Here is a 110,000-nt window from a genome sequence, read left to right as displayed (position 1 = left end):
ACTCTCCATCTCCGACAGGATGGAGGACAAAACAGAGAGGGCACTGAAAAAGGAACAGAGGGAGACAGGGAGAGAGAGAGAGAGAGAGGGAGGGAGAGAGGATTTAAAAACTAATTTTGTTAGACCACTATCTAACCTTCTTACGTGATCATACTGATAAACCACATACATGGATCTAGAGCCATCCCCCAAGATTGTGTTCTTCTGAGTCCTCCACATAGCCGACATAGCTAAAGGAAAGAGAAAGAGAGAGAAAAGGAGGGAGAGAGAAAGATAGAAGTAGAATGAAATGAATGAAAGAGGGTGAATACATAATAGAGAGGTCCTAAAAGAAGGAGAGAGAGATAGAGAGAAAGAGAGAGAGTGGGAGAGAGAGAGAGAGATGTAGAATGAAGTGAATGAAAGAGGGTGAATAATAGGTCCTAAAAGAAGGAGAGAGAGGAGAGTGAGAGAGAGAGAAAGAAAGAGAGGCAGTGAGAGGAAAGAGAAGGGAACAGGCGTGCTTTGTTCCCCAATCCCAGGCAGCTGCTAGTAAAGTCGGTCGTGGCTGGAGGGCAGGGGACCGCTGGCCCCGCCACCCGTCTCTGGAGCCTCCGCAGTGGAGACCTGGGGACGGCGAGACACGCACCGCAGCCGTGTCCACCGCAGGCGATGACCAGCAAGGCCACCCCTCGCTTTTTCTCTCTCTGCTCTCTCTTTCTCTCTCTCACTCATTCGCTCTCACTCTGTCCCCATAGAGAGTGCAAAACCACCTCTGTGTCACCCCTCAACAACCACCTTCCTTTCTCTTTTTTCCTCTCCTCTTCCCCGCACACACACACAAATATCCACACACACCGTTTTTTTATATGTCTTGTCATCCTTGTCCATCACAGCCTCTCTGTTTTTGATGTTATTTTTCTTCTTCAAATGTGTCAGTTTAGTTCACATCTGTGCACTGCCTCTTATCTATGACTCACATGCTCTCTCTCTCTCTCTCTGTCATATTTCTCTTTCCCCCTCTACTCATTCACATAAATAAGTTGAACCTAAATCATCCCATTCAGGCACACACATGCTCTTGTTCACACACAAGGGCACACACACACACACACAAGCATCTAAGCGTTGCTATGGTCATAACTGCAGTTATTATGTCCACTTCTCGATTTTTTAGCACTTTCAAGTGACTTCCCTCAAACGGTTTATTGCCGCTAATGGTCTGTTGGAAGCACTTAAGAGCCTGCCTCAGAAGACATTGTGACATTCAGAAAAATAGCTCTGACCACCACAGAGAAAGCTTCAGAATTTCCAATGTGCTGAAGTATGTGTATGTATTTCTAAGGTTTAATAAAACTGAATGAAAGTGACAGTGAGAGAGATGCTTGTGACTGTGTTAATGATTAGTTGTGGTTCACAGAATATAAAGATACTTGACATTAGAAGTGTGAAGATATTTGACATTAAAATGTGATGCATTTTAACTCATCACAACAACCATGCATCTATTCTCTGCATCTAAACACACTCCCATAAGCAGAGCTATTACAGATTATCAGGGCTCGAATTACGTGGGAGCCAGAGGGAGCCGAGCACCCATAGAGTGAGGACTGGCTCCCATAAAGCAACAAAGTCAAAAACCTGAGGGGGGTCTCTCATATCTGAAGGTGTCTGGCATTGTAATTTAATCTTAAACAACAGCTCATTATCCATCCCTGTGCGATCTCTTACCATTAAATACGTTAAATTAAAATACACTACACTACGCTCTTGAACGCAGCATGACACTTCACCACTACACCACTAGACTATATGAGCAAACCGTATCGATTTGACAGCACTCGCAAATCTGAAGAAGTCACCCTGCTTTGATGTGAGTGTTTTGTCTATTTGCATAGGCGTTCATTGGGCTAGCCTACGTGGTTTGATACGTGCTGAAAAGTCCTGTTTGCTTTTGAACTTGCACTTCACCTATTCTATGTTGACTGACAAAGCCATAAATTATGGTCCATAATGCAGCCTACAATGATTGTGTTGTCTGATGATCTAGCTATCCTCTGCCATTCAGAGCTCCGGAAAGTTCCCAGCTATTTTGAAACACCTGTTAGCAATCTCTGATGTCAGAATATTCAATGGCTACCCGACAATATCTCAGTGCAAACTCCAAAATTGTTAGTCTATTAATTTTCCACGGTTCAACACATAAGCCTACTAGATTAGTTTGGCTGGCTTTATTCATTTGTGCCAGTTAGTGCTTTTTCCCCTGTGTATAAGTTACACTACATGCATTATTGTGTTTGACACTGAGGATAGCCTATCTGAGACGGTGGTCTGGTTTAAATGAGATACGTTGTGAAATTGAGAATGGCACAGACTAAATCGCTTAGTCTATTTCTTTGTATTGTGAAATTTGAAGGGGGTCTCAAAGCAGTAGAATTCTTTTTAAATCAGCGCTCTAGCTGCACCCCAAGCACTTCCTGCATTGTGGACCTCATTGAAATTGTTCTCACTTCTAACTTTTTCCTCTCTGGCTCTGATTTTTACCTCCAGGTGTCAGGAACGAGCATGGGAGCCAAAATGGCCCCAAGTTTTGCATCCCTTTATTGTGGACTCCTTGAAAAGGAAATCATCCTGAACCAACTATGCAACCCACATCTACCCTCAATTTCCAACTGGAGGTACATAGATGATATTTTTTTCATTTGGACAGGTTCTGAGGCACAATTGAAACAATTTCATGATTTTAACAACACCAACAGCTGGCATTTGAAATTCACAATGGAATATGACAAGCACAGGATGAACTTTCTAGACATCATTGTGTACAGAGACTCTTACAGACTGGGTTCTAACTTGTACCGCAAAAGCACTGACAGGAATTCTATTCTTCATGGACAATCGTTTCACCCTATTCCACTCAAGAGGAGTCTACCCTTATCTCAGTTTAGTCACGTTCGCCGGATCTGTAGTTCAGACAGTGATTTCCAAGCCCAGGCAGCGGATCTAGAAAAACGTTTTCAACAGAGACAATACAAACATGAATGGATTACACAAGCACGTAGTCGCTTTGAAAATGTGTCGCAAACTGATTGTCTCAGTCACACCAGATCCAGAACATCTGAGTCCAGAGTTAACTGCATTGTCCAATACTCACCTCTTGGTAGAGATTTCGAATCCATCATTAAGAAACATTGGCATATTATTGACTCTGATCCAGCACTTACATTTTTCACCACACCTCCTTGCATTGTGTATAGAGAACACCCAATCTCAAAAACATGTTGGTAAGAGCTCATCTTCCACCATTGACTCCACCACATTTTTTACAGACTATTCCATTTGGAAATTACAGATGTGGTAACTGCCCCCAATGCAACTTCACATATAAAACCAGCACTTTTAATCACCCACGCACAGGAAAACCTCATGACATCAAAGGTGTGATCACCTGCAACACCAAGAATGTCATTTATTTGCTCAAGTGCCCGTGCGGCTTGGCCTATGTTGGTAAAACAACTAGACCACTAAAAACAAGAATCTCAGAACACCGTTCAAATATTCATAACCATGACACCAAAAGCACAGTAGCGGTGCACTTCACACAAACCTCTCACAATGTATCCACTCTCAGATATTGCGGCATTGAACTGGTTAAACAGCCCGTCCGTGCAGGAAATGTTAATTGTCTGTTACTTAAGAGAGAAACATACTGGATTTACACACTGGACACTTTAGCCCCAAAAGGGTTGAATGAAGACTTTGATCTGAGGCCATTCTTGTAAACTTTTGCAAATAATTGTTGTAAATAATTGTGTAAATAATGGATAAATATTGTAGATACTGTGGTAAAGATTTGCTGACTTCATATGATGTGTTATGTCATGTTCCCAGTGTACCTGTCCACTGCTGTGGGATTGATTCACACATAATTGTCCTGAACTGTTGTAACACACCCTAGTGGTATCCTTTACTATCTATCTATCCATTTCTTTATTTTTTTCATCTATTATCACTACATTCTACAGTGGTTGAGGCGCCTTTTTACATTTACATTGATATTTACATTTATATCTGTATTTATATCTGTTCATGATGGAATTGCACTTTAACGTGATTGATCACATGACCTATCATGTGTATATGGAGGTGTGTCTCCCAACTTGTTTCATGTCTGATGAAGGGCTGGGGCCTGAAACGTCACATGTGGTGATATAGCCTAAAAATAAAAAAAACGGCAAGGAGCAGCTTCTGGTGTGCGGACTCAACGTTCTTCTACTTGCTTGTGCCTTCCTGTCCAGCACCCAGTACTCAACTACTTGGATGTGCGTGCTGCACTCTTGAACTCTCATTTCTATTGTGAAATTGAAATGAGATATGGACTATTATGATCAATAATATGTTGAAAATTAATTACAAATTAATCAATTTCTATGAAAAATCTATGTCTGTTGTGTGCGTGTAATGTAAAGCCAAGGCCTACGGTGCGCATATACTGTACTGCGCAAAAGCGCCACTTGCGACCAGGCTATTTCATTGTATCGCCTTGTTAGGCTATGCGCGGGGTGTGCCAACTTTCTATGAGATAGAGAGACCCCCTTAAAGAAAAAAAGATAATTCGAGCCCTGCAGATTATGCCATAATACATACCCAGCATGCAAAAGCTGATGAAATATGTGCAGTATGCTGTACTGAAATATGTGCAGTATGTGATTTGCCTGATCAAAGATTACATAACTTCATTTCAAATGAATGGCCAAAACCAACAGCCTCAGCTGATGGTAGAGAAAAAGAAAAACTGTCAACATACACAATTTTCAAACTTGACATGAATGCAAAATGACTCAGTACATATGGTCCATGTCTTCAGAGTGGCTCCTTGCGTCTCAGACATCCTTGTTGTTGTATTCTTAAATCAAATGGAGACGTATATTTCTTTAGGGAATTTACTTAAACTTCAGCATCACTTACACTGGTAACAGTTCTTTTACTCACGTTCTACACACTCCTTCTCCTATTCCAGATACGCACATTCGTCGATAACACCACTAACAGTGCCACCTACTGGTGGTGGAGCATATGCACAAATGTCATTGTATGCAAACACAACATCTCCCCCGTTACTCATAGAAATGCTACTACCTCATCATGAACCGAACTCATTAGACATTCAACATTTCACTGTTCTTCTATAATCAAACCTTTCCAGGTGCATTAATTACATACAGCTAAACAGTCTAACTCGTAAATAAAATATCAACCAACAGCCTTTAGTGTCTGTGTAAGCTATAACAGCCAGTGATAATTGCATGAAATATAAGGCTTCTGTAATAACTCAAATTCAACATGGTATTAAGGTAAGCGTTGTCAGGTACTGTAAGTGCAACTGGAAAAACATTCAACTAAAAACATTCCAGAATATCATAACTGAAAATTCACATTGTCACTTGGACTCAAATTCACATTATATAATTTGTCACATTTCAGTTTTTCTTTTTTTTTTTTTTTCTTTTTTTTAATAGGGCAGCGATCCGCCTAAACCCTTTACATGTCTTCTTGTCTCAGACTTAAGTCATCACAAAATCCTTTGTCCAGGCTGGTGGTTGACTCTCTCTATGGTGTGCAGGTTTTGATGGAGTCTCTGCTGGACTGGTGTTTTCTGCTGTCTCATGTTGTGGTGGTTCCATTGGATTGTCCTTGCAACGAGAAAGGCGTGCTGCGTGCCACCTTTTCCCATCGCTTAGGATGAAGGTGTTCAGCCCAGTCTGTTTCTTTACAGTCACGGGGTCAGTGTACTGTCTCCCTTTCCCACATGAAAAGGCTTGCGTATGCGGACTTTATCACCAATGGTGATTTTGGAAGACTTTGCACCTCTCTTGGAATCTGTGTATCTTTTGCTTTTGGCTTGCTGTTGAACGACTCTGGACCGGATGTGCTCATATTTCTCCCTGTCTTTTGGAGGTAGGACATTGAGCTTTGTCCGCATTGGTCTCCCTCTCAGGAGCTGGAATGGGGTTGCATGAGCTGTGGCACGGTAGCTCTGGAGCATTTCAGTTACTGCCGTCTTCCATGGACGATGAGCTACCTCTGCAGCTTGAACACAGTCTTTCAACACCCTATTAAAGCGTTCAACACACCCATTCGCTTGCGGGTGGTAGACACTCGTCCTGATATGTTTAATTCCCCTTTCTTTCAGGAAATCAGCAAAGGCAGAAGAAGTGAATTGCGGACCATTATCTGTTGTAATGGCACAGGGGTTTCCTTCGCGTGCAAAGACAGTGGCCAGGAATGTCACAACTGTGGCAGTAGTTGCTGTTGAAGTGAAGGCTACTTCAGGCCATTTACTAAAGTAGTCCACGAGTGTGATGGCGAATCTGCAGTCATAGGTCCCACGTTCAAATGGACCCACAATGTCCATAGCCAAATGCTGAAAAGGGCCCTCTGGAAGCTCCACAGGCTGTAAAGGGGCCGAAGAGGCTTTGGCTGTTTTGTCACACGACTGACAGGTTGAGCATGATGCCAGCACACTGTGGACCAGGCCATCCATGTGTGGCCACCAGTATAGTTCTCTCAAGCGTTGCTTTGTGCGAACTACACCCTGATGACCTTCGTGCGCCAGATGTACTACTCTCTCCTGAAGAGACTTGGGAACCAGCAGGCGTGTTCCACGGAAAACAAGCGGCGACTGAACAGCGAGTTCATGTCGCACCAGAAAGTATGGCTGAATGTCCTTTGGGAGAGCTTTCTTCACCTTAGGCCACCCGGAACGGATCACCTGTTGCAGCTGTGTAAGTTCAGGACAGTCCTCACATTGAGCTTTGAAATCTGAAAGTGGCAGTGCAATAAGAAGAGGAGAAATCTCAGCTATCTCTGTGTATAGGTCTTCCTCAGACTCCACTTCAGTGTTGGAGTCGGTAAGGGGAACATGTGAGAGGCCGTCAGCCAACACATTCTGACTACCAGGCCGGTGCCGCATGTCATACTGGAAACACATGAGTCTAGCTGACCATCTTGCAATCTTCATGCCAGCTCTGTTCATACCTTTAGTGTTGAGGAGAGTCGTGAGTGCTTGGTGGTCGGTTCGGAGTGTGAATCTGCGTCCCCACAGGTAGGTACGCCATCTTTCCACTGCCCATACACAGGCTAAGGCCTCTTTTTCTGTAGTCGAGTACTTCCTCTCGGCAGCTGACAGCGTGCGAGAAGCGAAGGCCACAATGCGTTCATGTTTATCTGAGTGTAACTGAGTCAGTACAGCCCCTAACCCATAATCTGAAGCATCTGTCGTAACATAGCTAGGTAGCTTGGAGTCATAGACAGCCAGAGCAGGGCTTTTCAGAAGCAGCGTTTTTAATTTCATGAAGCTCTGGTCTGCTGCGTCATTCCACTGTAGCTCGGCCTGTGTGTTAGTTCTGAGCAGCTGTCGCAGTGGCTCCACTAGTGTAGCATAGTTTGGCAAGAATTTACTGAACCAGGAAGTTAGTCCTAGGAAGGAGCGTAGTGCTGCCATGTCTTTCGGTGCTGGAGCTTCAGCGATGGCAGTCAGATGATCTGGGCTTGGGCGTATCCCTTCTTTGGAGATTGCATGCCCCAGAAAGCGAATGCTGGTTTGACCAAAAGAACTTTTGTCAAAGTTGATCTGAAGGTTCGCATCTGTAAGACGCTGAAGGACTGCTCGCAGGTTAACGTCGTGTTTCTCTTTTGAATCTCCGTATACAATTATGTCATCCAAGTAGTTCTGCACTCCTGGCAGGTCTTTCAGGACTGTTTGCATCATTTTCTGGAAAGCAGAAGGAGCGGAGGCAAGTCCAAATGGGACTCGTGTGAACCTGAAGACGCCATCATGTGTTATGAAAGCGGTTAAGTTGCGGCTCTCAACGTGCAGCGGTAGTTGATGGTAAGCGGAACTCAAGTAAATCTGGCTGTAGTGTGTGGCGCCTGCTAATGCTGAGAACAAGTCCTCCATATGAGGAAGAGGGTAGCAGTCCATGATCACACTCTTATTTGGTTCACGGAGGTCAACACACAACCGCAGCCCTCCTGAACGTTTCCGTGCTACTACTAGGGGACTCACCCATTCAGATGCATCCACATGTTCTATAATGCCTGCTTGGAGTAAGCGGTTGAGCTCCACTGACACCTCCTCACGGATGCTCAGTGGTAGTCGTCTCAACTTTTGACCTACTGGCTGCACAGCACTGTTTGTCTGAACTTTGTGAATGAAACCTTTCACACATCCAAGCTGATGGGGTGAGGCAGAATCAACATTGCACACTGTGGAGTTTCGTTTGGCGTTTTCATTTTCATCAACTACTTTGCCTCCAATAATGTTGACATTGAGTGCATTAATCAAGTCCAGGCCCATCAAAGGCGATCCAGCTTTAACAATGTAAAAGTCTGTACAAACTTTGTTGCATGTATCTGCTATTACAGCAGTTGCTGGCAGACATCCAATTACAGGCAACTCCCCTTTAGCATAAGTGACTAGTCTGACTCTAGGTTCATGGAGTGGGCAATTTGCAAAATATTGTTTGTACATTGACTCTGGCAAAATAGATACAGCAGCTCCAGTATCTACAATGAGCTCCACAGCGTGAGAATTTCCCTCTGGTGCTTCAATGTTCGCTGTACATGTAATTTTCTTGTAAGCTGCTGCCACACGTTTAGCATCATCTACACAGAGCACAGCTAGTTCTGGAACAACAACTTCACGCACTTCACTAACAGTTGATTTGCATACCTTGGCAAAGTGTCCCTTTTTCCCACAATTATTGCATGTAACTGAAACAGCTGGACAGCTTTTCTCATTAGCCAAGTGCTTATTGGATCCGCATCTGAAGCATTGGCGTTGATGCTGGTTAGAATTTGTATATGCACGACGGTCTGGTGTACCTGTAGGCTTAGCTGAGCGCGCTCCTCTTTTCCCTCGAAAACGAGCGTTTGTGGCTCTGACCGCTTGCACTGACGCAGTTGGAACGGTTTTGGCTGAAGACAGCAGTGTAGCGTTTTTAACTGCCTCCTCTACCTGGCATGCAATTGTTTGAGCCCTCTCCAGTGTGATATTATCCTCCAATAGTAATTTGTCTTTTACAGCACTGAGATACGCATTCGAAACTAGTTGATCTCGTATCATTTCATCTCTCCATTTGTCCAAAATCACAATGCGTGGCTAAAGCTCTCAAAGCCGCTACATACTGAGAAGCTGCTTCATCAGCTCGTTGAACACGTTGTCTGAATGTGTGTCTACAGGCAACTACGTTAACTTTCGGTACAAAGTGCTTTTCGAGAGCGGCCATAGCCTCATCAAATGTCGTACCTTGCTCCGGCAGACTGTAGAAAATACGTTGTCCCTCTGGACCCAGGCAATGAAGTAAAACTGCACGTTTCCTAGCATCTGGCCACATATTTCCAGTAGCATGTATGGCTAACATGTAGTTGTCGAAAATCTTCCTCCATGTAATAAACGGTATTGGTGGCTCACCCACTTGAGGAAGGAACTGTGGTGGACTCAGCATTGAAATACTCATCCTCGTCGCCAATTTGTCGTTCTTAAATCAAATGGAGACGTATATTTCTTTAGAGAATTTACTTAAACTTCAGCATCACTTACACTGGTAACAGTTCTTTTACTCACGTTCTACACACTCCTTCTCTTATTCCAGATACGCACATTCCTCGATAACACCACTAACAGTGCCACCTACTGGTGGTGGAGCATATGCACAAATGTCATTGTATGCAAACACAACACTTGTGTCTCTAAAATCACAGAAAGGCACAAGTGAGTGGGAGAAGCAGTGAGGGGCAGACTACAGTATATAATTAAAACAGCCTCAAGTGCCATATTTTGACACCTTGCCTAATCACTTTCTGCCATGATGAAAAAACTGCATGTACAGTCTTTCTGCAAGTTAGTGGCAGATAGGGGACAGAAAAAAAATGAACTTAGATGCACAGAATAGATTATGTTGTGAAAGTTGTTTAAATCACACTTCTCATGTAGAGATTTATGCCAATGAGTGCTCAACTTCTTATACTGTAATTACAGAAACAATATAGGGCACCAATTTCAATATTAATTTCAATATTAGCAATATTTGCTAGTTTTACTGATATGTCGCACAGGGTAATGAAGCAGAAATCAGTTGTGTAATTTGTAGCCTATGTTTTAGTTAACATCTAGAGAAACATGACCGAGGCTGCATTAACAGGAACCAGGTTGAATGCTACTAACCTTAATCAAGTCCTCATATAAAGGTTTTGCTTGTTGACAACTGACACTGTAATACAAGACTGAATTGTACTTTCTTATTGTTAGCCAATAAAACCATGTGACCAAACAGCAGGCAGCGACAACAAATAATAAAGATTAGCATCCACAAAAAAGTCCAGACAGGCCCTGTTGGGATGCGATGAATGTGAGTAGCAAATAAAAAGGCAGACGGGTTCATCTGTTCCTGCTTTCGTTTACAGGGAGAATTACCCTGGAAATTAATTTTCTCTGTCTGACACTCACTATCTCACCTTTGACGTCTCACTGGCTGTCTGGAATATGATAAAATGACAAATAATTAAATAGATTGGAATATATATTTTAATAACTCTGAGGGCTTTTAATTGACTTTTTCATTATTTGTATAAATAGCCTTCGGCCTGAGGCTGGCAAATTACAACAACTATTGTTCTTTGTTATCTTGTTTACATGTATTCGTTGTGTTCCCATCTCTAGGTAGCTTCCAGTTGAAGCCCCGTTGTGCCATCTCCTCTCCTCCCGACCCCTCCAGACTCCTGCCCTCTACCCCCCTCATGAAGCCACTCTTAATTAAACCCTCACACCCATTACCCTGATTAATTGTGTGTAACTGCGGACGAGGGCTGTAGGGGGGTCCAGCGTGGACTCCCTTATCTCTACCCCGCCACTGAGGGCTCTTATCAGAGGCTGGGTAGGAGGGTCTCTTGGGAGAAGGCTTTGGTAACGACGACGATGATGAGGGAAAAGAAGAAGATGATGATGATGATGACCATGAGGATGGTGGTACTGATGGTGACGAGCTTGGTGTATCTGGGCTTGGAGGAATCCAGCATATAGGCAACCTGGATGCATTTCTAAAGATGTCTGTAGGAATGTTCCTCAGTAGGAAACATACAGTATCTGTTTGTATGTATGTATGTACGCTAGACACATGGTAAACAGTGTGCTAAGGGTTCTTCTGAACCCAGACAGCCACACTGGGGAGGGTAAGGCAGAGATTGAGTGCTAGATGTGATCTAATGAGGCGCTGTAGAAGGTGAAACTTTAATGAGAGCAGCACTCAGCCCGGCGCAACCTGGTAATAACCGCATATTAACCAGTCAGTCGTTGAGAGCGGACGGGAACACCCCTTGCACATTCACCGGATAAAAAGCTCCCTTTATCTCTCTCTTTTACATCTCTCTCTTCTCCATTTCTCTCTCTTCTCCTGCTTGTTGCCAAGTGATAAACATACCAATTAGATAAGACCATTTCAAATATTCCTGTGTAAACTGTTTTTTATGCTATTGTGTTTTACAGCGCAGAGAAACATTTACATTCAGTTTTTCGCCAAATGATTTTATTCACACAGTTCTGTGCATACATACATGTATTTGCCCATGTTTACTCCCTAAGGGGGTCAAAGCCATTGCGTACTACCAAGCTGTCATCAGGCTGGTGAACCAGTGGAGCTGAAGCAGTATAGCCTATTATCTCTTTTCATAGGCTATACAGTAATCTGCAATGTCTATATGAATATTTCATTATTTGTGGAGAAGTGGTGAGCACATCCAAAATATGTTTTTAGAGGTGCCAGATAAAATGTGTCAGAGATCCAAAAATATACTTTATTTAAGTCTAAAAAGGCAACGTTTCAATCTCTCAGGATCTCATGATGGAGATGACAATTTTATTGTTTTCTTTGACGTGTGTGTGTGTGTGTGTGTGTGTGTGTGTGTGTGTGTGTATATGTGTGTGTGTGTGTCCTATCAATACTAAGTCTGACACATTCAGTGCATCACCATAGATACATACCACAACATCCAGAGATTTGCTTTAGGCTAGACTATTACAGAGACAAAGAGTTGGAATGTAACAGATTAAAAAGAAAAGACAATCATTTGGGCTTGAAGAGACAGAAAAAATAAATCACACCTTTCATGCTGTCATGTTTTCCATTTATCTGTCAGGTTGAGAGACATTAAGTTCTCTGCAAACTGGTGGTTAAACTGAACACGCACTCAGGCAGTGGCATAGCCATAGGCTTAGAGTTCAGAACTCGACAGAAGCACACTGCACGTCTCCTAAACAAATGCAACTTCACTGCCCCCTGTGGTAATGATGAGTAACTGCACTACACCTGAGAGTCCGGCCAAGGCCTAGCAAAAGGCTCCTACCTAAAACTCCCCTCACCAACCCCCAATACTCCAACACCCAACCCCTGCTAAATTCATCTCCCTGTTACAACCAACCCTAAACCCCCGCACCACAACCCCACCCAACGCAACCCCCACACCACAACCTCCACCCAACGCAACCCCCACCCCATGTCTCTACTCCTCTCCTCCCTCCATCTCTTTCCTTCAGCTCGGAGCAGCACCTCGCCCCCCACCGAGCGCAGCTTAGGTCATTACTGTCTGCTGTCAAAACCTGTGACCGCTCCGCCTCGGAGCCGCACGGATTAAGGGCTGAGAAAACACAGCGGTCCGGGGGAGAGGAAAGGGGGGAAAGAGTGGAAGAGGGGGGAGCGGCGGGAAAAAAAGAAAAGAAAAATGTGAGCGCTGACGAGAGGAGCGAGGCCTTAAATACGTTCTTTTTCTTCCTTTCGTTTTTTTTTTTGCAACCAACCCCCGAACCTCATCACACACACATGCAGTCATGCACACACACACACACACACGCACACACACATACACACACACATGCCCCCTTTCCCCTTTCTGCCAAGTTGACCGCTTGCTAAGTCTCACTCCATGCTAGTTTTTGAGGCAGGCTTTCACTCACACTGGAGAAGAGAAGGGGAGAGCTGGGAGAGGAAGACTGAAAACACGGATCATGGCCTCAGGCCTGGGATCCGGATCCTGTCCTCTCAGCCACAGAGACTAAGGCCTAGTCCACCGTATCGTACCAAACCGATCTTTTTTTCCTCCGTCTTCCCTGGAACCGTATCAAGAATATTTGCGTCCAAACGGATCCATCTCAACACGACTCAACACGTTACTTCATATCCCAGGCCTATAGGTGGCACTGTTTCTTTACAGAAATTGACCAAATCTTGCGCTGTAGGCTATACAAACAGACAGAATAGGCTACGACGAAATGGCTAGTGCAAGGAAACCAGAATTGTTTGTGTGGACTTATAGTGAACTGTCAACTGTAGTCAACTGTAAAACTAATAAACTTATTTTTTACGGTTTGTGAAGGGTGCAGTCCCGTCCTTTATTTGGCTAACGCAGGTAAAAATAATCTCCTTTACTTTCTTTGGTTGTAGGATAGTCCGTGATTCACATTAGTTTTGGTTATCACCGCAAGTGCAAAGGCTAGGCGTACCCAAGTTCTAGGTCATTCCGTCGCCACATTTATAATATTGCTATAATACTTTTGTTAGTAACAGTCGATACTTTTGCTTGCATCAAATCGCGCATTCGCATTTAGTGCGCATCTATAGGCTTACCATGAGTTCTAAGCGTCTTTGTATACTCATATCTGACTTCACTATGAATGCATTTATTTATGTTGTAAGACATGTAAAATAAATTAATGACACCGGCACTACGCACAAATTAATGCAAACTTACACCGCACTTCCCTAATAACTTAAGTTCTCTCGCGTCACTGACAGTAGCTAGAATGCATAAAAAAACACCGGGAAAAACAGTGTTCAGTCCACCAAGTCATAAGCTATCGCCGCTGCGCAGCATCAGTTGTGATATTTATCCTACGGAGTGTAATCGTAGGTAATGTCATGTATGAAAACTAGTATTGTTAGGCAATACTATAAGTGTCAAGTCCAGGGCAGCTGAGGTGTGGCGATGACATCATCGATACGCAAGTAGGGTGTGCGGTTTCGCTGTCCAAACGAATTGAAAAGGGTTACGGTTTCAGATTTTTCCACTCTGGGACCAGGTTTCAAAAAAGTGCAGTTTCGGGCAGTGCGTTTACAGGATTCGTTTGGACGCTCGGCCAAGACGAAGCAAAACCTCTGCGTTTAACCCAAAAAGCGTCTCCGTGTGGATGGGGCCTAACTACGGTGGCCACCAGGGCTCAAATCAGGGGCATGACTAAACCTAAGACACTAATTGTTTGCAGTCTATGCATCTCAATATGATTACCATCCCTCCCTCAGATGCGTTTCTATAATAAGATGCCTCGGCATGACACTTGTGGCACTTTGCTCACAAGCTGTGGCTCCATGCAGACTTTCAGTTCTAACTCTGATGAAGAGCATTCTTCAGTGTGTGGACTTCCGTCTCCGGATGCATGCGCGCTATTGTAAAGTCAGCCAAGCTCAGGAGAGTCCGTGTAAAAAACGAAACGTGTGGGCAGGACAAGAGAGCTCACTGGCAGATGGATGGGCCACAGAGAGGCCGAGCGTTGGAAACAACGAGGACACGAAGGAAACGAGGGAAGGAGGTAGCGTGGGTGTGGAAGTGAAGTAAACCGGTTAGAGGGAAAGGTTTGAGAGTTTATCATTTCAGAAAACCTGCCCTCCATCTTGTGCGAGGCTGCACGGCGCCTGCATGCTCTGAGTGGGAAGAATAGAGAGGGGTAAACAAGGCGAAGAGAAAGTCATGAAGGACAGGGGCGTGTTTTCTAAGGGGACTAATGAGGATTTCAATTGGACTGGTCTGAGGCACCAAACACTGTGCTACTGCAAAGCTTCTACTGCCAGTGAGAATTGTAAAAGAAAAAAGACAGAGAGAAAGAAAGATAAGGAATAAGGAAGGAGAGAGAGAGAGAGAGAAGAGAGAGAGAGAGAGAGAAGAGAGAGAGAAGAGAGAGAGAGAGAAGAGAGAGAAGAGAGAGAGAGAGAAGAGAGAGAGCATCAGAGATGTCAGTGGTTTGATGGGAATGACTTCTTTATCTCCGTGCTTTCTTGCCCTCTCTGCCTCTCTCTTTCTCTCGCCATATGACTTAAGGAGGAATTTTATTTCTATACCAAAAGATCATCCCTTGCATGTTTTTTCTCTCTCTCTCTCTCTCTCTTTCTCCACTTGCTCACTTCTTTTTTATTCAGCCAGCTGAAAAAAAGAGTAGTTCCCTCCAAAAAGTACAAAAAATACAAAACCCAGCATAAACGGATAATATTTCAGGACTTAATTCCTGCTCTCTGTATTAAGTGAGGCTCTGCACATCCGAAAGCAATAAGCTCAACCAGGACTCCATTACCGGCAGCAGTTAATTCAAAATTAGTGTGAAACTGTTCAGAACAACCACTCAGACTGCCAGGTCTTTGCTTCATGCTCCCCCCTGCACACACACACAAACACACACACACACACACGCACAGGCACAGACACACACACACAGACACACACAGACACACACACACACACACACACACACACACACACACACACACAGGGAGAGCTTATGCTTACAGAAACTTCTATTCATCTCACCTCCAGCTGTGAAAGGCACCCGTTTCTTCTTCTGCCTCCTCGTCTTCCTCAACTACTATTTCTTTTTACTCTCCAGTTTCTGTTCAAATAAGATAAGTGCATCTGTTGCCTCTACATCCCAACTTTCAGTAGGGCAAAATATTAAATGCCTGAGGGTAGATGTGCTTGTCTAATCAATCAATCAAAATGTATTTGTATAGCACTTTACAACAACGAGTAGGCGTCCAAAGTGCTTCACATCAGAGACTAAGAATAAAAACAGCATATCAAGCAGTAAAAAGATTGACATGTAGACTTACATAAATAGAATTGTCACACCACTACTGTGTATTAAAAGCCATTCTAAACAAATGAGTCTTTAGTTTAGACTTGAAAAGGCCAACGTCTGTAATTGTCCGAATATCAGGGGGTAGCTTGTTCCAGAGTTTCGGGGCAGCAACCGCAAAAGCCTGCTCACCCCACCATTTATAACTGGACCTTGGGACCTCTAACACCAATTGGTTAGAAGACCGCAAAGACCGGTTGTGCTCACGCAGGGTTAACATCTCGGATATTCCGGGGCCAGGCCATTAAGGGACTTAAAAACAAACAATAAAATCTTAAAATCTATTCTAAAACGCACAGGGAGCCAATGTAGTGTGTAAAGAACAGGAGTGACATGTTCGCGTCTAGGTGTGTTTGTTAAAAAGCGGGCAGCAGCATTTTGCACAAGTTGCAGACGTGAGATGGAAGCCAACATACAGGGCATTACAGTAATCCAATCTTGAACTAATAAAAGCATGAATCGCCTTTTCTAAATCATGCCTGTTAAGAAAGTGTTTAACTTTAGCCAAAAACTCGTTTTTACCACATTACTGATTTGCTTGTCAAATTTCATGTTACAATCAAAAGTAACCCCCAAATTTCTAACAGCTGGCTTAAGATATGTAGCCAGAGCTCCCAAACTCAGAGCTGGACCGTTTGGTGTCCCAGCAGTACTAAATTTGATGCACTCAGTTTTGGCTTCGTTCAAGTTAAGGAAGTTTTGTGATAGCCACAACTTAATATATTATTATATTATTAATATAATAAGTAGGAAGTCTAATGCACTGTCTAGCGCTGTCATTCAGTTTCATAGGCAAATACATTTGCTCATCGTCTGCATAACAGTGAAAAGACAGGTTGTGCTTTCTTATAATAGCCCCTACTGGCAGCATGTATAGGGAAAACAGGGTTGGGCCAAGAATCGAGCCTTGGGGTACCCCACAAGAGAGAGGAGCAGTTGACGAGGAGAAATCACCGATCATGACAGAGAAGCTCCTGTTTGTCAGATAGGAGCTAAACCATTTAAGTGCCGAGCCTTGGTTGCCTACACAGTGCTCAAGGCAGGACTGCATGGTCCACTGTATCAAAGGCCGCTGTGAGGTCCAAAAGCACTAAAATGGCAGGGTTCCCGGCATCTACAAACAAGGTAATATCATTGTGTACTCTCAACAGTGCAGACTCTGTACTGTGACGCGATCTAAAACCAGATTGCATTTTTTTTTTCTGTTATAAAAAGTCTAAGAGGGGCCAACAAGCACACTTTCTGTGTTTTTATTAATTTCCCACACACTTTTCAACCTGTTTTTCAACCTACTCAGGTTAGATGCAGTGCAATGCTGTTATTCAGTCTGTACCCTCCTAGTGAGGGAAAGGAGTTTTACTTTGAGGTTGTTAGCATATCCCTAACAGCTTAGCTATAGGAACAGTTTGTACTCTTTACTGTGTTTCAATGGATTAAAATCAAACATATTTTGGTGCTATGTATACTTTCCACAAGCTATCAAAAAAAAAAAAAAGCGCTCAGTCAATACAACTCCGTTTCTCCTCAGTTGGCTTGAAGCGGCTGGCATCAATCTACTCTTTGAAGTAGCAGCTTTGTTGACATGCTGCCCCCTGCAGGTTAGGACGTGGCACTCTCGCCCTCCAATCACAGCCCACCAGTCAGTCTGAAAGGCTCAACACCCCACACACCCCTCCATCACCCCCCACCCCACCACCAGCTTCCTTTATTATCTCATGGTATTCCTGTATTTTCCCTCCTCTCTTTAAAAGGGCTGCATTACTTCCACCTCCCCAGACTTGTCAAAACCAATTTGCTCTCCTATTATCCACCAAACTGTTTTCACAGTGACCTCCTCCCTGCCAGCGCCCCCTCCTCCTGCCCCGAGTCCTCCAGCCTCCACGTCTCTCAATCGAAACCCCCAACATGACCTGTTCCCCCCTCAATCCCTCGCCCCCTACTCCCCCTCCACACACCTCCCATACCACCCCTACCCTCTTCTCATCAGAACATACTCGCTTTCATTCTCTCTGTTCCCCTTCATTGCTGCCTTTCTGCAAGACTCTTTCTTTAACCTTGGGGATAGTTTGAGAAAGAACTGTGTAAGAAAAAAGTACTCACACACACATACTTTAGCACACTCAAACTCACAAAGGCATGTCAAAAACAACGATCACTGAACTTTCACTGGACTATCACTGGCCCCTCCCCCTCCTCATCTCTCGCTCTCTCCACAATTAGCGCCTTGCCAGTGACAACATTGAGCATCTTCATTAGGCCAGAATGCTCAATTATATCAGTTGATATTCCTTTCCAAAACTAATTATCCTAGTTACTGTGCACGGCTGACTGCTCCTACCCCTCACCCCAGGCCACACTGGTTACTGATGTGATTTGGTTTTGGCTCGGAACAGCTTTCCACTCACACTCACACACACACACACACACACACACACACACACACACACACACACACACACACACAATGAGAGTGGTCTCTGCAGCCTGTTTCATCTAGTTGTCTGTCGCTGACTTGAACAGCTCATCTTGCCTTTATTGTGCCAAGTCCAGATTTGGCAGGCAAGGGAAAGCAACATTTGCTGTAAGCTGTTGATTGCAAGCGAAGCACATTGCAACTCAAAGAAAAGGTTCTTTATTTACAGTAGAAGTGTCCATCTTTGAGGGGGAAAAAATCTAATTTGAGGGAAGAAAATCATGTCAGCATTGCTTGTTGCGTAGGGTGAGTTACTCTTTGAGCACCACTGTCATGTCACTCAGCTAAACTAGAGATGTAAATACTGACATGTTGACATGAACCAGATCTTTATGAACACATAAAGAAGTATTCTTGTTATGAGTCCTTCAAAAAAGAAGAGTGAGAACTATGCAGCTCCATGTCCCTGCTGTTTAAATCTAGTGAAAAACAAAGCACAGTAATGTAGGTGTTATTACAAAATAATGACATGTCATTAAATGGTGATTAAGCACTGATGAGAAAAGGAAGATCAGGTACAATATCAGGCAAACAACTGTTGCCTTTTGCAGTACCTTCGGGTGAGTTGTTGTATAACATGGAGAAGTTTGAATTCTTTACTTGAGCTGTTAACTACTTCTGACATGTGCTTCATGGGCTGTCCCCGAAAGGATCACAGTCAGTCTCATCTCATAACTCAGGAGAAACCGGCAGAGTCAAAGCGAGAAACGTTGCCAATAGAAACAAAAACATATCTCTGAAGCTGGGGACCCTGTTTCAAAGACAACACAGCAGATTGCAGGATGGCTGTTGTTCTCCTAACTCAGAGATGAAGTAGAGATTAATCACAGCATGTGTCAAAGGAAATTTGCACAACCGCTTGCAGGACTTCTACTTGCGCTCACAGCAGACCAGACATAAACAGAGAGGGAACAACAGCGAAATTTGAACCAAAAAACAGAAAAATCCAAAAAAGAAAAAAGCAATTCTTGTATCTTGTATCTTAGCAGTCTAAGTGCAGAGGCATTTAGAGTCTGTTGTTAATGCCTGTGTGTGTGTGTCTCATTGACTGTGTTCTGTTGAGAAGTCAGACCAAAGAGGCCTCCCCAAACGAGGCCATTTAGGCCTATTTCAAAGTGGCTGAGGCCAGAAGCATGCCTATTGTACACTGTTTTCCCCCCTCCCTCCCTGCAGCTTTACCCCAGTAATCCCCCCGCCTCCCCACTTTGTCTCACCTAGCCTTGCCTCGCACTGCCTGCCTACCCAGACCCCCCCCCCAACCAACACCCCTACCCCCACCACCAGTAGCACCACCCTCTCAAGTGCGGCATGGTTCCCCTGCCCACAATCCTCGGCCCGGACTCCGGAGGTAGATCACTTTAATTCTGCTTCAGGGATCTTTTTCAAAAAGACTCCGAGACCCGGAGACCCTGGGACTGCTGACCGCGGGCTGAACCCGGACCGGCCAGCCTGGCCTTCGCCTCGCTGGTAAACACAGCCGTAGTCTCACACGCTCCGCGGTTCCCTCTGGCCCTTTTGTTCCTGGCCTCTTTGGTCAGACAGAGAATTACTTGTGTGTTCTGTTCTGTGCCACTGGGTAAGGTTCTATAAATCACTCCAATGAGAAAAGAGGACGAGTATGGTGATATGTTAAAGTTGCGTGCAGTGATGGAGACATGATGGAGGCATGTTGTGAGAGAACGTGTCCCTGACTTTTCTGCTACAATTGCTGCAATTTGGCTCATCTACAGTACTTATCCCATCTTAATCACGCAACAGGTCTGCCATGTTTTAGAGTTTTTTCTTTTAAAATGAGTCTTACATCCTGAGATATAAACAAGTTACATGTAGGTGGATTTACCAGCATCTGGACAGCTACCAGTCAAGACAAGAGACGTATTGTAGGCCTACATATCAGTGGTAACCGGCAAATATTATAAAGGATTTTGTGTCAAACTCATCTCGGAATGATCTGCTCTGCAGATCCTTTATTCAGGCCTGAAATGAGTCTTGAATTAATTCTCAGATTTTAACTCAGCCATACATATGGAACATTATGGATCCTTTCAAGAGAGTTCCATTATCAGCATCATAGTTGGCCCCACAAGACTTCCTTTTTAACATTCCATATGTTATCTTAATGTAGAGGAAGTAGATTGGGGCCCAAATAGAACGTTCAAGCATTGTTTTTGTTTTTATTGATGAAAGGGTCTATTTCTTATGAGCACCCTCATTTTACATTCATACTCTTCACATTTTGGAGCAGACTTGTACGGACATCAACTCGTCTAATACCAGCCGTTTCTGTAGTGCCAATATATTGTGTGTGACAGTGAGCAAACAGGTGGACTCTACCAAGAAGGACTTTGTGATGTGGTCTATGAGCTACCTTTTCTGTGTCATACTTAATTAAATTATGTGGTGAAGAATTAAATGCCATGACTCTTCTTTGATTGTCAGCGGAAAAGCCTTTCCAAAGCCTCAGCGCAGTCGATGATATACATGGCCAGGCACCGGGAACCTCTCATGCGTGCTGGGAATGGATTCTTGTCAGGATGAAATGCCACATGTACTGTCTACCAGCAACATTAATGATGACAGCACACTGGTAGACCTGTGACACCTCAGCCTGTGGTCTGCAGGCTCCCCTGCCCATCCCAACCGCCACCCTGGTAAGGGCCCTGTCGCTCTCACACAATCACTGATAAAGGGCATGTGGCTCAAGGCTCCCCTTTGTGAGGATGGCGCAGGCTGTAATAACGCCCTCAGGTACCAGAAGATTAGGCTTAAGCAGATACCAAAGGCGCCATCAAATGAGATTTTTCTTATATACTTTTCTCCTAGGATGGTAACCATGGCAATAACCTTTAAACATAAACTCAGACAAAAAAAATCCAATAGCACCTAATATGGGCGCTCTTGTTGGTAGTGGTGAACACAATAAAAGCGAGGTGTTCTCAAGCGGGCTTATACGATACAATGGCTAAATGTCAGTTTGCACGCACAACAAACTCATCATCACCTCAATATCAAACCAATGACAGGAGCTTGTGAAAAGTATCAACTACTACCTCCGATTGCACTTTGAGGATAGTTTATGATAGTTACCTCAGTGAACACCCCTTAATGAGACAGACGGTGTGCAACTTCTCTCTTTGAAGTTAAAAGACCAGGACCCACCACTCGATGTGACCATGTGCACACTTACAGTACACACATACTTGCACACACAAACCCTTGCACACACTCACATACAGACGTACAACATGTACAACACAACAGCCACTTGCCCGTCAGCTTCCCCCTGCTCTTTAGATCTTAAGGAAGGTGAGAGGGAGAGGCTTAAACAAAGCTGATGAAGGTTGACACGCGGGCCGAGTGGACGGGCCAGGGCCGGGGAGCGGAACGGAGTGGAGCGCCCAGTGGAACGGCTCTGGTGCCTCACAGTTTGGGGTCAGTCTGCGGCTCAACCCGGGGCAGCATGTTCACACTATAACACCTGTCTGTCAAAGGAGAGCGAGCCACGCCATGAGGCCTCACCAGGGAGGCCTGGGAGAAAGAGAAAGGGAGGAAGGGAGAGAGAGAAGGAGAGAGAGAGAGAGAGAGAGAGCGAGAGCAGGCAAATGAGAGGTATTACTGTGATGGAAGCCAAATGAAAATGGAATAATAAATGACTTGGTTGGACGTGTTTCCAGCACCCAAAGAGCAAGGTCACAGTTTGTTCTCAAGCAGATAAAGCAGATATTCCCCTTTATGTGTGGCTTGCTGTGGTGGTGTGTCAACAGGTTATCACAGCATATCGAAGCAATCATATTTCCACAGCCTAGACAGTTGTGCTATGAACTATGGCTTCACTGAAATCATAAATTATTTGAACAATACGTTTTAAATCACAAATCATAATGACAGAAAAACTGAACACAATAATGGAAAAAATATCATAAAATAATATAATAATAATAGGCCTACATATAACTAATTCATAAATCAAATGTTCAACTGAATCTAGGGCACAATTAATTTCCAGTAGACTTACATTTGGATGACAATACCTCAGCAATGGAAAAAAAGAACACAGGAACAGGAACAAATCAGCCAGCTCAAGAGAGGGTAGATGAAGTATTTGCCAAGATAAGCTCTAGAGCCACAGACCTCGACAATGAGACAACCAGACATGTGTTGTGTACCAATCGACATTCTCATATTAGCCTATGACTGAGTGGTGCCTTACTGTAAGTGTCATGTGTTCATATGTTGCTAAGATACAACGTGGGTGTAAGGCAGTGTTTCTCAAACTTTTTTCCTGGGGACCCACTTTTTTAAAATGACAGACTATCGTGACCCAACTCGTGACTGTGGTAGTTCAGTGAAACAAGATCAAACTTTTTCTTTCATTCCCCACTTTGATCAAGGGGGCATTCTCGAGCCCCACCTGTCCCTCATCGCTCTAAGAAAGTGGTAGGTCAAGCTTAAAATTGTCAAATTTATTGAAATAATGAGAAGTTCTAAATATATCCTCTTCAACAGAGTTAAAAATAGCTGGTGCTGCAGATATAATAATAAATAAATACATAACACACATATTTCTGTTTTCCAGAAACATATTAGGAAGCATAGCCCATTTTACAGCATTGTAAAATATATTCAATGAAATACCAACATGCTGCATTAAATGGATCCATAATCCAGTCATACTGAGCACTGCTGGTTGGGAAATATTTTTGAAATAAACTTTGCAGGGATGTGATATAGGCCTACTGTTTAATACATGGGATCACAAGAGTGCCTTCCAATCAGACGTTTCAGCGATTTCGCTCAGAAATCTCAAAGGCATAATACTGTCGCGATCGAGGCGCCTGTCCCATACTCAAGTTTTTTTGGTGAATGCAGTAATCTTATTTGCTAGGTAAGGTAGGTGCTTGTCTTTGCCTTGTAACTGGACATTTAACTCAAATGTATCGCTAAGATATATCAAATATATCGCTAAGATAGGCCAGATTCGTCAAGAAATGTTCATTAGTGAACGTGCTTGCAGATTCAAACATGCGCTCTTCCTCCAAGAAGAGGCGACTCGGAGCTCAAACACGCGCGACAGCACTTTACCTCGGGAAAGCCACCTTGACTCGCTGTGAAACAGTACAGCCTTTTGGTCAGCTACCATCTCTTCGCAAAGTGCGGAGAATAGACGCGCTTTTAAGGGCCGAGTTTTGATGAAATTCACTACTCTCACAACAACGTTCAAAATCTCATGTAGTTCGGGACTAACTAAACTGCCTTGACACGAGCGCTTACCTGTGAATAACACAGTGCGTCCATTACGCATCGGGTGCTACCTAATATAATTTAAAAAAACCTCCTGTTTTTCACGTCAGTTCGCGCCCCACCTGGCATGTCTCTCACCCACAGTTTGAGAAACGCTGGTGTAAGGGCTTCGATCACTACGACTAATTAACAGCTTGTATTGATGTCGGTTCCATGCGTTGTTTTCAACACAACCACATGGACTTGTTTTAGAGGTGGCTAAAGGCTGTTTTGTAGAACGTCGTCTCAGTCTTCAGGGCCTGGTCGTGGTCGCTGAAGGGGTAGCCTAGGCTAGATTGGGCTACGAGTAGGCTTAGAAGGGCCAAACATAATTCGATGCTTTCTTACCTACCGTAACACTGGAATGGCCTCTGAGGGGTAAAAGTCAACGTGGAAGAGCAGAATGGAAGGCCCGCCGTGTCAAAACATAACCTTACTTTTCAGGTAGACCTATAAGTAGGCTACAGTATCACTAGGCCTACTTTTTTCACGTTGTTTAATCTAAAGAGGTGGACGAAGATTTTCCAATTTTGCTCGTGTCTCCTGAACGCAAATGGACATATCAGTGTAGTGAAGTCAGAGAAAAGTAGCTGAAAACATTTTTAAACAGTAGGCCTACTGTTTAAAAAGGCTTTAGCACAGTTAAACCTAAACTTGAATAGAACAGTACTGCCCCCAAGTGGCTGTGGCGAGAACTGAGACATTGAACTTAACTAATTGTCACACCACACACAATTTCATGAGTTTATTCTTTTTTCTCCTCAAGACAATGTGTCTTCACCAAGATATTTCCATATCTGATCATGAGATATCAAGCAATAGAGCTAAAAGGGGGGATATCCCTTTTAAAAGCATTGTCTGTTTAGATGTCATCTTCTACACACTCAGAAAATCATTAACTTTGTCACTCCACACACCACTTCTAGAAATGAGTCATGACCAGTCAATGGATGTAACAAAAGTAATTTATTGTTTTGTATTTACAGTGGATCACAACAGAGAGGCAATGACTAGAGAGCAGGTTTGTTATCGTGGGAGTCCGGTAAGTCTATCAGTATTCACATGTGTGGGCAGTTGGTAGAGTCCAGGGAGGTTTGAGCAGCATGTGTCGCTAATGTTTTCGCAAATGGAGTCTGTTTTGTAATATATGTGAGTATACTTGAATATCCATCCATATGTATAATACAATTGTAAGCCCCAGCTCATCACTGCAGAATCACTAGCACTTTCTCCCTGTTTGTCACTTATCTCCCTATACTTTTCCCTCTTCCTATCTTCCTTCCACTTTTGCCACTTGTTTTGCTTTCTTTCTTCCCTGTCGGGGTGCTCAGGTAGATTCCCATGTTCTTAGTTTCCCAAAGTTATGTGGATTAACTGGGCTTCCAACACCTGACCATGGCCTCTAAAAGGCTTTAGGCTTAGCACAAAATGAGTTCCTTTTCAAAGTTCTACCAAGAACAAGTACATCATGAACTTATACTATAAAGACATCATGAATAAATAAAATACAAAAAGCTACTTTACATTTAGTATTTAAAAATGTCAACCTTAAACATATTTCATTACTGAGCAGTATTGCATTGGGGGTAAGTATTTGATTTGCATATTAATTATTGTGAACATAGTTAAGGTTATGGTCTGGCAGAGAGGTCTCCACCACTCAGTGGTGTAATTAGAGTTCCTTAGGAGTATCTGATGCTGGTGTCATTATGGGCTTGGGCAGAGACTGGGGCTGGTTCTGAGGGACGTGGTGGGTTTAGTTCCAGAGAAGACGCAACAGCACTGGCAGAGCGACTAACAGATAGCTAGCACCTCCGTTCAGTCGGGTGGCATGGCCTGACAGGTTACAGTCATTGGCGTAGCAGCAGTGAACTTTGACCCCTGGAGCCCGGTAACCCTGGCTGTTTGCCTGACTACAGAAGGACTTGTAGGAACATGACTTCATTACCCCACCTGTAAAGGACAAAAAGAAAAAAGAAGCAGACAGAGAAAGAGAGATACAGTAAGAGACAGATACAGTGAGCTATATAGATAGGAAACCCTTGATTAACATGTGAATATCTTAATTAGGGTATTAGAGTGCTTAGACCCCCCAGGCCAGCAGCAGCAGACCCCCTACCAGAGGCCTGATCTGGGACCAGACAGGGCAGTCTGTCAGCCCCTTATCTTCCACCCCACTCCCTCCCCAATCTCCTCTGTCTGCCCAATGTGTACTTATGCACAAGCACACACACGTCAATTCACATGTACTCTCACGTTCTGCTCATACTGTGCACACAAGCATGCTTGAATGCAAACAAATGCACACGCACATACACACACACGCGCGCACATACACACACACACACAAACACGCGTCTGTAGTAAAACTGGAGCTCACTGCCATGACCGCGGACCACGGCGCAGGCGTCTGAGTAGTCTGGGCATGTTTTGGAGCCCTGTCGGTTGCAGTCATCATCCGTGGAGCCCATGCAGGTGTAGCACTGAAGAGCCTCACCTGCAAGAACACAGGCGAATGGAGATCAGAGTCAACCACAATGCAAAGAACAGACAGAACAATGTATAGCTCTTGGGCGTTGTCACTACTGAGTTTACATCTCAATCTAAACACATGGCTGCGTTCCCCTGTCTTACATAAGGACACAACAATCAGACAGACTGCCTGGTGACTAGAGGAAACTCCCAAGAATGGATATCCATCAACAAAAGAGGGAGGATCACACTCAAGACAACTCATGTAGGACTCAGGTCTACATAGGGTCCTTTCTGGACCAAGGTGTAGTTAATGTAACATCGTTTGCAAGTATATTTAAATATATTTCCAGATATTGCTCATGTTATTAGATATTGTATCATGATGTTTAATTGTAGAGCAATGATGGAGCGTTAGTAATGATAATTTGCTATTTTTTCACAAGAACTACAGAACTGTGGAGTGATTTTTTTATGTATTCTTTGAGACATGTATGAGCATGTGCAATTATTTTGGAAAAGTTAAGTCACAACATAAGGCCACAGTGCATCAACACATTATCTCATCAGCCTCCTTCCTATCAGATCAGTGTCCACTCTCCCAGGTGTCCAAGGTCAGTGACCTCCTAAAACCTGTCACATGCTTCAAATACGACTCAGAGGTGTGTGTATGACTGCCAGAAGTATAGCAACTGTTGACAAAATCAGACACAACCCTTTCTGACTGGAAGTTACTCAGTCCAGAAATAGTGTCTCTCTGCAATGCCAGTGAAGTGCTGTCACATTCACAGATGTCAATAGATATCACCAAACAAACAAACAAATAGTGTGCTTGACTTTCTGTAACAGCAGTGGAGGCTTTGGACTGAGTGGGTTATGAAAGTGATGTCGGAAAAGTTCCTGAGCTCATGATCAAAGAAGACGCACGATGACAGCAGATGAGAAGAAGCAAATATAACCCTGGAGCAGATACAAACAACATCCTGTGCTACTCACTCTGGAGCATCGTACAATTGAAAAGCGTGAGATGGAAATTGGACTGTCATGACTGCTGTGCCTCTCAATCATGAGCTCTGAATACCTTTCCTTTTCCACATTTCAAAATCAGCTCAACCCGAACGCAGACACACAAATGGGCCGTGCAACCATGTCAACCACTGGTAAAACTAAAAAGAAAAATGTCAACAAGAGGTTTTCAGGAGCCACGAAATCTATTTATTGGGGCAGCTTAATTGACACTGACAGCATCAACAAGAAACAATGACTATACTGTACCTTTGCAACTTCAGAAGTAATCTGAGAATCTGCTCCTATGTGCTAGTTCCAAATGACACACTTCATGCAAAGCTGAACCCAATCCCTCTGACTACACCCAGGCCATGTACTATTATCATTAGCTTAAAGACTTACTGGAACAGATTAACAGCTAAGATCACCTGCCAGTAAATGATGACTTCAGACTTCAAGCAATAATATTACATAAAGACAAGCAAAGAAAAATAAGAAATTATGATACTAGTATAAAACAACATGAAATCTACTTTCAGAAAATAGTCATTATAATGGTACATAGATATAACGCCAGCAAGCACTCAAGATTGCTTGAGTGACATCCCATAATCTGTTCCCTGTGTAGGCCATATGGTGTTTCTCCTGAGTACCCAAATACAGTAGACAACAGATACAGAATTAAATACCCCTATCAGACAAATGCATATATATTCACTATGTTCACCAGCAAGCTGTTGAGTCTAAGTACCATTCCACTCAGTACATACATATCAATCTATTGAATATGAACACTTAAATCCCAAACTAACTTAATTGTCATTCAGCTTGTTTCAAACTGAGCAACTATAGTGTCACTTTTGTCCAACCAAACTGTCAGCTACTTCTGAACAGATAAGGCCCAGAGTTAAAAAGATCTTAGGGCACAGACACTGAAACATGATGACACATCACACTATTGTGACAGAGAGGGTCCCTAAAGCCCTGCAACATACCATTGCGAAGACTACACCAAGAATAACTCAAGACAGGACTTACAGTAGGGTCAAAATTGGAAAGTAGGTCTATTGTCAACTCTTGGAGGTAGATGTAGACAACTTAGATGCAGGGAGGAGAGATCAATGTACAATACACAAACTTCAACAACAAAGCAGGTGGGGTCAGAAAAGAAGATTGAAAAGTTTGCTTATGTATAAAAAAGAGAGCATCATTCTTACTGTGATGAGCCAGAAGGGCAAGGAGAGTCCCGAGCAGAACGCAGAAGTGGACAGCTCTCATGGCGCTGGTGGTCTTTGGCTGTGGCGATCGCACAATGAAAAGAAGGTTGTTTGCTCCTTAACCCCCCCCCCCGATCTTAATCCACGCTATCACAGCGCTAATGCCACCGGCTAGCATGGACAGGCAGATTAGCAGGCAGCCTCCTTCACCCCTGGGGCCTATGGCTTGTTCGTTAAGACGTGAGCGTGAGCTCGTCCGATCGACTAATCAGAGGACGGTGGCGGTGACGGTGTCAGGCTCCACCCTTGACAATCCTATCCCATCATGCTTTGCACTTGAACTACACACGTTTTTGGTACCTGACCAGGTTATTTCATGTTGCCCGGCTGGTATGATATATTGGTTTGATTAGCACATTTTAGCCCATTAGCTAATTAGCCCATTTAAGACCAGCTTGTTGAGATTACATAATTCACATTTGGAATCAGAACAAGAAGCTTTAAAAAGTTGTGGTAGAGATTTATATGCAGTTTGTCCCAGTCAGTCAGTGAGGCAGTCTTCCCCAGAAATTCTTCTGCTCTGCTCCAACAGACATTCACATGGAAACGGAACCACAGCAAAGTTCTTCACACTCCGGGCTCTGTAAAGTCTGACTATTCCAGTTGTTTTGGTGCAATACAAAAAAAAATTGATTTGGTTTTTAATTAAGACCCTGGGCCAAGTCAAAGCAGGGAGACAGATGATATGGAAATGTTTGATATTAATTAACAACAGACCCCTGTGCTTGTCAATATGCTTCACTCCCTGCTGTGAAATTATATGGATATGAAAATGATTATCAAGAGTCAGATTAATGAGTGAATTATAGCGTGTAATCTGCCAGAGCCTTGGGACATGCATGTACAAGCCATTGGCATTATTTTGTTTTTGTTAATACTATTGGGCCATCTCATCTTCTGGTCCAAAGAAGAGGCAGACTCACTTGGAGCTGTAGTCTGCTCTCAACTTAATCACCCCCTGCTGTTCCGACAGAACAGACTAAACGATGCCAAATCAGACAGCCTGACACCAATATCCTGTCAGGACACACAATTATACAATGTACTACTAACCAATAAATACTGGACTTATAGAGAGATCTTGGTCTGTTTTAGGAAGTTATGTTTACAACATCCAGAATGCCTTGTCAGGGTGCCAGGAATCCTCTAGTTGAACATGAAGCCTGCCTTAAAGCCCAGAACCTTCTGAGATGATCGACAGAACAACCCAAACCTTGACACACATAGGCTATTGTAAAGGCTGCATGACACCGATTCTTTCTATAATATATTATGTAGTAGCAATAACATTATGTGACAGCCTGTTTCTTTTTGTAATACATAATAGCCACACTCTTTTCCCTTTAAATTAAATATTTAGTCCCTTCAGTATTTTGTGTGGATTGTTTGAGATTGTTACGACCTAAAATGCCTGATTTCATGACAACTTTTCTAAAAAAAACAAAAACACGTAGGCTTTTCATAGCCTAGGTAGGTTAGCAACACCAGTGGGGTATACTACGAAGCACGTTAGACATATCTAGGCTATGTAGACATATCGAGTATTGACAAAGCCTTGACTCAGGGGTATACGTTAAGTGATACTACGATAGCAGTTATGTGATATATTTGTCAAACTAGGCTTTCAGCTCAGATCTGTGCGCGTTCTCAGTGTTGGGATGACGTTGGCCAATCGTGAAACATGGAGACGCACAAGACCGCCTATATTAAAAAACAGTGATAGTGTAATCTACACTGCGGTCATTTTTTGTGTCTAACCTATAACATCAAATAAATCAATTGTCATCAGTTGTTGTATGGTATGCACGTCCATGGTGGGGTATTTGCATGTACAGCACTATTAAAGCGCATTCGAGATCCAAAATGTTAGTAGAGGCGGAGCTCCACCTGTAAGATATATGACAGAATCCTACATGTGAGAGAACTTCATTTTTAAGACAATTAATTAGTCAGTGGGCGGTAGATTACACGATTTGAGCTATAACTTAGCACATAACCTCCTCCCGACCAGGTTTGGTTGACAGCATGGTGATATAGCGACACTAAAACAGATCCACTTTCGTGTCACAGCATACCCTGGCTTTGAGCGCAACATACCTCGCTAACCCACTAATCGAGATTCGTGGTATACCCCAGAGGTTGAGAGATGCAAGTAAGCAGATCATTAACGTTAGCCTTCTATTTATTGTCATCAAAACTGAAGAGGAATGAAAATTATAGGGCAGTCTGGTGTCTGCAGAAGTGAGTGTGGCATCTGGTTCAATATTCTGCGCGAGGGACTGATGTGTTAGGTGAAATTTCACAGGGAAACTTGGAATTTGCAGAAAAATTGCGGTGTTTGGGCAGAATTGCAAGGTTGCCCAGAATTCTCTGGGATTTGCTGAATTTGCGTTAATTGTTTCTATCGCAACATCGTGAATTCCTGGAGGGAATGGATATTTGACTGGCCGTTTCAGCAGGTAGCCTACCCTTCATCAAGACTAAAGATATTGTACCTTTAAAGGGATATTCCACTATTTGGGGAAATACCACCTCCCCTTGAGTTAAACAATTGAGTTTTACCTTTCCCCAGTTCATCCAGCCGTTCTTCGAGTCTGACAGTAACACTTTTAGCTCCAGCTCATTGAATCAGATTACACCGTTATCTTATAGCAGAAGTAACGGTCTAATCTGATTCAATGAGCTGGAGCTTACTGTCAGACTCAGAGAACAACTGGATGAACTGGGGAAAGGTAAAACTCAATTGTTTAACTCAAGGGGAGGTGGAAAACGAGTGTATTTCCCCAAATGGTGGAATATCCCTTTAAGACCAATGAACCCCCAATGAGTGTAAGGGAGATGTCTAATAGATGGGGCCTCTGAAAGGTGTTACAGCTTTTAAAGATTACATTGGTCATTTCTATGTCAAATGATTATTTTGGATTTCATATATACAGTAATACTGTGCAAAAGTTTTAGGCACCCATTAGATTTGATGTTTTAGCAATGTTATGATGACTATAGGCCTATATTATGTTTATTTCTCATTGTCTTTATTAGAATTTAACCAGAAGATAGAGGGAATATAAAAAACAAAAACAAATGTATATTTTTGGTTCAGGTTCTAGTCTTTTGCATCCATTCGATTGGTCATTATACCACTGCAAAAACAACCAATCTCGCAAGGGGGAAACCGAAGCCGGTTGGTACTGATATTTGATCTGACACATTGGTATCAGAAGTGGGAAGATGACGACACTTTGACAGATTGAAGATCTCATTACAAAGTTACAGCTGGAAGAGTTCATTGCCCACCTAAAGTGGAAAATGTGTGGCCAAAGGTTTCTATCCAAAGCACCTTGATGAGGCAAGCTGACACTATATTACCACCTGGAAATACAATGAAGAGGGTCACTGGAGGTGTACAGTACTTTTCAGGTGTCTCCTCCACTTTGTGCCCTGCCAAAATGCTCTTGACATCGCAGCGTCAGCTTTAGGGTGAGCCACGGTCAAGGCAGCAGCTGATCTCTAGACCCCCATCGTAGCTGTATGTACCAGCAGCTTCTGGCAGGCCAGGCATGCACATCAGTGGCCTGGGTGGGGAGCGACAGCTCCATCAAGAGCTTCCCCCTTGGGTGATTGGTCATTATAACACTGCTAAAACAACCAATCTATTGGTAGCTTGAGACTGAAATTGGACTGGTATCAGAACAAAAACTACATTTTATGTGTATTTTTAAATGGCATACTGTGTACATATTTCCTGTGTTCTCTTGTCATATTCTAATTAAGAAAGTGAGAAATAAACAATATGGTCCCTATAGCATAACAAAACATGTAAGGTGTCTGAGACTTTTGCACAGTACAGTATGTTTTAAAACTTCATATTGCCCAGTTGATTAGGCCCAGCGCAAGTAGGATCCCTTGGTTCTTGGAATCCTTCTCTTCTTGGTTAATCTGGAAATGAATGTAGAATTTGCACCTGCTGTTCTGATGACTCCCAGAGGCACACTCTACTGTAGGATGCACCTGTATGGGCATGAAAGAAACTCCAGCTGTGACGCACGTCTTTTATTGCCATCCTTTATTGCACATTTTTTTTTTGTAAGCAGGTGCCATAGTAGCTGATGAGGGCTGTTCCCCAGCCCCAGGTGACACATCAACCGTAGCAGGATTAAGACAAGTCGATCCAAATTAAATTACACTTCTTAAAATCAGTACCATTGACAATAACCATAATAAGGTTAATTAATATCAAAATAAAATCCCCTGGAAAAAATAAAATCACATCGGTATCTGCTAAGAAGCCAGGAAGTATGTAAATGCACAGTATCTACAAAGGTACACACAGGAGGCGGTTTAAAACTTACAGAGTGTATCAAAACCAGCAGGTGGGTTTCATAATGTCTCTACTCAATGGGAGGCCTAATACAATATGTACAAAGAGGGACGTGGGTATTGTGTGGATACTCGTTCTATCACATGCAAGTAATGATCTCTCTTATGGTGGCAAGTGGCTCTTTTCATGATCACTGAATGAAGCGCTGATTAGCAGTCTACATGGGTGTCGTCGTGTTTCCTCGACATCTACTACTGTATGTTTCTCGGCGTTTCAGGCAGCCTCCTCAACAGGGAGGGAATGCAGGAGTTAGAGGGGTTAACAGTCGGCTCCATCAGTGGTCGTCATGGCGACACGGTTGGCGAGCAACCTCATCACTACATCATTCTCTCAGGCTCGTTCGCACACACTCTCTCTCTATCATGCCTTCTCTCTTGTCCACCACTCACTCACACACAGACGGGCAAACTCTCATTCAACATTTCTACTGATGGGGAGTACATTTCTAAAAGCTTTCACAAGACCCCTGATACAGCACAAGCCCCCCCCCCCCGACGCACCAAGTCACCCCTTGGTACACATGGAAACATCAAAATGTACAGATTAATTACAGTAGGATATACTGGACTCCCACTCTCAGAGAAGTCCTCCCATTCCAAGTGGGTGCGCTGTTGCCAGGCTACATGAGCAAAGTCAGTAGTGTAAAATCAGAAATCAAAAGGACTCGAGTCTGTTTGCCAACAGTGTGAAGGAAACATGGGACGTGGGGCTCTTCTGCCTCTGTGGTTTCTGAGATGGTCCTGGACGGTGTGTGGCAGGAGGAGGCAGAGGCATTAGCTCCCATCACCCTGGCTAGCTCTTCCCCATCTTGGCGATCAGCTCATCACAGATCTTTGTGAGCTCCTCGATTTCTTTGTTCTGTGTAGAGAAAGGTTTAAAAAGTTCAAAAACTGGAATATGGGTGTGTGTATGCAGTTTCTGCAGGAATATGAGTGTACAATGCAGTATTTCAAAAGAATACAGTCATTCATTAATTAGGTGTTCGCATTCCTCATACTGCATCTTATCTCTTATCTCATCGCAGTTGAAGCGTCAACAGACCTACTGTTGTAAATAAAACAAACAAGAGCACATCAATAATGATCTACTTATGAATGGATTAGGGTTCAAAATGATTGTTTTGATCGAGACAATCAGCTAGACCAGTGGTTCTCAAACTTTTCACAATGAGTACCACCCAATGAAAACAACGATCAGCATTAAAATACAGGTGCGTAGGCCAATTCAACTACATATTTTACATTGTTTTGTGTTGTCAAATCTTGAAAATGACACCTATGAAAAGACACCTTGGAGACTCCCTGAGTACCACTAGCGAGAGTTCACGTACCACCAGTGGTACCCGTACCACAGTTTGAGAACCACTGAGCTAGACAGCCAGTCAGAGAATAAGCCATTCAGACAGACAGGTGACCAGTACAGTATTTGCTAGCACCACTGAGCAAGCGCCACTGACCTTCTGTTCCAGTGTGCGCTCCAGTGAGTCCACCTTCATCTGCTCCTTTCTGAGACTGGCCTGGTAGGCCGCCTGCTCCTGTTTGGCCTTCGACCGCACCTGGGCGATGTCCGTATTGGCCCTGTACAGGAAAAAAGTGAGGGGTGTAGTGGTTATATATTTTGATCAAAATCTGTGTTTTTCATGGCATGATTCTGGCAAAGACTATCAATTAAGTTCAAGACTACTGTACAGTAAAAGCCCATTTACAGTATGCCTTTTTAATGGTTAGTTAGAATAGTAGCATGTGGCATACATCTGGAACAGGTTTGTTCTCCTGGAGGTGATTGTAACTGCAGTAAAGTCATTCCTGGATTTCTCAGCAACTCACTTGTCAAGCTTTTCCTCTGCGTGGATTTTCAGGGCCTGGTATCTTTGCTCCTCTTTCCTGACTCGTGACAAATATTCCTGAGCACACTTCTTCAAAACGTCCTCATTCTAGGAAAACAAGTCAACATTTTTTTTGGGTTAGACAAAATGGCTGCACTTTCCAACACAGTGGCTTGGATGTGATACTGTTTTGTCTTGTTTCTCTAAAATGTTTTACAAACGTTGTCAAACCTTCCGGAAGCCTTCCAGCACGTCCTTCATCTTCTCGTAGCGCCGGAAGAGGTCGGCTAGTGACTTCTCCACAGAGTTGAGGTCAGCCAGAGCCTGGTCTTTCTCCACGATCAGCTGCTGGATGGTGTGATGTGACAGCGACTTGTCCCTCTGATCATCCTCTGAGACACACAGACGCACACACAAAGACACACAGACACACACACACACACACAGAGTAATTAGAGAGAGTGCCACATCCATTAAAACATGCATTGGGCACATGCTTTCACTCATTGTCACGAGTGAACTCTTTTTGACGTGTCTCTCAGAACTTTGTCTGGACACACTGCTCCAACAATCAGCAGTCAATGCCACCAAACTGAAACATCCACCAGTCGTTAGGTGTTGTGGTATCGCTGTGCTGAGCTCTCTGATTTGTTGTAGCTTGTTGGCCAAATGTGGAGAAACCTTAAGACTTCTTGGATGAGGATACAAATTGGAAAAAAGAAACACAAACCCACATCACCCAGGGTCCTGATGACCAAATATGGATATGAATCTGGCCCTTAGTTTAATTCTGGGTCCCCGGATGAAGCATGCACACAAAACATAGATTCAACAATGAGGGGAAGAGGTGTGCTGCTGGGATGTAGCTGTATTACTGTATGAGTTCCTGACAAATCCTTGTGTGCGTTGTATAGTGTCATTGAGTTAAGAGCTGTTATCTAACCCCCTCTATACTTTTTTTTTAAAGTATATTGTTTTGGGCTTTAATGCGACAGAATAGTGGAAAATGACAGGAAGTGAGTGGGAGAGAGAGTCGGGGTGGGATCCGGAAAGGACCACAGGGCGGGAATTGAACCCGGGTCGTCGACATACGGTGCAGGTGCCCCAGCCAGTTGCGTCACGGCTGGGGCCAACCCAATTGACTTATAACCTTTCCCTCTCCTATGCAGCTCTTTAGCCATTCATGTAACAAGCTTTCTATGCAAAGTGTGAGAGGATAAGCAAACTGTAAGACATTGGGTGAGTCAAGTAGAACTGGAGCTGTGGTGTAAATACTGTGTTAAAAATGTTAAAAGTGTAATCTCTGTAATGTCAATGTGATGAACGATCTTAAACATACGAGGACAAACAAACATGGAATTATGGAATTACGCGGGGAATGACAAATGGAAGACGTGTTATTTAGGGCGTCCACAGTGCCCTGCATTCCTAGTCAACACGCAGACTGGACACAGAGAACACAGAAAGAGGGAAAGTTCTTCTTTACTTACCAGGCATGCCTGACTCATTGGTATATGAAATATATACAGGCAAAGAGGGGAGCAAAACAGAAAGAAGGGAGTGCGTTAAGACAAGCAAGGAGCGTGTGTACGGTGAAGGAGGAGTGTGTTGTCAAATGAAAAACAACCAAACAACTCTTCTGACAAAAGTAAGTCAAAAAGATGAAGAGTCTATGAGAGGCAACTTAAAAAGATAAATAGTAAAAAAAATAATAGATAAAAGTAAAAATATATATTGAAATGAAAATATATCATTTGTATATAAAAAGCATAAAGAAAAGGAAAGAATGGAGTGAGCATAGTAACAAAAATGACGTTTTGCAAAAATTTTTCAAAATCAGCATTCCTCAGGTTGAACAAAAAGGTCTCTTCAAATAGCAGGTTCTTAACAGGGACATCACAGGCCCTGACAAAGATCATCCACCAACGTGTGTTCCATTGAAAGGGGCACATAAGTCAATGCAGCCAATTAGAGCTGAAAGATTTTAAGACAGGCATGTCAAAGAATTGGACACAAGCAACTGAAATCAACAAGGTGTGTTGTGTTGTCACGTTGGTGCCAGGAAAGAAATGGTGGAAGACGTCGGAGCAAATCTCAGTTTGGACAGAGTGTGGGATGTGCGAACATCTCAGGGTGCAATGTGTTTGGACCACTGGCACAAGATTACGTCAGCAAAGACAGCCACAAGGGGCACAGTAATTGGTGTGTGCTAAAGGACTCAGACCATTTCGATTCCCAGCCCTTGTTTGCAAACTGTGTTTCGCACTCACCGATCATCTGTGCAATGGTCTTCTCATACTCGGCCACAATCCGCCTACGAGAAAGAAAAGAACAGTGGAGCAAATCAAGTGAGCCCACAGAGGAACCATCTCTAATTAAGCATTTAAACAACTCTCTCTGCACCATAGCTTACAGTGCTAAATTGCTAGGAGTGGAAAACTTAAACGGTGAACTTGAGAGGGCTGGGTTAATGGGCTGATGGCGGGACCACTAAATAAAATGGGCATCTGAGGGCAAAGTGTATTAAGCTTCCCCAGAGCGGCGGCTAAATCCCATTTCTCTGTGTGCCGAATAGCCAAAGGGACCGGTTTGCTGGGGATCCCATGGAACTGGCAGCCTATTGTGCACATCAGGAGAGAGCCAAAGGCAGGGCTTGTTTTGGGAAAAGCAGGTTGCCGGGGCAAGGTAAGCGGATGGATTAACAATGCTTCCTCTTAGCCCCTTAGTCCTTTCTTATCCTGATCCCAATCAGACTAATGAAGTAAGCCCTCATCTTATCCACACTAACAAGGCACAGTCCAGCTGGCCCACTCCAACCACCCCCTACCATCCCCCCAGCATCCCCACCCCACTACCTCAACCTCTTCCTCTCTGCTTCCATTGTCCAAGAGGAGAGGGTGGGGGGAACACCATGCGGCTTGACCCTCAAGACTATGACTTCTGCTAGCATCTCTTCTTGCTCATTTTTGCACCGTTGGTGTAAAGATGTAAAGAAGTGTATCGATGTAATACAAAGTGAATACAGCAGCCACTACATTTTCTAAGGAGAGAATGTGAAAGAACTGTGACTAATAGAAATTCAAATAAATGTCCTAAATAGTTTCTTTTCAACAAAATTCCACTAGCCCTGTCCTCCCTCTAACAATATTACAGGCAAGAATCCAAGCTTCTCATGTCTGTTCCTCCTCCCCGTCTCTCTAGTAGAGCTACCTTCACTGAGCCCACTACTAAACTGCTGCATGCTGGGTGCACACGCCAGCCCTCATCATCTTCCAGGTGGGCTAAAAACATACCATAATCCTCCTCTTCACACATCATCCTTCATACTCTCCAAGATGTCAATTCCTCCCATTACCTGCAAAAGCATCACACCTTAATGCCCCTTTTAATTGGCTTACTACTCTCGGCCCGGCTTTAGAGGAGAGCGAAGGGCGATATGTGTGCGGAGGAGAAAGGGCCTGGTGAGTGGGTGCTAAATATAGCCTGCTGGGGAGTGCACTATCATTACATACAGTAGTGGCACACACACGCCATCTCACCTCATTTCCACCACTTCCTGTCGACTCTCCTCGTATTTCCTCTTCCACTCCTGCACCTCCTTCTCTTTGCCCACGATCTGATTACAGAGGGAGGGGGGAAAAAACACAAACATAGGAAAACATGTCAGGCATTGTGGAGCAACACACTTCAACACCTATTCTCCTCGGTTGAGGGGCCTGATTGCGGCTCTGCGTAGTTGACATGTCTGAGGAAAAGAGGCATTCCGCCCCTGATGGCACCACACAAACACAGAGGATGTGTCCACCCTTAAGAGTGCCAGATGCATGAACACTACAGCTATGTGTACTCTAATGGGTCAGTACGTATAACAAAATGGGTTTATGTACATAAAGCTTGTTTTGTGTTCCGCAAGTTGCTGTTGGTGAATTGTCTTGATTAGAAGATTTGGAGGTGGTGTAGACCACCACCTGGCGATCTGGCAACTCGGGTTCTAGTCCCGGTCAACATGTATATGTATGTTGCTATGGATAAAAGTGTCTGCTAAGCCTTATCTTTACCTTTAAGATAAAATACTAATATGGATGAACATATGAGATGTATCCTTAAATTGTGGCACTATATAAATAAAGCTGAATATTGCAGACAGACCTCCTCTCGGGCGATGCCCAGGGAGTGATCCAGTTCCCGGGGTAGATAGGGGCTCTCTCCCTCGCTGTATCCAGGCCGCGAGTACAGGGAGGTCTTGGAGACCACGTTCTCCGCAGGCGACGACACCTCCCTCTATGGATGGGTTTGGGGAGTGGAGGGTGGGGTGAAGGTGACAAAATACAGTGGAACACTTCGTTAGAGGGTGGTCTATGGTGGTAATGACGAGGATCACTTTTTAAGGAATGCAACCACATACAGTACACACACGCAAACACACACATACACTTCAGGAGTGTAAAGCAACCCAAGGCGCTGGATTCTCTACAAGGTCTATGAAGCAAAGCATTTAATGCATAAAGCCGATGGGAGCAGGGGTTACAGCTATGGTTCCCACAGTTGCAAGTAGCTGGAGTGAGGTTCCTTGGCTATGATGGGTCAGTCCTTCATTGTCGTTGCCATTCTGCGATTGGCTGACAATGACCGAAGCAAAAATGATCAGATGCTCAGCTGCGATTGGCTGGGGGGAAAGAGGAAGGGGTTGCTAATTGCTCCCCTCAGTTGGATTGTTCCCTTTATTGCTGCCAATGGGTCACTAGCATATATAGCTTCCTTAGATAGAAACAGTGATACAGCATCTACTTCCCAGTATTCAGAAAAGCCATATTCATGATGTCCATGTCAACACTCAAGTCAATTAGACCACAAACCGCCAATAACTATACTAAAGGGTAACCCCTAAACACCTTCAGAAATTAAAATCAGAGTAGGAATTAATAAATTGCATTAAAATCTAGATAAACACTAACAGTCAGACAAAACTCGACAATCATGCCCACTTTACTGTACTTATTACTAAAATACTTAGGAGAACAAAAGAGTATGTTCCTTTGTCACAATAATTCCACATGCTCGTAAAATTCCTAAAATGTCCCTGAAGTCACCTGCTGAGATGAGCTGATTAAGCCATTCCCAAACAATTAGATGATCTGATTAAATATTTTCCTTATGGATTATAGAGAGGGGGTGGGAGCGGGGAGTTGGCCTGTTCTGGAGGGCCCAAACTGCCTTTATCTTCACACCTCTTGAATTTCTCTACATACTGTACGTACAGCTCATAGTCATTATGGGGATGGGGAAGCCTTAGGCCTTCATGTGGACCTCCAGAACAACAGCCATACTATCCAGTTCTACAGCAAAGAGTTCTGCTTCAATCCCTCAACCCAAACCCCACTCCACCTTCAGTCTGCGTGGTCCTTGGGGGGAGCTCGTGCTCGTCTGGCCATGCAGAGGGTATGAACCAAAACACACACATCGTTAATCGGTGGAGCAGGCTCACCATAGGAAGAGGTTCTGAGTTAGTGCTCTGTGAGTGAAAGTGAGTGCTTGGTGTGTGTATATGCAATGACCTGTTCATGTGGTGTTATCCTTAATATTTTTTTCTGCATGACATTGCAGATAAGAAAATAGATTTGTATTATAAATCACTCCTTTATTTTCCATACATAGAAAAGTATGACCATACAGAAAAAAAAGTTTATTAGTACGCAGTTACTGTTAAAGTGACTGTGACTTGTGGTATTAAGGCATACTGCCAACTACAGCTACTCTACTGTAAGTAATGTAGAGGTGGACTAGGGCGAATCACGCACGCACTTGGTCATCACGTACCAGCCATGGGTATTTGTGTACATGTGCATACATGTGAGTAATCTGAAAGCTGGACAAAGATATCATGAGTCCCAACATTGGGAAGAAGAGGTCTAGGTCTGTGTGTTTTGTAGGTTTGTTACTGTTAATGTTAAAATGATTGTGAAAGTGTAAACACGGTGAGATTTGTTAAAAACATAAACAAGGAAAGTTAATAACATTAGTGTCACGTGAACATATCTGTGCAGTGCGAGAAGATCAGGGTCTTAGTTAGTTAATAAGTTAGTTATTCAATTAGAGTGGCAATGTGAAGCCGTAAACCTATGGACATGTGGGTTATCTGACCAATGTACAGTTCAATGGCAACATGCAACATGACCTCAGTTTATGTGGAGCAAGTTAGTTGTTATGGTGGAGATATTGTGCCGACAGTCTCAAGCAAACAGTTCCAGCATCAAACACAGTACTGTATCACAACTATTTAAAAGACTCTGCATTACTACTAGAAACGTAAATACTAAAATGAAGATGCATGCAATTCCCAGTTTCACAGCCTGCGCAAACAGCTATGTTCATCTCTACAGATACCATACCAGACTTATACTTGATCCTGAGATCCAACCATGATGACTAACAGAACAAAATGACCATAATAATTTTGACCATGTAACACAGCCACATATATCCATAATCACCAGGATATGCATTTGAGGCAGGGTCATGGTTAGAAATGTTCCTGACTGGCTTTAAACTTTATATACATTCTAAATAAACACAATCTCAAAGTTGGTGGATGTATAAGGTGGGGTCAATATATAATTAGATATTCCATGAACGTTTAGAAAAGGTCAGTGAGAACCTTGACCATGGCTATCATAAGGTCCTTGGGGGGAACAGACATGAGTATTTTCAGGGGAGGGTGAGGTTGGAGGTTGACTGGGTTAACATTAGGGGACTGGCAGTTTTCCTGGATAGGAGGGGAGGTGGGCATTATTAGTGGGGAAAGGGGCATGTGTTTGTGTGTGTGTGAGTGGGGTGGTGGGGGGCGGGGTGGGGAGTCTGTCCTCTTACTTTTGCCGCGGGTGAACCGTTGCGATTCCACCTCCGAGTGCTGGGCTTCTTGAGACGAGACTGTGGAGCGTGCGAGACACAAGTGTGAGACTGACAGGGGTGTGCAGGAGTGTTGGGGAACACACAACGTTGGGGTGCGGACCAGGACCACTGACAAGTCACAACTCTCAGCACCCCCGCCCCCCCCCCCACCTCCCCTCCTTCAACCCCCCATCCTCCAAACCTACACAGACTCCATTACCTACACTCTTTTGGATGCCTGGCAGCACCCTACGACAAGCAGCATTCCTCCAAAGTGTCACCATCTCATCCAAAGCACATCATCATACCTCAAGGATGACCTGATGTTACTGACCACAGATCAGCTATAGAGCACCACAGGGCCACCAGAGTGGTGCTGCTCCACGGTTAGCTCAATGTTAGTTCACAATCCATTCAGAAAGCAAGAAAGTGACATGGGACATAACAGACAGAGCACTCAGCAGAAGAACTTGCCACCAGCAGGGGGTGGTATTTTACTACCAAATCCATATGATGCACAGCTTAGGGTTGGTAGTTTCTAATGGGGGAGGGGGTGCATCCCAAGTCACTTTGATGTTTCTTTCAGCTTCTACAAGCAGCATGCATGTTTAATAACTGGAGGTTCCAGGGAAGAGACACACCTCTACTAAGGAGGGTGTCTATTTTGGGGAGGAGACGAGAGCCAGTCCAGGGTTCGGGTTGGGAGGGTGGGGTGGACAGCCAAGTTAGAGATGTCACATGGGGGAACCAGAAAGTCATTGTGATTGGTTGGAGGATTGATATCCACTGGGTTGAGGTATTGTTGGTTATGGGGACACACGCCCACACACACACGCACACACACACACACACACACACACATTAACCTGGTGTGGTGGATTCAAGGAAGAGGTAGAGAGGATGAAGCACACCCATGCTCAAATACACACACACACACGCAAATAAACACTCAATCGCACATGCACTTGCATGTGCAGGAGAACACACACAGGCGCACACACACACACACGCGCACGTCAGCAGGTTCAGGCTGATTCAGCGCAGTACCTGTTTGGGGGATACATTGGCTAGGGAGGGGCTCTGAGAGATGCTCTTGGCTACCTGCAGAGCCTCCATCCTCAAGGCAGCAAGAACCAGCTCCTCCTGGGACACGGTTGGAGGGTGGAGGAGAGTGGAGGGGGGAGGGGGGAGGAGGGAAGGGCCCAGGAAGAGGGGTGGGGGTGGGGGGCGGAGGTGGAAGGGTGACGGGAGAGAGGGGTTAGAGCACACACGTCACACAGACAGGGACACCTCGCAGAAAAACTAGACCGGTACAAACAAGGACACTCACACACACTCTCTCTCGCTTTCTTACACATGAACATTCACCCCCACAGTGACAGTGAATTTGCAAAAGAAAGAAAGACATTACTGCTCTATTTCCATTGTCCATGGACACAGTCATCATTTACAGCCACTGATGCAACGGTAATGTCCAAAGCCTGCACATGGTGGCTGCTAGCTATGGATGATATTACTGGGCAAAGCTGTATGACAGCACCTCAAACAGCTGACAGGGAGGTTAAATAATCTGGAAATGGATTGCAGTCTAAATAAAAAACTTGGCAGACTCATGGACCATGGAAACACAGCTGTCAATGGCTTCACACATCAGCAACAAAAATGTGATTTTTTTAAAAGTAAGAAGGTAAAAGGAGAGAAAGAGAGAGAGATAGATAAGAGATGGGCATAAGAAAAGAAGACACAGAAGAGCACAACACCTCCACACAGTGCACACCAGGAACCATCTCCACCACAAACACTGGCTGAGAAGACAGGGCAACTGGGGGGCAGTTGGGAGAAGAGGGGGTAATAGGAGTGAGCGCAGGGGGGTCATTCTTTTAGGCAGGCCGCTCTCTACACACCTGGAGTTTTTGGGCGAAGGCGGTGGGGTTGGTCTCAGCCAGGTCAGGCTCCATATAGCTGAGCTGCTCGCCTGAATCAGCCAGCCTGTCTAAGAGGGGGAGGGTGGAGGGGTCGGCAGCGACCTGCGTGGGGGGCTGCTGCCGCCGGACCCAGAGGACAAGGAGGAGCAGCAGGACGAGGAGGAGAGTGGAGGAGTGGGGATCAGCAAAGCAAAGCAAAGCAGCTGGTCAGAGTTTTGCATGGAGATCGTTCAGTAGCCTAATGGTTGTTCCACAGGCAGTTCTACTGTGGTTTCTCTCAGTTAGGCTTTGTAGGTAGGGTACAAGGCGCTAAGGTTAAAGTGGGGAAGGTAAGCTAAAGCTAATGCTATTTATTCTACTAGGGCTCTCTCTCGCCCTCTAATGGTCACAATTAAATTGGCATGTTTTTAAGGGGACAATGCAAGCAAGCACTGGAGTGATCTGAGGTCTAGTAATTAAAATGAGAGAAATACTGTTTGCTGCTTATTACATAGAATTTAGTCGCTCCATTAAATCTCCATGTCTGTGATTTACTTGTCTGTGTGGTTTGCAAAGTATGTTCTTATTCAAAGCAGGACTCTCATGAAGAGAGTGGATGGGAAGAGGGCACTGGTTGGGTCCAGTGGGTCAGATACTCACCGCTCCGTCGCGCTCTGTGGCGTGTGTGTGGGACTCGCTCTCTCTCTTCCTGCTCTTCTCTGAGGCAGAGCCTTCAGGGGCCGTGCGGGACGTAGACAGCACCGGCGACTTGGAGCTGGCCGTGATCTGGGCCTCCATCTCCTCAAAGCTCCTGTGTGTGTGTGTGTGTGTGTGTGTGTGTGTAGAGGTGTTTGAGAGAGAGAGAGAGAAAGACATAGTGAAAGAGGAGAGAGACAGATAGAGAAGGGGAAGGAAAGAAAAATGGAGTGCACAATGATCAATTCACAATCCTGAATTCACTATGATTTTATGAGCATGTCCTAAATAAGTATGCGTATAACATATGTAAGTGTATGAATGTGTGTACCCTGTGCAGGGGGAGCTTGGTTCTGACCCTTGCATGTCAGAACTCTTGCTTGCGCTGTCAGTCACAGAGTCCAGCTTTAGGTACAGAGACGGCTTCTTTGAGGACGGAGGCTAGAAGAAAGGCAGTGGATCCGGAGTATGAAAGTATTCTATGTCACAAACTGCACCAGTCATCGATATGTGAACCTTCTGTACATATGCCATTTGTCAGCATTATATACATATAGAGGTAAGACACACCCACATGCAAACACAACTAATAGCCAAACAGATGACTCCATATCTGTACGCTTTGTATGCATGTACCTAGATATTCTTTATACTGGTGCAAAGCAGATGACCACAGGCTGTACTTACAGGCGTGCCAGTGCCAATCTTCTCCATGTATTCAATCTCATAGTCTGTCGCTGTAAAGAAAAGAAAGGACACATGGAATGAGACATGAGAAAGAGAGACAGAGCGACAGAGCTCTCTTTTTCATCAGCCTTCATGCTCTAGTGGGACACAGACATGACAGGACCCCGGCCCTCTCTCTGCATGCAGCCGCAGCGGATCTATCACAACCCACCAGAGGGGCATAGATATAATGACCTGACTGAGCCACACTGCCCACACTGCATCTGCATTGGCCAGACAGACAGACCCTGGGCAGTGAGGTCTGCAGTGGGGCTGTTAACTCTGACCCAGTTTGCCCAGATTACCCAGCAGCCAGAGCCAATCGCTTGGGCCAGTGGCACAGTGGGGCTTCGATAAGGCATTTGTCAATTATACGGTAGTATTGGACAGTTTGGTCAGTTGACCTCATACAGTGTGTGGTTATGTATCCATTGAGGAATACTGAGTAAGTGTAAAAAATAGCCCACTTCCCTGTGTTTAGAGATGTTTCTTTAAAAACCTGAGGGTCAGACAGAAAATGACTTTGCAAATCAGCTGGACTGAAAGCCTCACTATCCCCAGTAGGGACTTGCAGAAGGATGCATCTACGCCAATAGCAATGAGGCTAGACTTGGATCATTCAGACTTAATTCCACATAAACTTTAATACCTCATAAAAAGGGTAATCTGAAGTACTTTAAAGTAATACCTTAAATATGCACATTAATGACCTTCTGTCAGTGCACTAGTTTAAATTAATGCATTTTATTCCTGTACTCAACCTTCAATTTGTACACCCTCGAGCAAATTAATTAAAATAAAACATGAAATAAAGGAGGAATGGTCCATTTATTCAACACGAGAAACAAATTGTGGTTATAAGTGGAAAATAATGGCCAGATACAATATGTTTTTAGTCTGGGAAAGTAAAAAAGATCCTTGTGAGCTTCCTCTATTCTCAGATGGCTGCAAACTTGTTTCAATTCATTTGCACAAGGGTACAATTCATCCTAAAATACAGCGTACACACACACACACACACCATTGTTCTCGTTGACGAACGCCGTCAGGTCGGAGGGCTGCGGATAGTCCTGGACGTCGGAGGTAAGCTCTGCCTCCACGTCGTGGCGAGCGGTCCACTTCTGGTTGGTGGAGGCCAGCTTCTCCTCGTCAGTGGCATGGTCCTGTGTGGGGGCAGGAGGGGGGTCAGGCGAGTCCAGATCCAGAGGATCCTGCTCGGGATGATGCGAGTGGGGGAGGGGGGAGGCATGCGACGAACACACAGGACAACACTGTTATGATAGGATGGTGACCGTGAAGAGAAAACACAAATTCACCCTAAGTAGAGCCCCACGGTTTTCTGTTCTCATGTAAGAGTGTGTGTGTGTGTGTGTGTGTGTGTGTGTGTGTTTGTACTGTCTACATCTACATTTGTGAAGGCTACTCATGCATTTGTGCACTGTACAAACATGCTTTTCAGTGGCCAGAGGCGAGCTCTTCGAGACAGCTCTTACCTGGGTGGCTGGGTCAGTAATTGGGGACCTCTTTGGTGACCTCTTCACCCTGAAAGTGTTGCTGAAAGACAGGAAAGAGACGGAATAAAGGAACGAGTCAGATGTGACCATGGCTTCAACATCCTCTCATGGTAACATTTTGCATCTCATCTTGCAACTTTTGCAAACTGTATGTAGGCAGGAGAAGGAGACGGTGGTGAAAAGGAGACTATATTTGATCATGGCTTCATCCCTTTGTTGCTATTTTGAGATCAGTCATTGAGCATCATTAAAGCTCACAATCTCAGCAACTTCAAATCCCAAGACATACTGTACTATACATACCTGATTACTGGTAAAGAAGCCTGGTAAAGGTGGATGCATTCAGAAAAAAATGGTTCAATATTGAGTTTCTTTGGAGTTAAAATAGTGTTAAAAGTCACACAAGTCTCGTAAGTGAATAGGGCTGTCTGTGAAGTGATGGGTGAAGTTGTCATTCCTGTGACAATAAATCAATTTATATTTATTAATGGAATACATTATCTGTAGTGCATAACTCAACTGAATATGTCATGGATTAGTTTTATGTGATTATAATACCCCTCAAGTTGCCTCAACATGACTCAACAAAATGTAAAATATAAAAATAATGAGCAGCATGTTTGTGTCATCTATGGTAGCCTAGCCTACTAATAATTCCTGAGAAACACAATAGATGTATGAATGAAAATAGTTTTTGTCTATTTCTCAACACAGTAACTCCATAACTGTAAATTAGAGGTAGTGAGGAAGATTTGTCCTCATTTGTCCTCCAACATGTTGTTTACATTACTTATATAGATCACCACCTAATCAGGATTTTCACCAAAGAAAAAAACTACTACTATACTAATATAATTGAATCAAGCGGCACCGCAACAGGTTAGAAGAGCTAGCAGTTGATAAAGTATACATTAAAGATATTTCTGAAAAACGACATTAAGATGATGTGCTTTAGTTAGGCAGTTTGTGATGATGTTGAATGTTTTGCTAGTGAAAATGTTTTAGTAAATGGTGTAAATTTCTGAATGAATCAGTTGTCTTCTACTTACAACAGACAACACAGAGAGGACAAACTGTTGTTCTTTCTGTGACCCAGAAGCAGAGACAGACAGACAGACAGGTGACAGGGGGACTGACAGAGAACAGCAGTATGCAAGAGAAGACAAAATGTACATACAACACAACACACATAAACACAGAGAGAGAGAGAAACATACCGGTACACACAGATACACAAACACAAAGAAACACACACACTCTCTCTCAGCTGAATGCTAAACATAGCTGGGGTTCCATCCAAAGGAATCATCTTATGGCAGCTAAAGTAAATGTGAGTCTGTGTACATTTCCATACACAATTTATTCTCATTAGAAATAGACATTCTCGTAATCAAGGGAGGAGTTGGAAACACCTGGCAGCGTTACAAACATACGGTTGTCAGGGCAACTGACAATGGAGACACCTAATAAAATTGTACGCATTGTTAGTTGCATTTTTTATTACCTGACTCTGGAGTTAACTCACCCCCCTTAATTTTTTTTTTTTCAATTATAAACTTTTATGCACATTATTGGGCAAAACGCACATCAAAAAGTTGGATGGAAACCCAGCTACTGTCACAATTAGAACTAAATGTGTACAGGTGGTGTAAATGTAAACACACACAGTTCTGAAACTAAGACAAGACAGAACTACAGGAAACTCAGATCAGGCAAAATCGTTGTGTATGGACACAGCACGTGTGTGTGTGTGTGTGTGTGTATTTGTGATAGCGCTGTGTTGGGTTATGTTTAAACAGCAAACTTACGACTTGATTGGTTTCTTCTTCTTTGCTAGTTTGTTCTGGTTTTGATCCTCCAGCTCCCCGACATTGTCATTGTCATTTTCATTGTCATTAGCTGACACGTCAAACGTAGAGGGCTTGGGTGGCGAGCTGGTCATCTTGTTGGAGGACTTGAAGGGGTCGATGGAGTCAATGGCGTCCTGATCGAAACTGTAGCCGCCCTGGGAAAGGCGTGGGGAGTTGGGGATAACGCTTTGCGTCGACGAGAATGGGTTGAAGTTGGGGTCGTCCCACTTGTTGGGGTCGAAGTTGTAGCTCCCCTTGGGGATGGGAATGTCATCCTCGTTGTTGGCTGTAGGCGCGGCAGGTGCGTTGTCCAGCGGTTCCAGCCGTGGCGGCGGGGCGGCCTTCTTCAGGCCGAATTTGGGCTTGCGGAGGGGCATCTTGGCGCCGGGCTTCTTCCCCAGCTTCTTGGGCGGCGGCGCAGCACTAGGAGGAGTCTCTCCGCTCTCCTCCGAGTAGTCGAACTCCAGCCTGACGGGCTGGCGCTTGTTCAGCGGCTGCTCCTCCGCGCTCACAGCACTGACCGCTGGGACGGAGATCGGGGTCTCCTCGTCTGGGACAGCCGGAGCTGCAGTGGCCGCAGTGGCAGCGGGTACGGGCTTCTCAGCCGGGTCGACTCCCGAGCTGAAGGTCTTCCTGGCGAGCTCAGGCGAGTTGGCGATCTTGCTGCCGCCGGTACTGAATGGGTCGATGTCCTCAAAGTTGTCCGGGTCCCATCTGTAGGATGCCGGGGGTGGGATGGGGGAATCTTCGTCCGGGACGGGAGTGGACTTTGGGGTGGGCAGAGGGGTCTCCTCTGGGCAGAGGGTGGCTGTGGGGGCAGCAGCAGCAGGGACAGGGACAGGAGCAGGGCTGGGAGGGGTGGTCTCCTCTACCAGAGGCGGAGGACTGTCCACTCGTGGTTTCACCCGGTTCCTCCGGAGAGTTCCCCCGGGGCTCGGGGTGGCCGAGGAGCCGCACTGCTCCTCAGCAGCCTGCAGGGGGCTCTCCGCTCTGGGCTTGGCCTTCTTCTTCCCCTCCGGGGTGCTGCTGGAGGAAACGGACTTCGGCGAGGTGCTCTCCGGGTTGGAGTTCTGCCTGGACAGGGGCTTCTTCTTCAGGGAGCCCGGTCGGGTTTTCTTGGCCCGGCGGAGAGTCCCAGGAGCACTCTCTGTGCCCACACTGAAGGCCTCGGCCTGCTGGTTCAGAAGCTTATCCGACCCGAACTTGGACTTATCCTCGGGGCCTGGGCTCTGGTCAAGCTCTCCCGCCTGGAGACTGAGCGAGCGGGCCAGGGGGGTCCGGCTGGATGGCGCTGCCTGGAAAGCGGACTCGGGGAACTCGTTGGCTAGGAGGCGGTCGAGGTCGTAGGCTCCGCTGGCGGCGATGGGCTTGTTCTCGTCGAAGCCGATGGAGTCGGAGCGGCTGAGTTGCCCTGGGTGGGTGGTGTCTTCAGCAGCGGCCTCAGTGAGAGTGACGTCCGCTACTGACGCAGAGGCTGAGCCAGAAAACACACCTGGGGGAATAAAATGGAAAAGCCTTAATATACAACTAGCACATGATTCGTTATCTAAATCTCATTATAATATAATATCAATACCGGTACTAAAATTCTCATTCTACCTTTTAACTACCGTTTCATCTTTAATCTCTCTTTATCTAGTAATTAATTATCTACCCTTGTAAAGTGGTAAACTGGTTGTGTGACCATCAGGATGTGGATATTCTGGTTCCAATGTGTGTGTGAGAGAGAGGGAGTATATGAGTGCATTCAGCCAGCCTTTGAGTGAAAGAGTAATATCTAGCTAAGATAAAGGCATCACAGCTGGCTCTGACGCTACTAATTATAATGATTAATGGGGCTGCATTATTTAAGAGCTAACCCCTAGCCAGAAATATACGTTATGAGAATTATTAGCATGGAGAAAGCTTTGGGATGAAGATTCACATCTCTTTAATTCCAAGTTTTAACCATAAGAGAAGACACTTTAGGAAGTAGGAAGAATGTCAGTCGTACTGTCTGTACAAAAGACTCCGTTCTTTCCGGTAAGTGTAATACCAACGCCTCCCTGCAGAGGTCCTCAGTGGACAAAGAGGACTTTCTATGAGCCTGTCAACACAGCTACATATATATTGTGGAAGGTAAAGGCCAACAACGATGGAGTTTATTGTTTTATTACTGACAGATTTATAGAATGACTTGCTATCAGACTATCTTCAGCTAATAATTTAACATGTCTAAAACATTGTATTTGTGTCTGTAGAGGTTCAACCTGAGCAGTCTGCTTTCCTCTGATAAGACCTGCTTACAGGGACTCCTGCAGTTACTGCACCCCTTACACAAAGACCCCCTAAATGACAACAAATAATTCACCCATGGACTTAGCTCCCTCACCGATAACATTCAGGAACCATCCTGTGTGTGTGTTCCTGTGTTTGTTAGCACACAGGCCTTGAGCTAGACAGAGGGTATGTGGATGAACATGCTTACTAGCCTGCTACTACTGGCCATTAATATTTCACCTTAGAAAACCTCATTGTGATAAATCTGCATGCTAGTCCTTAGACCTCTGTGGAAAGTGAACTGTGTAGTGTGTTTAGGTAGGGGCTTTCTGATAGACCAAATGTTTGTGTAATGTGGATGCCAGCTTTCTCACCGGTGTCTTCAGACAGCAGAGACTGCGAGAAGGACTCTGCTTCAGGAGGAGGCAGCACGGGGGACGCAACCTTCACTGGGGTGGTGGACTCAGGGGTTTCAAAGGCTCCGTCAGAGTCAGAGCTCCTACAGGAGAGAGAGAGAGAGAGAGAGAGAGAGAGAGAGAGAGAAGAGAGAAGAGGGGAAGGGGAGGGAGTTAATATCTCTGGATCTATGATGCTGCCAGACAAATTGCATCTAAACATTTGTGAGAACACACAAGATCCTTCATCTACGCCCACAACAAATGGTCATCATAGGTGTAAAAAAGGCCCCCTAGAGACCCTCCAGCAATAAAACCAGCCTACATCTTCTGAGACACACAGATATCTCAGAGTACATGTCATGCAGCCTTAATCTCAGTATATGAGGTCATACATCAGCGATGACCGGTGCTGGTGGGAATGTTTATGGTATTATTTCCTCATGGTGGTCTCAGGGCCGTGTAAACAAAAGCCCTGGTGTGCCAGCGTTGCTGTTTGAGCATCCCCAGTGGATTATCAGGGCTGGGAATGAAAGCGCTGAATCTGCAGCCGAGAGACAGAGCTTCAGCCCGCTGCAGCAAAGACATCTTTGCTCCAACCTCTCCCCTCTCCAGCCCTCTCTCTCATACACACACACACACACACACACACACACACACAAACACACACACAACCTGCAGGTCCATTTCCAACGCTGACAATTGAGTCAAACACAACAGACAGATGCACATGCAGACACAGATGGAGTGACACACAGTAATCAGAGACATTTATCAAAAAAGTGGTAATTTATCAAAAAGTGGTAATTTATCAAAACTGCTTGATGTGGGTAGTATGCTAATCTATCCTGGGACAGAATTGATCAGAGACAAACACACAACACACACACACACATTAAACAAACACAAACACACACACACACAGTCTCCATAGAAGCCTCCATTTACATCTCATTACACAGTAGAATTCTGAAACCTCTCCAGCCCTAGCAACAGCATTAGCTGTAGCATCAGCACCTCCCTAATACCAGACCTCCGTCCTCCCTCTCACTATCCACCCATCCAGTCAATCACCCCCAGCCAGGCAGCCTAGCCTGCACCCAGCCCCCCTCCAGCGCCTCTTCCCCAGCTCACCTCTGCCTGGTTGGACCCCGCTCCGCCTGGATCATGTAGTCGTAGCGGGAGCCCCAGGACAGGCGGTGGAGGAGCCCCATGGCGGGGTCGTCTCCATCCCCTCCTGCCCCTCCGGGTCCGGCGGCTCCCCCCAGCAGCGTATCCCATCCCCAGCGTGCCCACTGCAGAGGCGACAGAGCCTGCCACGCGCTCACCGCCATCTCTCTCTACCTAGCCTTCCAGCGTCACCACCAGACACGCACGCAGGCTCACACACACACGCGTGCGCCTTCCGGTTTCTGTGCTTCCGTCTGTCCGTGGTTCCCCACCTCCCTCTCCCTTTCTCTCTCCCTCTCTCTCTCCCTCTGTCTCTCTCTCCCCCTCTCCCTTTCCCTCTCCGCCCCTCTCTCTCCCTCTCCCTTTCTCTCTCTCCCTCTGTCTCTCTCTCCCTCCCTCTCCCTTTCTCTCTCCCTCTGCCTCTCTCTCCCTTTCCTTTTTCTCTCCCTCTCTCCCTCTCTCTCTCCTCTCCTCTACCCCTCCCAGGCTGCTGCCTCCGACTCTCCCCGATAATTTCCTTCGTTTATCGGCTTGTCCACCTCCTGTCTTCTCTGCCGATGTTAACCCCCCAGATAAACGTTCACTGTCCCCGATCTGGCTCGGTGCGAAGACTCACCACCTGCAGAATCTCGTTGCCAGTGCCTGATCTCTACACCCCTCCCTATTTCTCTCGCTTTCCATCCCCTGCTTTCCCTCTCTCTTTCTGGGTCTTTCTACATTCTCCCTCTCTTCTTTGTCTCTGGTACTTTTACATGGTTTTCTCTCTCCCTCTTCCCCTTGGCTGTTCTGTGCTGCTGCGTTCTCTCTGATGGTGTGGGCAAAATCACACACCCTTCTCTTCTGTGAGTCTGGCACAGAAAATTAGCTCCCTGTCCGCGATGACGGCTGGCTTCTCAGCTTCTCTCTCTCAGTGTTTATCACACTCTCTCCTTTATTCTCGGACCTTACCTCCCTCTCTTTCTCTCTCATGATCTCCCATCATCTCTCCCTCTGTGTCTTTTGCTGCACTGAATTCTAATAAGCAACATGCTTTGGTCAGAGTACTGAGAACACACCCAGTGAGTCTGCAGAAGTCTACTACTGTCACACTGACACACTGGAGCTAGACCTGAGGATGTTGTCAGCACACACACACACACACACACACACACACACCTGCAGTCTGTTTGCATTACAACCACCATACACTAGACTAATTATATCTGCATGCCCATGCACAGGTTCTGCATGGAGACCCATTGATGAGGCTGGTTGTCTGGTTGTGGATGAGCCAGAACAGGTCTCTTTGTGAAGGTGATGCCGCAGTGAACATTTTCACAATTGTATGCAGACAACAACCATGTTCTGTCAATTATACGTTTATGTCGCTACTTGACGATTTTATGGTTCAATAAAGCAGAGTGTGAGAGTGTGAAGAAGGATAATGGAACATAGGTTTATGTGTCCTTTATGCCACACACACAAACATGCGCACACACACACACACACACGCTGTGAATATGAAGGGTAAATAGCGGAGGCATGGCTATTGATCCGGAACATCCAGTAGTAGGGTCTTGTGTGGTCGATTGTTACATCCAGAGAGGGTCTTCTGAACCCCAAGACCCCAAACTGTGAGCTGTGAGCTGTGAGCGGACTTCCATCAGAGGACCCAAACTGGGGAGGGGGTTCATTTTAGAGGGGCTGGGGGGGGGGGGGGGGGGCAAGCTAGTTTAATGGCTTTTTAAAAGGTGACACATGACTTTGATGGACAGAAAAATGGCTCAGATCACAAACAGCACAGCAGGATTGAGAGGAGAGGAGAGGGGAAGCGAGGAGAGGAGAGGAGGGAGAGGGGAGGTGGTGAAACAGCTGCCTGTCTCAGCTCTTAGGTCTGCAGGCCTTAGGGCAGGTCACCTCCACACACAGAGAGAGAGGTTGGACAGAAAGAGAGCATGAGAGAAAGAGAGAGAGAGAAAGAGAGAGATGACATTTCATTAAAACCCAAATCAAATCTCAGAGTAAATACACCATAAAGCTCAGAACTGTGAGGACACAGTTCAGGCATGGCCATGGTCCAAATCTGGTGGACACTCGTAGACACTAATCAGATACGATACAACTAACCAAGGTCCTTTGCACCTCTAATCACTATCATGTCATCCCATTTGAGAAAGATCAGGTTTAAACTGCCACAGTGGCATGTATGTGACAAATATTAAGCGATCTCTTGGCAGGTGTTTATCCCTAGCTTTGGCCTGATGGCAGAGATGCTTCCAGAACTATCCAAACACCCGTCTCCATGGAAACAAAGAACTGCTCAGCTCATGCCATCTGCATCGATGTGGTCGAGCTCACAGTGCCAGCTTATTCCAACAAAAGCGCTCACACCACAAACAGACACAGGCACTCTCAATCAGTCCATCTGCAAATATAAACACGACTGAACACTTTTAGCAATATATGCCAATTTTGTTAATATATACATATTTATTCATCTGTGTTTGTGCAACACCCAGTTGTTGTGTACATGGGATAATACAACAAACATTGCATAAATACATGAGATAAGAGTCCAAGTTCTCTCTAAACACACAGTGCAAAAACAAAAGCCCACGGTTGATTTCTACCTCCGATATATATCCTGAGGATATTGCTCTACTGTATGCTGCAGAATCACTCTCACTGAATGGCAACTCAATGTCCCCCTCGAGTGGTAATCAAAACATCAAAACAAAGGATTGCTCTCTCTCTCTCTCTCTCTCTCTCTCTCTCTCCAGAAACACTGAAAACCATCAATGATGGAGCACAAAGAAAGAGGAGAGGGCAAGTGAAGCTCTGCTTCAGCATCAGCATTTTTTACACACATCTTGAATGCTGATATTCATAATATTTATATTCATACTTCCTCCCAGGGCCATTGCTCATTTCAATGATATTAGAGCCCAGCATTAAAGAAATATCAGTGACACTGCAAAGGCATCTTTTGAAAATAGAAAGCCTGCGGCCAGTAACGGAACTGAGAAAAGCACCCACAACAGAATCCCTTTGACTGCTTTTATTTTCCCGGTGAGCACGCGAAATATCACATTTCATCCGAGCGCCAGTCTACTGTGTCACATTTGGCAAGCCATGACAGAGCACAGGGCTCAGCAAGGAGTGTGAAACCAGAGAAGAAAGGGAGGAGACAGAGGAGAGGAGGAAGAGCATCACATAAGACAAACAGGAGTAGTTATCAGAATTGTTAAACAAAGAAAAACACAGAGTTAAAAGGAAAGAGAGAGAGAGAGATGAAGAGAGAGAAAGAGAGACCGAGAGACAACAACAGAAAGAGAGAGAGGTTTTGTGGTGCCAGGCTCAGACAGACATCTCTCCTGCCTAGAGACAGTTCCCCTCTCCTGCCTGGAGACAGTTGCCTTGGCACAGGCGTGACTGGCACTGCCACCACAGACGGTGACGCACCATTAGTCTGTACCCCCCCCCCCCTCACCTCAGCTCCTCAGCCAAAACATACTCCTCCAAAAACAGGGCTGTGCTGCTACCTGTCCTCCCCGAGACAGATGGACAGAAACTGGGATGCACCTGGCTAAACCGGTCACCCCTCCTGTCCCCTCCTCCGTTCAGCTCGCTGACCAGCTGGGACACCCATGAGTCATGAGGTCAGCGGCACCAAATTAGGAGCTGGTCAGTCACACGACCATTCTGTGTGTGGTGGAGGCGGAGGGACGCACCGAATTAGGAACTGGTGCTATTAGTCCCTCTCTGTCAATAGAGGAGGGTGACACGGTGTGAGTGATGGGCTAGCGCATGCCAGCATGGTGAAGTAGGTGACAGACACAGATGGTTGGAGAGGCAAACAAAGAGGCTGGAGCTAAATGAGAGGATGATAGAAGGAGAGAGAAAGAGAGAGAGAGAAAGAGAGAGAGAGAGGGGAGGAGGAGCTGTAGACAGAGAGAAGGGTGAAAGGGGAGAGAGTGAGGGAATAGAATAATTATTTTGAAAAGAGGGGGAAAAATTGTGATTGGGTAGAATAGAGGGAATAGAGAGAGCTGAAAGAAAAGGGCTGAGTAGAAAGGGATGTGGGGAGAGAGGATGGAGGCCCACAGCAGCTGTGAGATTAGCGGGTTATTGGATTAGGGCCAGTCTCCCCGGCCGCACAGACACTGGTGGCTTTCTGTGCTCCTGTCGCTTCTCGCCCCTCTCTCACTAAGGGCTCACAGGGCAACCCGACACCCGCACAAACACCTGCGACAGCCACTGCCTCGTCTCCTCCTTTGCTTTCTCACCCTATCTCTCTCTTTCTCACCCTATCTCTCTCTCTCTCTCTCTCTCTCTCTCTCTCTCACCCTCTCTCTTTCTCTCACACCAACAACTCTATTCCCACCCTGTCTTCCCTTCTTCCCTCGCTGGACTCTTTCAAAGGCTTCGTCTCAATTCACTGGTGATGTATCACTGCAGTGCTAAGCCTCCCGTCGGCCAACCATGGTGGCATTTAGGCTCTATCCACAGTCAGCAAGTACGGGTGGCATCTTTACCCTTATGCACAAATACAAGCAAGTTTATGTGTGAGCAATGTGTGTGTGTGTGTGTGTGTGTGTGTGTGTGTGTGTGTGTGTGTGTGTGTGTGCTTCTGTGTACATCCTATGTGCGCACTGTGCAGGTTTATCAGTAAGTGCTCATAGCAGCACTTTAGCCACGGGTGTGCAACACATGTTTTATGAGGCGGCATGAATCTTTCCGTGGCAGGTTAACACCCAGAGTTTAATCCACTGTTATTCCACAACTCAGGCTGACAAAAGCTCCAGGGACACATCAGGCTAAGCCCCAGAGTCGAGTCGGCTTGCTGACTGACGAATCATCTGCGGTAGCCGGTAGCGCCTGGCAGCTCACCCCGCCACACACAGGCAGATTCACCACATCTGGATCCCGCAGAGTACAGCAGCAGCTTCTGGACAGACTTAATGGGGGGAAAAATATCTCCTTAAAACCAAAACAATCCCTGTGAGCGGTCTGCAGTGTTTGAGCAAATGGAGGGGGGTTAGATTAGAGGATTCGTCTCCCAAGTGTCTTCTCTGGAGGTTTGGATGAGAGGTGGGAGGAAGATGGGAGGAAAATAACTGATCTCAGCAGGGAGGGGGAAGTTAGCCTCGGGGTACATAAACCCCATCCTACCGCCCACCCACCCTTAAAACAGTCTCTATCCCAGCCTCTCAATCCCACAGAATCATTTGAAATATGACATAGTTATGTTTTCATTCACCAAGTGTCTTTCTCATATTCACACTGAGGGACTTTTACAGTGTAATGTTAGATGCACTCCATGGAGGAGACGGAGCAGATGTCAGCAAAGTGCTGCAGGGTGATGTAACTGAAAGAGTGATGTTACGAGCCAGTGATGGTTGGAGGGAGGAGTATGGGACGAGTATAACCACAGACTGCACAGAGAGGAGATGGACAGAGAGACAATAAAAGTGAAACCAATGACTGTATACAGTATAGTTTTTGAGTGAATCATAACTCTGAGGCTTGGACTGAGGGATGTGAGAGGGAAGTGCTTCCTTTAAATCACTCGGTTTCTTTCCTCTGCTTTCCTTGGGGAGGGGGTGGGGCATTTGTCTAGTCACTGCAATAACAAAAAGGCCCTTGAAAACATTCAGCCTCTTCTTCATATATTTCATGCGTTCTGCATGACTGGGCTCACGGCTCAGGTCCTGCCTGCCCACTCAAACTGTGGGTCAGCGGCTACTGGACATGTTGGGATGGGTAGGTGGTGCGGCTGGTCGAAGGTGCCAAAACTCAATTTGCACCTGTCACAGCACTCGTCCCACACAGGCTAGACAAGGCATGTCAGAGGAACTGCATCAGAAAGTGGGGGCTAACGTGTGGGTCATACACACACACACGCATGAATTAAGATGTATATTCATGAACAACTCAGTTGGAAAGAGAGAAAAGATGAGTGACAACTTGAAGATCAATCCAGTTCTGTGTGCAGTGGGGAGACAGCAGGATACAAGATAGAGGTAGAGATGGGCTAGACTAGGAAAGAGCGACTATAACGTTTTAGAAACAATGTTTCTAGAATCAGTAAACTCTGAGTAGGGCAGAATAATTGTAATAATTCTCTCTGTATAAACAAGCATCAAAAACAAAGTCCCTATGCAAGGCATCATCTGACATGTTTTTGACAAACTTTAATAAACAATGGTTTGCCTAAAAACTGACCACACAGAAAGTGCTGTTATGCTTGGCTTTCCGTCCAGCTTTGTCCCTGGCCTTTTCCCCAACAGCTCCATCTGTACAGCACTGCTAATCTCCTGTTATTGGACCAGATGGTCTCCTCTAAGAAACAATGACTCATAAGAGGTCAAAGATTTACATGTCCACAGCATGTTTCTGAAGGCAACTCCTGCCAGTCAGGCAAAATAACACACATACTTGGAGGACCTACTGGTCACTTTGCTTACGAACACCAGAGCCGTGCCAAACAGGCCACCATGTTCCCTCTGAGCATAGCCCATATATGACTAACACTCAATACTTCAAAACTCAAATCTGAACCACTGTGTACACTAGTAGACAAACAATGGGTTTGGCTATTGACGGGAGTAATTGCTTGTTGGCTGTCCCATCGCTAATACCACATGTAGTTCATGAGGTCATGGATAAAGTGGGACCAGTAGGGATTGTTTGGCTCAAATTTACAAGCTTTTCCACCCAGTGCCATGTCATTGGGACTGCAGCATGGTGCAAGAAAAATACATCCCTTAAGTTTAACTCATACACAGTGTCCTCAGAAATACAACTAGACATACTTGTCTTCTGTTTTGTCTTGGGATTTTTTTTTTTTTTTATCATAAAAAGTGGGCAGGTGAAATGTTCTTATGTAAGTACACTTAAAAGTGTTACATAACCAGAAAGACTGAAAGGGGCTAAAAGCTACATTACTCATGGGTGAGAGCACATCTCCCTCTATTGGCAAATGCTTTCAAAGACAGATCAGGGGCCATGCAGCTTTCAGTTTAACCTGTAATAACAGCCACCCTCCACTGGTGAAATTCACCCAATACCAAAAACACATAACAAGGGCGACTGATGAGGCAACGCACATCCAAAGATATTTTCACAGGAATTAGCAAATGTAACAAGATTCAAAAACATTCTGTCAAATATAGGATTTGTGGTGGTTTGCCACGGAGATGTTACAGTGTGCTGTTTGATCTGATGGTTTTAGATAAAAACAGATCCAACACATAAAAAGAGGCTTGCATGCATTAAGGAGGTAAGACTGCTTTGTGCTCGGACACACAAAGGTGTGAGAAGACGGTGTCCTCAGAATCAGCTCTTTGGACATATACATACTGTACAAAGGAAAACAGAAACACACACATACTGTACACACAGGTACACAAACACCTCCAACGTGCCTGTCTGTCATGCTCCGTTCCCCCCGCCCCCCCATCCTCTCGTCTGCCAGTCTGAGCCATAAATATAGCAGCTTTCAGGCGCAGGTCCCCACAGCCCCCTCTCCCCTTCCCCCTCTCTGCTCTGTGCTCCTCCGCACCGCTGTGTTCTATTTCAGCACAGTCACCATCTCCCTTTCTCTCCATCTCTCTCTCTCTCTCTCTCTCAGTCTCTCCATCTCTCTCTCCCCCTTTCTGTTTCTCTCCTGTTCGCTATACTGCTGCAGCCCAGTCCTCCATCCCCCCAGCAAATTACCATCATCCACACGACTGCTGGCATGAGCCCCACGCACAACAACACAATGCCTTCAGACACGGTCCAGTTGTGTGAATTCTCACATAGGCTACATAAGCGCGCGCGCACACACACACAAAGACACACATATACACACAGGCAGACAGCCACATCAGTAACACGTGCATGTGTATGTCTCAGCACAGACACATGTTTACATCAACACATACAGCCTCCATCTAAACAACAACAACAACAACAACAACAACAACAACAACAACAGCACTCACTCACCCCACATTTTCTGTGACTTGTTCCTGTCACACACACACACACACACAGCTTCCTTGGCTACAAGCATGTGTGCTGACACGATCACCTGACACAGGGACACCAAACGCGCCACCGTTCCGAGAAAGCACCAGCACTAGACAATAACAATCACAATCACAAGGCTGACGGGAACAGCGTCATCACCTCTCTCCTTCTCTCTCCCTCCCTCCTTCCCCCACCTTCACATAAACACAAGACTTACCCCCAACCCCCATCTCCTCTCCAAATCTACCCCAAACGTGGCTGCAGGTAGAAGGGAGAGGGGGGGATTGTCTGGGTGCACTTACATAGTCTCCGTGTGCTCCTGTTTGGAACAGGTGGCCTGTCCTTGCTCCGCAGACTCCACGGCGCCCATCCTCCGGCAGGTCGGCTGCCCCCCCACACTTGATCCCTCGCCCCCTCCACCTCTACCTTCCTCCTCCTCCTCCTCCTCCTCCTGCTCAGGTCTCCCCTGCTCTCCTCTCTGGTGCTCCTCCGCTTGGTGGTGGTGGCTCTGCTGTGCTGCAGTGCAGACACAGAGGCTCCGCTGGCATCAGGAGGATCTCCCTCTCTCCTCTCCTCTCTTCTCCTCTCCTCTCTCACTTGCTCACTCACTCTACCAGTAGCATCTCTAAGCCTGACTGACTGGCTGTCTGTCTACCCTCTACCTCTCCCTCTGTCTCTCTTCACTCGTTCTCTCTCTCCGCTGCCTTTCTCGCACTCTCACTCTCTCTCTCTCTCTCGTGCGCGCTCCGCAAGGTCTCTACATCACCGAGGGGAGGAAGCTGAGTGTCTTCCTGTGTCCGTGGCAACAGCAGCCCAAGCAAGCAAATCAGCAGCGGAAGGGTTGAGAGAGTGTGTGCGTGTGTGAGAGAGAGAGAGAAGGAGGGAGGGAGGGAGGGAGGTGGAATGTAATCCGTAGCGTTGAACGAGGGGGAAAAATAGACAGAGAGAATAAGATGTGGAAAGCGTATGATGCTCCTTTTCGCTTAGGCACCTCCCCTCTCTGTCTTAATCTGCCACTCACAGGGGAGCCTGTTCCTTCCCTCCTCCCCCTTTTCATCTCTCTTGCTCTCTCGTTCCCTCTGTCTCTCTCTCTCTCCCCCTCTCATTCACCATAGGGACCAGTCCGATTCAAAAAGAAGCAGATTTTTCCCGTCTGCATGCACCCTAATGCAAACAATAGGAGACCCCATGTAGAGCAGATTGACAACTTTTCACACCCTCTTTCTTTCTCTCACTCTCTCTCTCTCACAAACACACACACACACACACACACACACACGTAAAGCCAAATAAAACCTTCTGGCTCTCTCCCCGTGTCTCATGTCACATGTAAATACACACACACACACACACAAGAGCTTCTGTCTTTCTCTCGGTTTCTCTCAGTTTCCCCATATCCTTCTCCCTCTCTCTCTCGCATGTTATTTTCACTAGTCTACACAATGGAAATGTCCAGCAGTTGGTGTGTGTGTGTTGGTGGACTGATGGAAGTGAAGGTAAACAATGGAGGCTGACAGAGTGGGAACTCTCTACTGTACATGGCTGTGTGAGGCTCTGTGTGTGTGTGTGTGTAGGCTCTGTGTGTGTGTGTGTGTGTGTGTGTGTGTCTTTTTCCTGTGTTGTGACTGTTCCTATTTCCCCCACTTGACCTTTTTTCTCTTTCACATGACACACAGGAGGGCACACACACACACACACACACACACACACACACACACACACACACACACACACACACTTCACCAGTCTCATTATCCAAGAAATTTTTAAGTGGGTAAATGGAAGATCAATAATCCTGACAGTGGCATTTTTCCTCACTGATGGAGTTGGAGCCATCTTCCCCAGTGAATAAGTCACAAGCACGCACACACACACTCGTCCACTTTTGTCTTCAAATGTCCTCCACAAATTCCTCTCTTTCCTCCAACACATACCGGAGATGTCCCTCCCAGTGTGAGTGTGGGGGGGAGGGGGGGCTCTGGGTCCATTTCTGCCTCTCTCACAGCCATCTTCAAATTAATTCTGTCAATCCCCCAGAGACCCAGCAGGACACACACATGCACTCATGCCATAAAGATCTAATTTACTCGCCCTCACAGCAAGCATCTGAATATTTCAAAGATGCCTGTGGAAAATTAAAAATGGGAGCGGGTGCCCACAATGTGTGCTTAACAGCAGGAGCAGTAAAGAAAAACAATGACAACAGACATGTAAGGAGAAACACAAGAGACACAAACAAAAGCAGAAAAGAAAACAGGTCAGTGTTTAGCCCAAAGCATTTGAAGTGACCCTCCCCACATACCATTAACCACTTCCTGATTCTACTGTGTTAGCCGGTATCTGTGGGAAAGTGGAGGAATGGTAATGTGAGGATTATGAATCCATTGTTGAGTCCAGGAGATGAACAAAAGGCTTTTCACACCAGGGCCTGGGCGCTACCTACTCCTTTACACGGCCTGGAGTCTGAGCTGATGTGCTGGGGCTGGCTCAGAGCCGGCGGCGGTGGCAGGTTAGACGGTGCTCTGGGTGTTTATTATTCTACTGTGCGGAGGGAAAGAGAGAGTGCCAAGACAGTTGGGTTATTTATTTTCTTTTGGTTGGTGTTATTCTTTTCGACAAGGGACACTGTGTTCAACAAAGAGTGTGTGTGTGTGTGTGTGTGTGTGTGTGTGTGTGTGTGTGTGTGTGTGAGAGAGAGAGTGTGTCTGTATGTATGTGTGTGTGTGTGTGTGTGTGTGTGTGTGTATGCGCGCACATCTCTGTGTGTGACACACAGATTAACCTAATTCTACCCTTGCTCTAGAAAAAATGACAAAAAGACAGTAAGAAAATCAATAAATCACTGGCCATAAGCCTTGCTGTTGATTATTGGTGAAGTCACATACAATATTCACAGCACATGTGTTCTCATGTGTAAAGGGACACACACACACACACACACACGTGCGTGCACACACACAAACCCACACACACACACACGTGCGTGCACACACACAAACCCACACACACGCACACACCCCCGACACCCACACACAGCCAGCGGGTATTTAAGAGTAATTAGGGCTCTGGTAGGTTCAATTCTTTGCCCAAGGTCAATACAACCACCCAAACCCACACCCACCACTCTCTAACACCCCTCCCGTTTAAAGGGAGCCCAGCCAGGCTACACATCAATACAGAGCCCCCAGAAACAGATACCTCCCTCTCATGAATCATTCAACGAACACAACAAACAACGTCCAACCGGGGCAACCAATCACAGCGGGGAAAGACAGAGAGAGACTGTGTGTGTTGAGAGAAAAGAGAGTTAGAGGAAAGTTTAAAAAAAGACTTGAAATGTGAGAGATTTGACCATGTCCAGAAGAAGGCGATCTTGTGATTCACCATCTGAGCCGTGGTGGGAGAACAGGGTGGATTCCCAGCACCTGTGCCTCTGGGGAGCAGCATGATGTAAGGCTGCTTTTGTTCCACTCCCTCTTTCATTTGGAAAGGTACGCTAGGAAAAGGGAGGGAAAGAGAGATGCAGAGAGAGAGAGAGCAGGAGATCTGGGCATACATACAGTAAGAGAAAAGTAGAGGTAGAAGAGGAAGAGGAGGAAGAAGAGAGGCAGAATGAGAAAAGTAGCATGAAGGAGAAGAAGAAGGGGTAGCAGGAGGAGGAGAAGAAGAGAGAGATTGCGCCCTAGCAACAGGGCCTGTGATGGGTAGGGAGGAAGAGAGGCACATAGGTGCTGAGGCAGGGCCGTCTCTGGGATTCGGAGTGTTTTAGTTGCCCGCTGGGCAAATAAAATGAGAAAGCCATTATCTCTCCCGTCCTCAGACACAGCACGTGCACTGTCTCCTCTCCCTCCTCTCCCCCACCCAAGGCTAAAGATGGGCTCTAATCAAATGACAGCCTACCACAGAGCAAAGTGTCAAGACATGGTGGGGTATAATTACTAACGCTCAAGATAATGCATCAAAATGTGAAGGATTTCCTGCATTAGTCTAACAATGAGCTTCTAAATGGCACCGCTCAAAGTTTTCGAGTCCTGTGCACATTTGTAAAAGCTTTTTATGGTGGTGCGGGCAATTCAGCCAAAAGGTCCATACTGATATCAAGCCAAGCATGACACTGCAGAGAGATCTATGCATAGAACAAACACGTGAGCATGTCCCACCAACCCCCTGCCCCCATCCAAACCCAGGCCCACACACAGCACAGCACAGCAGCCCTGGCTTGCAACTCAGGCGCTCCCACACAGACGGAGGAAATTGAGAAATTAAATTTTCAAACGGCGCAGCCACCGAAAGATATTATAGAGGCAGGTTTTTTAAAAGATTCATAACCTTGGCCTGAGGAATCTAGGTCGTCTCAGCATATGTGCTTCACTAAGTGAAGTACCAATACATGTGTGTGTGTGTGTGTGTGTGTGTGTGTGTCCATCTATGTAAATCCTGCTCTAATAGTCTGTTTTCAATTACATTAACCCGATGAGCTGAATACACCGACCACAAAGCCATCCAAATGCATTAGTTAATCCTTTAATGCGATGAATTCAGACCATACTAAGCTTTTTGAAACACCTCACCAACAATCCCGCCACACCTGTATAATCCTTGATCACATTGAAGGGAACCGAGCTCTGTAAGGAACAGTCCCAGAACTTCAGACCCAAACTCCCTCATCAACCATCCCTCAGTAGTGCCAGTGATCAAGTCCGATGCCTTAGTCCTGATGATGGAAATCCAGCAAAACGAGTTTGTGTAAGTCTAACTGTCCAGCCCCATGGACCCTCATCTGTGCTCTAGCAGACCTGTTGCTGATGGGGATTCTGTAGGGCCGCTGGGCAGGTAGAGTGCAAAGTCATGGTGTTGGCATCCATAGGAGGCAGCTGGGCACAGGTAAAATCAGTGACCAATGCTAATAACCCCCAATGCCAATCTTACATTCATTTGATAATCCAGCAATGCTACATAGAGATGATTTTAACCACCATTCAATTTCATTTTCCATTTAGTTGTGAGACTTAAAAAGTCAGATATTTTCTACCATAGTAATTCATACAAACTTTCACTGTTACAGAGGGCTGATTCACATGATAGAAAATAAGAACTGAACGAGTTAGCCCATCATTCCAACCACTCAATACTAAACTAGTAGTCTTGTCCAGATTCTATACAACAAATACTAGAATCCTAAAAGCATCCCTTCTGTTTCAGTCACTGCAGCACTAGATGAATGATGCGCTCTTTAACAACCTTCACTGCCTGAATGAGGTGTGCACAAATAAGGCTGAGGTGAAACAAGGAAAGAGTGATCTGGAAAAGTAGGACTGAGTGCCTTTCACAGTCAGTGTGATGGAGCATTCTCAGCTCATCCAATGGCATGGCCTTAATAGCTCCTAATATCTCAGCCTGCCTCTGCTCTGCTCTGCTCCGTCGTCGGCTCTCATCGGACTCTCTCTTCGCTGCTGTCCGTTAGAGACGTTGGGGGCCATCTGTGGTGGTAAATCTGGCATCCCCAAAGAAGAGGAGAAACACTGTGCGTTTTAAATAATGCATGGCGGAGAGCGCGGCTCCTCACTCAACACTGAGCCTGTAAATAGCTCGGAGCAGGTCTGCAGAGAGGGCCCAGGCTCGGCAGACACGTAGCGCACACGCGCCATCTGCTGGCCAAACACTGCGCTGCATTTGGACAAACCCTATGACGTCCTCCCAAACACTGACTCACCGGCTTGTGCCAAGCAATGTGAGTGGGGGGCGGGGGGTACTGGGGGATTATTAGCCATGGCCAAAATGACATCATCGCAGATTTCTGCTCTCTACAGCAAGATGCTTTGAAGAGAATCCAGAGACTACTTACAATGAGACTAACCATATAATAAGCAGAAGGTGGATGGAATATAAGGCTGTTATGATGGCACTGAAGTAAACAATAAACCTAATTGCCAAATGACTACAGTATATTCCCCACTCTGCCCACAGCATGTTAGAGGATTACTCAGTGTAAATCCAGTGCAGTCTACTCTACTCAGCAGCCATCCACAGACCATAACACACCCCTGGACAGACAGGCACTGCGGCATGAACATTTAATGACCACTATCACAGGGCAGACTGGTGGATAAGGCAGCACAAGGCAACGTTCAGCAGGATACCCAACAAATGGCTCCAAGCTTAGCTTATCTATCAATGCAATCATGACTATGTCTGCTGCATACAGACATGCAGACAATAATTACCTTCCCGGTTAAAAAATAATTTTGGGAGGGATGCAGACACAGAGCCAGGTTAATATTTCCTTTCTGAAGCTGGGGGAGCATTTGAATGAAGTGTGCTGTCTAGGGCTGCGTAATATTTGCTTTGATTCAGTCTAGGAAATCAAGGCGCGTCCTCAGGCTTTGTCTCAGAGTAGCACATTCAGGAGCTTGAGGCAATGGAGAAAATAGGGTGGGACGAGAGTAGCGCGTGTGTGTGTGTGTATGTGTGTGTGTATGTGTGTGTGTGTGTGTGTGTATGTGTGTGTGTATGTGTGTGTGTGTGTGTGTGTGTGCGCGCCACAGAGAGAGAGAGGTGAGACAATGACTCAGCATACCAATAGTAGGGGCCAGAGTACAAGAGAACAGAGAACAACACATCCCCATCCAACCCATCACAAACCCTTCTCTGAAATGCATTAATTAATTAAAAGACTGATGATCAGGATCAGGCTGTTCTCTATTGCAATCCTATTTTAGAAAAATACATTGACAGCATTGAGGAAACAAGGGTTTGTATTTCCCACTTTACAGTACATTTCATGAAATAAATGAATAACTTTTCAGCAAGCCAAGCCCGGGGAAGGACATCACAGACCCTCCACCGCCATCCCAGTCTATGAATAAATCTGAACCCATTTTACTGGACCCATTACTCATTACCCAATCAGTCTGGAATGAGAGGAGGTGCCTGCCAGCCAGCAGCACATGTTTTATATGGCAACAGGAACCAAAATTACACCAGCAGAGCAGAGCCAGAGCTCGTAAGAAACCAGAATAGTGTGTTACCTGACAAAAGAGGGGATGGGCGGCCACTCCTCTGTGTCCTGGGCTGGAGGTGGAGGTGGTGAAAGTGGTGGAGGAGGCGATGGAGGAGGTGGTGGTGGTGGTGGTGGTGGGGCGCAGGGGGCTTCAGGGACAACAGCAGGAGGAGGAGATGGAGGAGATGCAGGAGGGGGGGGAACGGGCTCCGAGGCCGAGGCTGGGGGGTTCCTGTCCGGAGGGGTGGGAGGAGGTGTGGGGAACTCAGCGGCGTCCCGGAAGAGATGAGCGGGCAGGGCAGGAGGGAAGGCGTGGTGGTCCGCCGGGGGTTTCGGGGAGGGAGGGACGGAGTCGTTCCTCTCAACAAGAGGGGGTGAGGAGGACCTGTGGAGGGTTGGGACAAGAGAGGACTCAGGCACGGGGCACATCGGGAGTGGAGCTGACCGAGAATAACTGCACAACTGGCAAAACCATGCCAATGGACATTACAATCGTGCTACAAATGTGTAGCAAAGTGATCATAACCATACACACACACACACAAACACACTAGAGGTTCTTTGCATTTACTTTTATACCCAAACCATCACACATTCACATTATTCAAAACCAATACAATATTCACATTGAACAAAAACTAGAGAGCCTAAGTATTGCAGCAAGATATCAACAAAGCTCCTAGTGTTCGTAGTAAACACATGTTCCACTGCATAATCCTTTATGTCTGCATGTGTGTCGCCCTTGATCTCGGGGTGCTAACAGGTAACCGCTGGCTGAGCTTTCCCAGCAGCAGGCACCTGGGAGCAGGCTGGCATTCATCCATCCACCCCCCCCCCCCCCCCCACCCCTCCTACCCCCGGCTGGCCCCTAATCTGACAGGCAGTGCGACGGCCACCCCTGCAGCTGCTCCCAGTCGGGGTTGGGGGGGGGGGGGGGGGGGGGCAGCCTCTGGTGCGCAGCTAAAAATACACCCACAACTCTCCAAGCACACGCCAGTGCCTCTAAAACACGCCCTCAACAACTGTGCATAGCTGCGGCCTAATCAGCTGGCCTGGGTGCCTGGTCTAAGAATGCCTCCCTCTATCAAATATGTCCTCAGCTGCCCATTTCCTAAAGAGAAACACACAACCTGGTCGAGGGTTCTGGTGCCAGCTAAGCCTGGAGAAGCCACACTGCAAGGGCAACATCTTTTCAAAAACATTTGCTAAATACGCTGCTGACATGGCCGTGGTCATGATTTAAATCCCAGATCTGCCCTTGGTCAGCGTATGCTGTCCCATTTTATTTGGACTTAATTTGTGCTTACTTAGGGCCACACCCAAAAGGGATGCCATTGTGACAGGCAGCTGTTTAGACGTCACCAGGAAGCCCAGGTTTTGGCTGCTGAAACACATCTGCAGTCTCTGCCTTTTCCCAGAGCACCAGTGGACTGTAAGTGATTGAGACTTTGATGGTCCAGACCTCCAGAAAAACCAGGCCAGACAATAATAACAGCTCACTCGGTCACCAGAGACTATAACCATGGTGCCCTGAGGGAAAGAGTGAAAGTGAGAGAGAGAGGGAGAGGAGGAGAGAGAGTGAGAGTGAGAGAGAGTGAGAGTGAAAAAGAGAGAGTGAGAGAGGGACAGAGCAGAAGGGGATGAAGGACAGAATGAGCTTGGGACACTGTAAAATAACAAAATAAAAACAGAAGTGGGAAAAAAGAGGGAAAATGATAGTTGAGACAAAGAGAGAGAGAAAGAGACACAGTGAGAAGTGAGACAAAGAGAGAAAGAGAGAGAGAGAGAGAGAGAGTGAGGAGTGAGACACAGAGAGAGAGACACTGTCTCTTTCTCTCTAACACACACACACACCATCATTATGCGATGATGTCACTGTGAGTGGTCAGGTACAAGTGGTCCTTTATCCCGCTCTGGAGATGATGTTATGTTGGTACAGGGGGGCCTCACATCTGGAGACCTCCATTCTGGACCAGTAAAACAAAGCTTTACAAGGAGCTAGCAGCAGCAGGCAGAGCAGATCTCACAAATAAAAACAGAGAACCCTCTTGCCCCCAGACATACCCTGCCACGGATTAGACACAATTATATTAAACACACAAAAACCATGCTCACTAATACACACAGGCACACACTCAGAGACAGAGAGAGAGAACAATAATACCCTGACTAATCTGACAAATGCAGCTGGAACAAGAAAACAGTCAACCCCGACAGTGTTTAATAGCTAACAGACTACAAATAAATAAAAGTGGCCAAAGGAGTTGGCATTTTAGTAGCATTTAAACATAAACACAATGCTACTGCTGTGCACGGCTTCACACTTCAACCTCTCACACCCCCAGAGCACATTCTCTGTAACTCTAAATGACTGCGCTTTAGAGGCTCATTACGCTGCGGTTCGAACTAGAAATGAGGCGTGTTCTAATTTGCGTTTAAAAAAAAAAAAGTGCTGACTGCTGAATTGTCTTTTCCTTCAGAAATATTCCTGCCAAATGCTGGAAAAAATGCTGGATAGTTGTCCCAGTGTTTGTAATAAACAGCTTTGTTACTTCCAGCCTAATCCCAAAGCATGTCATCAATTACCATGGCAACATTTGTTCAACACACTCGCTCAGCATTCAGTTTCCGTGCCAACCATGGCTTGTAAAGGCGTAAGAGCAACGTGTGATGAGTCACACTAAATGGTATTCATGTTAATGTCAAGATTGTTTTAGTTTAAGCAGAGAAACGACTGGGAATGTGAGTAGAAAACACATACATGTATAAATATGACACTGTTGATGACGTTGACATGACGACCATTAAGTTTACTAAAATATATACCAGAGTATTTTTAGTGTGTCAAATTGTTTAAGCAAATGCGCTCATGGCAATGCTCCACTGCTATCTCAGCTTGCTGATTAAGGAAATTAGGCCATTTCAGCAAAAATATGTGATGCCATTATCATAATTATAGAGCTGGATTGCATTCCCCCTCACAGCTGCTGCAGCCAACCACAGAAACACTTGTCGTGTGACCTTCATGGAATTCAAGTTTCTGAAGCAATAAGCTACTTTACAGCTGCCATGACACCCAAACAGCTGAAATGGACGTTTGTAAAGCAGTGCACTGTGAGTACTGAGGCAATACATCTTCATTATCTTAATACGAGGAGGATTTTACAAATGATGGTAAACTCAAACGATTTGCATCCAGAGTCAAAAGTAATGTCGTGCCAAAAGGAATTTGAATCTGCAAAGTCAACACACGCTCATTTCCTTATCCTTTGATGATGCATACTACTTCAGCCCCAACATGGACGTAGCTGATGCAGTTTGCCCATAGAGTGTAAAACTTGATAACGTCAGTGAGAGATGCTGGACAATGTCATACAAGCACAAGAATAAACCAAATCCAACTAGCTACTAGAACTCTCTGAACACTGAAAAAGTTAAAGGTTATAATACTACAATATTATTTGCTATTGCTTTTAGTGTATTATTTATTATAGCCTACTAAAGCAAAATGATGATGAGCAATAATTCTTAGTAAGCACAAAATGGTAAGAACTGACTATTTATAAAGTCAGTGGAACCTGAGGTATCCTGTAAAAGAGGCTGCCATCAGAAAGCACAGCTCGCTGACAGAACTGAGGACAAGTGAAAGCATGAAAGCAGGAAGAGTTAGTGCGGGTAGGTGGATGGGTTCAGACACGCTGCGAACACACACGCAGCACAAAACACTCTCCAGATGTGTGCTTTTAAGCGAGGGAGTCATGACACAGCACATTCAGTAGCGCACAGACACGAGTGTGTCGACAGATGAAGACACACTTGGCATAAACACACACACAGCCACACACACACACACACACACACACACACACACACACACGTCAAAGCTGAACCACCCACTTTTGTTTGAGACATGCATTTGCCTGTCTGAACACACTTATACTCACTCCCCCAACTGTCAGGTGTCAAAACTCCGCCTTACCTCAAGACGAAGAGGAGGAGGAGGAGGAAGAGGAGGAGGAGAGAGTAGAGGGAGAGAGAAAGTGATGGACAGCACACTAACTACACCATCATTTCCTTTCCAAAACCAGCTGTTTGAGAACTCAGCATTTCTTCACACGTATCATTACACATCTCCTCTCCTTCCTTCCTTCGTTTCATTAACTCTCTTGTCCTCCCTCTGCTTCTTCTTGCCTCCCTTTCTTTTCTCTCTCTTCTTTCCTGTCCCTTCAACCTGTTTTGTCAAGACGTTAACTGACAGCACTTGAGCATCCTGGCGGCTGTACGTACTGTATGTGCTAACCAGTAGCCTAGCGGCACCATTAAAGGCCACAGAGTAGAAGACAAACAGCTTTTCACTTCACACACCCGGAGCACGACTCACCCGATGTCTGTTGTCTGTGTCCGGCTCGAGAGAGAAGGCAGAGTGGAGCAGGACGTGTTTGGCCATTCTCTTTGGACGACGCACTCAAAATACCTCACACACACCACTTCACAGCCCTGTTCTCCCTCTCTCTCTCTCACACACACACTCCCTCTCTTCCTCCCTCCCTCTCCCTCTCACACACTCTCTCTTTCTGCCTCTCCCAATCTCTAACTCTCTCTTTCTCTCCCCCTCTCTCTCACTCACACATACACACACAGACATAAAGTATTAAATTCTCAGCTTAAGTGTGACTGCATTATAGCTTTTGTTCTGGACTGACAGGCCGCTCGGAATGGACTCATGTGAGGGCGTTGGTGTGAATAGCAAACACACACACACACACACACACACACACACACACACACACAGACAGACATGTGGACACACACAGACATGTGGACACAAACACGCTGTCAGACTAAATTCCACAGGGTCCCTTCCGATACCAGAGACACAGACAGAGACTGACAGAGACGATAGTCTCCAGCTGTGGGTAAAACCGGGAGTACACACATGCGCCCTAAAAATAACCTGACACACATACGCACGGGACAATTTAGAAAGGAATTCTCTCACACGCTCTCACTCGATCTGCTGTCTACTTATCTCACCCTCTGTCTTTTACACACACACACACACACACACTCATTCTCTCTCTCTCTCTCTCTCTCACACACACACACACACTTAGTAACACTCCCCAAGTCCAAACTGTCTCCAGTGAAGTGTGCAGTGGGACAAGCCCTGTAATTGACAAGCACCAAGTGTTCCAGAGGCATGTGTATGGTGTTAGAAAGAGATACAGATAGAGAGAGAGAGAAAGAGAGAGAGATAGAAAGAGAGATAGAGAGAGAGAAAGAGAGAGAGAGAGATAGAGAGAGAGACTGGGCAGAGTGAGACAGAAAGACGGACAGAAAGACAGACCAATAAAGAGAGAGAGAGTCAGGGAAAGACAGCCAGACAGAGGTACAGATTAATGGCATATGTACTGCATAGTGATGCCAAGAATGAAAAGAGATGACAAGCGAAAGACAAAACAACTTTAGAATGCCCACATGCCTGACTAATGCAACATTCAGACTATCAGATGTAAGCCTAGTCTGAAATAGACAATACTTACAATACAATAGACAGTTAATGGAGAAATATGTTCTAATGTCTCGAGATGAGATGCCTAAAGGCTGGGCTTAGAGGCTTGTCCACTCATCCCTTTTTTAATGCCGGAGATATGATGAGCACCATGGACTCCAAGAACATCTCTCACAGACTGGACACTTATATAAAACTTTTAATTTGGAACAGACTGTCCTGCCCCATCTCTTACAGGATAATGCTGTCTGTCTGGTAACCCTGGACGACCATTTACTGTCACGACTCTACAGAGTTATCCGCAGGACCGCACATGACCTGTTAATCTAGTCCGGTCATTCATTTAACAATCTCTGTATATTCCTCCACGTTGCTCCACGTGTGACATCCAGATGTTTGCAAATCTGGGATTAGAAGCAAGATATTTATTTAATCTCATCTCCTTGTGTGTGTGTGTGTGTGTGGATGTGTGTGTGTGTGTGTGTGTGTGTGTGTGTGTGTATGTGTGTGTGTGTATATACAGTATGTGTGTGTGTATATGTCTCGAGCCATCTGGACAGCATGTGTAAGTGGAGTTTTTCAGAAGCTTTTTGAGAGAAGCTTAAATGCACATTAAGCGTACTGACCAGCAGGGAAAAGACACAGAATGATATACACTTTTTTTCTGTAAACTCTGGGGGCATAACAAGATAAATTTTAATAGGAGCAGTAGTTGGGTAGCCATATGACAATCAGTTAACCCAGGTTTGATTCCCAAACCCGCCTTTGCCAGTCTGTGTCACTTTGGATAAAAGAGTGCTAAATACCGGTCACTAACCCTTAAAGGTGTAGGTTTTTGAACATTGTAAGTTCCGCAACAATTGAAGGTTCTAAAATTCTATGTTGAATTCAATGAACCCAGATATTCTTTAGAACGTTAATTTCCCAACATTCCCGTCACACCGGTGTGACGGTACTCCTTTAAGGGTTAATTTTACTTAACTTTACTGCTACTGTTGCCCTTGCGGACACTGAAGGACACAAATGAGAAGCAGTAGCAGTTTATCACCAGTTTACTCAACCAAGACTGTGTCCTCAACAAAACACTCTTTCTGGAATTTGTTGTTTATCATTAACACAAGCAAAGTCTCGACTTCCCCTTTTCGGAATGACAATAATGTCGCTGGATGAGTTTCTTCTAGGTCAACAAGGAAGTGTTACAGTAGTGTCAAATTAGATAAAATATCTATGACTATCAAATATTCAACACCATCCAACTCAAAGATTTCAAAATAGTACATGACCCCTCATATATATTATATTAGTAATAAATATGCAACATGGAGGGGAAATTACAGCCTTTCCCCAACATCAGCATATTAGGACTAACATGAGTGAAAGTAAGTGAATGTGTCTATTGAGAAGCATTGGACTCACCTGGAATCCAAGTGGGCTTCCTCTGCGGGCTCTACCACAGGAGGAGCGATCTCTTCAGTGGGGGTGCGGAACTCTTCACCTTGAGGAGAGTCCAGGGACGGAATCGGTCTGCCAAGTCAACAGATTTGAGAGAGAGAGAGAGAGAGAGAGAGAGAGAGAGAGAGAGAGAGAGACAGCAGAAGGGAAGGAACAAACAGGGTATTATTATATTAGCAGTATACTTTAATAAATTCACAGCTAATAACTAATAACTATAACTAATCTAACAACTAATAATAATCTAGATTGTGATGGAAACAAAGTGGTATAAGGCTTACCATCTATATTCCCTTGCTGCTGGTATATGCGAAACTAGCATCAAGCTCTCAAGCTCTGCTGTCCCCAAACTCAACAGCACCCTGTGTGTGTATGTGTGTGTGAGTTTGTGTGTTCAGAATAATAGGCCTATTCAAATCCTAACAGGGCATAAGTTGATGTCAGACTTGATGTCACCCTCACAAAGATAATGGCTTGCACTGGTTCTTATTCCGTTCAATTTCCATTCAGATGCAATGGTCTGTGTATGTGTGCCTCATTCATATTCAGACTTCCACATTTCATGTGCTGATATCATCACTGTGAACGTACATCAGATAACATGCCTGGAATTCATTTACAACTGATTTTTCAAGTGACCTGTCACTCCGCTAAGCCTTAAATAGATGTGAGTAATCAAGAAATGTGTTTTCTATTTGGGTGCGGTGAACAAGCAATGGTCAAACCCAGTTAACACAACTAATGTTCCTAAAAATACTTAAACGTAGTCTGAGAGACACTTTCGTTTGTTAGGTCTGTAAAGACAACCTTTGATAGTCCTCCCACAGTCCTCTAAATACTTTTATTTTTCAGTCCTCTAAATCATTTATTTTGCAGTGCTAGATTTGAAGATGTAGGTTCAATTATCTGATTACAGATATTAAGAGAATATAGGTGAAGCATGGCATAGCATGTAGGAAAGTACAGTACATTACTCTGCGTTGCTTTTTTGACCACATAGCTATACCGCCTCTAAGAGGGTTGTCTCCTGTCCGCCCGGTGTTCACCAAGCACAGTGACTCATCCATGAGTAGGCAAAATGACCTTTTAATGCCATCGCTCTGTTGAGAGTACTGTAATTCAATAACACTGGTTATAAAGAGCGTTTCCTTGACATGTGGAACAGGATGGTAAAGCACGGGAAAAATTTGGGTTTTTGAACTCTGGAGCTATTTTTTGCGAGTGTGTGGGAAAGTGTATCTGCTTGCTTCTTTTACACACAGCAGGCCTCAGCTCTATAAACAGCCTCGCGGATCAGATGCACCAAACGCATCTCTAAGCCTTGCCACTCTCAAACAAACACCCACTCACTCACTGACACATATTCACACCAACACACACTCTCTCTCTCTCATGTACACACACAGTCAGACCCAGTCACACACACCCAGTCACTCACACACACACACACATACATGTACTGTAAACACACACACACACACACACACACACACACACACGGTGTGCGTAGGTACCTGCTTCCAGTGCTTTTCTCAGAGTAGCCTGCTGCTGTGTGGTGCTGGTCAGCGTGTGCCTGCTGTGCTGCGGCGTCTTTGAGCGCCCTCAGCCAGTCTGTGCCACCGCACGGCTCCTCAGCCTGGCTCTCTGGCCCAGGGGCTGCTGACCCTGCTGACCCTGGCCTTGGCTCTGGACCTGAGACTGGGGCCGGAGCCGAGGCATCTTTGCTATCACTACCTCTGTTTACATTCACATCTCTGGTGATAGGGGCAGAGGTCAGATCGTCATTTGAGGTTTCGGATTTGTTATCAGTGGAGTTTGACCTCGGGTCTTGGGGCTCTGTGGCCAAAGCACCTTCACGTAGCATTTCAATAAAAGATTTTGAGGGTCTTAGATTCAGGTCAGACTTGGAGTCATAACCGACTGTAGTGGCAGAGCTGTCTGGGGTATCAGTTGCCAAGGAAACAGATTGACTCGTGACTGGAATGGTGTCTGGGAACTCTGGGACGGCTTTTGGAGCAGGAGAGGTGTCTGTGACCAGCCCCTTCTCCTCTTGACCATCACCTGTGACTGTTTGGCATGAGACAGTGTTCTCTGGTTTGGTAGACAGTACTGCGCTCTCCTCCACCTTCTGGACAACATGACACACAGAGGACTCTCCCCCTCTGCCATCCTGTGGGAGAACGTCTTTCTCACTGGACAACACTGAGACGCCAGTGAAGGCATCCTCGGTTGATTTTACGAGCTTCCTGTTTTCGTCCGTCTTATCGCCTTCCTCCTCCTCCCTCTGCCCCATCTCTTCCTTCCTGCTCTCGCTATTCGGAGCCGCCTCGGCCTCACTGGCTCTGGCCTGCTGTTTGATGTCTGGGCTCGGCCTGTGGCTCTGTGCTTCGGGGAGCATCTGTGTGGAGCCAGCAGCTATGTTTTGCACCAGCTCCCCCGCGTCTGCTTTCTCGGTCGGGGGTGGAGGGGTTGATGTGTCCTCCACCCCCCGCTGCTCCAGTTTTGCCGTAACACTTTGGTTCTGCTGCGTGGGAGCTGCAGATGCTACTGCAGGCTCAGTACGACAGGCCTGTGGCTCTGCAGCGGACTCCCCTTTAAAGGAGCTTTCTGCGTTTGTGTCAGTACCGCCAGGGAGAACATTCTCGCCTTTGCCGTCCAAGACTGGGTGCTGGGGAGCCTCACTGGGGGAAACAGAGGGAGGGTCAGTGGGAGGTCGAATGGGAGCCGTTTCCCGCTCCTCGGGTTCAAAGGTTATGGGAACAGGGGCCTCTTGTGTTGTGCCAGAAGCCTGACTGATGTAACTGTTGCTGTTGCTTTGGGTGACTTGAATGAATAGCTGTTGCTCGTCCGTTTGAAGCTGTGACTCTCTTTGAGAGGGGCTGCCGCTAACGGGAAGAGAGCTGGTGTCTGTCACAGGCTCCTCGGTGGCCTTATTCGGGTAAAGTATGTGTGTCTCCTCATGCTCTGTCTCGCCGGCCTGCGATGATGCAGCACACGCTGCCGGTTCACAGTCACCTCCTAGTGACACAGAGGCAGCAGTGTTCTCTTGCCTCTCCGGCTTGACCTCCTCACCCTCATTAACTGTTGTCGTGACCTTTGACTTCTGACCTTCCTCCCTCTCTTCCGCTGTGACGTCACTGGAGCCCTTCTCGTCCACGTGAGATGAGAGATCCCCACTGACTGTGGGTTCGGACACGGGGAGATCCAGAGTCGGGGGCATTCCTACTCCTCCACCAACTCCGCGCTCCTCTCTCTCTCCTCCTGGGCTGGGCTCAACCTGCTCCAGCTGTTCCTCCAAAGGTGTCTGGCTGCCCCCGGTGCCCCCGGCCTCGGCTGGTTCTTCGGCCTGCTGCGGCGAGGCGCGATGGTCATCCAGCGCCGGACACACACTTCCACACTGCTCTGACACCCCCTCTGTGATGCTACTCTCAGGCTCTGGCTGCTTCTGTTGATCATGCTGCTGTTGCTGCTGCTTCTCCTCCTGTTGATCTTGGGGCTGAGCGTTGATCTGTAGGACACGTGCCGAGTCGGCCTCGCTCGGGGCTTTGTCCGAGCGAATCTCAGCGGGTGACTCTGAGGAGGAGAAGCTCTGATCTGAGGACGGATGAGTGGACTCTTTTAGGACCTCGCTTCGGCTGACCACCCGTTCGGCCGAGCCCGAGTCTGCCTGCGCAGAGCCGGTGTCAGACGGTTGTTTGTTTTCCTCGCTTTTGTCAGGAGTCAGCAAGTCTCGCCGTTTCTCTTCTGTGTTTACTTTTCCGTCATTCTCAACGCTTTCGAGCATTCCCCCCCGTTTCTCTGTTTGTGTTTCGACTCTACCCTCTCCTTGCTTGGAATCAGTCTCTCGCTGCTTCTCCAACATGTTCGTTTTCTCCTGTGTGTCTCCCAGGTGCTCAGCTGAGTTGGTCTGTTTTCCCTCGGTTTCGTTCAACACGCTCCATGTTTGTTTATTCTCACCCTCCTCCTGCTTGTATTCAGACTGAACTCCCTGAACACTCTCTGCCTCAAGCCTGTTTGTGTTTGCTGCTCCTATACAGGTTTGCAGGTTTTCCTCCAGTTCCCCCCTCCCTTGCTGTATTATTTCTTTGTTTATGCTGGAGGGCATACTGGCTGGTTGCTCAGTGCTGATGCTATGACCACTACTGATGAGGTCACGCTTGAGGGACTGGTCAGCATGGTCCGGAACATTCACCATAACGGGCTCTTTTACGTGGCTCTTTGTGTCTGCGCTGTCTGTTGAAACAGATGAAGGGGTGTTAAATGCTTTGTCATCGCACAAGTTCTCAGAAATGCTTACTTTTGCTGCAGAGGCCTGCTCGTCTTCGAGTGGTTCCTCTGTCCTGTCAGGTTTTGCGTCTGGGCCACTGACCGGTGGTATGCTCCCAGTGGATGCAGTCATTGAGTCTTCAGCCTGACTGTTGCTAGGGAGTATAGGCAAAATGACTGCAGTGACTGAGTCTTCAGTTTGACTGTTATTAGGGAGTGACACACTCTCACTGGTGGCTTCTGACCGCGGACTTCCTGTATCACAGACGGACTTTGCACCACCGCCCCCTGACAAACTGTCACACGGTCTTATCTCCTCAGCGTTAGCGCTGCTGCTGGAGAAGACGTGCGCTCCAGAGCGAGAATTCCTCTCCTCTGATACAGTATTCACAGGTGCAAAAGGAGCGTCAGCAGCGATTCTCTCCGTTTCCCCCTGTCCTTGTGCCGAGTCATAATCCCTGGCACTCCTGTTGGCTGCATCCTTACTTATAATGGCGTGCGTCATTGGAGCTACATCCTGCCTCTCCTCGGTACGTGATGGGCCATTAGATGCGCTGGTGGTGCTGGGAAGCTGTCCCCCACTCCCCTCCTTCTCCTTCTCCTCCCTGGCACTGGTGATATCGCACTCGTTTACAAGCTCCCAGTGACTCAGCATGGGGCCTGGAGGCTTCAGAACAATGGTTGGCACGGCAGCCGGCTCGGTCGCCACGGCAGCCTCCGGGCTCGGGCCAGTTGAGGGCAGAGGGTCCAATTTTTGCATAGGTAGGCTGACCGCGCTGTGCAGCTTTATTGAATCAGTCTCATCAGCGGTAATGACCGGCGTCTCTAATTTGCCTGAGGTCACAGGTGGTTTGTCAGGTGTCACCTCCACGGAGGGTCGCAGAACCAGGGGAGCGTCAGGTGGAAATCTGAGAGCATCATCTGTGGCAGCGCTGTCCGTGCTGGGATCAACAGCAGCGGAGACGACAGGCTGTAAATCACACTTAACAGACTCTGATTCAGCTGGGGCTGTTTCCGCTGGCACCATTGTTGATGACTCTGAGGCCAAATTTCCAGCTTCACTCTCGTGTTTACTACTTTTCTTTTGAAGCTCCACCAGGCTTTCAGCATCAGCATATATAGATTCAACATCATTTTCTACCATTTCACCCTTAATCAAATTCTCATTATCCGCTTTTTGCCGGCTCTCTTCATTTTGCCCATTCATTCTTTCTGAGTCATCAGCATGCTTTCTTTCTTCAGGGATTTCTTTAATCACTCCATCATTTACTAAGCAATCAGTGTTTTCTGCATTTTTGCTGAGTTCTCTTTCAACATGATTATTTATCAACCCAACGACATCAGCTGCTTTTTTACTTTCCTCTTTCTGCTCATTGCTAGTCTTCAGACATTCAGAATCACCTTCATGTTTGCGTTCTTCTCTTTCCTGGCATGTGATATCCCCTTGGCTCATGCTGTATTCTGAACCAGCCATGCGGTTAGCTGCCATAACACCTGTGACCCCTATAGCCTCTGACCTTTGACCCCCATCAGCACCATCCTTGGAAGAGTCAGCACTTTGACTTTCAGCTTTGAGTGAAACATCGACGCACACTTCCTGACTTCCTTTCTCCCGAGAAGCAGGCAGAGCTGCGTCCGGTGCCTCTCCTGTCTTTTCAGCAGAGGAAGCTGACTCTGCTGCCCGCTTGTCTGGCCCCTGGCTGGGTTCCGCGAGACTAGCACTCGCTGTTTCACCTCCAGGCTGCTTCTCTTTCTCTGTTGCTCCAGGCTCTTTTTCTGCACTGCTCTCATGCTGGGGCTTCTTTAGCTCCGTGGGACTCTCGCCTGCAGTTTGCGGCCGTGTTTGAGGGGGCACCTCGGGCTTCGGCGCCCCCAAGTACTCCTGGAGGCCAAAGGTGGTCTCCGTCACCGGGTGGCGCAGGCTCTCGTGCACCATCAGCGGGGGCAAGGAGGCGCAGACCACCGGCGTGATGCTGGGCATGGCCGGCGAGCTTCTCCCGTCTTTCGCCTTCAAGATGCTCCCTGCGCTGCTGTAGCTGCCAATAGCCTCCCACATGCTGGCCTGAGGCTTGCCAGGCTGCCGCGCTATCGACGTCGTGCTCTCGGGGGGTTGCGGGCCCCCGGTGTCCAGTAGCTGCGGCGAGTCGCAAGGCTGATCTACCTGTTGCTGGCTGGCACCGACTGAAGAAGCCCTCTGTATTCCAGCCTCCTCTCTGGGTGGCAAAGAGGCACTGAATGGCCCCTCCTTTTCTGCTGTTGTGCTCAGGCACCGATTCAACTCAGCCTCTCTCTCCCCTTCTGCTTCTTTTTTCTGCAAATCGGCAGAGTTTGTTTGAGCTGGGGGAGGCGGAGAGTGATTGGACGAGTCCAAGCTGCCTGCGCCACCAGCCAGAGGAGGAGGGAGAGAGCCCCGTTCGGCAGAGATGAGAGCGATGAGCTCACCGCTGCTCTGGTGTTGGTGGTGCGGCGATTCCGCCTGTGGCTCTGTGGCAGCGTCGCGGAGCGGACACGTCTCTGTGTCTGCCGCTGTCGTCGTCAGTGACACCCCACTGGCCGGACCCACTGCTGGCTGTCTGAGTGAAGTCTGCGCTCCTCCTCCCTGCTCCCCCCTCTCCTTCTCCTCCTCCTCCTCCTGCTTTTCTGTCAGTCTCTCTCTGTCCCTCTCTCCCACTCTCTCCAATCTTCCTGCGCTATCGTCCTGGCTGGTGAGTCCTCTCTGAAGCCCTGGAGGGTCAGTGCTGGTGCTGGTCAGTATCTGGTTTTCCGTCGGGAGTGATTTTGTCTCTCCTTCCTCAGCTGGTGAGAGCGCGTCGGTCCCTAGGGAGCTGTTTGTTGGCTGTCCCCCTCCCTTTCCCTCACTCTCCACTGAGTTGTCTGGCAGTTGACTGCCTCTATTGCTACTGCTATTACTGCTGCTGCTGCTGCTGCAGACACTGTTAAGTGCAGTTTCCTTCTCTTCCGCTTTCAATGCAGGTGAGCAATTAATCTGAGTGTAGATTAACGAGGGCTCGGGCTCCTTGAGAGGGAGGCTTTCACTCTCATCCTGCTCGCCTGTCAGGATCAGAGGCTCGCGCGACTCACTACGACACAACGCTCCGACCGCTGTCTCCGTATCCGACACTGTTTTTAGTGTTGCGTCCGCCTCGCTCGCTTTCTCTCGCCCTCCCTCGCTTTCTATCATTTCTGGCATCGTGGGTGTTGTCAGTGGCAACGCGGTGGAATCAGCAGCAGCCTGCACAGAAGCCTCTTCAAGGGCGCTCTCCTCCTCCTCCTCCTCCTCATTTCCCACAGCGGACTGGACCGGGAGGAAGGTTTGCTGGTCCAGAGAGAGCATTTGCTCTTTATTCAGAGTTTCTTTCTCCTCCTGCTCTATTTTCAGCTGGGCAGGTGGGCTAATAGAACTGCTGTCCGCCTGGTTATCACTGAGTGCTTCCTGTGGGTGAGTTAAATGTGTGTCATCCTTTGTGAGTGTTTTCTCTTGGTTGTGGGGTGCTGCTCTCTCCTGGTTAACCGCAAATGCTTTACTTTGGTCTTGTTGCTGTGTTTCAACCTGACACTGACTGTCTAATCTTTCTTTGTTTGACTCATCTTCCGACTTTCCAGGAAGTATGCTGCTGCTGCTCTGATGTGTCGTACATGTCAATGGCTGTGATCCCTCAAGAGCCCTATGTTCATCGGCAGCTCCGGGGCAGCTTGGATCAATCGGCACGGTCTCGGAGGCAGATGTCCTCGCCGCGTTATGGTCACTCCCCACCCCAGCTATTGACTGGTCGCAGCAGGGTGGGGTTTCCGGCTCTGATGTGTCTGTGTGAGACCCATCTGTCTGGCTGTGGTCAGCTGGCTGGCTCAGTGCAGGAGCGGAGGCCAATGAGAGGGCAGGTGAACTCTCAGGGAGGGTAATATGAGCTTGGGTGGACGTGGAGGTTGGGGATGGGGGGCAGATGTCTCCCTCCTCCCTCTGGGGCCTCAGCTGTTCTTGTGAATCTGACCCCAACTCCCCAGGGGACTGCGCGATGGCCCCGGGCAATTTGTTGTCTTTTGTCTCGGTGTTGTGTGTCTGTGCCAGAGCATGCTGTGTCTGCGTCTCGGCCTGTGAGTGTGTCTGCTCGTCGACACGCGTGTCCGAACGCGGGGCTGGGGCTGTGAAGGAGGCTGTCTCTGGGAAGATGGCTGCTTCCGAGAGCTGCTTTGACTCAACCTGTGACAGCTCACCCACAGCTGCCGTGTTGTCTGTCTCCGAGCCCTTAACTGAATCTGCTTCTTTCTTAGGCTCTGTGTTGCATGGAACGCTGTCTTCTACTGGAGCAAAGTCTGGGGGAAAGCTTGTACTGGCTTCACTGCCTACACTTCTCTGCACAGGCTCATCTTTTTCCTTTACTATTGCCAGAGGGCCATCTGTTTTTGCAGGTAGTTTTGAATGGTGAGTTTGCATTCCCTCAGATGTGTTGCTACAGGCTTTTTCTTCAGTCTCTGGCTGTAAACAAATATCGGTTTGTTCCTGTTTCAATACTGTGTTTGTTTCAGCCTCTGATCCTATCTCAGTCCTGGTCAGACAGGCTGCCCCTTGTTTTAATGTGGCTCCACTCACCTTTGAATCTTTAGGCTCTTTGTCCTGTCCACTGCTATTATCGTAGCCCAAAATGTAGCTTTTGAAACTGAAATTGACCGGCTCCTCCTGCCCAGTAGCCTCGCTGCTTGACTGAGTTCCACTGTTGCCTTGGAGATCTGTCTCACGCCCCGGCTGGGCTGCTGCCACCCTCTGACTCACACCTTTCTTCTTCCTTCTCTTTCTTTTCCCTTCCTTTTTAATCGCGGCCTCGGGCGGCGGATACCTGCCAGCGGCTAGGCCGGGCCCTGCTGTGTCTGTTGCTTGGCAGGACATTCCGAGCGCGGCCATTTGCTGCTCGCATTCCTGGAAGGCGGCTTGGAGCTCCAAGTTAATTTGCTCGGATGAGGACAGAGGCGGGGTGGGCTGCTGTTCCTCCGCAAGCCGAGAGGGAGAGCCAGTCGGGGACGAGGGGCTGCCGCTGAGAACTGGGTCACTCCGTGGGCTGCTGATCCAGGACAGAGGAGAACCGAGAAAGGTCATTGGGGACAAAGTTAGCATCAGGCCGAACTGATGGTCAGTCAAGGCAATGGTTGCGGTTGCCAGAACCCACACACTGCAATCCAAACTTGCCCTCCCTCCCACACTGTGAGGATGGGGCAACAGAGCCTCATGCAGAGTCACTCTACGTCAACACTCAACTGCACCCCCCCATACTATGAAGATGGGGCAAAAGCTTCATGCCAAAACACTTCATTGCAATCCACTGCAAATTCTTCCCCCAGAACTCAGAAAAAGGGGCAAGAGCATCATGCAGACACACTCCACTGCAGTCCACACATGTTGCATCATAATCATAGCACCACAGCAAACTCACACTGATCAGAGGCCACAGCACACACACACACACCATGTACACTCAAGCAGCCACAAGAGATTTCATTGCACAGCCTCTGTAATTTTCTTCATTTCCATGTCTTTCTACTCTATTTTTCAGTTTACAAACCCTAATCACACGCATACACACACATACTCTCTCTCTTTCTCTCTCTCTCTCTCACACTCTCATACACACACACACACACACACACACACACACACACACAGATGTTACTAAGATCAGGGTCAATGCTTCCCCCATCCATCACTAACCCTAATGGGAATCTGGACACACAGATTGGCAATTTACAGTAGTTCTCTCTCTCAGACAGAGCTTGCTCTCTCTCTCTCTCTCACACACACACACACACACACACACACACACACACACACATACACACACACTAAAGCTCAGTTAATTGGAGAATCAGCCTCTCAAAGGCAGGTGCAGAATCATGACTGCTGAGTCACAATGTAAGTCTAACGACAAGCAGGGCCGCCATGTTGCTTTATTGGCTTTCCAGTCAAGTAAATATGACGCACAATAGGCCTCCATCTTGTGACAACACAGATTTACCTAGAGCATATTTGTCTGTCATTACAAAGCCAGAGGTATAGTTCATTCTAAACCGCGAATGGAAAAACACTTTAAAAAAAATCATTACCCAAGCAAGTCTCTAATTGGATGATATGCCATCCATGTGACCGGTCTCAGAGAGCTCTCTCACAACGCAACCTCTACCCTGACAACAAGCCACACCACACCACACCACACCCCTACCCGCCTGCCTAAATCCTTAACCGATCCCTGCACAGATGAAAGACTGGCACTCCCTCAGTGTTTTTCTTTCTGTCTTTCACTCTCTTTCTCAAAGAGGAACAGTTTAAATGGCTTTAATGACACACTACGACAGATGCTGGGAAGGAGAGAGAGAGAGAAAAACAGAGAGATGGAGGTAAGAGAGAGAGAGAAGGGGAAAAGAGAGAGAGACAGGAAGCGAGGGATAAAAGAGAAAGAGAGAGAAAGGGGGAAAGAGAGAGAGACAGAGAGGGGAGGAAGAGGGTTCAGCTCATACTAGGGCCTGTTTGCCAGGCTCGGGGCAGACCGGGGCCTCTTGGCACACAGACGCCACTCTGTCCGCACTGCACAGACTCAGCAGGTCCCCAACTGCACCGCAGGGCTCTGGCAGAGGCAGGGATTAACCAAACCTCTCTTTCTTCACTTTGCTACTCTTTTAGTTTCTCAATCGCTCACTTTCCACATGTCTCATTCTAAATCTGTTGCTAAATTGATCTTTCTCTCTCTCTCTTTCTCTCTCTCTCTCTCTCTATCTATCTCTCCAACTTGCAGGCTATTTTCTCTAACTTCTCTAAGAATCCCACAGGCGTGTGCGGTGGCTATGTACATTTACCGACAGAATAAACACACACAGCAAAAACATACAAGGCATACACAAACATACAGCGGCTGCATTCCACATGGGAAGTCCCCCGGTTAAAGCAGCTGGGCCATAAAGCCCTTTTTCTGTTTGCACTGTTGTCATGTATACGGGTTTAAAACTTCCTTACCTTGCTCATCTGAACTCTAACTTTGTGGGCACTATCCCATGTACCAAAACAGCAGTTAAATGCATTGGGCTGAGGTGGCCATAAGTCTGCTTTCCAAGGCTGAGGAGAGTTATAGCATTTCAAGTCAAAACACTGAGCAGGCAGTCAGGCGGGTGGACAGGCGGCCACTTTCTCTGAAGCTGTTTCCAAAGCCGTTCGTTTACGCTGGCTGTCATGGTGATCAACAACGTTTTCCTGCAGCTCACCAGCCTCTGACAGAAACCCGCTCGACTGCGGTGTGCAGACTGATGCCAGGCCCACCACACCACAAAGCCACACAGCAAATAAAGTGCATGGATGTTAGAGACGGCAGCCAGGTCAGGTAAAAAGGAAGCCAACAGACATCAGCAAAATCACCAACACAGGCCGGGAGAAAACTCATCACTCCACAGAACGACAGAAGGCAGTCAAACCCTCACTCAAGACAACACATTTAGGCACACATCAGGGTGTCCTTATGCACAAACCACTGCAAATCAATGCACTCACCCTGAACACAAAGAAAGAGAGAGAAAGAGAGAGATGTATGGCTAGATCGATCACAATGTATGCAATATTCATACCTGAACAGCCTGCCATTTTCCAGCAGAACATTGTCAACATCAAATTGACTATAAGAAATAGTGCTATTAAAGAGTGGAATAGCTTCACTGCATGGCAGGTGTTTCAGGTGTGCCTAGGTGCAGACGGAGGCACCTGATGATTGCTCAGGCCATACATCTGTCTCTACATACATTCTCAGGCCATACGTCTGTCTCTGTCTCTCTGGTGGGCTGTGTTCTCTGATACCTCTTCACAATGCCCAGGACCGGTGGGCTCACATCCACGTAGTGCTTCAGCCCAGCCAAGAGAGGGTTTGCTGGGCCAGACAGTGTCACTGTCTCACTCTTCATTCCACCTGAGCTTGCCTGTTCATTCCTGACACACAGGTGTTTATAATGCACCGCAAGACACAAGTACACACACACACACACATACACAAGGAGAGAAATAATTATAGAGGAATAACATCAAACAGTATCCTCCATTCATAGTAAGCACTGGCTCAAGTACTTCCAGGTGACTCAATAGTGCAGTCCTGAAAACCATCTATTTTGCTACTGCTGTATAATCCTACTACTATGCAACCCATGAGCCACCATGTTTAGTCAAGATCTGCGCCCTACAACAAGCCTGTCAAACACATTAAATATTATTTCACTTCACACATCATAGACTGGCTAGGCTAAGCTTAGAACAGCTGTAGTGATCTTGTGTGACGAGGCTCAAAGTACACTGATTATCTGCACATACTGGTGGAAAGGAAAACATCTCTTCTTATTCCCATCATGGCTTAATGATTAATCTCTCATGACTATTACAAACAATGAAGATCCACAGAGCTCTGTTTAAGCTATCAGTCTAGTCTCCTGTTACAGATAAGTCAGTTCTCTTTTTCAACATCAAAGCCTGTCCTGCCAGCGACCTCCTCTCTGTGGTCCGCATCATAATGAATTGATATGAATACGGAGCTGCCGTTGGACAGTGACAAATGACTGTGACATTGAGGAGAGGTGAGGTCACCCTGGGAACGGCGCCGTCCTGCCTCATCATAAATTCTCATGCCGGTGATGCAGCCTGGACAGACAGACAGACTGAACGAGAGCACTTTTGGGGCTTTGACGTTCTGAGCAGGGAAACTGTGATTGTTTTTATTGTTTTCTCCATGATCACAAGTCATGTGGTCTTTTTTGAGTCTCTCAGCCTAACGTCTGACGCTGGTATCTCAGTCATCTGGGCTAGTCAGAATTTCCATGGAATGGAGCGGGTGCCTCTGAAGGAAAACAAAAAGCGCACGCCCCTGACAGATAAACTGACTAGCCCCAAATGCCACGGCAGGGATTTCGCCACTCGGGCATGTTGGGTCAGGTAGGCATAGCTCATCTCCTGCAAACTGATTTTCTACAGCTAGCCTGCTCTGATAGAGATCTATGACAAACCCTCAGATTAAACACTGCACTGTGAAAAAGCGGAGATGAATGTATAATATCTGAAGCTATGATGTGCTCTACATGTAATTAAGATAAGATACCATGAGGAGATGCTTTCAGTCAACTGTCTGACAGAGGTCAGAGTACAAGGAAGCAACAGGGTTCAACACATAAACTCCTAACACTCCTCTGCATGCCTATTTTTGTCACTCTTTCTCTGAAATCTGTCTACCATGAATCTAGAGGTGTTAAACTATCACCAAACCGAGCAAGCAAATACCATCGTGTTTGACTGTTTTATTAGTTCATATGCACAAGCGGAAAACTTTGGGTTTCAGTTTCAAAGCTGACACACGCGAGTGAGTTTGGGGAAGGAAAAAGAGGCATGTAAGTACTTGCCCCTGCCAGCAAAGTTGTTTGTGTGTGTTTCTATGCGTGTGCAGATGTGTGTGTGTGTGTGTGTGTGTGTGTGTGTGTGTGTATGTACGCGCGTGTGTGTGTGTGTGTGTACGCGTGTGTGTGTGTGTACGCGTGTGTGTGTGTACGCACGTGTGTGTGTGTGTGTGTGTGTGTGTGTACGCGTGTGTGTGTGTATGCGCGTGTGTGTGTGTGTGTGTGTGTGTGTGTGTGTACGCGTGTGTGTGTGTGTGTACGCGTGTGTGTGTGTGTGTGTGTGTGTGTACGCGTGTGTGTGTGTGTGTACGCGTGTGTGTGTGTGTGTGTGTGTGTGTGTGTGTGTGTGTGTGTGTCTGTGTGTGTGTGTGTACGCGCGCGCGCGCGTGTGTGTGTGTGTGTGTGTGTGTGTGTGTGTGTGTGTGTGTGTGTGTGTGTGTGTGTGTGTGTGTGTGTGTGTGTACACGTGTGTGTGTGTGTGTATGATGCATGTCTATGTGTGTGTACTCTTCTTTCCTCTTACCCCAGAGATGTGCCCCAGAGGTCGAGCTCGGTGCTGAGGTCGGTGCTGGGGAGCAGGTCATGCGGAAACTCAAACTCCTCCCTCTCCTCCGCCCGCTGGCCCCAGCGGTCCTCGTCCTCGGCAGGGCGTGTTGGCCGTGGCGACGGGCTGCCCCGTGGTGGCAGCGGCGGTGCGTCCTCTCCTTGGGCGGCAGTGGGCAGCGAGGTGTGGACAGCTCCGTTTTCAGCCCTGCTGCTGTCCCTCGTCTCCGCTGCAGGTCCTTCTGTGTGAACTTCAGCCTGGGAGACACACAGACGGAGAGGCACATTCAGAGAGCGGACATCTTTGATTATGGATTTGCGATCGTGTAGCAATGCTGGTTAGTGACAACTCGCATAAGGAGCACAGATCAAACACACAGCTCAAATGCAGACACAAGTACACACATACACACACTTAAGCAAATATCCCGATCGGTAAACAAACACACCCTCTTTAACACAGTGCCGTGGTAAGCCATTCCATACAACACACCCTGACCTTTTGTCTGAGACAAAAGATCAAATTACCCTACACAGCCACAGGCTTCCATCATGCCATGCTAGAGTCCAACATTCATGAAACCGAAACTGGACTCACAGGCACACCTCGGGGATCCTCACGTGAATAGCACTGTTTACCCAACAAAGCAGAGATCTGATTATTCTGACATCTACAAGACTGCCTCTGCTTTTATCTGACAACCATTTCTGCTCATCATACAAATCAGTAGGTGTGCAAATCACAGCAGATTGGATCTTGGAAGTGATCCAACACACCCTGTTACAAATGATTTTCCCTTCGATGTGACCAGTCCTGTCTGGCTTGTTTGTAATCCCAATATCTGTCCAACCCTTGCACAACACTTCATCAAACCAAAGCAGAGCAATAGGGTGTCATAAGATGTGTTGTAACACAACAGTGTTAAAACATGTTTTTATGACCCTGCACAATCAACAACTGTACACATATTTAGTTCAGAGAACATGCATACGTGTGCCTTACGTCAGATAGTCTGTCTGTCATTTTTATTCTACTCAATTTGCAGTTTTTAATTGATGGTAAATCAATGTGGAATCAAATGTGACATTGCAAAACCACTGAGATGGGGAAATGTATTGTTTAATATCAGGCCAAGCAGGTGGAAAATAAATCACTACGTATTACAGTGAAAGACTTCCCCTTCTGCCGAGGCCCCATCATCGATTCACAGATGGGGGGTATATGATTACAAACACAGCCCTGCACATAACTGGATCATGTATCGAGGCCATTACGTTAGAGACATACCACCCAGCACACTCAGAAGCCATTATGACTTCCCATAAAGGGAATCCCCCCGACATCTTACACACACACACTATCTGTTTAATACATGCTTGTCGCACACATGCATGCACTTTTTCAAAAGAGGAGAAGTGTGTTCACTCATGCAGAAACTAAGTCACACAAATACGCAAGCGGGCGCACACACATGCACACACACACACACACACAAATGTTATCAACAACTGACTGCCTCAGAAATTGAGGTCACAACGAATCTAAAAGTAGCACTCTTCCTTAGTAGAGCATGCACAGCCACTAAAACCACTGATGGTACGGTCTGCATTGTGACTGAAACAGGGCACTGAAAACCTTACGTCTGTATTCCAACGGTGCACGTATGGGGGACAAATCAAGAGAAGTGTGCGCGTGTGAACGCTGAATAGAAATGTGGATTGCTCACCAAGTCAGAACTTGTGGACCTGAATACTTAATACTTAACAACAAGAATCTGCCAAGTCTCACTGATCAGATCAGAAACCGGTTCAGGTAAGGTGAGGATATCAGTGTATAAATATAAATCAGTTGCTGCAACAAATTGCTCCACAGCTCTCTCTGTCTCTGACAAGATCTAAAAATCTACACTAAAATGTGGAGAGAGCTAACCATTATCATTTGAAAATGTTTAAACAAGCTTAGTCCCAGGAATCCAATCTCTAATCCTAATCACCCATGACAAACCCATTCTGCTGCATCAACTTTTATTAGGGGCCCCTGGACATGAAAAGGTGCCTGAACTTAAGTGAATCCCTTGTTAAGAGCACTCAGTGTGGTTCCCTCTCTCCTTCTCCCTCCCTCCCTCCTTCCCTCTTTATATCTCTCTCTCCCTCCCTCTCTCTCTGCACCTGTTTTCCTGCATCACAATGTGGAGCCCTGGTGAGCTCCCTGCCTGGCCTCTTCTTTTCTCTCTCTCTGGGCCTTCCTGCACAAAGATCACCTTACACTCACGTGTAAAGGACCGGGGCAGAACCGAGGAACCGCGCAGCACTTTGTTTTTCTTGGTTCCGCTGTAAGGAGAGTTCGTCTTGCTGTGCCACTGTGCCTGTGTCATCACATGCACAGGGCAGGCACAGAACTGAGGTACTTACACCATAAAGATAAGCACATCCTAGTCTAGAGTCAACGCAGTGCCTTACAGCAACAGGAAGCCTGACCCAGAACCTCTCATCTGAGTGTAAACCTCTCTCTTGTTTCTATTCATATTAATGAGCTCCCTGCTTTGTTCAACCCTCTGTGCCAAGTAGCTCTACTCCCTTTACTCTAGCTACTCGTCCACACTAATTGGAGTAAAATCCTTAAGAGGCAACCACAGACACAAGCATTAGGCATTAAGTCACTGCTCATCGCATGAAAAACTGAGCCTGAAAAAGCACAGTCCTACAGTAGGTAAGGGTCTCACATCAAGGCACTGTCTGGGAGTTAAACAAACTCTGCCATGTTTGCTCTTTAACACACAGGCACCCTTTTCAAAGCACCTCAGAACAGATGCTCACTAGCGACCTGAGTTCTCAGGCACTGTATCTGTTCTGTGAGTCAACTTCCTGTTTCCTCTCGGTGACTACACCTACACCAAAATACCCCTGCTGATGTCTGTCAACACACCACAACGCCAGTATATTCAGGCAATTACTGGAGAGATTGGTCTTGTCTCTTATTCTTTATATAGAATGTTAGCTTTGAGGCATATGCTTTTATAAAAAGCACAATACATAGCACTGATGTGACCCCTCAGCTGGACATGGTGAAGACAAAACTCCAAAGAGAGGCGATGAGGCATGCAGTGGTTAATGGTGAACCAGTGTTTTCTCTCTTAACAGGGTGAATGATAGGCTGGCTCTTTGACCCCGAGGCTCAGGCAAGTTGAATGGCAGACCCCCTGAGTGTCCTTCAGCCCCTTACTGAGTGCTAACAGCATGGGAGGCTAGCCTGGGATTCCTCCATTCAGAGATGCTGAGAGGAGGACAGGGACCTATGGCAGGCAACGTCACTGTGCACATGGGGGAAAACACATGCATGCAGATATATACACAGACAAACAAGCACACACAAATAAAACACACTGAACTGTGCATGCCCCAAATCAGTGTATCTTAAAATGGCACGTCAGCAGACAGTAAGCTGGCGATATACACACATGGTAACTGCTAAAGCATGCTGTTACACAGTCTTAAAATGTAGCAAGCACTATAAAGGCAGCACATTCATTTCAAGTTTCCAAAGTCTACGTATAGGCAAACGTCAGTGATATGTACACCCTGAACACCAATACACCTCACATATACGCATGTCTAAGACACCTCTTGATGACGATGAGAGTCACGCACACTCACCTTGGCAAGCAACACACACTCAGACAAACACACACGCACGAGCAGGGGCTGTAGTCCTGGCAACAGAGCTCTATTCCTGCTCCTTCAGATCCTCCTGTCCCTTGCTCTCGCTCTTGCTCACGCGGAGTCATCCAGCGCAAAGCTCAGTGTTGTGGTCCTCTCTGACGGCACAAACGTGCTGCAACACATGCTGCTGCTGCTGCTGGTGTTGGAGCTGGTACTCCTCCCCAAACTCCTGAGTCAGCTTGCCTCCCCCTCCTCCTCCTCTCTCTCTCTCTTCCTCTCTCTCTGTATCTCGCTATCCCTCTCGTCCTGCACCCTCCCTCTTCCAGGTTTCTGTCGCTCTCCTGCTAATTTTCCATTGCCCTTGCGAGGGCAGCTGTGGCGTCCGACAGGCTGCAGGATCAGAGAGCGAGCGGGGGAGAGGGACTGACGCGGAGAAGGCTGGCTGATAGGCAGGTCAGTGGTGGCTGGACGTCACTGAATCTGACTGTGTGTCTGTATGTCTGTGTGTCTGACTGACTGACTGACTGACTGAATGAATGACACCGGGACAGCCACAGGAAACTTGAGTGGATTTCCCCTCCCCTCCTCTTTCTCACCCCTCCTCTCTCTCTCTCGCTCTCTCACTCCCTCCTCCGCCTCCTTCTTGCAAACTCTTTCCAAACAACTGCAGACATTGGCCCCTCCTACTTTTCTCTCTCCCTGACGATTCCCCCTCCCCTTTCCTCCTCGTCTCTCTCTCTCTCTCTCTCTCTCTCTCTCTCTCTCTCTCTCTCTCTCTCTCTCTCTCTCTCTCTCTATTTCTCTACTGTATTCCTGCTGAGGGACTGAGGGCTGCACTTTATCAGTCCCACTGCAGGTGAATGTTGGGAGGCTGGGGAAATGGACTAAAGGTTAGGATCTGAGTGCCCCCACCCCCTGGAGGGATCACATTTCAGTCATTCTGTGGTTACTGTCGTGACCTACACACACACACACACACCAGAGCAAGCAGATATGCATGCATGCAGTAGCCACACACACGTACAAAGCTTTTAGGAACACACACACAGAGACTTGTCTGTACACCTCCCCCACTCAGACCTCTTTTCAAATTGCTCCCCTGGCCCGTAATTAGAGGGGGCCCTAATAACTGTCTGCACCCACCCCTTTAAGACCAACACACACACACACACACACACACACACACACACACACACACACACACACACACACACCTCTCCTCCGTCCAACCCCCACAGTCTGGGTGATTTTAAGCCTTGGGGACAATAACATACATCTGTCTCTGTGTTCGCACTTGCTTACAAATGAGCTCAGAGTTCTGGCAGTGTTGTGACAATTGTTGCTATTTGTAACTTTTCCGCTCACTGTTCTTCAGTGACTTGCATATCGTGTGTGCATTTTTGGCCCATGACAGTTATAGAAACTCAAAAAGTTCAAAAAGCATGTCATTACACACATGCAGTCACACACACACACACACACACACACACACACACACACACAGAGCACCACACAGTGCACAACCAAGCGTGGCCAATCACTACCTGATGTGGAGGCTCAGAATGGTCAGTGTGAGGAGGGAAGAGCACCACGTTGTCAGAAGCGCCCTCTTGTGGCTGAGAGAGGGAGGTGCACAGAGAGAGAAACACACATCGCCCATCATCATATGCTGTGGATGAGCTCCGCGGAGAGAGACATGAGACATCATGACCATACGGCACCGGAGCTTTGAGTCATGCCATGCCACAAATGGTCAGTGATGTGTTGGGCTTGGAGCAAGACCAAGTGCACTCAAATTCACAATCAGAGTTAGAGTGAGAGAGAGAAAAAAAGAGAAAGAGAGAGGCAGCGGAACGCACCACAAGCTCAGCTAGAGAAAAAAATAAGGAATGTTTACATTGATCCTATTAAGATAATCCCTGAATTCCAGTCTTTCTGGGCGGCCAAGCCTCATTAGAGGGATATACTGTGCAGCAAAACTAAGCACAGTTAATTATCTAGAAGCTTGGGTTAAGAGTAGTGGCATGGCTGTGATTACAGGTACTAGTGTAGAAATGGCATGTGACACATCAACAAAAGGGCAGAGGGGCCTGGACACATTCCCCTTGATATTGGGCATTATTTTTTTATGGAGAGTAGCCCTATGTTAATCATCAGAAAGAAAATGATCATGATCATCCAACCAGAACCCATGGAACCGGCTATGTGGTTGCTCATCAACATTTTTAAAAACATGTATCAACACCTTCAGATTACACTGTAATCACATTACATTGTACATATTATCAGAAACAAAACCAGTGGAAAAGTCTTAATGTCAATTTTCATTACAACATATGCCTGAATTCTCACGAATATATCAGAATAATTAAAGCTGTACTAAGCACTAAGCGTTACATACATCTCTGCTGATGATTCGTCACAGACACAGTCTCAGAGTGTTTTTAGAGACTTTACCCACCCATGCAGTGGCTCATTCTAAGCCTTTTGTATGCAAACTGTTTTACTGGCTGGCACAAGGCTAAAACGTCATATGGGGAAATCATAACACACGTACAACAAGCATCTTTAACTGGCAAAGTGATGCAGTCTGAACATCTGACTTCTAACTTCTGGATCATGTTAACAATGAGTAAATGATTTGACATCTTCTACAACTCTAACATTCTGTTAACTGCTACCTATAAAGAGATTCTGGGACAGAATGAGCAGAATGATGCCAAGGTAGTAAGCTGCAACTGAACATTTCAGCTATACAACATAAATTGGTTTATTATTAATTTCTCTATATTTCAAGCCTTCCCTTCTATACAAACTTATCTAACTTAGCATGTGTGTGTCGACTTTGGCGTGCATTTACTAAACTAACTACAGCAATACTGAAGTCATGAGCATCCATTCAGTGTTACATTTGAAGAGCTCTTCTCCAAAACACTATAAATTCATTTTTTTTTTTTAAACATTAAGCCATGTTATTAAATAGTGTATTTCAGCTAATATCATTATGCATTAAAATGTTATTAAAATGTTAAAAAATGTAAATGTTTTAATGCATTTCAATGTATTAAAATGATGGGTATGTTTTGGAAAAGAGCTCTTCCTTTGATTGTTTTTCCCCTGAGAAGAAGCTATATTTGGACACATTTGGACGTGCTTTGATTAGAGGGGTGAATAAGATTGTTTTCGCCTTCACACAAAAAATGCATTCTGGCAAATATTCAGTGTTAATGGCAACTCTCAAAGCCTTGGATGCCAAACAAACAAACAAACGAGCGCCTGCATGAAATAACAGCCACAGTTAGCCACAAAGCCTTCAGAAGGGCAACAGCAGCTCCCAGCCTTCTTTCCAACAGAGCTTCAGTGTTTCACATGTCTCTGTGACACTGCACAAGCTCCCCCCCCCAAAAAAAAAAACATGCCAGCACCTGCACCAAGTCATTGCTGCAGTTAACCACAAAGCCTTTAAAAGAGCAACACAGCCTGGCAGCGCCACAGCACAGCACAGCACAGCACAGCACAGCGCACCACCCTAGTTCCTCACATGCCTCCCCCTGCGGCAGTGCACGTGCAGGGCTTCTCAAGGGCAGCACGACACCAGCGCCGGCACACCGCACCAGGGTGGGAAGGTAAACACCACACTGCAGCAGTTGCAATTCCCCAACGCATGGAGACTCTCAAGCCAGCACAGCGACCGCTCGAGTCCACACAAGAGAGGCAAAGCGCAAAGGGTTATAACCGCTGACATTAGTGCCAAGTATCAGCATACAGGTCAAGTTTAGCCGGTTCCCTTGTGGGATTGCGATGCTGCAACTGCGCGGCACGGTAGGCTGTTGCCCCTTACCGGCACGTCCGGAGCGCTGGTCTCGTTGCCCATGGCGGAGCGGGAGTCACTGGGAAAGGAGACGCTGTCACAGAGCTGATCTCACATCAGTCCACGTCTGGAGGCCACACAGCAGCGGAAGAGTCAGGACCCACCGCTAGAACCAAAACCGTCTGGGTCCGACCAATGGTGAGGGAAAAACAGAGCCGCGTGAGCCAGAGCTGCAAGTGCACCAGGCAGCCAGTCGACAAGCTCTCACTCTCAAAGACTCGCCGGGCCCTTGCAAGTTATGCAAATGGTATGAGAGATGTGTGTCTCTATATCTGTGTGTGTGGTGTGTGTGTGTGTATGTGTGTGTGTGTGTCTGTCATGTGTTGAGATTAGAGGCCCATGATGTCAGAGCTTTCACCCAGAACAAAGTGCAAGGCTGCTCTCTCCTGGTAGGAGCCGAGAGTCCTGGGAACACTGGGAGCATTTGATCGCCTCCCACACGCAGATAAATGCTAATCAGGACCTTAGGGGAACTTGATACCAACCACTTGACAATCCAGATGAACAGGAACAGGAGTGGCACTCAAAATACACACGCTCAAGTTAACAGACAAACAAAGTAAGTTCAGACAGACTACACACCTTTGTGTTTTCTGCAAAGTTGAGGGAGAGGTAAACTCTAATCATATTTACATTCAGTCTTGCATTGTTTCACAAAGTTTTCCTAAAGTGGAACTCAATAAAATAGCCTTGAAATGTAGAAACGTTATATGAGCATTTTTAAGAGGAGCCATGACTTTAACTGTCTCACCAAACACAATAGCTCAGCTGCACTGGCAAACACTATAGATCCAGTTGGGTCTTTATATGGGAGTGGGTGGATAACGAGAAACACAGACTGATCTGGAGTCTGTATTGGCCTTTTCCATGAATCAACAGTGGGGCTTTAGCAAATTGCTCTCTTACAGATCAGGTATGTATGACTTTTAATCTTCTCAAGTATGAAATACCAGACATAAGCCTCTCCCTCTCTCTTGTCTCGAACACACACACACACACACACACACATTCACGAACACACCTACACACACACATACACATACACACACACACACACACACACACACACACACACACACACACACACACATTTTCACAATCAATTTTCAGAAGGATGAATGAGGACTACCCCAAAAACCAAACACAGCATGAAGAAATTGTACTTTCAAAAAAAGAGATTCAAGCTCAAATCTCACTGACAAACACATGGAGATCAGCTGTTACTGGCCAAGTCAAGTGGAGCTGACCCTAAATAAACGCTGCCAGTGGAAACTCCTGAGCAAAGGAAAAGAAGCACATTATCCAAACCCACAGAGCAGGAGAGCTGGGCGTTAAACGCTCCGCTTTGCGGGTTTCACATCTGGTGGGAGGGCTGTCAATGTGTATGATCATGTGAGCGAGTGATGAAAGAGAGGATTATTACACCCCAGACATCCACTTACAGTCCTCTCCCCTCTAACTGTAGAAACAACTGTATATTTTCTCCCTCTAAACGATTCTGTCTCTCCGAGTCCTTCAGTTTGTTTTGTCTTGGCTAGAGGGGAGAGGACTGTAAGTGGACACACTCTTAAAGACTAGTGTGCTCAATGTCCATTTTATCTGGGGTACACAATACACATGCAGTATAAGATAAGCATGCGACCTCCAGACTTCAGATCAGTGTGTCATTGTATTGTCGTCCGATTATACAACATGCCTCTAAGATTGCATACATGTCAGAAATTCACGGAATGTCAGGAATGTCTAATATCTTCTATAATCAATTATTCTAAGAAATCAGTCACCTCCTGACACTAAACTGTGAGACATCCAGTAAAACATACAGGAGTGAGCCGCAATTCTCAGGCCTGTCACTAACAGCGAAATACACATCCTAATTCTCCCAACAGCCGTCAGGTCTTTACCTGGCACTGATCTCTTTCCCCTCTATTTCTCTATCCCTTGTTCATCCCCCTTTCATTCCTCCACACAATCCGGCACCTCCTCCATCTCTCGCCTCTCGCCACTGATCCTCAGGCCATTAATCACCCTGTCTCCTCAGGTCCTCACATCCTCCAGGCGGCGAACAAAATGTGTGGGAAAACTGTTTACTCAAGAGCCTGTTCATCTTCTCTCGTACTGTGCACTCACACACACATAAACACACACACACACTCACACTCATCCACAAAACCCCAAACACTCATTGTATCCGTCTGCTCAGCACAGTCACAGGACTACTGGAACTGATGAGATAAGATACGCAGTGTGATAACGAGCAGCAGGGTTGAACAATTCGCACCACTCTTGACGTGTGTCACAATTCGTGTACAGGTGATTACAGCACCATGGGGAATAACCTACATGGACACTAAAGATTTCCCAGAATATTTTGAGGATCTTTCTACAATGCATTCCAAATCAGAGAAAATGTCCAGTGATGCACATGTTGTGTATCATTTGCCACTAAATATTGTATATTTCATATTGCATAATAATATGTTTGACTTAAAACTGTATTATAGTGAGACTAATTTCTGCATAGCCCAGCCCTGCTAGAGAAATATGTGCATTTTTGTCTTATTATAACATTTATCCTTTAATGCTGGAATTGCCTTTCTATCTGAGGTGCCCCAGTGAGATGCTCCTGTCTGGGGTAATCTGTTTAGGGAGATTGTGTGAGTGAGTGGGTGACCCAGTGCCCAGGGCTCCATTCCGGGAGTAATCCCAGTGGGCTAATCCTATTGGCATCCATCAGGTGCCAGATTGCGCTGTCTGTGAACAGGGCGGCGGCTCCGTCTGTGGACGCCAGCGCCATGGCTTGGCCTGGACTCAGATTAAAGCGTGAGGGACGACGAGTCCGACTACGCCCTCCTCCTCTCTGTCTCCCCCTGCTGTTGTCCTATCGGCCCTTCCATAATACACACACAGACACACACACACACACACAGACACACACACACACACAGAGACACAAACAGACACACACACACACACTCAGACTCACTCACACAGTCACACATAGGAAATAATTATAGGTCATTGGACACTTACTAAACACGGACCTGTCGGATATCTGCCAAGCTCTTCCAACAGAACACTTGCTCCAGCAGCTGACCACAGATGGACAGCACAGACCAAGGGCCATAAAAGCATCAGGAGTGCACACTAAAGCCCTATCATTTTCAGATCAATATTACAACAGCCATTTATTCCCACAAAATGGCATCAATACAGATCGTGAGAACAGTGAGTTTGAATAAAAATAACAAATAAATAAATAAGATGAAGTAGGTCTCGCTGAATCATACTCACAGCTTGCCACTGGGTAGGTCAGTCCTGTTCACTGGTGCAGACCCCCACCACCACAAGGATAGTGTGTGTGTGTGTGTGTGTGTGTGTGTGTGTGTGTGTGTGTGTGTGTGTGTGTGTGTGTGTGTGTGTGATCTCATGTGACTGGGCAAACTGCTGGGTAGGGGTGCAAGGTTTGTCAGGAAGCACTGACCTGAATATGAAACGCTTTATAAATAGACTCAACACTCCTCTCTCACACACACACACACACACACACACACACACACACACGGACACACAAATACTCACACTCTCCTCCCCCGTATCCCTGCGCTAGGATCAGTCAAAACTTATTTCCGTCTGTTCCTCCTGCAAGGTGGTGTCATGCGCTTGTGTTTCATATCAAAATAAAGCCTCACAGAATCTCCCAGTCCCCCCCACCACTGCTGACACATGGAAGATGACTCCAGACAGCAAAACACAACTCATGAAACAGCCTCCTCGCTAACTCGCTAGTCCAAAGGAGACACTTCTACCACCACACTCCACTTTTTTTTAACCACAAGTTTAACCACAGTAGCATACAAAGCAAAGCCCAGGTAAATGTGTTTACCTGTCGAGACTTAAGACTGAGATATCCCAGCAGGCCGTTTGTGAGAGTGGAGTGTGCAGCGACAGCTTGTCAGGCATGTGGGAGGGCTCCGTTCCGAGAATGGCAGGGGCTACCTTTTCCCCTTTTTTTACCTCCGTCAGCAGCGCAAGAGCTAGAACTGTAGTCATATGATGAGCAGACAATCGAGCCAGGCCCCTCTTTTCCCCTCCCCTCTGTTTCACTCACACACACACACACACACACACACACTCACACACACACACACACACACACACCTCACTCAGTCATAAAAAGCATTCCACTGAGGACCCTAGACATTTTTTAAAAGTCACCCAAACAAAGGAGGCTAATCCTCCTGCGTTGTTGCAGCCGGGGAGAGGAGCAGGATCCTCTGCCCTGCCAAACACCTCTCTCCCCAGGCACCACTGACCACAGCTTCACCCTCCAGTCCTGCATTAGGCAAGCTCTATTTTGAGTGACCGAACCGGCTCCCCACCACCACCACCACCACCCACCCACAAAGTTGCAAATATCAACAAGACACAAGGTAGTTGTTTACGAGTCGGTCAACGTCGCCAAGGGATTTGCGTCTTGTATGAATAATTCAAGCGTGTAAATAATTAATCCCATTGACGAGCTCGTAAGTATCTGTTGCCAGATGTTTTCTGGGTGAGAGGGTTGGTATTCTGGGTGAGACACCAGACGGTTAAACAAGCTTAAACTTGGATGCAGACAGAATCTCACCGCAGTCGCACTCAAAACTGATAAGCGATTGATCCGTCTCTTTCCACCGACACAAGCGTTTTTCTACACCTTTACAGAACTGCAGACACGAACACAAAGTGACAAACACTCACCCAGCTCTACAGAGGAAACACAGGGAGAGAGAGAGAAACCCGAGCCCTCAGGTTCACGTCTAGTGGCTGTCTGCACCTCAACAGAAGCTCTTAAATTATGGGTGGTGTGTTGTTGTTGTTGGGGGAAGCAACTGTTATGGGACTTGTCTTGTTGCCTGCGTTCCCGTCTTTGACAGAGGCAGAGAACACAGCAGCGCTATATCTGTTCCTAGTCCAGAGCTCGCCTAGCGAGGGTGGGGTGAGGCGGGGGTGCAGTGCGGTGGGGGGGGGGCTATTAAGATGGTGAGGAAGAGGTGAACAAGGCAGAGAGGGGAGAGTTGGAGGGGGTCTGAACTGGAGCGGTCAGTTGCGTCAGTGGCATGTCATGGGACAGGATGAGGTGATCAACTGGAGGGTGTTTTGATGGTGCTTGGAGGGGGGTGGGTGGTTGGCAGTGTGCGAGGGGGTTGTTTAGGGGGACACTCGCACGCTAATGGGCTGACAGACAGGGGCCTGGGCAACGCTGTAAACAAACAGCCGGACTTGGCAGGAGAGGCCGTGCTCTTCCTTGCGCTCTCGCGCTCGCTCCTCGAGTGTCCATCCCTGGCTCTGGGGGCCCGCAACATGACGCAGCAGCTCTCCATCACGCGGTCTGAACTCTCTTTCTCTTCCCTCTCTGTGTAATGCTCCCCCCTTCCTTCGCTCTCTTTCCTCCCTGCTCTTCCCTTCATACCTCTCTGGAGGGCATGTGCGATTGATATTGATGTTTGTGTTGTCTGAGCTTTTTCCACTCCTTTCATCCTTCTCAAAATCTCTTGGTCTTCCACAGTCTCTCGATGTTTTCCACTTTTGGCTCCCTTTTCCCTGTTTCCTCTCCCGTCACTGGTCTTATGCCCCTGGAGGGACTAGGAGATTGGACTTAATGTTCATATTGTCCAAAAATCTCCCCTCCAGCGCAAACTCCCTCTCCCTCTCTCCCTTCTCTCTCTCTCCCCCCCTTTTCTCTCTCTCTCTGTCTCGCTCTCCCTTTTCTTTCTCGCTCTCCCTTTTCTCTCTCTCTCTCTCTCTCCCTTTTCTCTCTCTCTCTGTCCCTCTCAGTTATAATTTTTTCTCTACACTCTCCACTGTCCACCATGCGCATGTGTGTCTATGCACCACCATGCGCATGTGTGTCTATGCACCTTCAACAGAGCACATAATGTCTTAATGTCTGAAGTACAGTAACAGCTTCAGCACTAACATGCATACAAACATGGTCATGGCAATGAGACAGGTAAAGAGGAAGGGAGACCTTTCACAGAGAGAATAAAGTTGAAGAACCGAGAGCAAGTGAAAGAATGAGAGAGGAAAGAGAGAGGGGCAAGAGTGATCACGTGCGAAATGCAGGAGACCCGTCAATAAAGGTACATACAGCAGTGCGGTAACAAACCCACTCAGCTTAAACTCAGCCTAAACTCAGCAGCAAAGATATTTCCCACACACAGCACAGCACATGATCTCCCCATCCTCATGCCTCACTGAGACTGCATGTGTTCGGCCCCTCATGACCACCGCCAGGACTACAAGACAAAACCCATCATGCCTGACCCCTTCACTGCATTCGACCGACGCAACCCCTTTCCCCCAGTAATTGCTGGGTAGCAGGCTCAGCGCCGGATGGCTGATTGCTAATGGCTGGAAACTATGCTACACCAGCATCCTCCCCCTTCCCAAATACTTACAGTACACAATACAGCAAGTACACAGAGTTTCACCAGTCTGCATACGCAAGTACAGTATGGTACTACAGCTCAACTGACAAGACATCAATACTACCAAGCGACATAACATCCCTCCTTATCATCATAAGACAACGATGCATATTTAAAGCCACTGATAGGAAGACTGACAATGCAGCTGAATACTGAACTGAACTGCTGAACTACTTTTTATCATGTAGCCTTCCACAGAGTACAGATGATTAAGGGGTGTTTGATGCTGCTGCTTCCACTGCCGTTTCTTCATCCTCCCCCATCACCCGGCTTCTCCCAGCCTCTCCTTCCGCCTCCCTCCCTCACTCCCTCCCTCCCTCCCTCCCTCTCTCCCACGGTCTTCATCCTATAGATTCTCTCCCTCCCCCCCTCTCTCTCTCTCCACCCTCCTCCGCTCAGCTTTGCATCCCTCTCTCTCTCTCTCCCCCGTGGCTTGCTGGATGGCAGAGGCAGTCCAAGATGCTCTGTCGCTCGCTGGCTCCTCCTGACGTCAGCTCTCCTCCTCCAGCACTGTTGCTGGCCCCTCTGTCGCTACGCTACCAGGAGCTGAATCTGCACAGCGACAGAATCGAGATCTCTCCATCTCTCTCTCTCTGTCCATCTCCCTCTGTGTCTCAGCTGAGTGGCATGTGACCAACTCCTCTCGCGTCTCCTCTCAGCCCCCCTTCTCCTGCCGAGCAGTGTGTGAGTGTGTGTATGTGTGTGTGTGTGTGTGTGTGTGTGTGTGTGAGTGAGTGAGCGAGCGGCTGCCGTGGTTACCTGGCTGCGCGCGACTCCGATGCAGCTCCCCATCCCGTATTCCATGTCCTCCTCGGGCGACTTGAGAGCGGCGCTACACGGCTGGCAGAAGTACTCTCTGCAGAATTGCATCGCCCCTACAACAGCGACGGCTGCATCGATGGCAGCAGCATGGCATCTCTGCGCTGGCCACGGCGAGTGTGAGAAAGCAAATGAAAGGCAGTGCGAGTGAGCCCTGTGTGTGTGTGTGTCTGCGCACTAGTCCGTGTATGTGTGCAACGCGTGCGTGTGTGTGTGAGAGAGTGTGTGTGGCCGGGTGACTAACAAGTCCAGTCCAGTCCACTGCAATGCCTAGGGTGAGCTGCTGACATACATGCTATAGTTCTGTTATATAAGGTACGGATTCCAGAAATAGACAAATTAGAGATGTGAAATAAATGTGACCTGAGCGGTCCGCTTGCATGCCTCTCCTGCATGCCTCTCCTGCATGCCTCTGCGCGCATCCGATCACTTTGATCAGCTGTGAGGCTCAGCGAAGCACCACGGCAACCAGGAGGAAAAAAAGCCCCTCTGTTATTAACGATTCACACATTCCGGAAAGACAGAGAGAGGATGGGAGAAAGAGAGTGTGTGTGTGTGTGTGTGTGTGTGTGTGTGTGTGTGTGTGTGTGTGTGTGTGTGTGTGTGTGAGAGAGAGAGAGAGAGAGAGAAAATAAGAGAGGAGGGAGGGAGAGAGAAAGAGAAAGAGAGAGGCAGAGAAGAGCGATCTAGAGGAGAGAGCATCTGTGTGTTTGAGCATGCCACCGCCACAGGCTCCAGAGGATGCTGATGATGCTACACTAAGCATCCGGCAAAATGGGCCACATTTCTGAAGGGGAAAACCCACTCAACCAAACTGGGGCAGGAAAAGACTATTCAGAGCATAAAAATAAATCTAAATTTACTTCTAAAGTTAGGTGGGAATTAAAGAAATATTTTCATTGAAGGACAAATCTTTTTGCCATGGTAAGCCTCTCAACTGCCTATTGGAACAACACACTAGATTAATCTGATAAAGTACAAGGGTTGCTACTAATCGGGTGAGTTTCTCGTAATTACATCTCAACCTCAGAAGTGTAATTAATTAAAAAGCTAGATTTCCATCCACACCGGCTTGACCGAGTTTCACCATACTAGCATTCATTCAAGCTCTGACCTGCATTGTGTCACTATTGTGGAGATTTAACCACATGATTAGGAAGACAAGCCAGAATGAAGTGGATAAGGCAGGGTGTGTAGAATGTTAGGCTAAGGTGGTAAATCCATTAACAGATCTATTACTTACACACCTATTTCATTGGCACTGAATACTTACTTACATTACAATAATTACTTCAACACACTTACCTCTACATCATTATTTTAAGCATGACAGTTCACAAAATTGTCTAACAAAGAATTTCTTACAATATGTTGTTGAAGATATCTTACCAGCATACACAAGCTACTGTATATTATATCCATATGTGAATAGGACTTTCATGGATGAAAACAGACTAAAACAAATGAGATTGACTTACCGAATACAAAACCATCTTCTTGACTATGGGCAAAACAGATGGACATCACTGTTCTTAACCCAAACAAATTGCCATTACTGTGTTATATGGAGAATTTACATCTACAGAGGGTCCCCGTTAAAAATTGACACTTCATTCACGATAATGGTGATTCACGCAGCTGGGTGACATGTAAGTACAACTGCAGCCGCTTGGGGGCAGCATAGTCCGCTGTGGCGTTCAACGGTCGAACTGGACGGCGCATTCGACAGCAAGGGCTGTGATTGGCCGAGTTTTCAGTGCGTTTCTCTGTTTTTAGCAGCCCCTGCAACATGCTAATCCACTGTAGCCTAAGCTTTGTACATAATGTTAAACATAGTTTTGGATTCAGTGGCAAGATTTCTTGATTGTATAGTGCCTGTCTCTCAGTAATGTTTTAAAATGAGAGCTTCGTCAGCTGGCAGTAGGCTACTTTGTCGGTAGTCATGAGAAGTTCGCTTGCTAACAGAACATAAAAATGCTGCCCAGAAACCTTGTGAATAGTTCTGACACTAACTAGGTTGAAATATAGCCTTTGCCTACAGCATCTCCTTAACAGTAAAGTTAACAAAATGACAGCATTCATATGACAAAGGAAAACGAATCCGGTCACTCAAGACTGCCGCAGCCGTGGGGCAGAAGACGCTTGGTGGCCGTCCACAACGTTATAAACTTAACCTAAATAGTCGGCTGCTGTAAGCTACAATCGGATTTTATTGTATACCCCTGTTGTCTCAATGATGATAACATCTCATTTCCGACTATATTTCAAAGTGTGCCGTTCATTTGCATTATTAACATAACATCGTATATTGTCATTTTTGGCGAAGACATGCATTCCGTTAGGGATATTGAACATATTTAACATTCTCTAACCATCGTGATTTCGAATTGGTGCAGTTGTCAGCACAAAAACTCATTTTATTCTTTTGCTCTTTTGCATTGCTCTATGCTGTTCTATGGTGCTTTCTGCCTCTTGGTTGCGCACGCATGTTATCGTGGCGTTTCATAGAAATCCATATATAATGAGCGCATAAAACGACTTGTTGACGTTTTTGGACATTAATCTACATGTAGGCTACGTTAAGCTTTAAGGATTGTATGTCCTTAATTTATTTATATAGGCCTATTTAGGCTACTTGCGCAAACCCTGGATACTTTTATTGCCACACAACAATATTGGTGGTATTTGTTACATTAGCTTCAAAAGGCACCGCTTCAGAAAGCTGCACTGCTTGTGAAAGAAGGGGGTGGGGGAGGGGAGCTTGCAGCCAAGTGTCGGAAAAATGCATAGCCTACAACACAGAACCCGCTTCTCGCATTAGTCACTGACAGTAGACACGCTTCCAGCCTAATGACTTTCACACATTTTGAATGATTTACAGCAGGGGTCTCAAACACCCGGCCCGCGGGCCAAATCCGGCCCGCGTCCTGCCCAATTCCGGCCCGCGACGTATGACAAAATAATAATGTAATCCGGCCCTTGAGGCTATTAATTGCGACAAACAACGATACTGCTTAAAATAGACGATAGATCCAGGTACGGTGACAAATCTCATTTGTAGGCCTACTCTACTCTTCAAACCCAAAATCGCTGCGCAAAGTTTTCAGGAAATACTTGTATTACACGCGAGAAACACAAAGACGTGCATATGTAATGACGCGGAAGCGATGCAGGCCATAGTGTTGCAGAAATTGAAGCAGAAATTAAGCAGAAATAGGCCTACACCAAATGTTGAAAAACGTTCACGTGTGATGAAGTCTTAGGTAAGCTATGTTATTCACCTATTCTAATTCTGAAGAAGAATATCCTTTTGGAGATTATGATCGATCGTCTATGACAGTGATAGTCACGGTGCGTCTCTGAATGGAGGTGCGTGTATACAACGGTGTCCACTAAGCATACCATGCTTGTTTCGACCCTCTGCCCAACATAGCTTGGAGGTTGCAGTGGTAATCGTGATAATAGTGTCCGTAATGGATGTGGTACAGACAGCAGGGCTAGTAGAAATAGGGCTCTAAAGAACTACAAAGTCACCCGCAATATGATGCGAACTTCTGGGTACTGCAGAAAATATTTCTTAACTTCAAAAACTCAGTGTCTAAAACTCGGTGTCATTCAGACTCAACCCTCTTGACGTTTGGTGATTAATTGACAGCTGTTTTGGGACACGTTAAACTTTCTTTATAATGAGCGCATAAAACGACTTGTTGTTTGGGACATTAAGCTACGTTAAGCTTTTTCACGTTAAGGATTGTATGTCCTTAATTTATTTATATATTTAGGCTACTTGCGCAAACCCTGGATACTTTTATTGCCACACAACAATATTGGTGGTATTTGTTACATTAGCTTCAAAAGGCACCGCTTCAGAAAGCTGCACTGCTTGTGAAAGAAGGGGGTGGGGGAGGGGAGCTTGCAGCCAAGTGTCGGAAAAATGCATAGCCTACAACACAGAACCCGCTTCTCGCATTAGTCACTGACAGTAGACACGCTTCCAGCCTAATGACTTTCACACATTTTGAATGTCTTTCTATAGGCTAAGCATATAATGGAGATAGAGTAGAAAACTGGATTTAACTAAACAAATGTAACTAAGTAAACTGATTGTTTACTCTACAGTAGGCTATGTTCCCCCTCTCAGGCTGTACAGTAGGCTGAAAGTAGGCTAATGAGCTCAATAGACACGTTAGCGCTTCCATTAGGAAACTTTCGTTGCAGACTTTCACAACTGATTGTTTAGCCTACATTAGCCTACTGTAGGCCTACTCTACAGTAGCCTAGGCTATAGGTTATGTTCCCCCTCTCAGGCTGTACAGTAGGCCTATTGAAAGTAGACTAATGAGCTTAGACACATTAGCGCTTCCAGCCTAATGACTTTCACACATGAATGATTTACAGTAGACACATTAGCGCTCCACGCAGTGGCGTTACTAGGCCTTATAGGTGCAGCAAGTGCAGTCGCACCAGGGCCTATGACCTCCGTCGCAACCCCCGCAATGCAATTGCTGGAAAATTCTATACCGGTCCTTTCTGACTACCTGCGTGCCTTTGACCAGGCCAAGGCTACAGCGCAGACACTCGCAAATAAATGGGGGTTCAGAGTACATTTGAAAATGTGAAGAGTGAAGCGTCACTTTGACGAACTATCGGAAGATAAACGCTTAACCGATGCAGAGAGATACTTAAAAGTGCAGGTATTTAATGCAACTCTGGACATCATAATCAGTCAGCTCTCCCAAAGATGTGCAAGCATGCGGGAAACTTGTTATGTGTTTGAGTCTTTACGTCCTATGATCCTTCAACTCGCCGGTGATGATGAACTGCTTGAAAAGGCAGTAGCCTACGTTTGTCAGACCATTATAGCATGGACATTGCACCGACATTCCCAACACAACTCCTCTCATTTAGGTCTTGCTTTAAAGCAGAGATTTCACAGAAGTCATCTATTTTTCAACTTGCCAAAAGGCTGGTGGTAGATTATGACAGTGTAACATCCACATTCGGGGAAGTGTGTACTGCTCTCATGTTGTTTCTACATTGCCTATGACTGTGGCAACAGCTGAGCGATCTTTTTCCAAATGTTCAACAATTGCTGGTGTACAGGCTATAATCAATTAGCTAAATCATTTGTCCAGCTGTTTAAACATTTTTTCGTGTTACATTCAAACGCAAAAGGTGCTTTGATATATTTTGTTTAAACGTTGGCAAGCAGGCATGCTGCGGTTGCAATGAATGAGGATAATTGGTTTTATCTGCGGTGTTATTTTTTGCATTTTGAATATGACTCGCTCCAGCACGTCTACTTTTTTGCACGGTGCTTTCTTAAAGGAGCTGCACCATCTTACAACAATTGCATCTACATTTTCATATTAGAATGTTTTGTCAAGTGTAAGCTTAAACTACCGTGATCAAATTAAGTTTCCGTGCCCCCGCTGAAAGTATCTTATGCTCTTATCGTTACACTATCAAATCTATAAGTAACCGTGACAAATAGGGTATAAGATATATAAACTCACGCTATTGTATTATCATATATGTTTGGTAATGGCTCAGCTTTCTCTGATTGTTCTACTGACTTGGAAACTGCATCATGGAAGCAGTAAGTCAAGTCGCATCAAAAATAGTAGTGGCAGAACTCCAAAGTGACACCTTGTGGTTGTTTGTGTCAACTGCCGTTTGTGCCATTTCTGCTGAGAAAATGGGGATCGTGATTCCTGAAGGAACCCGTCCAAACTTAACGGGGACCCACTGTACAATGCTTACACTCAAGAAGCTATTCAACATGGCACTAACCTTATGGCAACTCTACGCCTTGCAGTTAGCAGTGTTTCAAATGTGTCGTCTCTTCTGGCCTCTCAGGGACACCATACATGGGAACCCCTAAACGTCCAGTCTAGCCAGAGACAGGTCAGAGCGACCTGCCGCAGGATCTGAAAAGGCACTCCAGCAAGATGCTCGGCTGATTCTCAGCGCATCAGATGTCACGGGATCAAAGTCAGAGGGCAGTTAATCCCAGCTTTGGCAACCTGTGTGCATATGGGCTGGCCGTCACACCTCCCTGTCCACAGCACCTGTCTCTCCCTGAGGCTGCCTGGCAGTGAGGGTGCCACTGGGAGAATAAAAAACCATACACACTGCAGTCAACAGTCGCATGCTCACATGGACACAATCCATGAATTTTAATATCTTAATTCATATGCTCTAGTCCTAGGACATCTAATAGCTATAATTAACATTTAGACGATACCTCATTACTAACTTAAGACATAGACGCACAAATCAACACATACCATTCACGTTAAGCTGCTCTCATGACTTTTGAGATGCCTTAACGAGGCCTCAGTGTAGTAGCTCAAATGAGAGTGCCAGTGGCATGCCAGCTGTGGCTGGAACTGTACAGTAGGTTATTCCTGATGCCACTGGCAAAGACACGTACCAAAGACATGACAACAGCATTATTGCCAGCAGGTGGCTGACCAACAGCATTTACAAAGCAAGGAAAATTCCTTGTACACTGTACATACTTCAGACACAGGATTGTACAGTTACATATATTTAGGTAATTCCCAATTTTAAAAGGCCCAGCCAACATCAGAATTCTGGCACAGTGCCTGGGCACTTTAAATCCTATACGACCAAAAGATTAGTTCTTAATGGATGCTACTGCCAAGAGGTGATGGGAGGTAGTAAAGCTCAGAAACAATGTAAACACATGCATGCCAGTAAAATTATACTCCAACCTAGAGATCACAGCTGCAGCAGAATGTACAACTGTGCGCATGCATGTTGTAGTATAAATACATATTGCTCTATAATAAGCAGTAAGTTATTGTTAAGATAAACATCCTCAATGATATTGCAACAAGAACACTTAGTTGTTGCATAAGGACACCCTGTGGATTTCTTTATTCTGCAATACAACACTGCACTGACCATCGATTGAGTGCTTACAGTAACGAGACATTAC

The 110,000-nt window shown here is 46.3% G+C and overlaps 2 protein-coding genes and 2 long non-coding RNA genes across 10 annotated transcripts in view; all 4 read right to left on the bottom strand.

The window, feature by feature from the left end:
• LOC121685453 overlaps positions 1-846 on the bottom strand; it is a 19,666-nt gene extending 18,820 nt beyond the window's left edge. The window contains exon 1 of the long non-coding RNA XR_006023362.1: positions 836-846. This is a non-coding gene — a long non-coding RNA (uncharacterized LOC121685453). The remainder of the gene's footprint in view (positions 1-835) is intronic.
• Positions 847-24,726: 23,880 nt separating this feature from the next.
• ly6pge (lymphocyte antigen 6 family member pge) lies at positions 24,727-28,459 on the bottom strand. Its single transcript, XM_042065931.1, has 3 exons — positions 28,382-28,459; positions 26,065-26,181; positions 24,727-25,637 (listed from the first exon to the last, which is right to left on the bottom strand). Exons 1-3 carry the CDS (start codon positions 28,440-28,442, stop codon positions 25,441-25,443), a joined length of 375 nt encoding a protein of 124 aa, XP_041921865.1. The 5' UTR covers positions 28,443-28,459; the 3' UTR covers positions 24,727-25,440.
• A 4,028-nt stretch (positions 28,460-32,487) lies between these two features.
• tacc2 (transforming, acidic coiled-coil containing protein 2) lies at positions 32,488-104,574 on the bottom strand. 7 transcript variants are annotated; one of them, XM_042065960.1, is made up of 26 exons: positions 104,512-104,574; positions 95,712-95,863; positions 93,415-93,486; positions 88,191-88,468; positions 86,094-86,222; positions 75,520-83,325; positions 73,970-74,077; positions 67,070-67,426; positions 50,856-50,980; positions 48,181-49,714; positions 46,352-46,412; positions 45,880-46,129; positions 44,820-44,869; positions 44,464-44,573; positions 44,097-44,247; positions 43,437-43,574; positions 42,580-42,675; positions 41,512-41,571; positions 38,794-38,925; positions 38,184-38,260; positions 36,915-36,958; positions 36,135-36,143; positions 34,876-35,036; positions 34,646-34,752; positions 34,276-34,396; positions 32,488-33,677 (listed from the first exon to the last, which is right to left on the bottom strand). In XM_042065960.1, exons 2-26 carry the CDS (start codon positions 95,742-95,744, stop codon positions 33,612-33,614), a joined length of 12,075 nt encoding a protein of 4,024 aa, XP_041921894.1. In that variant the 5' UTR covers positions 95,745-95,863; positions 104,512-104,574; the 3' UTR covers positions 32,488-33,611. The 7 variants fall into 7 exon arrangements, with proteins under 7 accessions (XP_041921894.1, XP_041921896.1, XP_041921891.1 ...); XM_042065962.1 differs by lacking the exon at positions 104,512-104,574 and adding an exon at positions 102,974-103,030; XM_042065957.1 differs by lacking the exon at positions 104,512-104,574 and adding an exon at positions 100,485-100,671.
• Positions 68,227-71,042, bottom strand: LOC121685441. The gene is made up of 3 exons (XR_006023358.1): positions 71,021-71,042; positions 68,896-69,008; positions 68,227-68,571 (listed from the first exon to the last, which is right to left on the bottom strand). It is a non-coding gene; the product is annotated as an uncharacterized LOC121685441 (long non-coding RNA).
• Positions 104,575-110,000: the final 5,426 nt, after the last annotated feature.

Source organism: Alosa sapidissima, chromosome 16 (assembly GCF_018492685.1).
Source record: "Alosa sapidissima isolate fAloSap1 chromosome 16, fAloSap1.pri, whole genome shotgun sequence".
Taxonomy (NCBI): domain Eukaryota; kingdom Metazoa; phylum Chordata; class Actinopteri; order Clupeiformes; family Clupeidae; genus Alosa; species Alosa sapidissima.
This window is presented reverse-complemented; position numbering and strand designations above follow the sequence as displayed.

Coding starts and splice junctions, on each gene's coding strand:
- ly6pge (XM_042065931.1), bottom strand. CDS start 28,442: ATGAGAGCTGTCCACTTCTGCGTTCTGCTCGGGACTCTCCTTGCCCTT. Junction 26,182..28,381: donor TGCCCTTCTGGCTCATCACA/GTAAGAATGATG, acceptor GTGTTCTTGCAG/GTGAGGCTCTTCAGTGCTAC. Junction 25,638..26,064: donor CGTGGTCCGCGGTCATGGCA/GTGAGCTCCAGT, acceptor TGTCCTTTACAG/GTGGGGTAATGAAGTCATGT.
- tacc2 (XM_042065960.1), bottom strand. CDS start 95,744: ATGGGCAACGAGACCAGCGCTCCGGACGTGCCG. Junction 67,427..73,969: donor GAAGCCCACTTGGATTCCAG/GTGAGTCCAATG, acceptor AACCCTCCACAG/GTCCTCCTCACCCCCTCTTG. Junction 44,248..44,463: donor CCAAGCTCCCCCTGCACAGG/GTACACACATTC, acceptor ACACACACACAG/GAGCTTTGAGGAGATGGAGG.